The 129,884-nt window shown below is 42.6% G+C and overlaps 3 protein-coding genes across 11 annotated transcripts; 2 read left to right on the top strand and 1 right to left on the bottom strand.

Moving 5' to 3' along the window:
• Positions 1-3,692: 3,692 nt before the first annotated feature.
• On the top strand, positions 3,693-7,767 carry LOC110492853 (uncharacterized). 4 transcript variants are annotated; one of them, XM_036946505.2, is made up of 10 exons: positions 3,693-3,893; positions 4,113-4,139; positions 4,439-4,648; positions 4,738-4,937; positions 5,492-5,507; positions 5,596-5,805; positions 5,895-6,094; positions 6,649-6,664; positions 6,753-6,962; positions 7,052-7,767. In XM_036946505.2, exons 2-10 carry the CDS (start codon positions 4,118-4,120, stop codon positions 7,255-7,257), a joined length of 1,290 nt encoding a protein of 429 aa, XP_036802400.2. In that variant the 5' UTR covers positions 3,693-3,893; positions 4,113-4,117; the 3' UTR covers positions 7,258-7,767. The 4 variants fall into 4 exon arrangements, with proteins under 4 accessions (XP_036802400.2, XP_036802402.2, XP_090058385.1 ...); XM_036946507.2 differs by having other exon boundaries at positions 6,652-6,664; XM_090202259.1 differs by having other exon boundaries at positions 5,495-5,507.
• Positions 7,768-34,184: 26,417 nt separating this feature from the next.
• Positions 34,185-66,248, bottom strand: LOC110491643 (putative RNA-directed DNA polymerase from transposon BS). 4 transcript variants are annotated; one of them, XM_090202257.1, is made up of 12 exons: positions 65,868-66,248; positions 47,033-47,059; positions 46,606-46,806; positions 46,229-46,449; positions 44,759-44,774; positions 40,773-40,829; positions 37,934-37,960; positions 37,510-37,710; positions 37,149-37,348; positions 36,740-36,886; positions 36,494-36,562; positions 34,185-36,067 (listed from the first exon to the last, which is right to left on the bottom strand). In XM_090202257.1, exons 2-10 carry the CDS (start codon positions 47,052-47,054, stop codon positions 36,770-36,772), a joined length of 1,062 nt encoding a protein of 353 aa, XP_090058383.1. In that variant the 5' UTR covers positions 47,055-47,059; positions 65,868-66,248; the 3' UTR covers positions 34,185-36,067; positions 36,494-36,562; positions 36,740-36,769. The 4 variants fall into 4 exon arrangements, with proteins under 4 accessions (XP_090058383.1, XP_090058381.1, XP_090058380.1 ...); XM_090202255.1 differs by having other exon boundaries at positions 36,740-36,899; XM_090202254.1 differs by lacking the exons at positions 34,185-36,067; positions 36,494-36,562 and having other exon boundaries at positions 36,804-36,899; positions 40,773-44,774; positions 65,868-66,057.
• Positions 66,249-100,969: 34,721 nt separating this feature from the next.
• lrrc4bb (leucine rich repeat containing 4Bb) lies at positions 100,970-113,253 on the top strand. 3 transcript variants are annotated; one of them, XM_021565242.3, is made up of 3 exons: positions 100,970-101,654; positions 109,042-109,644; positions 109,775-113,253. In XM_021565242.3, the coding sequence occupies exons 2-3, from the start codon at positions 109,402-109,404 to the stop codon at positions 111,788-111,790; spliced, it is 2,259 nt and encodes a 752-aa protein (XP_021420917.1). In that variant the 5' UTR covers positions 100,970-101,654; positions 109,042-109,401; the 3' UTR covers positions 111,791-113,253. The 3 variants fall into 3 exon arrangements, with proteins under 3 accessions (XP_021420917.1, XP_021420918.1, XP_021420919.1); XM_021565243.3 differs by lacking the exon at positions 100,970-101,654 and adding an exon at positions 106,553-107,070; XM_021565244.3 differs by lacking the exon at positions 100,970-101,654 and adding an exon at positions 106,635-106,732.
• The last annotated feature ends 16,631 nt before the right edge of the window (positions 113,254-129,884 follow it).

The raw sequence follows: 129,884 nt of genomic DNA on the forward strand, positions 1-129,884 counted from the left end.
GGAGACTAATCAGGAACGAGAGAAAGATGAACGGAGCAAAGTGCAGAGAGATCCTTGATGAAAACTTGCTCCAGAGTGCTCAGGACCTCAGTATCGGGTGAAGGCTTACCTTCCAACAGGACAACGACTCTAAGCACACAGCCAAGACAACGTAGGAGTGGCTTCAGGACAAGTCTCTGGGTGTCCTTGAGTGGCCCAACCAGAGTCCGGACTTGCACCTGATCAAGCATCTCTGGAGAGACCTGAAAATAGCTGTGCTTGAGAGGATCTGCAGAGAAGAATGGGAGAATCTTCCTAAATACAGGTGTGCCAAGTTGGTAGCATCATACCTAAGAAGACTCAAGGCTGTAATCGCTGCGAAAATGTGCTTCAACAAAGTACTGAGTAAAGGGTCTGAAGGCTTATGTAAATGTAAGATTTCAGTGTTATTTTTTTTTTTAAATAAATGTGCTAAAATTTACCCAAATATGTTTCTGCCTTGTCATTATGGGGTATATTGTGTAAATTGATGAGGGGAATTAAAAAAACAAAAACATTTTAGAATAAGGCTGTAGCGTAAAAAAAATTGGAAAGTCAAAGGGTCTGGCTACTTTCCGAATGCACTGTAAGTTCTCCTAACCTGCCTCGAGAAATCAAATCTGACTATGATTTGACAAAAGCTGGATGCCTTCTAGCCATGATCTCCTGAAGGTCCAGTGTAGTCTGTGATGAGTTGTTACTGTGCAATTTTATTGTTTGTGTAAGGAGAAACCTTTTGGGGACCATGCAATTTATTTGAGAATAAATATTTGGGGCATGATCAATAATGTCTTGAAGATATGTTTGTAGATTTGTATCAGTGCTTGTTTGCTTAAGTTTGACAATATTTCAAATGTTTTTGTAAAATTATGCGACTACAGGAATGCCATTTTTGTTTTCAATTGTTTCCAGTTGGTTTGTGTTTGGGATTAGACTTTGAAAGCCCTCCCTTAAGAAGACTGTCTTGAAGTAAATTAATTTGTATTTCTATTAATAATCACTGTTTTTTTGTAAATGCAATGGCTAACCGTTTTCTCTTCCTTTCATTTAGCATCCAGTAAAAGTATGTTGTGTCGTTGTTATACTGTAGCCTGTTTCAAGCAAGCAAATCTAAACCTTTATTCCTTTAAAATGTAGCTTTCATTGTTATTTTTTAAAATATCTGCTTCCCTATTGTTTCCTATAAATGGGCCTAGAACCTGTGATTGTGAATGAATTTTAAACTATTATGTTTACAAAGTCTCTAATCACAAGGTGGGATTCTGTTCCCTAAAGATGAAACTTGGGTAGTGAAAGATTCCTCCTCATAGTTGGTTAAAGACATGCTACGTAACTTGAGTATTTTTTCAACCTCCCGTTTTGGACTGGATGTGTCAACGTGTAGTTAATACATGGGGCAAAAAAGTATTTAGTCAGCCACCAATTGTGCAAGTTCTCCCACTTAAAAAGATGAGAGAGGCCTGTAATTTTCATCATAGGTACACTTCAACTATGACAGACAAAATGAGAAAAAAAAATCCAGAAAATCACATTGTAGGAATTTTTATGAATTTATTTGCAAATTATGGTGGAAAATAAGTATTTGGTCAATAACAAAAGTTTATCTCAATACTTTGTTATATACCCTTTGTTGGCAATGATAGAGGTCAAAATGTTCTGTAAGTCTTCACAAGGTTTTCACACACTGTTGCTGGTATTTTGGCCCATTCCTCCATGCAGATCTCCTCTAGAGCAGTGATGTTTTGGGGCTGTTGCTGGGCAACACAGACTTTCAACTCCCTCCAAAGATTTTCTATGGGGTTAAGATATGGAGACTGGCTAGGCCACTCCAGGACCTTGAAATGCTTCTTACGAAGCCACTCCTTCGTTGCCCGGGCGGTGTGTTTGGGATCATTGTCATGCTGAAAGACCCAGCCACGTTTAATCTTCAATGCCCTTGCTGATGGAAGGAGGTTTTCACTCAAAATCTCACGATACATGGTCCCATTCATTCTTTCCTTTACACGGATCAGTCGTCCTGGTCCCTTTGCAGAAAAACAGCCCCAAAGCATGATGTTTCTACCCCCATGCTTCACAGTAGGTATGGTGTTCTTTGGATGCAACTCAGCATTCTTTGTCCTGCAAACACAACGAGTTGAGTTTTTACCAAAAAGTTATATTTTGGTTTCATCTGACCATATGACATTCTCCCAATCTTCTTTTGGATCATCCAAATGCTCTCTAGCAAACTTCAGACGGGCCTGGACATGTACTGGCTTAAGCAGGGGGACACGTCTGGCACTGCAGGATTTGAGTCCCTGGCGGCGTAGTGTGTTATTGATGGTATGCTTTGTTACTTTGGTCCCAGCTCTCTGCAGGTCATTCACTGGGTCTCCCCGTGTGGTTCTAGGATTTTTGCTCACCGTTCTTGTGATCATTTTGACCCCACGGGGTGAGATCTTGCGTGGAGCCCCAGATCAAGGGAGATTATCAGTGGTCTTGTATGTCTTCCATTTCCTAATAATTGCTCCCACAGTTTATTTCTTCAAACCAAGCTGCTTACCTATTGCAGATTCAGTCTTCCCAGCCTGGTGCAGGTCTACAATTTTGTTTCTGGTGTCCTTTGACAGCTCTTCGGTCTTGGCCATAGTGGAGTTTGGAGTGTGACTGTTTAAGGTTGTGGACAGGTGTCTTTTATACAGATAACAAGTTCAAACAGGTGCCATTAATACAGGTAACGAGTGGAAGATAGAGGAGCCTCTTAAAGAAGAAGTTACAGGTCTGTGAGAGCCAGAAATCTTGCTTGTTTGTAGGTGACCAAATACTTATTTTCCACCATCATTTGCAAATTAATTAATTAAAAATCCTACAATGTGATTTTCTGGTATTTTTTTTCTCATTTTGTCTGTCATAGTTGAAGTGTACCTATGATGTAAATTACAGGCCTCTCTCATGTTTTTAAGTGGGGGAACTTGCACAATTGGTGGCTGACTAAATACTTTTTTGCCCCACTGTACATCATCTATGAGAAGAACTACTGTTGTACCTCAATTAGCCACAAAATTCCTAGATTGAAAGGGACTATTTCTTGAAGCTGTGCTGTGCAATTTTCCCTACATTTCACCACACGTGGGCCAGCCCCCAAGCAATTCGAGTTTCAACCAATGAGCTTCAGCCCCTTGCCATTTGAGTGTTAGCTAGTAAGATGCACATGATTCACCCACAGTAGAGAGAGAGAGCAATGACATGCTGTACAAATCTGCACACATGTAACGTAGTACGCAATTTTCGGGGGCCTCACATGGCTCGCGAGTGCTACTTTCAGTTCTACTGGCTAAAAAGTAAACAAAAGAACCAGAGAATCTCTTTAAAGTTGCTGCTCCCTTGTCCTTGCCTACACACTAGAAGTTATAACACATGGTCTCTAACACTATCTCAGAGGAGTGTGGCCCTTGGTATTTACAGTAAGTCACCATGTTTACTGTCAAAACGAGAAGCACCAACAGTACTGAGACTAAATAATGTGCTTTCTCTATTACTCTATAAAACCTTTAGTGTCATCAAATAAATTAACATTAGTACTGCATTGAACAAAATCACAATTGACATAAAAAATACAAACTCAGATATAGGGTCAAAATATGAGAAGACAAGACATGCTAATTTTTGGGGAGTACACACACGTCATGTTCAGTCCCCTTCTAAGAGAGAAAGAAGGGGAGGAGTTAAGCCCTGAGTTCTTGTGAAATGAAAGTCAACAGTAGATTTTCTGTCTAGTCATATGGCACATCTAGAGAGAAGTTTGTTTGTTTGTTTTTAATGACTATTTCGCATTGCTATTGATAATAATCTGATATTGTTTTTTAAAATCAGAAGTGGTAGTTGTGACCGGTAAGGTAAGGGGGTATATCTGATATTTTAACTTCCCAAAAATAAACAAACATTTCTATTATAAAACAAAACATGCTGAAGAGAGAGAGACACAGGATATACAGTATGTGTTACACAGTATACACAGTATGTGTTATTGTGCTTGAGAGAAATAGAGAACAGGACGAATAGAAAAGTAGCTTAACGATGTGTATAGTTATGGTTTCAAACTTTTTTTTGTGCAGGCAAAATGGCAGAGGCTGGTTTTCCTAGTAAGTCAACACGTCACTTTCTCAGGAGTTATTGGTTGCTTATCTCGTATTAATGTACTATATACAAACCACAGTTTAGTCAGTAGTTCTATGTCATAGATTATAGATTTGGAGCAGACATGGGATTGTTGTTGAGTCTTTAACTGTTAAAAAAAATTGTTTCCTGTAAGCATTGTCACAATAATGGAGCTCAACAGGACACACCTTCACATAAAGTCAACTCTGTCAGCGCCAAAAAGCATGGCCATGAAGTAAAAAAGGACTGTTTAATCTTTAATAAAACAGATATCCTCTTGCAGGTAAGCCAAGGATGGGAAAAGTATGCACCTGTGTCGTAGGTCATACTTTCAATTCTGATAAGGACTTGGTAAGACAACTCACTGGCCGAGGAGACTGTACTGAAGTGTCACTAGCGGAGAGTGATGTCATCATAATGATCTGTCCTATGGTCAGTGACTTTGGAACTCTGGACCTTGATATACAACTGGAGGTGGTCTCAGAATACCTAGGTAGGTATCAAGAGGCTAATTACCTGAATACATGCTTTATTTGTTAGAGTTCATAAACTAACCTTGTTCATCCCTCACTCTCTTGACAGCTGGTAGACCTGTTGTTCTGGTGGTGCTGCATGACACTTTCGACCCAGACTCCACTATACCTGACAGCAGCAGACTAGTGACCAGGGGTGAGGTAATACTCACAGTGGACTGTCTATTTAATCACAGAGGACTGCTGGACTGTCCTCGCAATAAAGAAGCAGTCGATATGATTCTGAAGAGGCTAAACGTACAACCAAAGGTATAGTTACAACTTATAGCCCACTTTAAGTTATTTAGCACCGCACTTGCCCCTCGCCACTTAAGAATATGCAGAAATTAATGATAATTCCCTTTTAGTGTAAGAGCTGTTTGAAAAGACCGCCTGAAATGTCAGCCTGTTTTGGTGGGATGACGTTTTGCTTTGGCAGGTGACATCACTAGGTGGTAAAATAGTTAATTGATCAATAAGAATGAGAGTACCAGACCTCTCTGCCTATAACAGGTAGTTTTCAGTTTTCCCTCCCCACTCAGACCACTCCCAGTCAGTTCAAGCAAAATTCTTGCTTGAGAAATTGCTCTTTGCTAAGAAGCTATTTTTGTTTCTGTTTGACCATTTGAATTGAAAACAATCACAGTAAGGTACTTAATTGTTACCCAGAAATGATTTGATATTGAGATTTATTTTTTAAACTGCTGCATTGGACCTTTTAATTGACTTGCCTAGTTAAATATCGGTTTAGAAATCTATGTTCAGCACAATGTAGAATTGAATACTATACTAATGATTCATGTCTTAACTTCTCTCTGTTGTAGCAGGAACTCACAGAAGGTAAACACTGCTCTAAATAAAATGTATATTATGAATTTCACAATAACAAAGGTTTCATTTTTAACAAAACTGAGGTATCCTCTTGCAGGTAAGCCAAGGATGGGAAAAGTATGCACCTGTGTCGTAGGTCACACGTTCAATTCTGATAAGGACTTGGTAAGACAACTCACTGGCCGAGGAGACTGTACTGAAGTGTCACTAGCGGAGAGTGATGTCATCATAATGATCTGTCCTATGGTCGGTGACTTTGGAACTCTGGACCTTGATATACAACTGGAGGTGGTCTCAGAATACCTAGGTAGGTATCAAGAGGCTAATTACCTGAATACATGCTTTATTTGTTAGAGTTCTTAAACTAACCTTGTTCATCCCTCACTCTCTTGACAGCTGGTAGACCTGTTGTTCTGGTGGTGCTGCATGACACTTTTGACCCAGACTCCACTATACCTGACAGTAGCAGACTAGTGACCAGGGGTGAGGTAATACTCACAGTGGACTGTCTATTTAATCACAGAGGACTGCTGGACTGTCCTCGCAATAAAGAAGCAGTCGATATGATTCTGAAGAGGCTAAACGTACAACCAAAGGTATAGTTACAACTTATAGCCCACTTTAAGTTATTTAGCACCGCACTTGCCCCTCGCCACTTAAGAATATGCAGAAATTAATGATAATTCCCTTTTAGTGTAAGAGCTGTTTGAAAAGACCGCCTGAAATGTCAGCCTGTTTTGGTGGGATGACGTTTTGCTTTGGCAGGTGACATCACTAGGTGGTAAAATAGTTAATTGATCAATAAGAATGAGAGTACCAGACCTCTCTGCCTATAACAGGTAGTTTTCAGTTTTCCCTCCCCACTCAGACCACTCCCAGTCAGTTCAAGCAAAATTCTTGCTTGAGAAATTGCTCTTCGCTAAGAAGCTATTTTTGTTTCTGTTTGACCATTTGAATTGAAAACAATCACAGTAAGGTACTTAATTGTTACCCAGAAATGATTTGATATTGAGATTTATTTTTTAAACTGCTGCATTGGACCTTTTAATTGACTTGCCTAGTTAAATATCGGTTTAGAAATCTATGTTCAGCACAATGTAGAATTGAATACTATACTAATGATTCATGTCTTAACTTCTCTCTGTTGTAGCAGGAACTCACAGAAGGTAAACACTGCTCTAAATAAAATGTATATTATGAATTTCACAATAACAAAGGTTTCATTTTTAACAAAACTGAGGTATCCTCTTGCAGGTAAGCCAAGGATGGGAAAAGTATGCACCTGTGTCGTAGGTCATACGTTCAATTCTGATAAGGACTTGGTAAGACAACTCACTGGCCGAGGAGACTGTACTGAAGTGTCACTAGCGGAGAGTGATGTCATCATAATGATCTGTCCTATGGTCAGTGACTTTGGAACTCTGGACCTTGATATACAACTGGAGGTGGTCTCAGAATACCTAGGTAGGTATCAAGAGGCTAATTACCTGAATACATGCTTTATTTGTTAGAGTTCATAACCTAACCTTGTTCATCCCTCACTCTCTTGACAGCTGGTAGACCTGTTGTTCTGGTGGTGCTGCATGACACTTTCGACCCAGACTCCACTATACCTGACAGTAGCAGACTAGTGACCAGGGGTGAGGTAATACTCACAGTGGACTGTCTATTTAATCACAGAGGACTGCTGGACTGTCCTCGCAATAAAGAAGCAGTCGATATGATTTTGAAGAGGCTAAACGTACAACCAAAGATATAGTTACAACTTATAGCCCACTTTAAGTTATTTAGCACAGCACTTGCACACCGCACACCGCTTGTTTAGGTGGGTTGAGTTTTGGCCAGCCTGGCGACATAAATTAGTTAAAAGACAATTACGAAAGGGAGTTCCAAACTTCTCTGCCAATAACAGCTAGTTTTCAGTTTTCCCCTCCCCACTCAGACCACTCCCAGACAGTCCTAGGAAAATTATGTTCAGCTCAATGTATGATTGAATTGTATAAGCACTTCTTTCTATCAACTTATGGAAACCACCTAAATGACTATTGGAGGGATGCAATGAATTGTATATTGATGTTGAATTGAGTTTTCAACTGACACGAGTTGAATATATTGTACATTTAACAACAACTAAAAACAATTGTAAAAGTAATTAAACAGTTTTCCCTATTGAATGTGCATTGATTGAAACCCGAAGTCATCTGAAATAAAATCTTCAAATGCTGAAGACGCCTTGCAAATGCAATAAAAACAAACAGCTTTGATGAAATGTGAATTATTATTATTATTATCTACTATGGGTCAGAAAAGCTCAAATATTTTGTTAAACAATCTAGGAGCTTCAAAACACTAAACTCTTGGGTCAGCCATATGGTCAATTATCTCTATTTGCAGTGTTAGACATTTTGTAAGATAAGGCAAAATGTCACATTACAGTGCCCTCAATACTGTGTAATTACTGCTATAAGTACAGTGTAGCAAGTATTGTAATGACTCATTGTCACACTGTACTTACACAGCGCTTACAGGAGTAACCCTAAACCTAGCCCTAACACTGACCTTTACCCTAAGTACAGGGTCAGTTCAGTGTAACAATGATTGATTACAATAGGCTACTTGTTACACTGTATTTACACAGTAGTAAGAGCACTAATGTAGATTATTTCCTGAAAAGGTATTAATAACCTATCTATTTTTAGATTCCTTCACCAACCCCATGGTAGGACCCTGGTAAAAACAACAACAAAAATGATTCATGGTAAGCAGGGTCAATTATGGTTAGCATCTTCAATGAGAAATCTTCAACAAGGTCACTGTAGATTGCTCAACTTCCCAGTCTAACTTTTTCTTATGATTGGCACTTGAAGAGAGCATCGGTTTCTAATGTACAAAATCGACGCATTTCCCTCCGCTTTTTATATCTCGCCCAAAACCTTAAACCCCTTAGAAGCAGGGTACGTTGAACACTGTTTGCTGATACCAAGACAAATGTAATTGATGTTCAACATGAGGTACGTTGAAATATGACTTTGACACAGTGTCCATTCAATGTGTTTTTGCTAGGTGGGCAGGCACCATGTCTATCTACATGTGCTATTAACACATATGCCAATGACTCATTCAAATCTATATTGGAATAATATCCAACATCCAAATATCAAGCAGGATTTTCACTTTGAGTTTGATCACAGGGAAACCACCACACACACAGTGGTTATTATGAAATAAGATGAGGGTTGATCAGATTCCTCTTTGGGTTCGGTTTCTGGGTGAGCTGATCTGACAGAGGTAAGGCTAAAGTGACCCGCTCTTAGCTTTGCTACACTCACATTCTATGTACCTCTCTTAAAGTCCAGGGATAGTCAAATGCACTACTGTGGCTAGTAATGATTGGGTTATCGTGAGGAATTTTTGAGAAAACTCAAGAAATCCAAGATTGCAGCACCAACTAGTCACAATGTTTACTGACGGTCAATGACAAAATCACCAATGGAACGTTGCCCTTTCTTTGCTACACAGTAAGAGTTTTAGTGCCATCAGGTGGATACATGCTTTTACTGCATTAAGTGTAATCGCTTAAAACATAAAGTATACATACAGTACAAAACAACTTCAGATAGGGATAAAATATGAGGACTGATCATGAAAAAAAAGCAAGTTCATTCTAGTCTACATGTTAACTTCTGCTTCCAACATACAACGAGAAAGAAGAGGAGTTCAGGTCCGTGTGTTTATGGGTAGTTCCTATTTCGTCTAATCTCGGGAATGCCAAACAACAGGAAATGAATCGCTTTGATCATTTTTCTAACTGGAAACCAAAACTAAAATTGGATATCAACTCTAACTTAGCTAGCTAGATCTTTTGTCTGGTTGGTCCTTAATGATTGAGTAGGACACAGTATGACATCTGAGCAGGTCGTCAATTTAAGCTCCCGAGTGGCAGAGCGGTCTAAGGCACTGCATCTCAGTGCTAGAGGTGTCTCTACTAGACCCTGGTTCGATCCCAGACTGTATCACAACCGGCCGTGATCGGTAGGCCCATAGGGCGGCGCACAATTGGCCCAGCGTCGTCCGTGTTTGGCCTGGGTAGGCTCTCATTGCAATTAAGAATTAGTTTTTAACTGACTTGCCTGGTTCAATAAAAAAAATATGAACGATACAGAGAAACTCTGATATTACTTGATTACTGATTTCCCTCACACTCTCACCCTCTCTGTCATTCACAGGACCATTCAGGGTCCACTCACTCAGCCATATCCACAAACTCTCAAGATCCTATTTCCTCCTACAACACCCTGATGAGAAGCAAAAAGCCTGGTCCAATGACTTGGATACAGAACTCATCAGTGCCTAAAGTGCCCAGCAGAGGGTCCACCAGAAGCCCTGCGGTGGTCGGTCTGGGGGAAGACCTGGCAGTGATGAAGGACCTCCTACCTTGACATTTTTCGAAAAACAGTTTTTCCAGTGTTTAAGGTTTCTGAAAGTTATGCTACAACACAATATGCTACAGTTCTACAGCTACAGTAGAATTCAAAATGTGTTTGACAGTAGTCAACATGTACCATTATAGGCCATAACGAGATGCATTGTCGCAGATGTGTGTAGATCAACCAGTGTCCTGTTTATTTTTTTAGAAACAAAATGACATGTCATTCAGTTGTGGCTTGTTAGCTCTGATAAAGACTTGCTCATGTACATGTATGTGTCTAATAATATTACATATCACAGTGGACTCAGGATAATAGAGAGTATTAAAGCTTTGAAAAAATAGCAGCAAAACCTAACCTAGACTAATTGACTGGCTAGTCTTTCACTCTCAGCTTTGTTTGACATTTCACTCTGTCACCACTATAGGCCATATCAAGATGTATTGTCATAGCATTGATATCACTTGTAGATAAGTGTAGAATGGTGCATTGCCATTATTTGTTATTATTAATAAATACAGTGCATTCGGAAAGTATTCGGACCCCTTGACTATTTCCACATTTTGTTACATTACAGCCTTATTCTAAAATTGATTAAATTGATTATTTTCCTCAATCTATGCACAATACCACATAATAACAAAGCAAAAACAGGTGAATGAAATTATTGTTATTGTTATGCATTTTTTAAATACCTTATTTACATAAGTATTCAGACCCTTCGCTATGAGACTCGAAATTGAGCTCAGGCGCATCTTGTTTCCATTGATCATCCTTGATATGTTTCTCAAACTTGATTGAATGGCAGCATGGTCATCCAACCAACTGATTGGACATGATTTGGAAAGGCACAGACCTGTCTATATAAGGTCCCACAGTTGACTGTGCATGTCACAGGCGTGGCATATGCTAGCGTGAGGGAGGACCGTGAGATGGCGGAAGTAGAAGTGTTGTGTTTGAAGCTGAAAGCATGTCGAGTACAGTTAACGAGAAAGGTGATTGGACAACAGTGAAGTTCAAGAATGTAACAAAAAGGGTCAAAATTGCTGTGGAAAATGTGTCTGATGAATTATTGCTTGTTGGAGTATGTTTTTTGGATAAGGATGTTATTTTTAGGAAACCCTTTTGAAGTCAAAATGATGGGGAAGAAGGCACCGGGGGAAAAGTCCATGCAGTCAAAGTAACCAGGAGTAGTATTTTTTATTTTTTTTAAGAATTTATTTTACCAGGTAGGCCAGTTGAGAACAAGTTCTCATTTACAACTGCGACCTGGCCAAGATAAAGCAAAGCAGTGTGACACAAACAACAGCACAGTTACACATAGAGTAAACAGGCGTACAGTCAATAGCACAATAGAAAAAGTCTATATACAGTGTGTGCAAATGGCGTGAGGAGGTAAGGCAATAAATAGGCCATAGTAGCAAAGTAATTACAATTTAGCAAATTAACACTGGAGTGATAGATATGCAGATTATGATGTGCAAGTAGAGATACTAGTGTGCAAAAAAAGTAATTAAAAATCTAGGGATGAGGTAGGTAGATTGGATGGGCTATTTACAGATGGGCTGTGTACAGCTGCAGCGATTGGTAAGCTGCTCAGATAGCGGATGCTTAAAGTTAGTGAGGGAGATATGTCTCCAGCTTCAGCGATTTTTCAATTCGTTCCAGTCTTTGGCAGCAGAGAAGTGGAAGGAAAGGCAGCCAAAGCAGGTGTTGGCTTTGGGGATGACCAGTGAGATATACCTGCTGGAGCGCGTGCTACGGGTGGGTGTTGTTATGGTGACCAGTGAGCTGAGATAAGGCGGAGCTTTACTTAGCAAATACTTACAGATGACCTGGAGCCAGTGGGTCTGGCGATGAATATGTAGCGAGGGCCAGGCGACAAGAGCATACAGGTCGCAGTGGTGGATGGTATACGGGACTTTGGTGACAAAACGAATGGCACTGTGATAGACTTCATCCATTTTGCTGAGTAGAGTGTTGGAGGCTATTTTGTAAATGACATCGTCGAGGATCGGTAGGATAGTCAGGTTTACTAGGTTAAGTTTGGCAGCGTGAGTGAAGGAGGCTTTGTTGCAAAATAGGAAGCCTATTCTAGATTTAATTTTGGATTGGAGATGTTTAATATGAGTCTGTAAGGAGAGTTTACAGTCTAACCAGACACCTAGGTATTTGTAGTTGTCCACATATTCTAAATCAGAACCATCCAGAGTAATTATGCTAGGCGGGCGGGTGAGGGCAGCGATCGGTTGAAAAGCATGCATTTAGTTTTACTAGCGTTTAAGAGCAGTTGGAGGCCACGGAAGGAGTGTTGTATGGCAATGAAGCTCGTTGGAGATTTGTTAACACAGTGTCCAAAGAAGGAGCGCCTCTTGTCCGACTACAAAAGACACACTCCTCCAAATATATTCAAGTTATTCTGTCCTATAGCACCATATCATTGGTAGGCCTAGGCTATATCTAGCCCATTCAGATGCTAACTACCTTTAGCGCCTATTGATGATCGAATCTTCTGGGTCAGGTGAATTTTGTTAAAGGACTGGTTGCATGATATGCAAATCTAATGTAGATGGCTGATATTCCATTTAAAGGAGTGTACAAAACAGACTGATCAAGTGAATCCAGGAGAAAGCTGTGATCCCTTACTGATCCCACCTGTTATATCCACTTTAGTCAGTGTAGATTAAGCGGTGGAGACAGGTTAAAATCAGGATTGTTAAGCCTTGATACATGGATCGTGAACTAGGGTTTTACTAACATGATTGCGGTGGCTGGAGCAAGGTCGTAAGTGTACAGTTGAGCAGGTATGGTCGTGAAGGAAACAATGAGAGGTCAGAGATAGCCAGACTTGTAAATTGAACTAAGGAACAGAAGGTTGGGTTTTGGAGAAACGCCATCATTCTAGATTTGATTTTGGATTATAAATGTTTAATATGAGTCTGGAAGGAGAGTTTACAGTCTAACCAGACACCTAGGTATTTATAGTTGTACACATACTCTAGGTCGGAATCGTCCAGGGTGGTGATGCTATTCGGGCGGGCGGGTACGGGCAGCGAACGGTTGAAAAGCATGCATTTAGTTTTACTAGCGTTTAAGAGCAGTTGAAGGCCACGGAAGGAGTGTTTTATGGCATTGAAGCTCGTTTGGAGGTTAGTTAGCACAGTGTCCAAGGAAGGGCCATAAGTATACAGAATGGTGTCGTCTGCTTAGAGGTGGATCAGGGAATCACCTGCAGCAAGAGCGACATTGTTGATATATACAGAAAAAAGAGCTGGCCCGAGAATTGAACCCTGTGGTACCCCCATAGAGACTGCCAGAGGTCCGGACAACAGGCCCTCCGATCTGACACACTGAACTCTATCTGAGAAGTAGTTGGTGAACCATGCCAGGCAGTCATTTCAGACACCAAGGCTGTTGAGTCTGCCGATAAGAATACGGTGATTGACAGAGTCGAAAGCCTTGGCCAGGTCGATGAAGATGGCTGCACAGTACTGTATTTTATGGGTTATGATATCGTTTACTACCTTGACCGTGGCTGAGGTGCACCCGTGACCGCAGTGCAATCCAGCTTCCAAACTGGAAAAGGTACGGTGGGATTCGAAATGGTCAGTGATCTGTTAACTTGGCTTTCAAATACTTTAGAAAGGCAGGGCAGGATGGATATAGGTCTGTAACAGTTTGGGTCTAGAGTGTCACCCCCTTTGAAGAGGGGGATGACCACGGCAGCTTTCCAATCTTTAGGGATCTCGGATGATACGAAAGAGAGGTTGTACAGACTGGTAATAGGTGTTGCAACAATGGTGGCGTATAAGTTTAGAAAGAGAGAGTCAAGATTGTCTAGCCCGGCTGATTTGTACATGTCCAGGTTTTGCAGCTCTTTCAGAACATCTGGTATCTGGATTTGGGTGAAGGAGAAGCTGAGGATGCTTGGGAAAGTTGCTGCGGGGGGTGTGGAGCTGTTGGCCGGGTTTGGGTTAGCCAGGAGGAAAGCATGGCCAGCCGTAGAGAAATGCTTATTAAAATTCTTAATTATCGTGGATTTATCAGTGGTGACAGTGTTCCCTAGCTTCAGTGCAGTGGGCAGCTGGGAGGAGGTGCTCTTATTCTCCATGGACTTTACAATGTCCCAAAACATTTTGGAATTAGAGCTACAGGATGCAAATTTCTGTTTGAAAAGGCTAGCCTTCATTTTCCTAACTGACTGCGTGTATTGGTTCCTGACTTCCCTGGAAAGTTGCATATCGCGGGGACTATTCAATTCTAGTGCAGTCCACCACAGGATGTTTTTGTGCTGGTCGAGGGCAGTCAGGTCTGGAGTGAACCAAGGGCTATATCTGTTCTTAGTTCTACATTCTTTGAAAGGGGCATGCTTATTTAAGATGCTCAGGAAATTACTTTCAAAGAACGACCAGGCATCCTCTACTGACGGGATGAGGTCAATATCCTTCCAGGATACCCGGGCTAGGTCGATTAGAAAGGCCTGCTCGCAGAAGGGTTTTACGGAGCGTTTGACAGTGATGAGGGGTGGTAATTTGACCGCGGACCCATAGCGGATGCAGGCAATGAGGCAGTGATAGATGAGATCCTGATTGAAAACAGCAAAGGTGTATTTGGAGGGCAAGTTGGTCAGGGTTTAGGGTTAGGGTTTACCCTGGTGGGTTCCTTGATAATTTGTGTGAGATTGAGGGCATCTATCTTCGATTGTAGGACTGCCGGGGTGTTAAGCATATCCCAGTTTAGGTCACCTAACAGAAGGAACTCTAAAGATAGATGGGGGGGCTATCAATTCACATATGGTGTCCAGGGCACAGCTGGGAGCTGAGGGGTGTCTTTAACAGGCAGAAACAGTGATAGACCTATAACAGGTGGAAACAGTGAGAGACTTATTTCTGGAGAGATTCATTTTTAAAATTAGAAGCTGTTTGGGCATAGACCTGGAAGGTATGACAGAACTTTGCAGGCTATCTCTGCAGTAGATTGCAACTCCAACCCTTTGGCAGTTCTATCTTGACGGAAAATGTTGTAGTTGGGGATGGAAACTTCAGCATTTTTGGAGGCCTTCCTAAGCCAGGATTCAGACACGGCAAGGCCATCAGGGTTGGCAGAGTGTGCTAAAGCAGTGAGTAAAACAAACTAGGGAGGAATGTTAACATGCATGAAACCAAGGCTTTTACGGTTACAAAAGTCAACAAATGAGAGTGCCTGGGGACATGCAGGGCCTGGGTTAACCTCCACATCACCCGAGGAACAGAGGAGGAGTAGGATGAGGGTATGGCTAAAGGCTATCAAAACTGGTTGTCTAGTGCGTTGGGGACAGAGAATAAAAGGAGCAGATTTCTGGGCGTGGTAGGATAGATTCAGTGAATAATGTACAGATGGGTAAGGTATGGTAGGGTGCGGGTACAGTGGCGGTAAACCTAGGCATTGAGTGACAATAAGAGAGATTGCATCTCTGGAAGCCCTAGTTATGCTGGGTGAGTTCACCGCATGTGTGGGAGTTGGGACAAAAGAGGTATCTGAGGCATGTTGAGTGGGACTAAGGGCTCCGTAGTGAACTAAAACAATGATAACTATCCTAAACAACAGTATACAAGGCATATTGACATTAGAGAGAGGCATAAAGCAATCACAGGTGTTGATTGACAACAATGGGTAAGACAACAACAGCTAATCAGCTAAGACAACAACAACAGGTAAAATGTCGATGAATGGGCAGAGAGGGTCCGTTAACTACACACAGAGTGTGAGTTCGAGGCTGGGGCCGACAGATAAACAAAATGGAGTACCGTGATTAATGAACAGTCCAGCAGGCATCAGCTATGTAGCCAAGTGATCATGAGGTCCAATGAACGGCAATAGATGAAACAGGGAAGCCGCTAGGTAGTCGTTATTATGCTAGCAAGCGGGAGACACGGCTTTCAAACAAAAGTTAGCAGCCTAGTAGAAGCTTCGGCTCTGACGTCCGGCAAAGGCCGGTTGAGGGCACAAAGGATGCAGACCAGTCGTGATGGAACGACGGGGCTCCATGTCGACAAATGGTCCAGGCCAGTTGATAAAATAGGTATTGTAGCTAGAATAATTTTGTTTGCTACCGGGGAGATGCACATGGCTCGCGGATAACTGCTGCTAGCTTCTGGACAAGGGTGTTAGCCACTATAGCCACTCGGTAGCAGCGATGATCCAATGCAAAGGTCCAGGGCTTACAGCAAGAATCCGGTGGTGTAGTGGATTCTAGTCGTGTTAGTGAAGAGTTCGGGAGGCATCAGCTGTGTAGCCGAGTGATCATAGTAGTACATAGTACACTGAGCAGGCCGGGAGATGGGCCTGGCTCAAGGCTAGCTGCGATGATCAGGAGTAATGGTCCAGGGCTTAGGGCAGGAATCCGGTGTTGTAGTGGAGAAAAACAGTCTGATATGCTCAGGGTTGATAACGCGCTATTCAGACTGGCAGGCTGGCAAGAATTATCCAGGCTAAAAATGGCTGGTGTCTGTGCTAAAGGTAAAGGCCTCTAGCAGTGGCTAACAGTTACTAAATAGCTAGTAGTTAATTAGCTGGTTAGCTTCTGGTGGCTAGTTGCTGATGGAGGTTCTGGCTATATGTTCGAAAAAATAGCAGATCCGTATCACATTGGGTGAGGCGTGTTGCCAGAAGGTATATTTAATTTAAAAATGGAAAAAGAGATTGAAAATACATACAAAAAGGACAAAAAATACAAAATTTACATGGGAGAATGACAAACAATGACTGCCATCTTGGAAAACGTTGTATGGTGTTGATATCATGTGTATCTAAAGAGGAAAAGGAGCGTGCATTGTGGCTCGTGAAATGATCGAAGCATGAAGTGAATAGCTTTGATTTTAGGAGCAGGGCACCGGTTAAAGGTGTTATCTCTGGCGTCCATTGGACATAGATAAGCAATATCTTAGGCGAAAAATTCCAGGAGTAGTTAATGCATGTCGCTTGACCCGTATGGAGAATGGGGAAAAGGAGCAAAGTTTCTGTATTATTGATGTTTCATGAGTATTTACTACCCTATGTAAAGTTGGGATGTATAAGATCACAAACGTAAGACCGTTTGTGCAAAACCCGCTGCAATGCAAGAAGTGTAAAAAGTTTGGCCATGTGTCAACTGTTTGCAGACGGAAGGAACATGTTAATTGAATAGTCTGTGAATGTAAAATATTGCAACTGTGGTGGGGATCATATTTCTGAATTCCATGAGTGCCCTATTAGGGTGAAAGAGGTTGAGGTGTCAAGGATCAAGGCTGTACAGCAAATATCCTATGTGGAGGTGGTGAAGAGTGTTGAAGGGGCAAAAGGCCACAGTTCTGAAGAAGATATGGTGGTGGATGCACCACAACCAGTTGCAAACGTTGTACGTCAATCAAGTGATCTGGATACACTTATTGTGAAGAAGATGGATTTGGTAGCATTTATAGCCACAGTTATTAATTGTACAGCACAAGTGTGAGAGACGCAGACTCGGTCTCAACTTTTAAGTCTTTATTGAAGACTCATCTCTTCAGTAGGTCCTATGATTGCGTGTAGTCTGGCCCAGGAGTGTGAAGGTGAACGGAAAGGCACTGGAGCAACGAACCGCCCTTGCTGTCTCTACCTGGCCGGATCCCCTCTCTCCACTGGGATTCTCTTCCTCTAACCCTATTACAGGGGCTGAGTCACTGGCTTACTGGTGCTCTTCCATGCCGTCCCTAGGAGGGGTGCATCACTTGAGTGGGTTGAGTCACTGACGTGATCTTCCTGTCTGGGTTGGCGCCCCCCCTTGGGTTGTGCCGTGGCGGAGATCTTTATGGCCTATACTCAGCCTTGTCTCAGGATGGTAAGTTGGTGGTTGAAGATATCCCCCTAGTGGTGTGGGGGCTGTGCTTTGGCAAAGTGGGTGGGGTTATATCCTGCCTGTTTGGCCCTGTCCGGGGGTATCGTCAGACGGGGCCACAGTGTCTCCCGACGCCTCCTGTCTCAGCCTCCAGTATTTATGCTGCAGTAGTTTGTGTCGGGGGGCTAGGGTCAGTCTGTTATATCTGGAGTATTTCTCCTGTCTTATCCGGTGTCCTGTGTGAATTTAAGTATGGTCCCTCTAATTCTTTTTTTCTCTCTCTCTGAGGACCTGAGCCCTAGGACCTTGCCTCAGGACTACCTGGCCGTGCTGCTGCTCCAGTTTCAACTGTTCTGCCTGCAGCTATGAACATTTTGAGATATCAGATGATGTAAGAAGGGCTTAATAAATACATTTGATTTGAAGAGTCCCAAATGTCCAAGAAGCTGGACATCATTATATCTGCAGCCGAGATGTTTTTGGGCCTCCAAGACCTCAAATCAAATCAAATGTATTTATATAGCCCTTCGTACATCAGCTGATATCTCAAAGTGCTGTACAGAAACCCAGCGTAAAACCCCAAACAGCAAGCAATGCAGGTGTAGAAGCACGGTGGCTAGGACAAACTCCCTAGAAAAGCCAAAACCTAGGAAGAAACCTAGAGAGGAACCAGGCTATGTGGGGTGGCCAGTCCTCTTCTGGCTGTGCCGGGTGGAGATTATAACAGAACATGGCCAAGATGTTCAAATATTCAGAAATGACCAGCATGGTCAAATAATAATAATCACAGGCAGAACAGTTAAAACTGGAGCAGCAGCACGGCCAGGTGGACTGGGGACAGCAAGGAGTCATCATGCCCGGTAGTCCGACTTAACGGCAGAAGCACTGCAGGGACTACTGTCTCCAGGAAATGTCCCGCCATCACAGGATCTTCTGAGCCTGTGTAAGGAACTGATTAAAACAGAAAAGCAGGCTGATTTAATTAACATTTAGTTACTAATAGTTTGTACAATAGTTTGTAATTATCCACCTATACAGTAGGTGGTGGTACGCACATAACTGTTGCGAACGCCATGTCAGAGCAAAGACCAAGCCAACCCAATGGTCACTCTGACAGAGCTCCAGAATTCCTCTGTGGAAATGGGAGAACCTTCCAGAAGGACAACCATCTCTGCAGCACTCCACCAATCAGGCCTTTATGGTAGAGTGACCAGATGGAAGCCACTCCTCTGTCAGTAAAAGGCACATGACAACCCACTTGAAGTTTGCCAAAAGGCACCTAAAGGACTCTCAGACCATCAGAAACAAGATTTTCTGTTCTGATGAAGCCAACATTGAACTATTTGGCCTGAATGCCAAGTGTCACATCTGGATGAAACCTGGCACCATCTCTACGGTGAAGCATGGTGGTGGCAGCATCATGCTGTGGGGATGTTTTTCAGGGGCAGGGACTGGGAGACTAGTCAGGATTGAGGCAAGGATGAACAGAGCAAAGTACAGAGAGATCCTTAATGAAAAACCTGCTCCAGAGCGATCAGGACCTTAGACTGGGGCAAAGGTTCACCTTCCAAAAGGACAACAACCCTAAGCACGCAACCAAAACAATGCAGGAGTAGCTCTGGGACAAGTCTCTGAATGTCCTTGAGTGGCCCAGCCAGTGGCCCAACTTTATTTTTTTCCTAAAGTATTTATATTTACTTCGGATCCGGAACCCCTCAACTGAAGCTAGCCAGCTAACTACCAGCTATCAGTCAGCAAACCATTGCTAGCGGTCTTCAGCTAACCGGTCATCAGCTAACCTTTAGCTTGGAAAGCTCTCGCCAGTTCGAACAACGCGACTCTAACCAGAGCATAACGGACCTATTATTATTTTTATTTTTTTATCCCCGGATTCCCACCGCTAACGGAACATTTTCAGCTGGATCTTCACAACTAACTAACTAGCTAACCGCAACCCCGGATGATTACTCCTGGCTAGCGTTTCCACCCACTTAGCTTGAAGCTAGCCCGGCCAGAGCTCCTGTGCTACCACCGAAGCATACTCCTGGGCTACAATATCCTGACCCACGACCGGTCTATCGATGTCACCGCATGAAGAGGCATAAACAGACTCACCCCATCGCGACGCCCCCCAAAGGCTAACTTTCTAGCCCTTGCTATCTCCTTGCTTGCTAATTCGGCCTGCTAACTGCTAGCTTGTTTAGCCCCGGTCCGCTAACTGCTACCTTGTTTAGCCCCGGCCTACTAACTGTTAGTTTGTTAGCACAGGCCTGCTAACCGTCTGAATCGCCGCGTCCCAAACACTCACTGGACCCATATTTACTTTTCAATTTTTATTTTGTTTATACCTTCCGTTCACCTGCCTCACCCAATGTGATACGGAATCGCTATTATTTTGAATTTTTAGAACACACTCAAGAACCTCCAGAAGCTAACCAGCTAACTAGCTACAAGCTATTCAGTCATTGTTAGCCACTGCTAATGGCTTTTACCGTTTACCTTCTGCACAGCCAGCCAGTTTTTTAACCTGGATAATACTTGCCAGTCCAGCTTTCCTGCCCCATCCACCGCTGCCCCCTGGACACTGATCACTTGGCTACATAGCTGATGCATGCTGGACTGTCCATTAATCACGGTACTCCATTCTGCTTGTTTATGTTTTATCTGTCGACCCCAGCCGCACTCAGGCTCTGTGTGTAGTTAATCCGACCCTCCCTGCCTAGTCAACGCCATTTTACCTGCTGTTGTTGTGCTAGCTGATTAGCTGTTGTTGTCTCACCTACTGTTTTAGCTACTGTTTTAGCTAGCTCCCCCAATTCAACACCTGTGATTACTGTATGCCTCGCTGTATGTCTCTCTCAAATGTCAATATGCCTTGTATACTGTTGTTCAGGTTAGTTATCATTGTTTTAGTTTACAATGGAGCCGTTAGTTCCACTCTTCATACCCCTGATACCTCCTTTGTCCCACCTCCCACACATGCGGTGACCTCACCCATTACAACCAGCATGTCCAGTGATACAACCTCTCTCATCATCACCCAGTGCCTGGGCTTACCTCCGATGTACCTGCACCCCACCATACCCCTGTCTGCGCATTATGCCCTGAATATATTCTACCATGCCCAGAAATCTGCTCCTTTTATTCTCTGTCCCCAACGCTCTAGGTGACCAGTTTTGATAGCCTTTAGCCGCACCCTCATTCTACTCCTCCTCTGTTCCGCGGGTGATGTGGAGGTAAACCCAGGCCCTGCATGTCCCCAGGCACCCTCATTTGTTGACTTCTGTGATCGAAAAAGCCTTGGTTTCATGCATGTCAACATCAGAAGCCTCCTCCCTAAGTTTGTTTTACTCAGCCATGTCTGAATCCTGGCTCAGGAAGGCCACCAAAAATTCTGAGATTTCCATACCCAACTATAACATTTTCCGTCAAGATAGAACTGCCAAAGGGGGAGGAGTTGCAGTCTACTGCAGAGATAGCCTGCAAAGTAATGTCATACTTTCCAGGTCCATACCCAAACAGTTCGAACTACTAATTTTGAAAATCACTCTCCAGAAATAAGTCTCTCACTGTTGCCGCCTGTTACCGACCCCCCTCAGCTCCCAGCTGTGCCCTGGACACCATTTGTGAATTGATCGCCCCCCATCTAGCTTCAGAGTTTGTTCTGTTAGGTGACCTAAACTGGGATATGCTTAACACCTCGGCAGTCCTACAATCTAAGCTAGATGCCCTCAATCTCACACAAATCATCAAGGAACCCACCAGGTACAACCCTAAATCTGTAAACAAGGGCACCCTCATAGACGTCATCCTGACCAACTGGCCCTCCAAATACACCTCCGCTGTCTTCAACCAGGATCTCAGCGATCACTGCCTCATTGCCTGTATCCGCTACGGAGCCGCAGTCAAACGACCACCCCTCATCACTGTCAAACGCTCCCTAAAACACTTCTGTGAGCAAGCCTTTCTAATCGACCTGGCCCGGGTATCCTGGAAGGACATTGACCTCATCCCGTCAGTTGAGGATGCCTGGTCATTCTTTAAAAGTAACTTCCTCACCATTTTAGATAAGCATGCTCCGTTCAAAAAATGCAGAACTAAGAACAGATATAGCCCTTGGTTCACTCCAGACCTGACTGCCCTCGACCAGCACAAAAACATCCTGTGGCGGACTGCAATAGCATCGAATAGTCCCCGCAATATGCAACTGTTCAGGGAAGTCAGGAACCAATACACGCAGTCAGTCAGGAAAGCTAAGGCCAGCTACTTCAGGCAGAAGTTTGCATCCTGTAGCTCCAACTCCAAAATGTTCTGGGACACTGTGAAGTCCATGGAGAACAAGAGCACCTCCTCCCAGCTGCCCACTGCACTGAGGCTAGGTAACACGGTCACCACCGATAAATCCATGATTATCGAAAACTTCAACAAGCATTTCTCAACGGCTGGCCATGCCTTCCGCCTGGCTACTCCAACCTCGGCCAACAGCTCCGCCCCTCCCGCAGCTACTCGCTCAAGCCTCTCCAGGTTCTCCTTTACCCAAATCCAGATAGCAGATGTTCTGAAAGAGCTGCAAAACCTGGACCCGTACAAATCAGCTGGGCTTGACAATCTGGACCCTCTATTTCTGAAACTATCCGCCGCCATTGTTGCAACCCCTATTACCAGCCTGTTCAACCTCTCTTTCATATTGTCTGAGATCCCCAAGGATTGGAAAGCTGCCGCAGTCATCCCCCTCTTCAAAGGGGGAGACACCCTGGACCCAAACTGTTACAGACCTATATCCATCCTGCCCTGCCTATCTAAGGTCTTCGAAAGCCAAGTCAACAAACAGGTCACTGACCATCTCGAATCCCACCGTACCTTTTCCGCTGTGCAATCTGGTTTCCGAGCCGGTCACGGGTGCACCTCAGCCACGCTCAAGGTAGTAAACGATATCATAACCGCCATCGATAAAAGACAGTACTGTGCAGCCGTCTTCATCGACCTTGCCAAGGCTTTCGACTCTGTCAATCACCATATTCTTATCGGCAGACTCAGTAGCCTCGGTTTTTCGGATGACTGCCTTGCCTGGTTCACCAATTACTTTGCAGACAGAGTTCAGTGTGTCAAATCGGAGGGCATGCTGTCCGGTCCTCTGGCAGTCTCTATGGGGGTGCCACAGGGTTCAATCCTCGGGCCGACTCTTTTCTCTGTATATATCAATGATGTTGCTCTTGCTGCGGGCGATTCCCTGATCCACCTCTACGCAGACGACACCATATACTTCCGGCCCGTCCTTGGACACTGTGCTATCTAACCTCCAAACGAGCTTCAATGCCATACAACACTCCTTTCGTGGCCTCCAACTGCTCTTAAACGCTAGTAAAACCAAATGCATGCTTTTCAACCGTTCGCTGCCTGCACCCGCACGCCTGACCAGCATCACCACCCTGGATGGTTCCGACCTTGAATATGTGGACATCTATAAGTACCTAGGTGTCTGGCTAGACTGCAAACTCTCCTTCCAGACTCATATCAAACATCTCCAATCGAAAATCAAATCAAGAGTCTGCTTTCTATTCCGCAACAAAGCCTCCTTCACTCACGCCGCCAAACTTACCCTAGTAAAACTGACTATCCTACCGATCCTCGACTTCGGCGATGTCATCTACAAAATTGCTTCCAACACTCTACTCAGCAAACTGGATGCAGTTTATCACAGTGCCATCCGTTTTGTCACTAAAGCACCTTATACCACCCACCACTGTGACTTGTATGCTCTAGTCGGCTGGCCCTCGCTACATATTCGTCGCCAGACCCACTGGCTCCAGGTCATCTACAAGTCCATGCTAGGTAAAGCTCCGCCTTATCTCAGTTCACTGGTCACAATGGCAACACTCTCCAGCAGGTGTATCTCACTGATCATCCCTAAAGCCAACACCTCATTTGGCCGCCTTTCGTTCCAGTTCTCTGCTGCCTGTGACTGGAACGAATTGCAAAAATCGCTGAAGTTGGAGACTTATATCTCCCTCACCAACTTCAAACATCTGCTATCTGAGCAGCTAACCGAACGCTGCAGCTGTACATAGTCTATCGGTAAACAGCCCACCCATTTTTACCTACCTCATCCCCATACTGTTTTTATTTATTTACTTTTCTGCTCTTTTGCACACCAATATCTCTACCTGTACATGACCATCTGATCATGTATCACTCCAGTGTTGTTAATCTGCAAAATTGTAATTATTCGCCTACCTCCTCATGCCTTTTGCACACAATGTATATAGACTCCCCTTTTTTTTCTACTGTGTTACTGACTTGTTAATTGTTTACTCCATGTGTAACTCTGTGTTGTCTGTTCACACTGCTATGCTTTATCTTGGCCAGGTCGCAGTTGCAAATGAGAACTTGTTCTCAACTAGCCTACCTGGTTAAATAAAGGTGAAATAAAAAATAAATAAAAAAAAAGAGCCCGGACTTGAACCCAATCAAACATCTTTGGAGAGACCTGAAAATAGCTCTGCAGTGACGCTCCCCATCCAACCTGACAGAGCTTGAGAGGATCTGCAGAGAAGAGTGGGAGAAACTCCCCAAACACAGTTGTACCCAAGAAGACTCGAGGCTATAATCGCTGCCAAAGGTGCTTCAACCAAGTACTGAGTAAAGGGTCTGAATACTTATGTAAATGTGATATTTGCATTTTTTTTATTTATTTATTAAATTGTTAACATTTCTAAAAACCTGTTTTTGCTTTGTCATTGTGGGGTATTTTGTGTAGATTGGGGATTCTTTTTATTTTTTATATTTAGAATAAGGCTGAAACGTAACAATGTGGAAAAAGTCAAGGGGTCCGAATACTTTCCGAATGTACCGTATGTCATAAGTGTTTCCAACGTAGGTTTAGAGATAGCTCTGTCATTTCCAATGCTAGAGAGCTGGCAGTGTGGTGCCAGGATAATAACCTCTCCATCAACATGATCAAGACAAAGGAGATGATTGTGGACTACAGGAAAAAGAGGACCAAGCACTACCCCATTTTCTTTGACGGGGCTGGAGGCATCTGCTCGGACTCCGACTTCAAGGCACTACAGAGGGTAGTGGGTATGGCCCAGTAAATCACTGGGGCCAAGCTTCCTGTCATCCAGGACCTCTATACCAGGCGGTGTCAGGAAGGCCCTAAAAATTGCCAAAGACTCCAGTCACCCTAGTCATAAACAGTTCTCTCTGCTACCACACATCAAGCGGTACCGGAGCGCCACGTCTAGGTCCAAAAGGCTTAACAGCTTCTAGACCAAGCCATAAGTCTCCTGAACAGCTAATCAAATGGCTACCCGGACTATTTGCATATCCCCCCCATTTTTACACTGCTCTACTCTGTTTATTATCGATGCATAATAACTTTACCTCTACCTACATGTACATATTACCTCGATTACCTAGACTAACCGGTGCCCCCACACATTGACTCTGTACTGCTACCCCTTGTATATAGCTTCGCCACTGTTATTTTATTGTTGCTCTTTAATAAAACCTTTTTACTTCAGTTTATTTTAGTAAATACTTTCTTAACACTTATTTTTCTTAACTGCATTGTTGGTTAAGGGCTTGTAAGTAAGCATTTCACTGTAAGGTCTACACCTGTTGTATTCAGCGCATGTGACAATTATAATTTGATTTGAAGGTGAGTGTTGAGCCAATATCTTCTCTGTATATATCTGCAGATCCAGAGGCATCAGGCAGTAGGTCCTCTGTTTTCCTGGCCAAATTAATTGTGGTAGAAAATTCTAATGACATTCTGATTCATAATCTAGCTCTACTGGACTCCCGTCCTGAGCCTGCCGTTGGCTTGAGCTGGAGCTTGCTGTTATTTAAGTCCCGCCGTGGGACTATCCTGGTGTTGCATACTTCAGTTGCATTGTGGTCACTTCTCGCTCTGTCCTGTTCCTCCCAGGACCCCAAAACACGTGGCAATGGCTGGCGTGAACCCACGTAGACCTCTCTGCAACCTTGACCGCTGTCTGGGTTGTCAGGAGCCCCTGGAATGGACCAGTCCAGCGCTGTTGGTGCCAAGTCTATCTGCAGGGTCCTTGATGACCACCCAATCTTCTGGCTGCAATTTGTGGAGCTGTCCTCCTCTTTTGTTCAGGCAAAGCTGCTTCTGTGACGGGGTGAGTGACTGGTTGCCGGGAAGTCAGGCACAGGAGAGCAGAGATGGGTGATAACAGGATAACTTTAATATACACCCTGGCCCAAAGGCACAGGTGAGGCAGCACAAAGCACAACCACAGTAACATGAACCGGATTCAACAAAACAAACAAACCTAGGTAACAAACCTAGGAAACAGAGGGTAATATACATTTAGTCTGATGAGGGAATGTGAACCAGGTGTGCAGGAAAACAAGACAGAACAAATGGAAAATGAAAGGTGGAGCGGCGATGGTTAGAAGACCGGTGACGTTTACCACCGAACGCAGCCCGAACAAGGAGAGGGACCGACTTCTGTGGAAGTCTGACAACTTCAGAGCATTGTTAAGTGCAGTTCAGAGCATAGTAACTTGCGATTCCAGCAGTGTACTTGACAGGTATTCGACCTGTCCTTAAGAAAAATGTGATCAACAGTTCATCATTATGCAATCATTCATTCACAATCATTCTGGCATTGTGTGCGTCCACACATTAATTCATGGGGTACCCCCTCATTTGCTTAGTTCTTTAACAGTATCTACATTTCTTAACAGCAGTCAACTCTTAGCTCAATCAGTTAACTAATTCCAGGCCTATTTTAAATTCAATTTGGTTCACTTAAATTCAAATCCAAAGATCAGTCAACTCAATTCTGCTTACTTAAATTCAGCGCCCGAGAGTACAGGTACTCTTTCAACCATTACTTCTCCCTTTTGACACATTGGCTCACTTCCCCAGGCCCTGCACCTTATTGCAGATCAGAAACATCCTGTAGAGAAAACAACATGTTTTTTAACAGAGACATGATGTTCAATAAAATAGCCTCCCAACAAGTTTTCAACCAATTTAGAATGTGAAATTATCTTCCCAGATGATGTGAAGAACCCATGTTGCCAAAGTCATGCACTACCCGAAATGCATACCTGCTGCCAGTATACATCGTAACAGTATCCTTAAACAAAATGCATGCACAGGTGAGAGCAAACAATTCTGCAGCTTGGGATGACAGATGTGGTGGTATATTTAGCACTCTCTAGGGAAGGCAGCCATAGTTAATGTATAAGACACTAGTGGTTCTCCTTCAGTACCCCTGGAGTCCACTGTATCTTGTCATTCATCACCATCTTGTGGTCAGAGAGTGTCTGTACAAGTGTCTGTAACCTCAGCATAGTCATGCAGCCAGGCTCTACAATAGCCTGCCATTCCTGCGTGTCAACACATAGTACCAGTCAAAAGTTTGGACACCTACTCATTCCAGAGTTTTCCTTTATTTTTACTATTTTCTACATTGTAGAATAATAGTGAAGACATCAAAACTATGAAATAACACATATGGAATCATGTAGTAACCACAAAAGTGTTAAACAAATGTAAATATATTATATATTTGAGATTCTTCAAAATAGCCACCCTTTGCCTTGACAGCTTTGCACACTCTTGGCTGTTTTCTCAACCAGCTTCAAGAGGAAGTCACCTGGAATGCATTTCAATTAACAAGTGTGCCTTGTTAAAAGTTTATTTGTGGAATTTCTTTCCTTCTTAATGTGTTTGAGCCGATCAGTTGTGTTGTGACAGATAGGGGTGGTATACAGAAGACAGCCCTATTTGGTAAAGAACAGCTAAAATAAGCAAAATAAGAAAGTCCATCAGTACTTTAAGACATGAAGATCCTTAGGAACATTTCAAGAAATTTGAAAGTTTCTTCAAGTGCAGTCACAAAAACCATCAAGTGCTATGATGAAACTGGCTCTCATGAGGAAAGGAAGCTCCAGAGTTACCTCTGCTGCAGAGGATAAGTTCATTAGATTTACCAGCCTCAGAAACTGCAGCCCAAATAAATGTTTCACGGAGTTCAAGTAACAGACACATCTCAACATCAACTGTTGAGATGAGACTGCGTGAATTAGGCCTTCTTGGTCGAATTGCTGTGAATAAACCACTGCTAAAGGACACCAATAAGAAGAAGAGACTTGCTTGGGCCAAGAAACGCGAACAATGGTCATTAGACCAGTGGGAATCTGGCCTTTGGTCTGGAGTCCAAATTGGAGATTTCTGGTTCCAACTGCCGTGTGTATGTAAGATGCAGAGTAGGTGAACGGATGATCTCCGCATGTGTGGTTCCCACCGTGAAGCATGGAGGAGGAGGGGGTGTAATGGTGTGGGGGTGCTTTGCTGGTGACACTGTCAGTGATTTATTTAGAATTCAAGGCACACTTAACCAGCATAGCAACCACAGCATTCTGCAGCGATACGCCATCCCATCTGGTTTGAGCTTAGTGGGATTATCATTTGTTTTTCAACAGGACAATGGCCCAACACACCTCCAGGCTGTGTAAGTGCTATTTGACCAAGAAGGAGAGTGATGGAGTGCTGTATCAGATGACCTGGCCTCTACAATCACCCGACCTCAACCCAATTGAGATGGTTTGGGATGAGTTGGACAGCAGAGTGAAGGAAAAGCAGCCAACAAGTGCTCAGCATATGTGGGAACTCCTTCAAGTCTGTTGGGGAAAGCATTCCAGGGTAAGCTGGTTGAGAGCATGCCAAGTGTGTGCAAAGCTGTCATCAAGGCAAAGGGTATATACTTTGAAGAATCTCAAATATAAAATATATTTTGATTTGTTTAAAATATTTTTGGTGACTACATGATTCCATATGTGTTATTTCATAGTTGTGATATCTTCACTATATTCTACAATGTAGAAAATAGTAAACTTTGAATGAGTAAGTGTTTCCAAACTATTGACTGGTACTGTATGTTGTTTTGTAACTGACTGTGGTACAGAGAATGGCAGCCTCACACTCTACCGTTTCCTCCCATTGAATATAATATCATGTCCTAGATACTTAATGGATTGAGACACAAGCTGCAGTTTTTTTCTTAGAAACTTGGTGGCCATTTTCAGCAAGGAACACTAACAGAGCTCTGGTGTCGACTTTGCATGCTTGTTGGTTTTCAAGACACAGTAACATGTTGTCGACATACTGTATTAACGTACACCCAGCAGGGGGTATGAAACCCTCTAAATTGTTCGCCAAAGCAGCAGAAAAAAACACTGCAGGCGATCCCGTATAACCTTAGGGGCAAACGGTCCAAGTCCAACGTTTGTTTAAAAATGTAAGGGCGAACCAGAACTGTGATTCTGGAGCGACGGGAATGCTAAAGAAAGCATTAGCCAAATCAACAACTGAAAACCATTTAGCCGGTGCTGGCACTGCAGATAGTACTGTAACGGGGTTTGGCACAACGAGTGCTTGCATGAACTGCATCGTTAACAGGTCTGAGATCTTGAACAAAACGCCAATCACCTGAAGCTTTTCAGGCAGGAAGAATGGGGGTGTTGCAGGGAGAGTCTGGACAAGGCACCATTGCTCCTCTTTCTACCAATGAAGCATGAACAGCGTCAATATCCCACACTGCCTCCTGACTCGGAGGATACTGGGCTCGGCCGGGTCTGTGTGCTCTCAGGTGTGACGTAAACGGTTTCACCCCCCTCATTTGCCCAATGTCATACTTATCTTTATCCCACAGAGAGTCTGGGAGAACAGCCAACAAGGGTGGCTCAGTCTCCATGGAAACCATCTGTTTATTTGGCTTTGCATGATCTAAACCATGCACGCCTCGCTGTACAGCAGCAACCCAACAGCAAGGCACACATAATGTGTGCTCGTGGAGAATTTTAGACCCATCCGCTCTACCTTCCCAGTCAGTAACCTGCAAGACAGATTTCAACCAGACACCAGTATCCTCCCAGGCAACATCATCTGTCAAATCAAATCAAAGTTTATTTGTCACGTGCGCCGAATACAACCGGTGTAGACTTTACAATGAAATGCTTACTTACAGGCTCTAACTAACAGTGCAAAAAAGGTATTAGGTGAACAATAGGTAAGTAAAGAAATAAAAACAACAGTACTGAGGCTATGTACAGTAGCGAGGCTATATACAGTAGCCTTAGCTGCTGAAACATGTGGTACCCTGTCACTAAAAATATAAAATAAAGCTTGTTCTTTAGACATGCAAAATTGGGGCCCACTATATGTCACTGCATAGTAAGCTCTCTTGTGGTGTGGTTCCTGTCAGCCAGTTCTGTTCATAATATAAATCTCTCGTCACTGGTTCAATGTAAGTCTGTCTGTGGCATAAAACTACCAGTTTGTTTCCAACAGCTGCGGGCTGTTGAGAAAATCTCTTCAATTGGGTCACAATGTGATCCGTCATTGTGCTGTATGTCCCATGCATAGTACCAATCCCACGTTGGGTCAGTTAGGCAGCGTCATGAGATGGCATGTCCCCTGAGGCTGTATAACAGTGAGGCCCTTTTCTTTAAAAAATAATGTTAATTCCCAATGTACAGAGATCTCTTCCCACTAAATTTACAGGGCAACATGCAGAACAAATGAATTGATGTTTTATGCATGTCATCAACTTTAACAGGTAGAGGCATCGTGAACAACTCTTTCATAGTCATTCCCGAGGCTCCCACAGTGCTGACTGAATCGTTTCACATGGGAGGTTTGGACATAGATTTAGAATTTATGACAGACATTGCAGCGCCAGTATCTACTAGAAAATTGATTGACTCATCACTGACGAAGAGACACACCATTGGCTCCTCACAGGGGCTTGAAAACATCTTTAAATGCTTTCCAAGAGTGTCAACTGTCACTACCTCGCGTCAGTGGGGTGGGATGTAAAGGGTCGTTCTCAGCGGTGGTCCAGTTTTCAAACCCACCACGTTTGGTAGGTTTGCTTCGACATGTTCTAGTGAAATGTCCCTCCGGTCCACAGATATAGCAGGTCAAGCTATTACCTTGTGCTGTCTGTTGTCCAGCCCGTCCTTCAGCACTGTCTCCCCTTTTCTTGTCTCCCTCTACCTCTTCCTTTTCCTCGCTGTCCATCATTTTGAGGTCCTCCCTGAGCCTGCTGGCCCTGTCCTTGATAGAAGGCCAGCTGTGCAGCTTGTAGTTTCACAACCTCCCTTTTTCATTCTCTGTTTCGTCTTATCTTCTTGAGACAGTTGCTGCCTCTCAGCGTGTTTACAGTGTTCAATGACCGTCTGTTGATGGTCTGATGCCACTGTGCTTGCAGAAAAAGTTATCCAATCTATGCCTGTAGTCTTCCAGTGACCCTTTAGCTTTATGCGTGCAACTATGGATGGCTGTCCAATCAGTTATGGGTGGGTAATGTTATTTTATGCAATCACACAGTCTGGCCAGCTGGGTCTGATAAAGTCTGTCCTCCGTCCAGCGAAACGGTAGTCATTGTAGGCGTGTGTAGAATGGGTTCCTACTGCACTGGGGCTGGCTCTGAGGGGTCTGTTGGTCCTGCAGTTGTATCAGGTATTGTTAGGGGAGCTGCGGCGGGGGAGGTGCCTGAGCGGGCTGCTGTTGGACAACCAGGGCGGGTGCTGGTGGGTACAGGGGTATAGTAGGGAGGCGTAAAGTCATTATCATAAATCATCCCAGTCTACTTGCCTTAGCTTTCTTGGTTTCTTCCAAGTCCTCTAACTTCTTTCTACATTCTGCCAATAAAGCTTCACTCAATGTGCCTTTTTAAGGGAAAATCTTCTACCTTGTGCCAGAGAGGTACCTGCTAGGGGTACCTGGTCCAGAATGTCCCTGCCCCACTTATCCACCATTACCTTGACCGGTCCTGTCAGCAGGTCGGGCAGACAAGGCTCTCCCTTACTGCTCTTGGCTCCCATTGTGAAACCCCGTCCACACACACACACACACACTTAGGAAACAAATACAAACACACAAAACAAACTGTATTTAGTTAGGAACGTCTTCCTTTCGTCAAATTCAAAAGGAGTCAGTTCTTCTCAATCAAAATATTTTGTTCCCACATGGTAGTTCCTCCTAAGCAAATGTTCTGTTTAAATGTAGGTTTGATATGTATAGCTGGTTTCTCAATCATAATCAACTGTTTTACCAGCCCACTGATTAATTCATTTTCTTTTACAACATTTTTCTAACCTGCAGGAGTATTTTTTTTACTTCAATCTCAGGATTGTGCCATGGGACTACATAACTAGTAAACATGTCATGTCATCCCATGGCCGCTTCTCTGCTTCAACAGAGAACCCTACCCTGCTCCAACAGGGCAACTCGTCACAGAATTCCTCCTTTATTTAACACAGGAAATGCGTGGAGAACAGGAGGTCTTCTTAAAGAAAAACTAACAGGTCTGTGAGAGACGGAATTCTTACTGGTTGGTAGGTGATCAAATACTTATGTCATGCAATAAAATGCTAATTAATTACTTGAAAATCATACAATGTGATTTTCTGGATTTTTTGTGTAAGTGTACATATGATACAAATTACAGACCTCTACATGCTTTGTGAGTAGGGAAACCTGCAAAATCGGCAGTGTATCAAATACTTGTTCTCCCCACTGTATACCCACGACTGCGTGGCCTCCATCACCAAGTTTGCTGACGACACGACCTGATCACCAACAATGACAAGACTGCCTACAGGGAGGAGGTAGGCACTCCGACGGTGTGGTGCCAGGTAAACAACCTCTCCCTCAAAGTTAGCCAAACAAAGGAGCTGATTGTGGACTTCAGGAGGAACCTGGCTGGACATGCCCCCATCCTCATCAACGTGGGCCGCCGTGGAGATGGTCAATAACTTCAAATTCCTTAGTGTATACATCTCAGAGAAGCTGAAATAGTCTAACCACACAGACACCATAGTGAAGAAGGCACGACAGCGACTCTTCAGCCTCAGGATGCTGAAAAATGTTGCCCTGTCACCGAGGGCCCTCACAGTGTTCTACAGGAGTACCATCGAGAGCATACTCCTGGGCTGCATCACAGCCTGGTACGGCAACTCCATCGCTGCGGACCGCAAGGCTCTTCAGAGGGTGATGCATGCAGCCGAACGCACCATTGGGTGCACACTGCCTGACCAACAAAACTGACCAATAGTGTCTATCCTCAGACCATCAGGCTCCTGAATAACCACCACTAGTCAGCTATCTGCTCCCCCTCCCCCTGTTACTCCCCCTATGGACATTCTTTCTCCTACTGCTCCCCCCTCCCCCCAAATGGTCATGCTGCTGCTCCCCTTATGGTCATCCCACCCCCTCAACAGTCTTTACTCTGCCTCCGCCCATATGGACATTTATTTATTTATCATTGCCACAGTTGCTATTATGTACATAGTGCTATTTATATTTAAATCGTTTTTTTAAATGACCATTTTCATTATTTTATTTCACTTAGTCCTGCATGTCGGTGCTCGAAGCCTGTACCCTGAAATCACACCTGCAACCCTGTACACGTGACTATGAATCACTCTGAATCTGAATCAAATCTAAGAAGTGGTGAATCTGTTCTATGTGCACTATTTCTATGCATCCCAAGGTGATGTAGTGTCATTATGCACGTAACGCTGGTGACAGGTGTGCGCCATAACAATCAGCCTGGTGACCTAGAGGCTGGAGAGGGAGCACATGCGACCGTATCCTGTTGCAGCCCCTCTACGTCCACACCGTCTCTGTGAGTACAGATACTGATTCAACAAACCGTAAGCGAATCAAATACTTAACTTTTTAGTACTTTAATACACATATACAGTAAGTGAATTTGTCCCAATACTGTTGCTCCCCTAAAATGGATGGAAATACACTCAAATGAAAGTTGACAGTCTGCACTTTAACCTCATAGTCATTGTATAATTTCAAATATAAATTGCTGGAATACAGAGCCAAAACAAACAAACGTCACTGCCCGAATACTTTCGGAACTCACTTATTTGGGAAATTACATTTACAGAGATGCCCTCTTACCTCACTCCAACTCAGATAACATTTCTACAATATGGAAGTGTCCTTGAAAATCACACTGCTTGTAATACATTTAAACAGCATTTTGCACACTGTAATGCATCTTCTTGGGTGTTGACTACTTATGTGTTGAAGAGTTACAGATTCCGTGATAGAAATGAAAAGGTCACCGTAAAGCTGAACTTCCGCAATGTGGATTGAATAGAGCCCTTACACTTTCACCTTTAGTCAGGTGATATCAATTATCTCCTCCCTTTTCTCTGCATGTTGGAACTAGCGCTAAGGTACATGAAAGCTGTTATGGGCTAAAGCCCATTCACTTACAGCGTCTATTACTAAATTGAGTACAAGTTCTTCTTAAGAAAAGTATGCATCATGTCCACATCAGTGACAGTACTAGCTAAATCATCTTTGCACAGCTGGACCTGTATGCGTCAGAAACAAAATGAGACCTCAGACAATTTAATTTCATAATACATTTTATTATCCAAAGACAAGGCTGATGAGGCTCACGTGATAACATCATTTTTTAGATTTAAGTTTGTTCCTCATAGACATCAAGAGAGTATGACACATTAGTGCAACTCTGATCAAAACTCTTATCAAAACAAAATGTACAGATTATTTTTTACTTCTTAAAATGGTACAAGGCCATGACCATATTCACAATGTGATATATGTACCTGTAGAATGTATTCTTTATGGGTAACACATGATTAAATGGGTATACATGTATGACATTATTTAACCTTTATTTAACTAGGCAAGTCAGTTAAGAACAAATGCTTAATTACAATGACGGCCTAGGAACCTCATTTGTTCAGGGGCAGAACGACAGATTTGTACCTTGTCAGCTCGGGGATTCGATCTAGCAACCTTTCAGTTACTGGCCCAACGCTCTAACTACTAGGCTACCTGCTGCCCCTACATGAGTGTTGAATTTACACCTGCACTCAGGATTCTTCTCCTAACTTTTTGCTGATTATCTCGTGTTCGTCTTAGGCTAATGATATGTTTCTGTAAAAGTTATAAAGAAACGATGACTATACAGACCATTCACCAAAATACTGTTTGAGATACACTGAGTGTACAAAACATTAGGAGCACCTGCTCTTTCCATGACATAGACTGACCAGGTGACAGCTATGATCCCTTATTGATGTCACTTGATAAATCCACTTCATTCAGTGTTGATGAAGGGGAGGAGACAGGTTAAAGAAGGATTTTTAAGCCTTGAGACATGGATTGTGTATGTGTGCCATTCAGAGGGTGAACGGGCAAGACAAAAGATTGAAGTGCCTTTGAAAGGGGTATGGTATTAGGTGTCAGGCACGCCGGTTTGAGTGTGTCAAGAACTGCTATGCTGCCTGGTTTTTCATGCTCAACAGTTTCCCGTGTTAGTATCAAGAACGGTCCACCACCCAAAGGACATCCAGCCAATTTGACACAACTGTGGGAAGCATTGGAGTCAACATGGGCCAGCATTCCTGTAGACCGCTTTCGACAACTTGTGAGTCCATGCCTCGTTATTGTTATTTTATTGTGTTACTTTTTACTTTAGTTTATTTGGTAAATATTTTCTTAACACTTCTTGAACTGCGCTGTTGGTTAAAGGCTTGTAAGTAAGCATTTCACAGTAAGGTCTACACTTGTATTCGGCACGTGACAAATAAAGTTTGATTTGATATTGTATATCAGTGCAATTGTTTTGTTATAGAGTATAGGAATTTTTCATACTTAAGAGACAAACATGCACCACAAAATGTGTGACACCAAGCAAGAGGCTTTCAGAGAGCTGGATATGGAGCCCAGGGGTGTATTAATTATGCAGATAATAATTTTTTTTTGGGGGGGGGCTGAGAGTTTCCTTTTGCGAGGGTGGAGACTTCGCAAACCGAAACTCCCAATTTCTAACAGGACCCAGACCTTAATCACACAGCTCATCAAATTAGAAATATTTAGGTTCTGGGTTAACTGAGATCAGACTGCTCTAAGGAGTGACTACAATCCACACTTTGGTTTTGGTAGAAAAGTCACTAACAAGAAGCGCTTATGTTAGCATTTTAAACTAAAACTTTATTTTGATCAGCAAAAAGTGTCTGAAGTTTCACATCACAACGATGTGACTGTTTTGGAATAAAATGGTCAGTGTACTAAACATGAATAGACTGACCAGGTGAATCCAGATGAAAGCTATGATCCCTTATTGATGTCACTTGTTAAACCCCCCCCCCCCCCCATCCAAATAATCAGTGATGAAAACACAAACAATGGGCCGACTGCTGCTCCTTATCCTGTGCATTCCATCCCGTCACAACCGATTGTTCAGGTTGAGGCGCAGAATCTGTCCAGGAGAGATTAAGATCAGTCCATAGACTGCTTAGGGTATCTGAGGTCCTAATTTCGCTGAACAATCCTATTACGTTGAAATGAAAGAGTTGCAACTGTCAAAAGGCCCAGTAAAGGTGGTGCCGGACAAAGTCATGAGTGAAAATAGTCTGCGGTTGAAAAGTTGAAGCCCTCGAAGCGTTTAAAGCTTATACATGTAACATTTCTACCTGCAAATCAGACATGTAACATTTCTACATCAATTACATATCAGTAGTAATGAAGGAATAAAAATCTACCAGAGGGGAAACTGGGACGTCCGGCTAGCTGTTGTGTGTAGGCTACATCTGTTTATGATTAGTTTGCATTCGCGAGCTTGACAAACATCAAGTCTCTGCACTTGTTTGGAAACAAATCACTGAGATTTATAGATCAGACTCACCAGTCATCTGGGCTGTGACTTGGCTTCTCAGTCTCTCTACCTCGTTCTTCAGATCATGTACCTGTTGATCTGAGATGACAAAGGACATGCAAATTCTGTGTTGGGACATTAGGCAAAAATGCAAGGCAGCTGTGGTGATACTACATGTATGATAGAACAGTATGAGGAGATGTAACTATCAAAATGAGTCTGTAATAGTGGTTATGATTAAATAATAACTTTGTGATTATTGAAAGTCTGTCTCACCAAGTATTTGGTTTAGTTCATCTATTTGCTTTAGTAGACTGTCCTTGTGTACACATTGCTGACATTTTTCTTCCCGTAGTTCTTTTTTCGGTGCATCCACTTGCTTCTTACTCTTCTGCTCACTCGGCTTTTTGTTTTTGAACAAACCTTTTCGGGTGTTCTTATTATTATGTTGTTTTGTGGCATCAAACACAGTCAAAAACGAACATTAAACTAGCAATCATTATTCTAAGACTATCAGAATGATTAATGAAACATTTGTGAAATCTGTGTTTCTCCATATTTGTATACTGTATAGGTGACATGACACATTTGAATGGGTCAATAAAAAAACATGACAAAAGTATGCATGGGGAGTATGAGAGAAATGTACTAATGGTACATGTAGGTTGTTGGTGGGGTGAATTACCATTGGCTGTATGTTCAGATGGCTCCAAATCGTACGGACTGCTTCTGTATTGCGAGGACAGTCCAGTAGTCCCTGGTTCTCATGGAACAGACAGTCCACTGTTAGCATATCACCTCTGGTCACCAGTCTGCTACTGTCAGGTACTGTGCAGTCTGGGTTGAAGGTATGATGCAGCACCACCAAAACAACACATTTACCAGCTGTATAGAGAGTGACAAAAAAATGTTTAGCATAACAAAAAGCTAACAAATAAAACACTCAGATAATTAGCGCCTTGCTAGATACATAGGTCAACACGGACATGGATTTCATATAAAACATTTCAGATATACAGTATATGTCAATAACTTTGCTTCGTTACTTGGGATCTCCTGCAGTGCTGCTTCAATATCAGTCCTAGCACGACTGACGATAGGACAGAAAGTTATGATGACATCACTCTTCTCCGGGGTCATCACTTCAGTAAAGTCTCGTTGCATGGTGAGTTGTTCAAAAAATTCCTTATGACAATCCAAGGTTTTGCCACTGACAACAGTGAAGAATGTTCTCATCCTTGGATTATCTGCAAGAGGATATTAAAGAGGGAACCTTTACTGTTAATTCCGTGACCTTAATCATTATTGCAGCTGCCTTATGTAAAAAAAGAAAAGGTGGTCTATCAGCTCAGCTACTTTTTGTAACAGCTTACCACTTTATAACTGACATATTTAGATGAAATGTCAGACCAGTACATCTAAGCAAGAAAAACAACCAATGCCATCTGAGAAAGTAACATGTTGACTTACTATGAACACTGGACTCTGCCATTTTGCCTGCATAAAAAAAGGTTTGAAACCATTACTACAGACATCATTAGGTTACTTAGTTGTATTGTTTTTGTTATATTTTCCCCTTCCCAGTAAAACACGTCTATTGAAATTGGACTGTTGAGTTTATTTTTGGAAATTGAAAGTAAGATTTCTTGGGCTCTATGCTACCCACACTCATTTGCAATTTCGACCTGTTAAAGCTGTCACTCTTCTGTTTTCAAACCTTAGCGCCAGGATTGGTAATTTACCTGTCTTATACGAATTCGCTTGCGCTGAGGTGTGAGTGGTGGCAATGTGTGAGGTGTAGTGTTGAAAATGTCTGCTAAAGTGCCAATTTCAAGGCAGCGCTGATGGGATATTTAAGACCAACCAAAACCTGGTCTTTTAGAAGTAACGTGTTTGCTATTATAGCATGGATTTTGACAGTGGAAACGCAGCCTATCCAGCTGTGACGTACAGTGACCATTTGCCCATGGGACAAGAGGGATGTGCATTTTGTACCAGTAAACCTCGTATTTAGAAACATTAAAAAAATATTATTTTTAATAAAATATTTATTAAAAACCAAGCATAGCCTCCCCACCTCTCAATGAAAGCTATTTATTTTGTCCTGCCCAATGCATTCGCCAAGTAGTCGCGACTATCACAAAGGGTTTGGCTCATCAGACGGCTTTAAAATAAATCTTAAATCACCAACGTTTTATTAGAAGATCAAGTTTGGGAGCATCCCCTTTTATCTATCTAGGAGGCTATTGTACATTATTTTAGCCAGCTCCTGTTATTATTTTGGATGTGTGTGAAAACCCCTCAATGTAGGCAATTTGTTCATCATGGAAGAAGAGATGATCTGGTGACACTCATATTTAGAAACAATTGTGTTATTTTCCTGTAACAATTGCTTGTATTCCGTTTCGTTTGAGCCGTGGTAGGCTACCCTTACCCTACTATAACGAGCGCTAGATTCAACAGCAATGTGTCTGGTGTCTTTCTTATCCTGGACATCCATTAGTCAAGAAGCCTACTCATAAAAGGTTTCTAAAATGGTCTACTCTGGAGGCTTTTGTATTTTTCACAATTCACACACTGTAGCTCGTCATGAAGTGCATAGGATACTCTATTCGGCTTGTATCCATCCCCATTTCCAAAGAGCGCCTCTTGTCCGGTTACCAAAGACACACTCCTCCAAACATATTGAAATGATTCAGTCCTATAACACCATATCATCGGCAGGCCTAGCCTATATCTACGCCATTCATAGACGCTAACTACCTTTAGCGCCAATTGACAATAGTATCTTCTTGTCGGGGGAGTTTTGTTAAAGGAATGGTTGCACGCACAATATACTGTATACTCAACAGAAATATAAACGCAACATGTAAAGTGGTGCTCCCATGTTTCATGAGTCGAAATAAAAGATCCCAGAAATTTTCCATATGCCCAAAAAGCCTAGTTCTCTCAAAGTTTGAGAACAATTTTTTAAAGATCCATGTTAGTGAGCATTTCTGCTTTGCCAAGACAATCTATCCACCTGACAGGTGTGGCATGTCAAGAAGCTGATTAAACAGCATGATCATTACACAGGTGCCCATTGTGCTGGGGACAATAAAAGGCCACTCTAAAATGTGCTGTTTAGTCACACAACACAATTCACAATTGCACCCTCCCGTGCAATTGGCATGCTGACTGCGGGAGTGTCCACCAGAGCTTTTGCTAGATAATTGTATGTTAATTTCTCTACCATAAGCCGCCTCCAATGTTGTTTTAGAGAATTGTACACAATTCCTGGAAGCGGAAAATGTCAGAGTTCTTCCATTGCCTGCATACTCACCAGACATGTCACCCATTGAACATGTTTGGGATGCTCTGGTTCTATGTGTACAATAGCGTGTTCCAGTTCCCGCCAGTCTCCAGCAACTTCGCACAGCCATTGAATATGAGTGGGACAACGTTCCACCGGCCACAATCAACAGCCTGATCAATTCAAAGCGAAACAGATGTGTCGCGCTGCATAAGGCAAATGGTGGTCACACCAGATACTGACTGGTTTTCTGATCCACACCCCTACTTTTTATTTACGGTATCTGTGACCAACAGATGCATATCTGTATTCCCAGGCATGTGAAATCCATAGACTAAACTCGGTCCTCAGGACCCCAAGGGGTGCACGTATTGTTTTTTGCCCTAGCATTACACAGATTATTCAAATAATCATCAAGTTTAGATCTTTTGAATCAGCTGTGTAGTGTTAGGTCAAAAACCAAAACAAGCACCCTTTGGGTTCCTGAGGACAGAGTTTGGGAAATGCTGGATTAGGAGTAACAGCAATTAATTTATTTAAATTGACTGATTTCCTTATATGAACTGTAACACAGTAACATCTTTGAAACTGTTGCATGTTGAGTTTATATTTTCTAATCTAATGTCGATTGCTGTCACTCCATCTAAATGGTCTTTATGCAGGTTAAAGAAGGACTTTTAAGCTTTGAGACAATTGAGACATGGTTTGTGTTCGTGTTGCATTCAGAGGGTGAATGGGCAAGAAAAAATATTTAAGTGCCTTTGAACAGCGCTTTGAGTGTGTCAAGAACTGCAACGCTGCTGAGCAGTGAGTTCTGTGGGTAGACCACAGAGCATGAAGCTAAACCAAATGTATTCCTTATTTCATGTGTGGACAACAAAGGGCTACAGTTATAGGACTGGTAATGTACATTTCCAACATGTTGTGGAGATGATAGAATGTAACACATTTAGACCTATCCTGTAATTGGTGTAATTATTTTACCATTACCATACATAGCAATTAAAATCAACTCACCTGAAAATGATTTTGGAAGTTTTGATAATGCGCTTTGCCATTTATTTCTTAATGAATCTGGGAAAACATAAAATGATATAATAACTAATAAACATTATTTTCAAAAGTCACATTTCAATCCAAATCAAATTTTATTTGTCACATACACATGGTTAGCAGATGTTAATGCGAGTGTAGCGAAATGCTTGTGCTTCTAGTTCCGACAATGCAGTAATAACCAACAAGTAATCTAACTAACAATTCCAAAACGACTGTCTTATACACAGTGTAAGGGGATAAAGAATATGTACATAAAGATATATGAATGAGTGATGGTACAGAGCAGCATAGGCAAGATACAGTAGATGGTATCGAGTACAGTATATACATATGAGATGAGTATGTAAACAAAGTGGCATAGTTAAAGTGGCTAGTGATACATGTATTACATAAGGATGCAGTAGATGATATAGAGTACAGTATATACGTATACATATGAGATGAATAATGTAGGGTATGTAAACATTATATTAGGTAGCATTGTTTAAAGTGGCTAGTGATATATTTTACATAATTTCCCATCAATTCCCATTATTAAAGTGGCTGGAGTTGAGTCAGTGTGTTGGCAGCAGCCACTCAATGTTAGTGGTGGCTGTTTAACAGTCTGATGATGGCCTTGCGATAGAAGCTGTTTTTCAGTCTCTCGGTCCCAGCTTTGATGCACCTGTACTGACCTCGCCTTCTGGATGATAGCGGGGTGAACAGGCAGTGGCTCGGGTGGTTGTTGTCCTTGATGATCTTTATGGCCTTCCTGTAACATCGGGTGGTGTAGGTGTCCTGGAGGGCAGGTAGTTTGCCCCCGGTGATGCGTTGTGCAGACCTCACTACCCTCTGGAGAGCCTTACGGTTGTGGGCGGAGCAGTTGCCGTACCAGGCGGTGATACAGCCCGCCAGGATGCTCTCGATTGTGCATCTGTAGAAGTTTGTGAGTGCTTTTGGTGACAAGCCAAATTTCTTCAGCCTCCTGAGGTTGAAGAGGCGCTGCTGCGCCTTCTTCACGATGCTGTCTGTGTGAGTGGACCAATTCAGTTTGTCTGTGATGTGTATGCTGAGGAACTTAAAACTTACTACCCTCTCCACTACTGTTCCATCGATGTGGATAGGGGGGTGTTCCCTCTGCTGTTTCCTGAAGTCCACAATCATCTCCTTAGTTTTGTTGACGTTGAGTGTGAGGTTATTTTCCTGACACCACACTCCGAGGGCCCTCACCTCCTCCCTGTAGGCCGTCTCGTCGTTGTTGGTAATCAAGCCTACCACTGTTGTGTCGTCCGCAAACTTGATGATTGAGTTGGAGGCGTGCGTGGCCACGCAGTCGTGGGTGAACAGGGAGTACAGGAGAGGGCTCAGAACGCACCCTTGTGGGGCCCCAGTGTTGAGAATCAGCGGGGTGGAGATGTTGTTGCCTACCCTCACCACCTGGGGGCGGCCCGTCAGGAAGTCCAGTACCCAGTTGCACAGGGCGGGGTCGAGACCCAGGGTCTCGAGCTTGATGACGAGCTTGGAGGGTACTATGGTGTTGAATGCCGAGCTGTAGTCGATGAACAGCATTCTCACATAGGTATTCCTCTTGTCCAGATGGGTTAGGGCAGTGTGCAGTGTGGTTGAGATTGCATCGTCTGTGGACCTATTTGGGCGGTAAGAAAATTGGAGTGGGTCTAGGGTGTCAGGCAGGGTGGAGGTGATATGGTCCTTGACTAGTCTCTCAAAGCACTTCATGATGACGGAAGTGAGTGCTACGGGGCGGTAGTCGTTTAGCTCAGTTACCTTAGCTTTCTTGGGAACAGGAACAATGGTGGCCCTCTTGAAGCATGTGGGAACAGCAGACTGGTATAGGGATTGATTGAATATGTCCGTAAACACACCGGCCAGCTGGTCTGCACATGCTCTGAGGGCGCGGCTGGGGATGCCGTCTGGGTCTGCAGCCTTGCGAGGGTTAACACGTTTAAATGTTTTACTCACCTCGGCTGCAGTGAAGGAGAGTCCGCATGTCTTCGTTGCAGGCCGTGTCAGTGGCACTGTATTGTCCTCAAAGCGGGCAAAAAAGTTATTTAGTCTGCCTGGGAGCAAGACATCCTGGTCCGTGACTGGGCTGGTTTTCTTCTTGTAGTCCGTGATTGACTGTAGACCCTGCCATATACCTCTTGTGTCTGAGCCGTTGAATTGAGATTCTACTTTGTCTCTATACTGACGCTTAGCTTGTTTGATAGCCTTGCGGAGGGAATAGCTGCACTGTTTGTATTCGGTCATGTTACCAGTCACCTTGCCCTGATTAAAAGCAGTGGTTTGCGCTTTCAGTTTCACGCGAATGCTGCCATCAATCCACGGTTTCTGGTTAGGGAATGTTTTAATCGTTGCTATGGGAACGACATCTTCAACGCACGTTCTAATGAACTCGCACACCGAATCAGCGTATTCGTCAATGTTGTTATCTGACGCAATACGAAACATATCCCAGTCCACGTGATGGAAGCAGTCTTGGAGTGTGGAATCAGCTTGGTCGGACCAGCATTGGACAGACCTCAGCGTGGGAGCTTCTTGTTTTAGTTTCTGTCTGTAGGCAGGGATCAACAAAATGGAGTCGTGGTCAGCTTTTCCGAAAGGAGGGCGGGGCAGGGCCTTTTATGCGTCGCGGAAGTTAGAATAACAATGATCCAAGGTTTTTCCAGCCCTGGTTGCGCAATCGATATGCTGATACAATTTAGGGAGTCTTGTTTTCAGATTAGCCTTGTTAAAATCCCCAGCTACAATGAATGCAGCCTCAGGATGTATGGATTCCAGTTTGCAAAGAGTCAAATAAAGTTTGTTCAGAGCCATCGATGTGTCTGCTTGGGGGGAATATATACGGCTGTGATTATAATCGAAGAAAATTCTCTTGGTAGATAATGCGGTCGACATTTGATTGTGAGGAATTCTAAATCAGGTGAACAGAAGGATTTGAGTTCCTGTATGTTTCTGTGATCACACCACGTCTCGTTAGCCATAAGGCATACGCCCCCGCCCCTCTTCTTACCAGAAAGATGTTTGTTTCTGTCGGCGCGATGCGTGGAGAAACCCGCTGGCTGCACCGCCTCCGATAGCGTCTCTCCAGTGAGCTATGTTTCCGTGAAGCAAAGAACGTTACAGTCTCTGATGTCCCCCTGGAATGCTACCCTTGCTCGGATTTCATCAACCTTGTTGTCAAGAGACTGGACATTGGCGAGAAGAATGCTAGGGAGTGGTGCATCCCAACAAGCAGGGATGGGTGGAATGGCATCCCAGGAATGGGATCCCAACAGGGGTATAAGATATTTATACAACGGGTCTAATCCTGAATGCTGATTGGTTAGAACCGCATTCCAGCTGGTGTCTTTTCCACAAGTTACCACCGGCTAAATCTATGACATTAAAACCCAGAATGTTGTGTAGGTATTTATTCAGGCCGAGATTCAATCCGACCGCGGATTGTCAATGTGTCTCCTGAAGGCAATTTCCAGCATTCGCAGAGATCTCATTCACAAATCTCATTGTCGACAACCCGCAATCGGACTGAATACTGGCCTTAGTTTCTACAGTCTTTGGCCTGCAATAGCATGCCTGGATCAAAGGTAATCAAATTGTTGGGGACCATGATTCAGCCTCTATCGTGCATGTAATATGCCCTACAAACTACAAATTGCACCTTTAACAGATGACAGTGGCAGCCAGAGCCATATATTTAGAATATATGTAACTAGAATATTGTAGGCAGTGGCTGTGAACCAAATGTTTGAAAACTGGAGGTGAGTTACACTTCTTAATCACTATAATAATCTCTGCTACGCCAGAGAACCAAAAAAAAAAGTCTGACTCTCAGTGATTTCTCATCTTTAAAACTTTGAGTAATGCCAACACAGAAAAGTGAGTAACATTGTTTAAAGTTTCCGAAAATGGAGGTTTCCTTAACATGATAGAAGTAGTCATTACAGTACCTTTTAGTGGTTCCAGCTGCAACAGAGAAAAACGTTCAGAAATTACTCTACAAAAAAATGTATCCCGCACAACTCTTTGAAAGTGTACTGACTTGATAAGAATCTATTATAAACGTTGTACCCTAACTGTACAACTATGCTAATATCTTCAGCAATGAAGCGATGGCTGAAATGAGAATACTCATTACTCTGCTCAAAGTTTTCCAGGATTTACAGTGCATTCGGAAAGTATTCAGACCCCTTGACTTTTTCCACATTTTGTTACGTTACAGCCTTATTCTAAAGTTGATTGAAAAAAATCCTCATCAATCTACACACAGTATCCCATAATGACAAAGCAAAAACAGTTTTTTAAAAATGTTTGCAAATGTATGAAAATACATAACTGAAATATTAAATTTGCATAAGTATTCAGACCGTTTACTCAGTACTTTGTTGAAGCACCTTTGACAGCGATTTACAGCCTTGAGTCTTCTTGTGTTTGACTCTACAAGCTTGGCACACCTGTATTTGGGGAGTTTCTCCATTCTTCTCTGCAGATCCTCTCAAGCTCTGTCAGGTTGGATGGGGAGAGCCGCTGCACAGCTATTTTCAGGTCTCTCCAGAGATGTTTGATCAGGTTCAAGTCCGGGCACTGGCTGGGCCACTCAAGGACATTCAGAGACTTGTCCCAAAGCCACTCCTGCATTATCTTGGCTGTGTGCTTAAGGTCGTTGGTGAACCTTTGGGCCTAGTCTGAGGTCCTGAACAGGTTTTCATCAAGGACCACTTTGTACTTTGCACCATTCATCTTTCCCTCAATCCTGACTAGTCTCCCAGTCCCTGCCACTGAAAAACATCCCCATATCAGGATGCTGCCACCACCATGCTTCACCGTAGGGATGGTGGCAGGTTTCCTCCAGACGTGACACTTGGCATTCAGGTCAAAGAGTTCAATCTTGGTTTCATCAGACCAGAGAATCTTGTTTCTCATCGCCTGAGTTATTTAGGTGCTTTTTGGCAAACTCCAAGCGGGCTTTCATGTGCCTTTTACTGAGGAGTGGCTTCCATCTGGCCACTCTACCATAAAGGCCTGATTGGTGGAGTGTTGCAGAGATGGTTGTCCTAATGGAAGGTTCTCCTATCTCCACAGAGGAACTCCGGAGCTTTGTCAGAGTGACCATCGGATTCTTGGTCACCTCTCTGGCCATGGCCCTTCTCATTATAAAAGTGACTAGTGTTCCATTATTAAAGTGACCAATGATTTCATGTCTATGTACATAGGGCAGCAGCTTCTAAAGTGCAGGGTTGAGTAACCGGGTGGGGGTCTGAATACTTTCCGAATGCACTGTATTCACCTTTTTTTAACTAGCAATCATTACTCTAAGACTATCAGACTCTGTATAGGTCATATGACACATTTGAATGGGTCAATAAAAAAACATGACAAAAGTATGCATGGGGAGTATGAGAGAAATGTACTTCTGGTACATGTAGGTTGTTGGTAGGGTGAATTGGCTGTATGTTCAGATGGCTCCAAATCGTACGGACTGCTTCTGTATTGCGAGGACAGTCCAGTAGTCCCTGGTTCTCATGGAACAGACAGTCCACTGTTAGCATATCACCTCTGGTCACCAGTCTGCTACTGTCAGGTACTGTGCAGTCTGGGTTGAAGGAATGATGCAGCACCACCAAAACAACACATTTACCAGCTGTATAGAGAGTGACAAAAAAATGTTTAGCATAACAAAAAGCTAACAAATAAAACACTCAGAATTAGCGCCTTGCTAGATACATAGGTCAACACGGACATGGATTTCATATAAAACATTTCAGATATACAGTATATGTCAACTTTGCTTCGTTACTTGGGATCTCCTGCAGTGCTGCTTCAATATCAGTCCTAGCACGACTGACGATAGGACAGAAAGTTATGATGACATCACTCTTCTCCGGGGTCATCACTTCAGTAAAGTCTCGTTGCATGGTGAGTTGTTTCAAAAAGTCCTTATGAGACCCCAAGGTATTGCCACTGACAACAGTGAAGAATTTTCTCATCCTTGGATTATCTGCAAGGGATATTAAAGAGGGAACCTTTATTGTTAATTCCGTGACCTTAATCATTATTGCAGCTGCCTTATGTAAAAAAAAGAAGAAAAGGTGGTCTATCAGCTCAGCTACTTTTTGTAACAGCTTACCACTTTATAACTGACATATTTAGATGAAATGTCAGACCAGTACATCTAAGCAAGAAAAACAACCAATGCCATCTGAGAAAGTAACATGTTGACTTACTATGAACACTGGACTCTGCCATTTTGCCTGCATAAAAAAAGGTTTGAAACCATTACTACAGACATCATTAGGTTACTTAGTTGTATTGTTTTTGTTATATTTTCCCCTTCCCAGTAAAACACGTCTATTGAAATTGGACTGTTGAGTTTATTTTTGGAAATTGAAAGTAAGATTTCTTGGGCTCTATGCTACCCACACTCATTTGCAATTTCGACCTGTTAAAGCTGTCACTCTTCTGTTTTCAAACCTTAGCGCCAGGATTGGTAATTTACCTGTCTTATACGAATTCGCTTGCGCTGAGGTGTGAGTGGTGGCAATGTGTGAGGTGTAGTGTTGAAAATGTCTGCTAAAGTGCCAATTTCAGGCAGCGCTGATGGGATATTTAAGACCAACCAAAACCTGGTCTTTTAGAAGTAACGTGTTTGCTATTATAGCATGGATTTTGACAGTGGAAACGCAGCCTATCCAGCTGTGACGTACAGTGACCATTTGCCCATGGGACAAGAGGGATGTGCATTTTGTACCAGTAAACCTCGTATTTAGAAACATTAAAAAAATATTATTTTTAATAAAATATTTATTAAAAACCAAGCATAGCCTCCCCTCCTCTCAATGAAAGCTATTTATTTTGTCCTGCCCAATGCATTAGCCAAGTAGTCGCGACTATCACCAAGGGTTTGGCTCATCAGACGGCTTCAAAATAAATCTTAAATCACCAACGTTTTATTAGAAGATCAAGTTTGGGAGCATCCCCTTTTATCTATCTAGGAGGTTATTGTACATTATTTTAGCCAGCTCCTGTTATTATTTTGGATGTGTGTGAAAACCCCTCCATGTAGGCTATTTGCTCATCATGGAAGAAGAGATGATCCGGTGACACTCATATTTAGAAGCAATTATGGTATTTTCCTGTAAGAATTGCTTGTATTCTGTTTCGTTTGTCAAGAAGCCGATCCATAAAAGGTTTCTAAAATGGTCTACTCATGAGGCCTTTGTATTATTCACAATTCACACACTGAAGTTCGTCCTTCAGTGCAGGACACTCTATTTGGCTTGTATCCATCCCCATTTCCAAGGAGCGCCTCTAGTCCGGCTACAAAAGACACACTCCTCCAAATATATTCAATTTATTCTGTCCTATAACACCATATCATTGGTAGGCCTAGGCTATATCTAGCCCATTCAGATGCTAACTACCTTTAGCGCCTATTGATGATCGAATCTTCTGGGTCAGGTGAATTTTGTTAAAGGACTGGTTGCATGATATGCAAATCTAATGTAGATTGCTGATATTCCATTTAAAGGAGTGTACAAAACAGACTGATCAAGTGAATCCAGGAGAAAGCTGTGATCCCTTACTGATCCCACCTGTTATATCCACTTTAGTCAGTGTAGATTAAGCGGTGGAGACAGGTTAAAATCAGGATTGTTAAGCCTTGAGACATGGATCGTGAACTAGGGTTTTACTAACATGATTGCGGTGGCTGGAGCAAGGTCGTAAGTGTACAGTTGAGCAGGTATGGTCGTGAAGGAAACAATGAGAGGTCAGAGATAGCCAGACTTGTAAATTGAACTAAGGAACAGAAGGTTGGGTTTTGGAGAAACGCCATCATTCTAGATTTGATTTTGGATTATAAATGTTTAATATGAGTCTGGAAGGAGAGTTTACAGTCTAACCAGACACCTAGGTATTTATAGTTGTACACATACTCTAGGTCGGAATCGTCCAGGGTGGTGATGCTATTCGGGCGGGCGGGTACGGGCAGCGAACGGTTGAAAAGCATGCATTTAGTTTTACTAGCGTTTAAGAGCAGTTGAAGGCCACGGAAGGAGTGTTTTATGGCATTGAAGCTCGTTTGGAGGTTAGTTAGCACAGTGTCCAAGGAAGGGCCATAAGTATACAGAATGGTGTCGTCTGCGTAGAGGTGGATCATGGAATCGCCCGTAGCAAGAGTGGCATCATTGATATATACAGAGAAAAGAGTCGGCCCGAGAATAGAGACTGCCAGAGGTCCGGACAACAGGCCCTCCAATTTGACACACTGAACTCTGTCTGCAGAGTAGTTGGTGAACCAGGCGAGGCAGTCATTAGAAAAACAAAGGCTATTGAGTCTTGGCCAGGTCGATGAAGACGGCTGCACAGTACTGTCTTTTATCGATGGTGGTTATGATATCGTTTAGCACCTCGAACGTGGCTGAGGTGCACCCGTGACAGGCTCGGAAACCGGATAAGACAGCAGAGAAGGTACGGTGGGATTTGAAATGGTCAGTGATCTGTTTATTAACTGGACTTTAGAAAGGCAGGGCAGGATGGATATAGATCTGTAACAGTTTGGGTCCAGGGTGTCACCCCCTTTGAAGAAGAGGATTACCGCGGCAGCTTTTCAATCTTTAGGGATCTCGGACAATACGAAAGAGAGGTTGAACAGGCTAGTAATAGGGGTTGCAACAATGGCGGCGGAAAGAGAGGGTCCAGATTGTCTAGCCCAGCTGATTTGTACGGGTCCAGGTTTTGCAGCTCTTTCAGAACATCAGCTATCTGAATTTGGGTGAAGGAGAAGCTGGGGAGGCTTGGGCATGTAGCTGCGGGGGGGCGGAGCTGTTGGCCGGGATTGGAGTAGCCAGGAGGAAGGCATGGCCAGCCGTTGAGAAATGCTTATTGAAATTTTTGATTATCATGAATTTATCGGTGGTGACCGTGTTACCTAGCCTCAGTGCAGTGGGCACTTGGGAGGAGGTGCTCTTGTTCTCCATGGACTTTACAGTGCCCCAAAACTTTTTGGAGTTAGAACTACAGGATGCAAATTTCTGCTTGAAAAAGCTAGCCTTTGCTTTCCTGACTGACTGGGTGTATTGGTTCCTGACTTCCCTGAACAGTTGCATATCGCGGGGACTATTTGATGCTATTGCAGTCCACCACAGGATGTTTTTGTGCTGGTCAAGGGCAGTCAGGTCTGGAGTGAACCAAGGGCTATATCTGTTCTTAGTTCTACATTCTTTGAAAGGGGCATGCTTATTTAAGATGGTGAGGAAATTACTTTTAAAGAACGACCAGGCATCCTCTCTTGACGGGATGAGGTCAATATCCTTCCCGGATACCGGGGCCAGGTCAATTAGAAAGGCTCGCAGAAGTCTTTTAGGGAGCGTTTGACAGTGATGAGGGGTGGTCGTTTGACCGCGGACCAATAGCGGATACAGGCAATGAGGCAGTGATTGCTGAGATCCTGATTGAAAACAGAGGTGCATTTGGAGTGCAAGTTGGTCATGTTTACGGATTTAGGGTTGTACCTGGTGGGTTCCTTGATGATTTGTGTGAGATTGAGGGCATCTAGCTTAGAATGTAGGACTGCCGTGCTGTTAAGCATATCCCAGTTTAGGTCAACTAACAGAACGAACTCTGAAGCTAGATGGGGGGCGATCAATTCACAAATGGTGTCCATGGCACAGCTGGGACCGGAGGGACATCGATAGCAGGCGGCAACAGTGAGAGACTTATTTCTCGAGAGATTATAATTTTTAAAATTAGAAGTTCGAACTGTTTGGGTATAGACCTGGAAAGTATGACAGAACTTTGCTGACTATCTCTGCAGTAGATTGCAACTCCTCCCCCTTTGGCAGTTCTATCTTGATGGAAAATGTTGTAGTTGGGTACGGAAATCTCAAAAAGGTACCAGCTACATCACAAATGTTTGTTTATTTCGATAAAGTCCTTCTTTATATCCCAAAAGTCCGTTTAGTTGGCGCGCTTCATTCAATAATCCCCCGGTTTCCCCTTGTTCAAAATGCATACAAAATTAATCGCAAATGTTACCAATATACTTTGTCCAAACAAGTCAAACAACGTTTCTAATCAATCCTCAGGTACCCTAATATGTAAATAAATGGTTCAATTTAAGACGGAAAATAGTATGTTCATTCCTGCAGATAAATAACCAAGTGCGCACCCTCACCGGAGCACGCCACAAACATTTTCCAACCAAGCAGAGGCATAACTAAAGTCAGAAATAGCGATAAAATAAATCACTTACCTTTGAAGATCTTCCTCTGTTGGCAATTCAAAAGGTCCCAGCTACATCACAAATGGTCGTTTTGTCCGATAAAGTCCTTCTTTATATCCCAAAAAAGTTAGTTTAGTTGCCGCTCTTCATTCAATAATCCACCGGTTTCCCTCGTTCAATATGCATACAAAAAGAATCCCAAACGTTACCAATATACTTCGTCCAAACAAGTTAAACAACATTTCTAATCAAACCTCAGGTACCCTAATATGTAAATAAACAATACAATTTAAGACGGAGAATAGTATTGTCATTACCAGGGATAAATAACGAAGTGCGCGCACTCACAGGAACACGTTACAAACACTACAGCCAAAATAGGAGCCACCTACAAAAACTACAAATTCTAGCTCATTTATCAAAAAACAAGCCTGAAATTCTTTCTAAAGAATGTTGACATCTAGTGGAAGCCCTAGGAACTGCATTCTGGGAGGTATTCCTTTTATATTCCCATTGACAGCAATAGTAATCAGTGGTGAGCTGAAAAAAACAATTCTGGATGGATTGTCCTCGGGTTTTCACCTGCCATATCAGTTCTGTTATACTCACAGACATTCTTTTTCTATCCAATACTACCAATTATATGCATATCCTAGCTTCTGGGCCTGAGTAACAGGTAGTTTACATTGGGAACCTCATTCATCCAAACTTCCGAATACTCCATAAGAAGTCATCCTGCTTTTGTGCAGAATACACTGCACTGTTTCAGGTGCAACCTTTATGGTCATGTTGCAGCAGTGTGGGAGGGAGATTCCAAGATGTGGGAAGTGTGTAGAATGGCATGGGACAGAGGATTGTATAGTTTCGGTGGATAAAGTTGTGTGTGTCAACTATAGGGGTGCTCATGTTGCTGGGGATCGGAAGTGTCCAGTGTGAGATGGGCAGGTTGAAGTGGTCAGAGTCAGAATAGTGCAGAGCGTGTCGTATGCTGATGCAGTGAAGAAAGTGGAGGAGGATGGATCCAGAGAGGATCCCAGTGAGCAGTAGATTTGTGCCAGCACAGAGAGATAGGGTGATGAGTGAGAAATGCTTCAGTAAGAATGGCTTCTTAGCATTCATAGCAATCGCTATTAACTGTACTGCAGAAATGGAACGTAAATCAAGCAAAATCACATCGTATATCCAAATCAAAGTATTTGGATATACGAGATTTGACTTCAGAAGAGTTATAGGGTCTGTTGAGGGGTGGTGTCCTGTCTTTCCAGGCCATTGGCATGGTACAGGAGTAGATAAGGTCAAAGTAGTGGAATGGGGTAGTGGGGTTTTAATGAGTGTAGGTGGCAGCGGCAGAGCTGTACCTGGGAGTATGAGATTTGTGGTACATAGGTGTAGGGTTAGTTGATGGCAAAAAAAAATTCCTTTTAGGAACAGGAATAATGAAGAGAATTTTATGTAGGTAGGCTGTGACTGACCTAACACTTTAGTACAGTAGGTGGCAGTGTAGGCACCTTTAAGTTGTATAAGATCCACCGAAGAAGAAGAATCATTCAGAGATTGAATGGCCAAGACAAAATATCTATATCCCTTTGTGTATCAACAATGGTCCACCACCCAAAGGACATCCAGCCAACTTGACACTGTGGGAAGCATTGGAGTCAACAAGGGCCAGCATCCCTGTGGAACGCTTTTGACACATTGTAGTCCATGCCCTGACAGATTGAGGCTGTTCTGAGGGAAAAGGGGTTGGAACTCAATATTACAAAGGTGTTCCTAATGTTTTGTACCAACAATCTTTGCCTGATGGTGGCAGTGCACTGTTTACCAGCAGGCATGTTTGGTCAAAATGCAAGAATATTGGGAAGAGAGTCTGCCCAAAGCAGACTAGGTCAGGGGAACCCCTGGCACTTCAGTCATGTTATACTGCTAGAAGATTATAAAAAATTAAGATGGAAAGCAATCTAAGTGGACCAGTCCATGCAAAACGAACTGGCCCAGTCACATGGATGTACCAAAGTCACTAAAAGTGGCAGTCATAAAGCCTCTCTTGAAAAAGACAAACCTTGACCTGGAAAATGTTTTTTTAAACTATTGGCCTATATCAAATCTCCCATTCCTCTCAAATGTTTGAAAAAGCTGTTGCGCAGCAACTCACTGCATTCCTGAAGACAAATAATGTATACGAAATGCTTCAGTCTGGTTTTAGACACCATTATAGCACTGGGACTGCACTTGTGAAGACGATAAATTACCTTTTAATGGCGTCAGACCAAGGCTCTGCATCTGTCCTCGTGCTCCTAGACCTTAGTGCTGCCTTTGACACCATCGATCACCACATTCTTTTGGAGAGATTACACGGACAAGTTCTAGCCTGGTTTGATCTTATCTGTCAGAAACATATCATGGATGCTTAATCATCTGACAAATCAATTGTAAGTTTCGGCGTTCCTCAAGGTTCCATTTTAGGACCACTATTGTTTTCACTATATATAGTACCTCTTGGTGATGTCATTCAGAAACACAATGTCAACTTTCACTGAAATGTTGGACGACACACAGCTGTACATTTCAATAAAACATGGAGAAGCCCCAAAATTGCCTTGCCTGGAAGCCTGTGTTTCATACATAAGGAAGTGGATGGTGGCAAATGTTTTACTTTTAAACTCAGACAAAACAGAGAGAGAGATCTACTGTTGGTTCTTACAATTAATCTTGATGATTGATCGGTCATCTCAAATAAAAATGTGAAGGACCTCTTTTGATGAGCATATCAAAATAAAATATTTCAAGGACAGCTTTTTTCCATTTCCGTAACATTGCAAAGATCAGAAACGTTTTGTCCAAAAATTATGCAGAAAAGCTATTTCATGCTTTGTCACTTTTAGATTAGACTACTGCAATGCTCTACTATCTGGCTAACTGGATAAAGCACTAAAAACACTTCAGTTAGTGCTAAACACGGCTGCTAGATTCTTGACTAGAACTCCAAAATGTGATCATATTACTCCAGTGCATGACTCCCTACACTGGCTTCCTGTTAAGGCTAGGGCTGATTTCAATGTTTTACTGCTAACCTACAAAGCATTACATGGGCTTACTCTTACCTAGCTCTCCAATTTGGTCCTGCCATACATACAGTTGAAGTCGGAAGTTAACATACACTTAGGTTGGAGTCATCAAAACTCGTTTTTCGACCACTCCACAAATTTCTTGGCAAGTTGGTTAGGACATCTACTTTGTGCATGACACAATACATTTTTCCAACAATTGTTTACAGATTATTTCACTTACAATTCACTGTATCACAATTCCAGTGAGTCAGAAGTTTATATACACTAAGTTGACTGTGCCTTTAATAAAAAACTTGGAAAATTCCAGAAAATGATGTCATGGCTTTAGAAGCTTCTGATAGGCTAATTGACATCATTTGAGTCAATTGGAGGTGTACCTGTGGATGTATTTCAAGGCCTACCTTCAAACTCAGTGCCTCTTTGCTTGACATCATGGGAAAATAAAAAATAAAGTATAATTATAATAATTATATATACAAACATACAATAAATAAGTCATAATAAAGAGTAAAATAAAAAATAATCATAACGAGACATTGGATCATATAGTCAGTCACCTGCCATAAGCTACATACCATACATTATGTGTGAAACATTATAAGGATTTATAGAGATTCAATCAATGTGATGTGAGGGAAGATTCTCCAAATAGTCAATAAAAGGTTGCCAAATTCTGTAAAATGTCTCTAACTTATTCCTCAAGCAGTAAGTGATTTTCTCCAGTGGGATACAACTATTAACTTAGCCACATTGCAATTGGCAGGGAGGAATCGGATTTCCATTTCAAGGCAATACATTTCTTGGCAACCGCTAGCAATATTTCTGTTAGCTTAAAAGTATGGCTTTGCCTAAGATTGGAGTTAGTAAATGTACCCAGTAGACAGAGCTCCAGGTCTAAAGGGAATGCAACCCCGTGAATTGAGGATATGGTATCGCATACCCCCTGCCAGAAACCGTGTAGTTTGACCACTGCCAAGTGGAATGGAGGAATGTTCCTTCATCTGAGCCACATCTAAAACATAGGGAGGAGATATCAGGGTTGAACTTGTGCAGTCTAGATGGGGTGATATAGAGCTGATGGAGGGAATTAAACTGGATCAGTCTGTATCTGGAGTTCAATGTGGATGTAACACCATCCCTGCATAGGTCACTCCATAGACCCTCATCAAGATCAATACCCAGATCTTTTTCCCATCTAAGTCGGTGTTTATCTAGCTCAGGCAGTGTTAGTCCTGATATAAGAGCATCGTAAACATGGGAAACGGTCTTGAACAGTGATTGGTCTGCGTGGCAGAGTTGTTCAATAGGTGACATCTTAGGTAGGTTCCATTGTCCCTTGAGAGTCACCCTAATAAAGTGTTGTAGTTGTAGGTAGCTAACTCTGGAGGGAAGCCATCTTCCCCAGGAGATTTATTAGAAGGTAAGGATTTAATGGCCTCCAGCAATTCAGGAAATGAGAAGTGTTCACTCGGGTGCTCTCTGTCTTCCTCTGACAGGCATGGGAGGTTGAGAGAGGAGAGAAAGGAGTTGATCTCTGATAGATCATCACTTGATTGGGAAGTGTAGAGGTCTTCGTAGTATTTCTTAAAAGTATCATTCATTTCAGTAAGGTCGAAAGATATCTCATTAGTAAGAGTTTCTATAGCATTAATTGTCCGCTTTCAGTTGCCATGCCAATACTTTGTGAGCTTTCTCTCCAAGCTCGTAATAACGCTGGTTTGATTTAGTGATGGCCCTCTCAGCTTGATATGTGTTCAGAATATTATATTTCAGTTTTTTATTTACCAAAAACCTGTATAGATCTTTAGTCGGGCCTCTTTGGTAGGTTCTCTCTAGCTCAGAGATTTCAGATTCAAGGGCATTCAGTTCCGCACCGTGTTTTCTCTTCAACCCTTTAGTATAGAAAATGATCTGTCCCCTCAGATAGGCCTTCAATGTGTCCCAAAGAATGAAACTGTCGGGAGCGGAGGGTTTGTTTGTCAAAGTAAAAATATTGATCTGCTCTTTGATGAATGCACAAAATTCAGGTTGCTTTAGGAGTGTAGAATTTAGTCTCCATCTATATGCTCCATTTACCTTGGTAGGAATGGAGATTGATAATACCAGAGGAGAATGGTCAATAAGCAATCTGGGGAGATACTCGATATCTAACACTCTATGACACAGTTGTGTCGAAAGTAAAAAGTTATCTATGCGTGTGTGTTGTGTGAATAAAAAGAGTAGTCCCTATCCTGTGGGTGCAACTGTCTCCAGATGTCTAGTAAATTCAGATATTTCACGAATGACATGGTGAGCTTGCCGGCTTTGGTAAGAAGTGAGGGTTTATCAGAGGACCGATCAAGAACTGTATCTAAACAAAAAAAAGAATCTCCTACAACCAGTAGCCATCCTGGTGGTGTTTGAGCAACCTGAAGGAAGACATTCTGAATAAACATATGTTCATCAAAGTTAGGAGCATAAATATTCAATAGGGTCCAAGACTCTGAAAACATATGCCCCTGCACCAAAAACAAACCTGCCCGAGGGATCAGAGATGGTGTTGTTAACGCAGAAGGGGATGTGTCTACTTATCAAAATTGCAGTTCCTCTTGCTTTGGAGTTAAAAGAGGACGCAAAAACTTGTCCTACCCATTCCCTCTTCAATTTCTTGTGTTCACTGGCTGTAAGATGTGTTTCTTGTAAAAACACAATGTCAGCCTTTAATTTCTTAAGGTATGTATAGACTATTTTCCTTTTTCTCCCCCTTTTTCTCCCCAATTTCGTGGTATCCAATTGTTAGTAGTTACTATCTTGTCTCATCGCTACAACTCCCGTACAGGCTCGGGAGAGACGAAGGTGAAGAGCCATATGTCCTCCGAAACACAACCCAACCAAGCCGCACTGCTTCTTAACACAGCGCGCATCCAACCCGGAAGCCAGCCGCACCAATGTGTCGGAGGAAACACAGTACACCTAGCGACCTGGTCAGCGGGCACTGCGCCCAGCCCGCCACAGGAGTCGCTAGTGCGCGATGAGACAAGGATATCCCTACCAGCCAAACCCTCCCTAACCCGGACGACGCTAGGCCAATTGTGCGTCGCCCCATGGACCTCCCGGTCGCGGCCGGCTGCGACAGAGCCTGAGCTCAAACCCAGAGTTTCTGGTGGCACAGCTAGCACTGCGATGCAGTGCCTTAGACCACTGCGCCACCCGGGAGGCCCAGACTATTTTCCTTTTAATTGGGCTGTTAAGACCTTTTACGTTGAATGTGACATATATTTTAGTGGATTAAGCATAGGTTGGGTTTCAAATATGTAACTGAATGGAAATCTCTCATATGTAAATAGTCAGGAAAGGTTTCAACTTTAGATGATAACACAGAAGTGACTTGTGTCTCTTTAGGAAGAAAACAACAATAAACATAGAAAAAAAAAGAAACCCCACCCACCTCGATTGTCAGACTAAAACAACAATCCCAACAATCAAACATGAATACACTTGTAGAGATACGTTGTTGCTCGCTTTCCATCTTGCTCTTACTAGCTAAACCTTGCCGTAAACTAAAACCTGCGAGCTCTCTAAGTTGAAAACAAACGTTGTGAATAGACATTTATGGCTGAATATTTACTGCCCACAGTAAGGGATGCTTGAGTCTCTTTTCAGGAGAGGAGAAACATAAATGGGGGGGAAAGCAGTGGGCCTAAGCCCACTAATTTGCTTCGCTCAGTGGATATTGACTAAACCAATATATACTCTCCTGTAAATGTAATAGAACTCACCCTGGGGGAAAAAACAGTTAGTTGAAAACGTACAAATCAATTATAGCGACCGGATAGCGGGGTAAACGGATCCAAATTCCAAGAAGACATCAGCAGTTCAGTCCCAGGACAGCCCGGATATGAGAAAACAAACAAACTGCATCTTATCCCCCAGTGAGACTATCCTGGTTCAGAGGCGGTTCAGTTCTTTGCGAAAAGTGAACACTTCTCCCTGTGTGTTGAAGAGATGGCTTTGGCCTTTGTCTGAACTTTCATCCGTGCAGGGTGGATGAGGTAGCCGGTGATGTTCTTCTCCTTCAGTGCTTTGGCGGCAGGTCTGAACTGCTTGCGACGTCTGGTGAGATCCGCGCTGATATCCGGGAAAAGGCTGACTCTCTTGCCATCAATGGTGATGCCCCCTTTGGCTCTTGCGAGTTGCAGTATCTTCTCTCTGTCCTGGAAACGGAGGAACCTGATCAGGACGGCCCGTGGGGTCTCATCTGGCCAGGGCTTTGGCGCTGATGTTCTGTGGGCGCGTTTGATTTCCAGCGGCTTGTTGAGGTTGATTATGCCTAGGACATCCGGGATCCATTGAGTGAAGAAACGGACCGGCTCGCTGTCCTCTTTCAATCCCACCACACGGATATTACTACGTCTGCTCTGGTTCTCCATCTGGTCTACCTTGTTTTTGAGGTTAGCATTGTCCTTCTGCAGTTGTATCAGAACCTGGTCATGTCGAGTGATGGTATCTTCAACTGTGCTAATGCGCAACTCAACCTCAGTCGTTCTTAAAAGGAGATCATTCATGGAGGATTTCAGGTCGTCAATGGACGAATGGAGTTCAGCCGATTTCTTGTACATTTTCAGAGAAAGACCTTTGTTACCATCCTGAATTCCCTGGAGGAGAGTAGCCAGCATGTCGGCAGGCTCGCAAGAGGCTAATGCTAATCTTGCTAGCTGTAGCGTTATCTTGGGAATCAACAACGTTTTGGTTGTCCTTCTTGCCTCTCGGTCGGAGGTTTGGCTCTTTGAGAAGGTAAGTACTTGACAATTTATCAGCCGATCTTAGAATATTGTTTCAACCTTGTTATTTAGGTAATAATGAAATAACTTTGAAGAGCTCGGTTTGTCAGCCTCTGCTCAGCTCCGCGGAATCACGTGCTCCCCGAACTGCCTGATCTTTATTGGCCGATATAGCTTGCAGGATGTTAGTTAGCCATTATACCTGGATTTACTGCTGCCAGAATTATTCTTCAGGCTAGCTATAGGTACTCCCTCCGTATGATGTGGGTCTTCAATCTTATGTGGACAGTGGCTTCACTCCTGTTTGTGTAGTGCTCCTCTTTACTTCACTTTTCCCAAATTGTCCCTAATTCTCCCAAAATACCAATGTAAAGTGATATGTCATATTGGGACTTTTAGTTGGAAGGATGAAACAAATCGGAATGTTAGCAGCAACATTATTCTGCAATCTTCCCTTTAAGATCCCCAACACTTGCTCTAAATGTTAATGTGCATTGTTTTCAGTACAGTTTTGGAAACATAAGGAATGTATCTGTCATATCAGCGACAAAAAATACAAATGTTAAATTACTATCCACCTTTATAAGGTTAGGTTCAGGGTTCCCACGCGGCCATATTTTCATGTTACAGCACTTGTTTACGGAAAACAAACGAAAGACGGATTACCTGTGCTAACTAGCTATCTGCGTCTCCGAACACCTGTGTGTAAACGGAAGACGGACACCACAAATGTGTTGTCACTGAAAAATGCTGGTCGGCTGCAACTGCATTAAAACGAGTTGAAACAGTGTACAATAAGTGTAAATTTAGCATTTGTGAAATTATTTTTGATGTGATATGAAAACAGAGGGCTTTGTTTCTAGACCCTTACCGCAATTGAGAATCGATTCATGTCTAGATGGAGTATTGGATTGTTTTGGCTGTAAGATCCTTGGACTATAAGGAGAAACATTAGGCTCCTTTAATCCATTATTGGGCCAGGCTATGTCTTGCTTATTGAGAACATGCCTCACACATAAAATCTAAATATAACGTGCTCTTAACCAACTACTATTTTCTTTTTATTTTATTTGTAATTTATTTATTTTTGTACTTATTTTTGTATATAATGTTGCTGCTACCGTCTCTTATGACCAAAAATAACTTCTGGACATCAGAACAGCTATTACTCACCTCAAACTGGACGAAGATTATTTCTTTAACGAGTCCGACATGAAGAATATACTGCTTTTTCGGGAACGGGCCCACATCCCCGTCATTTGCATGAAGAAAATACAGAGAAAAAAGGGGCGGAGTTTGGGCTACCTTCTGAGAATTCATAGGTGAGTGAATAAACCCCCACTGCCATCCGTTCTATTGGCCAACGTGCAATCATTGGAAAATAAAATGGATGATCTACGATCAAGATTATCATACCAACAGGACATTAAAAACTGTAATATCTTATGTTTCACCGAGTCAATGCTGAACGACAACACAGAAAATATAGAGCTGGCTGGATTTTCCATGCATCGGCAGACAGAAGTTACGTCTTGTAAGAAAGGGGCGGGAGTGTGTGTCTATTTGTCAACAACTGTCACGTCCTGACCTTAGTTCCTTTTGTATGTCTCTATTTTAGTTTGGTCAGGGCGTGAGTTGGGGTGGGCATTCTATGTTGTTATTCTATGTTTTTGTATTTCTGTGTTTGGCCTGGTACGGTTCCCAATCAGAGGCAGCTGTTTATCGTTGTCTCTGATTGAGAACCTTACTTAGGCAGCCTGTTTTCCCACTATGATTTGTGGGTAGTTGTTTTCTGTCTTTGCATTAGTTACCAGACGGAACTATTTCGGTTGTTCTTTTTGTTTACTTTGTATTGTAGTGTTCAGTTCAGTTTAATAAAATGACGAACACTTACCACGCTGCATATTGTTCCGATCCTTCCTACTCCTCAGAAGAGGAGGAAAACCGTTACAACAACAGCTGGCGCACAATGTCTGATATTAAAGAAGTCTCGAGGTATTGCTCCCCTGAGGTAATACCTTATGATAAGTTGTAGACCAGAATATCTACCAAGAGTTCTCATCTATATTATTTGTAGCCCTCTATTTACCACCACAAACTGATGCTGGCACTAAGACAGCACTCAACCAGCTGTATAAGGCCATAAGCAATCATGCCAAGAGTGTGCAAAGCTGTCATCAAGGCAAAGGGTGGCTCTACTTTGAAGAATCTCATATAAAATATATCTTGATTTGTTTAACACTGTTTTGGTTACTACATGATTCCATATGTGTTATTTCATAGTGTTGATGTCTTCACCAGTATTCTACAAAGTAGAGAAGAGTACTAAAATAGAAAAACCCTTGAATGAGTAGGTGTCCAAACCTTTGACTGGTGCTGTACATAGTCACTTTAATAATGTTAACAGACTGCTTTACCCAATTCATATGTACAGTGCGTTCAGAAAGTATTCAGACCCCTTTCCTTTTTCCATATGAAAAAAAAAAATCACTCAAATCTACACACAATAACCCATAATGACAAAGCGAAAAAATTGTTTTTAAATGTTTGCTAATTTATAAAAAAAATGTCAAACAGAAATACCTTATTTACATAACTATTCAGACCCTTTGCTATAAGACTGAAATTGAGCTCAGATGCATCCTGTTTCCATTTATCATCCTTGAGACGCTTCGTGTGGAAAGAAATTTGCAACACAAGCAAACATGGAGAGTGAATGTGACACAAAGCACGGAGACACGGCTCGTAAAAAATGAACTACTTCGGTGGCATGGACGTGGTTTGGGTATGAAAAGTCTGAAACGAAACAGAAAACCGTCCTCCGCAAAATAAGCCGCAGGCCCGTCCCGACAACATGCTCAAACACCACTAACCTATTTTACCACTTACGCAAGAATCATGTGAAACAGTCTACGGATGAGATCCCAAAAAGTACAGTCGAGTGCTTGAAACAAACCTCCGACTCAGACGTTGAGGCTTTTGCCTGCGGCACACCATATGGCAAAGAATCATGAAGATGGAAGGAGATAACAGCTGCTGTTACAACTTACAAAACATGGCCCCAATTTACACGGTCGAGATATGCCTGTTTTGCATGTTATTTTGGCTTTAATATGCGTCACATAACAATTTGCATTTGGAATATATACAGTGCCTTGCGAAAGTATTCGGCCCCCTTGAACTTTGCGACCTTTTGCCACATTTCAGGCTTCAAACATAAAGATATAAAACTGTATTTTTTTGCCAAAAATCAACAACAAGTGGGACACAATCATAAAGTGGAACGACATTTATTGGATATTTCAAACTTTTTTAACAAATCAAAAATTGAAAAATTGGGCGTGCAAAATTATTCAGCCCCTTTACTTTCAGTGCAGCAAACTCTCTCCAGAAGTTCAGTGAGGATCTCTGAATGATCCAATGTTGACCTAAATGACTAATGATGATAAATACAATCCACCTGTGTGTAATTAAGTCTCCGTATAAATGCACCTGCACTGTGATAGTCTCAGAGGTCCGTTAAAAGCGCAGAGAGCATCATGAAGAACAAGGAACACACCAGGCAGGTCCGAGATACTGTTGTGAAGAAGTTTAAAGCCGGATTTGGATACAAAAAGATTTCCCAAGCTTTAAACATCCCAAGGAGCACTGTGCAAGCGATAATATTGAAATGGAAGGAGTATCAGACCACTGCAAATCTACCAAGACCTGGCCGTCCCTCTAAACTTTCAGCTCATACAAGGAGAAGACTGATCAGAGATGCAGCCAAGAGGCCCATGATCACTCTGGATGAACTGCAGAGATCTACAGCTGAGGTGGGAGACTCTGTCCATAGGACAACAATCAGTCGTATATTGCACAAATCTGGCCTTTATGGAAGAGTGGCAAGAAGAAAGCCATTTCTTAAAGATATCCATAAAAAGTGTCGTTTAAAGTTTGCCACAAGCCACCTGGGAGACACACCAAACATGTGGAAGAAGGTGCTCTGGTCAGATGAAACCAAAATTGAACTTTTTGGCAACAATGCAAAACGTTATGTTTGGCGTAAAAGCAACACAGCTGAACACACCATCCCCACTGTCAAACATGGTGGTGGCAGCATCATGGTTTGGGCCTGCTTTTCTTCAGCAGGGACAGGGAAGATGGTTAAAATTGATGGGAAGATGGATGGAGCCAAATACAGGACTATTCTGGAAGAAAACCTGATGGAGTCTGCAAAAGACCTGAGACTGGGATGGAGATTTGTCTTCCAACAAGACAATGATCCAAAACATAAAGCAAAATCTACAATGGAATGGTTCAAAAATAAACATATTCAGGTGTTAGAATGGCCCAGTCAAAGTCCAGACCTGAATCCAATCGAGAATCTGTGGAAAGAACTGAAAACTGCTGTTCACAAATGCTCTCCATCCAACCTCACTGAGCTCGAGCTGTTTTGCAAGGAGGAATGGGAAAAAATGTCAGTCTCTCGATGTGCAAAACTGATAGACATACCCGAAGCGACTTACAGCTGTAATCGCAGCAAAAGGTGGCGCTACAAAGTATTAACTTAAGGGGGCTGAATAATTTTGCACGCCCAATTTTTCAGTTTTTGATTTGTTAAAAAAGTTTGAAATATCCAATAAATGTCGTTACACTTCATGATTGTGTCCCACTTGTTGTTGATTCTTCACAAAAATACAGTTTTATATCTTTATGTTTGAAGCCTGAAATGTGGCAAAAGGTCGCAAAGTTCAAGGGGGCCGAATACTTTCGCAAGGCACTGTATATTAGGCCTATATTTATTTAGGTTGCAACTACAGTTGAAGTGTTTTCTATTTACCTTTTATACATTAATATTTTGTTACATGCTTAATTGAAAATTTGCACTAAGGTTATAAAGAAAATATGAGTAAGTATCTTTTATTTGTTGAGTATAATTCAAAATGTAATAAATAGGCCTTTACATCTGGTAATTTTATATAAACTATCTATTAATTGAATTGACAGAATGTGCTATATGTATCATTATCGGGATATGAAAATGCCTATATCAGGATGTGAGATTTTGGCTATATCGCCCAGCCCTAATTGGAATCCACATGTGGTAAATTGAATTGATTGGACATGGTATGTAAAGGCCTACACCCATCTTATATAAGGTCACACAGTTGAGCGTGCACGTCAGAGCAAAAACCAAGCCATGAGGTCAAAGAAATTGTCCATAGATCTCCAAGACACGATTGTCGAGGCACAGATCTGGGGAAGGGTACCAAAAGCCACTACTCAGTAAAAGACACATGACAGCCCCCTTGAAGATTCTCTGATCTGGTGAAACCAAGATTGAACTCTTTAGCCTGAATGCCAAGCGTCAAGTCTGGAGGAAACCTAGCATCATCCCTACTGTGAAGCATGGTGGTAGCAGCGTCATGCTGAGGGGATGTTTTTTTAGCGGCAGGGACTGGGAGACTAGTCAGGATTGAGGGAAAGATGAACGGAGCAAAGTACAGAGAGATCCTTGATGAAAACTTGCTCCAGAGCGATGAGGACCTCAGACTGGGTTGGAGGTTCACCTTCCAACAGGACAACTTTAAGCACACAGCCAAGAGTGGCTTTGGGACAAGTATCTGAATGTCCTCGAGTGGCCCAGCCAGAGCACGGACTTGAACCCGATCCCCAACCAACCTGACAGAGCTTGAGAGGATCTGCAGAGAAGAATGTGAGAAACTCCCCAAATACAGGTGTGCCAAGCTAAACTGTAATCACTGCCAATCACCCAGGAGTGGCTTCCGTCTGACCATTTATTAGTCTATAAATAAATTACTTTGCCAAAATTCGTAATCTCCCATATCTTATTCGACAAGTAGTTGTTCTGAAATGTTTATTGCTTGCCTACATTTTACTCCCTCCTCTGTTTAATATAAACACACATACATTAATTATTCATTTTGGTTGCCTAAGACGTGAAGTATGTTCTATAGAAAGTATTTGATTGTGATGTGCCACAAAATATTTGACTCGTGACAAAATTAAGGAAATTAGAGGGGGGCTTTTTCTTGCCTGCCGAAATTCTTATTTTTGACCAATAAAAACACAAATAGCCAAACCGAAAACTGCAGACATTACTAGTGCCTCCCCCGCGATCAACCCGCCATTAAAAAATAAAATGAAAAGTAGCCTAACATGAACATTGACAGCTGCCTTGAAGGACAAATAAAAAATGGTTTCTGCTACTAAGATCAGTGAAATGTAGGCTAAACTGACAACGGAGTGAAGAGCAGAAATCTCAACTAGCATGCAAGTCGCAGCAATGAAGATTTGAGTGTGGTGAGCGTTCACGCGAAGGGGGTTTTCGGCACAACACCGGTTTCGGTTCAGGTATGTGAGATGTAATGTACACCCCAATTAGACGGAAATCCTCATTATTTCGGTTAATGATTTTCAATTTGAGCGTCATTATTTCTATATAGCTTACACTTACTCGTTCAGAACTACTAACGCGAGTGGGACAGGATAGGCTTCGTGACAATGACAAGAGCAGCTGCGCTAAGATTTACCATTGCGTTAGGTTTGATAAAATAGAGCGATCTAGAAGAAAAAGAAACGCACACCTATTAAGACGAGGTGCTGGCTAGCGGGGTAGAAAACTTGAAAATAAAAGAGCCGCACACTCTAGGAACTCAGATGCAAAAATGGAATTACCAACGTTTCGACAGCCAAGCTGTCTTCATCAGGGTATAATCACAAACACTGCGGGATGACTCGTTTATATAGTGTCAAAAGACACAGGTGTCTGTAATCATGGCCAAGAGTGGCCTAATATCATTGGTTAATAATCAAATATTAAAATGTCATACAAAGAACAGCATACAAATGGATAGCATACGATCATAGATTAATTTGACTACACAACCTTACAAACAATTACAATGGCGAAGTCACGATAATCACAAGAATGGCTTCAGATCAAAGTCTACCTTGAGACCGAAGGGCGCAAGGGTCTTTAAAATGATAAAATAGAGTCCCTTACCTTTAATGGTCTTCCACTTCAGATTTGTATTTATTTTTAATTTAATTTGTATTTATATTTACCGAGGAAAGTCCGTAGCTGATAAAAAATAGCTGATTTTATATCTGCATCAATGTATGAAAGTCATAAAAAACAACTATCCCTTCATAAAACAATATCATAACCACCATCATCCGAGGACAAGAAGTGTGACTGAAACACTTTTACTTTCGCTTTTCCTCAGGCGAAACTGGTTCCTGTGCTTATGGAATGTTCATGGGTGTAGTGTCTTAACACTTAGTACTTATTTATGTAATAAGAAAGACTCTGAATACAAGCAATTGAACTGGAGCTTCACATTTACTCAAACGAGTTAGTACCAGAATAACATAGAACAACACTGACCATGACCAAGGGTGCTCCCGCCTTAAAGGGGACATCAGTAATTAACAGAACATAACATTCCTTCTCTTATACAATCAGAGTTACTTTTACCAAACCACAACTGAAACATTTCCCAGAACTTGTTGTAGTTATTTTGCATCTTTTAATTTGAACTTGAACAGTTAGTTTTTGTTTGTTTATAAGTCTAGTCTGTCTGGTGGACGGTGCCTTCGTTCTGGGTAGCGCCTCGGATTGTCTGGAGGCTCCTGAACATCCTCAGTGTGTGCTTGTTCCATTATAGCTTCTGCTATAGCAGCACCTTCATCAACACATTCCCTTCTTTCAGCCTGGGGTCTCTTTACTGCCCCACCGTCCTCTACAGTTCCCTGTGTGTCACTCTCAGGATCTCTCTGTGCCTGTTCTCTCTCGATTGTTGTGCTGTTTTCCGTGGAATGCATTTGGTTAATGTGACGCCGCCACATTATATCTGGGCTCACTTGAACCTGGTAAGTTCTGGGTCCTGTTTGTGTGTGTACGGTCCCTCTTGTCCATTTCCCTCCTCTTCTGTAGTCTCGCACCATCACTTCCTGTCCTGTTTGGAGATGGCGCTCCCGGCCACCGGAGAGCATCTTGGCTTGTTTGTTCAGCACTTCATTACGCCTGTTTGGCTTCATGATGTCCAGCTGTGTGCGGAGAGGCCTCCCAAACATCAGTGCGGCTGGGCTTTCATTTGTCGTGGCATGTGGGGTGTTTCGGTAGGAGGCCAGGAACTTGGCCAGTTTTGTTTGCGAAGTCCCTTGGTCTCGTTTTGCTGCCCGGAGTCCTTGCTTTAGGGTTTGCACAAAGCGTTCTGCCAACCCATTGGTGGCAGGGTGGTACGGAGCTGAGGTTGAGTGTTTGATTCCATTTACTGACATGAATCTTGTAAACTCGTCACTTACAAGAACTTGCGCGTTGTCACTTACCAGCTGCAGTGGCAAACCGAAGCATGCAAACGTTGTTCTGAGACACTCTATCGTCTGAGCTGAGGTGGAGGAATCAGTGCAAAACACCTCTGGCCATTTCGAATGGGCATCAACTATAACCAGAAACATGTGCTTTTCAAAGGGACCAGCGTAGTCCACATGAATTCTCTGCCATGGCTCTGCGGGCCATTTCCATGGGTGGACTGGGACAGGAGCAGGCATGTGGATGGTTTCCAAACATCCGCTACAGTTCTTTGCCATATTTTCTATCTGTTGGTCCAGACCTGGCCACCAGAAGTGGCTCCTTGCGAGCAGCTTCATTTTGACAAATCCAACATGACCTTCATGTAGTTGCTGCAAGACTAGATGTTGGCATTTCTGGGGTATCATGACTCTCATTCCCCACATAAAACATCCTTGGTACGTTGTAATTTTGTTTCTCCGCTGGAAATACGGAGTCCTTTCTGCCAGTAGCTGGCCATCCTGACATGGCGTAGGTGTACACTTTTGACAAGGTCACATCTTTCCTTGTCTCCTGTTTGATAACTGTGCTTGTGACTGGTAGGGCCTCGAGCTGAGCGGTATGGAACATGTCCACTGCATCCACCCTCCTTTGTCTTTCTCTTGTACACGGCAGTCTGGATAATCCATCTGCATTTGTGTGGAGGGATGACGGCTTAAACTCAATGTCATACATATGACTGGCAAGGAACAGGGCATATCGCTGTAACCTGGCTGCTGTCATTGCCGGAATGCCTTTCTTTGGACTGAAAATGGAAAGCAACGGCTGGTGATCTGTAACCAGTGTGAAACGCTTGCCATATAGGTATGCGTGGAATTTCTTGACGCCCCACACTAGTGCCAGTGCTTCTTTGTCGATTAGTGAGTAGTTTTTCTCTGCATCATTCAATGTTCGTGATGCAAATGCAACTGGCCTCTCTGACCCATCTTTCAGTGTGTGTGAAAGGACTGCCCCTAATCCATAAGGGGACGCATCACAAGCCAACTTCACTGGCATTTCAGGGTCGTAATGCATCAGGACTTGTTCAGATGTTATGAGCCGTTTTGCCTCCAGGAATGCATTTTCACACTGCTCTGTCCACCGCCATGTCCTATTCTTTTCCAGGAGCTGATTTAGAGGCTGGAGTACTGCTGAAAGGTTTGGGAGGAATCTTCTGTAGTAATTGATCAGTCCCGTGAAAGATCTCACTTCTGTGATATTTTGTGATCGTGGTGCCTGTACCACTGCCTCGATTTTGTCCTGTGTTTTGTGCAATCCATTGCAGTCAATCTCATGTCCACAGAAGACAATCTTGTCTTTGAAGAACTCACACTTCTTTAAGTTTGCCTGTAGACCATACTCTTTCAGTCTTTTCAGGACCTCTTCCAGGTTAGCCAGGTGCTCTTTGTCGGTGCGTCCTGTTATGATCATGTCATCCAGGATACACTGGGTTCCTGAGATTCCTTGCAAAATCTGGTCAATAGTTCGTTGCCAAATGGCTGGGGCTGATGCAATGCCAAAAACCAGGCGGTTATACCTGTGTAGACCTTTGTGTGTGTTTATTGTCAGGTACTGTTTGGAACTCTCTTCAACCGGTAGCTGCAGGTAAGCCTGTTTCAGATCGATTTTACTGAAGTGTTTTCCACCAGCTAGTGCAGCGAAGATGTCATCCAGACGTGGTAGGGGGTATTGGTCCACATGCAACATTGAATTCACTGTTACCTTGAAGTCCCCACACATTCTAACAGACCCATCTTTCTTCACAATAGGAGCTATGGGTGTGGCCCATTCGCTCCTGTCCACTTTCGTCAGGATCCCTGTATCCTGTAAGCGATCGATTTCCGCTTCCACCTTTGGTCTCAGGGAGTATGGAACAGATTTGGCTTTGCAGAATTTCGGGGTTGCGTCATCTCTTAGTACAAGTTTTGCTGTGAAGCCTTTTACTGTTCCCATCTGATCACTGAAAACTGTGTTGTATTTATTTCGCAAGTGTTCCAGTGTTTGGTCTGTGCCTTTCTCTTTGGACTGGAACGTGTGGAGCATTTAAGTCACACCAATTCAGCTTTATTTTTGAAAGCCATTCCCTGCCAAATAATGGGGGGCCAGTTCCAGGCACCACATGCAGCTGTAACTGCTGTGTTTGCCCCCCATAATGCACTCTGATCTGCAACGCCCCCATTGGGCTCAATCTCTCTCCTGAGTATGTCTTCAGCAACACATTTGTGTTCTTCAGCTTGATAGCCTTAAAGTGCTCATTGTAGACGGTAGTGGAAATTATAGACACTGCAGATCCTGTGTCCAGCTCCATTTTGAGGGGTTTGCCTTCGATATCTGGTGTCACCCATATTATGCTACTGCTGGGAGAAGTCACTGTGTTTAACTCCATTGTACCAATTAATCGTTCATCTGATTCACTGCCACTGTTCTCTGCTAGTGCATTCACAGACCCTTTAATTTTCTCAGTTTTCCTGTTGTGACTGAATTTTGCTTTGCATGCTCTTTGAATGTGCCCCGTTCTACTGCATTTGTGACAAATGTCGTCTTTGAAACGGCAGTCCTCTGCTCTGTGACATCTCTGTCACACCTGTTGCATTTTTCGGCCACACGGGGGCGCTGTCGACTGCGTGAACTTGTGCAGGGAAATTTGTGACAGCTCAGTACTTCTTTTACTTTGCAACTCAAATGCATCTTTAGTTGCGATTTCCATAGCCACAGCAATTTCAACAGCCTTTGCAAACGTGAGCTCTGATTCTGTGAGCAAACGTTTTTGAATGTGTTCATGTTTCAGTCCACAAACAAATCTATCCCTTAATGTGTAATTTAGGTTCTCTCCAAACTGGCAATGTTCAGACAGTTTCTTCAACACTGCTACATATGTACTAACACCCTCCCCCTCATTCTGATCTCTCTTGTGGAAACGAAAACGTTCCGCAATGAGGAGTGGTTTAGGTGATAGGTGATTTTGCAATATCTCCACAATCTCTGTGAATGTTTTACTTGAGGGCTTCAGAGGGGCAGTCAGATCTCTTAGCAAACTGTATGTTTTTGGGCCAATTAAACTCAACAACGCTGGTACTCTTTTGTTATCAGCAATGTCGTTTGCAATGCAGTACTGTTCCAGTCGTTCAATGTAAGTTGCCCAGTTTTCTTGCGTGTCATCAAACACATCTATTTTCCCGATGCTAGCCATTCTCTTTACCTCCGGCTCCACGGGTCTTTGATCTGCCGCCTCGTTCTCGTCAGCTCTCCCCTCATCGTCACTGCTTGCTAGCTGTTGTGCTACAGGGTCAAAATCTTCCTCTCTTCCTACGAACTCCATCTGTATTCGTGATGCACACTGCAGGTAATCATCCTCGTCGCCATTGTAGTGCCTTAACACTTAGTACTTATTTATGTAATAAGAAAGACTCTGAATACAAGCAATTGAACTGGAGCTTCACATTTACTCAAACGAGTTAGTACCAGAATAACATAGAACAACACTGCGCATGACCAAGTGTGTTCCATCCTTAAAGGGGACATCAGTAATTAACAGAACATAACAATTAGGTGCAGTCCAAACACTTAAAAGACACACCATATCCCCTCAGCCATCAAATTAAGTGGACAATTCTGATGACTGCAGGGCAAGGGGCGAGAAAGGAATGATTTTTAAATGGACTGTCCTTACCCGGAAATCGTAACTCGTTCATCCCGCAATGATTTTGTTTTCAACTACCGGTATCTTGTGGGTGCTTTATATGCGCTACAGTCAATTATGATTGCATATCTACTTACATTAAATATATAATTATTAATATACGCATACTGTATGATAGCTAGTAAATTAATTAGCTAAATAACGCTGGAACTTCTGAAGAAGGAAAATGTTTTATTTCTACAATTTCCAAAAGATAACCAAACAAAAACATCATTACTTTTACGAGACGTGTTTGTGCATTAGTAGCACAATTTCTAACTTATTTACATTCGTTTTTACTTTATATATGTTGACTCCATATTGACGTTGAGGTTTTTAATTTTTGACTGATTTTTCTTAGTGGATGTACAATCGTCGCAAATTGAATTATGGGGAGTTTCAGGCCCCGAAGTGAACATAATTGTAAACTCGCAAAGTCTACTAAAAACGAGGGATGAGGGGCTTACGTTGCAAACTTCCCTTGCTTGGCTAATCATTTGAACCGCCCGCCAAGATGGTGACGGGGATTCCCCGAAGGGCATAAGGCGAGGGTAAGTGGACGAGGGTGTGTCTTTTATGGGTTTGAACAACAACCCATATTTCATCTCGGCAAGGCCAAACAAGAGGAAATGACTGATTTTATAATTTCTCTTTGAAAACCAAAACAAAAGTTTGGTATCAACTCGTTTTCTCGTTTATGGTTTCCAAATCTAGTAACAGATAACAAATAAAGATAAAATTGATTAAATGTTTTTAATTAATTTTTGTTCATACCTGGAAGTACACACACCCTAACATTATGTAACGACCCTGGGTTTATAAGAAGGTCGAGCTCGAACCTGCTCCCTGCCTGTTTCATTCACTGTTTATAAGCGCGGAAATCGACTCTGCCGCACGAGCATGCTTTTGCGGCACAGTCGATAGTGAGCTGGACTTCGGGCTAGAAGGTCGAGGGTTCGGGACCTGCCCCCTGCTGTTTCTTTACAATAACATTCACGATGCATAGCGAGTGTGTGTACAGTCTGAGTTGAGATGCAGTGTAAACAGCACATAGAATTTCTTAGACATTTCTGTGACAGGAAGATAAAAATAGTAATGTTAGCTAAGATGCCTAACTTATCATGCCAATAGAACAAATTCCACAACAAATTAACAAAGTTGGTGTGTGCCCACAGGAGAAGGGCCACAGTACTGTATCTGAGATGATCATCATGAACTTCATCCAGTTACATCAGCCAATACATTAAGTTTAAAATCAGCCTTTTTATTGGTGTGGGTATAATTCATAAACCTCCTTTTCTGCTAAATGAAAGGCAGATGTAGTAAAGGCATACTGGTGAGGATACTACATGAATTGCTATGACAATACCTTTTAGGGTCGCTGATGATCAATGATGCAGAGAGTCTGATATTACTTCATTACTGATTCCCCCACACTTCTCTCCCTCTCTCTCCTTCACAGGACCATTCGCACAGTCCAGTCACTCAGCCCAATCTAGAAGCTCTCAAGGTCCTTAATTACTTCCTCCTGCAACACCCTGATGAGAAGCAAAATGCCTGGCACCATAACTGCAAGTTTGCATATCTCTCTAACCCTGCTGTACCCTACCGTGCTATGACAATCTGACTCTAGAACAGTATTACACAATTTAAGTGGAATGCTCAACAGTGATTATTGGTCTCGCTCGCTCTGCCATCCTCACAGTTCACACTCAGATGGTAGGCAGGCTGATTGATGGCACCTACAGGCCTGTTTGAGGGACAATTGGACAGAACATATCAGACTGCTTGGACTTCAGCTGAAACCTCTCCTTCCCCATCTTTCAAGGAAAGCCCCTTCTTTACACTTGGAATGATGCTTTCAATGGATGTCACTTTCTCATGTTGTGTGGTATTACCTATAGATTACTCTTTACTTGTTACCTATGTGTTAGAATACTGTATTTTTTATTTTGTACCTTTATTTAACTAGGCAAGTCAGTTAAGAATAAATACAATGACGGCTTACCAAAAGGCAAAAGGCCTCGAGCGGGGACGGGCTGGGATTAAACGTTTAAACTAAACTAAAAATATAGGACCAAACACATGTCACGACAAGAGAGACACCACAACACTACATAAAGAGAGACCGAATACAACAATACAGCATGGCAGCAGCGCAACATGGTAGCAACACAAAACATGGTACAAACATTGTTGGGCACAGACAACAGCACAAAGGGCAAGAAGGTAGAGACAACAATACATCACATGAAGCAGCCACAACTGTCAGTAAGAGTGTCCATGATTGAGTCTCTGAATGAAGAGATGGAGATAAAACTGTCAAGTTTGAGTGTTTGTTACAGCTCGTTCCAGTTGCTAGCTGCAGCGAACTGAAAGGAGGAGCGAGCCAGGGATGTGTGTGCTATGGGGACCTTTAACAGAATGTGACTGGCAGAACGGGTGTTGTATGTGGAGGATGAGGCTGCAGTAGGTTTCTCAGATAGGGGAGAGTAAGGCCTAAGAGGGTTTTATAAGTAAGCATCAACCAGAGGGTCTTACAAGGGGTATACAGAGATGACCAGTTTAGAGTATAGAGTGCAGTGATGTGTCCTATATTTTTTTATTTAACCTTTATTTAACCAGGTAGGCCAGTTAAGAACAAGTTCTCATTTACAACTGCGACCTGGCCAAGATAAAGCAAAGCAGTGTGACAAAAACAACAACACAGAGTTACACATAAACAAACGTACAGTCAGTAACATAATAGAACAATAAATGAAAAATCAATGTACAGTTTCTGCAAATGTAGAAGAAAGAGTAGGGTGTTAGGCAATAAATAGGCCATAGGCGAAATAATGACAATTTAGCATTAACACTGGAGTGATAGATGTGCGGATGATGATGTGCAAGTAGAGATACTGGGGTGCAAAAGAGCAAGAGGGTAAGTAATAATATGGGTATGAAGTAGTTGGGTGTGCTAGTTACAGATTGGCTGTGTACCGGTACAGTGATCGGTAAGCTTCTCTGACAGCTGATGCTTAAAGTTAGAGAGGGAGATATAATACTCCAGCTTCAGTGGTTTTTGCAATTCATTCCAGTCATTGGCAGCAGAGAACTGGAAGGAAAGGCGGCCAAAGGAGGTGTTGGCTTTGGGGATGACCAGTCAAATATACCTGCTGAAGCGCGTGCTACGGGTGGGTGTTGCTATGGTGACCAGTGAGATGTGATAAGGCGGGGCTTTACCTAGCAAAGACTTATAGATGACCTGGAGCCAGTGGGTTTGGTGAAGGAGAGTTGGTGGCAAATCTGATGGCAAAATGGTAAAGAACATCTAGCCGCTCAAGAGCACCCTTATCTGCCGATCTATAAATTATGTCTCTGTAATCTTGCAAGGGTAGGATGGTCATCTGATTCAGGGTTAGTTTGGCAGCTGGGGTGAAAGAGGAGCGATTACGATAGAGAAAACCAAGTCTAGATTTAACCATAGCCTGCAGCTTTGATATGTGCTGAGAGAAGGGCAGTGCACCGTCTAGCCATTCTCCCAAGTACTTGTATGAGGTGACTGCCTCAAGCTCTAAACCCTCAAAGGTAGGAATCACACCTGTGGGGAGAGGGGCATTCTTCTTACCAAACCACATTACTTTTGTTTCGGAGATGTTCCGAACAAGGTTCAGGGCAGAGAAAGCTTGTTGGACACTTAGAAAGCTTTGTTGTCGATCGTTTAACACAAAATCCGTGGAGGGGCCAGCTGAGTCTAAGACTGTATCATCTGCATATAAATGGATGAGAGAGCTTCCTACTGCCTGAGCAATGTTGTGTCCCTTTCAAATACTTGTAATGACCCCCGCCACTGCCACATGCTCTCTCTTTCTCTCCAGGATACATTAGGGGAAGTTGTTTGCTGTTGGTACCAATCCCACGCTGCCAGGCTGTCGGACCACATCAATGAATTTACCCCCCTCATCCTAAACTTTTTGCTACCTCTTGTTCAACTGCTCTTTGATTAAATTGGTTTAATTAAATGTTTATATTCGCTTCAAGTCTGCTTTTTTACTGAACGTTGACACATTTGTGGAGTTCGACTTTTCAAAGGGTAACTTTAATCATAAAGCAAATTTTCCAGTTGGTTTTGGTTCAGTAAAAAACACAAATCCCTGTCCTAATTTCTACAATGTGTACCAGTGTGGTATATCTGGTATTATGTGCAGTAAATCTCGCTTATTTGTGCCTCTGGTCTGGAAACTCAGTCATATTTTTAGGCCTATTTTCAACTTCAGTATCCAAAATGTTCTGGCTGCTGCCAAAGGATGGAATACAAAGCCGGCTTTGTATTCATGTTACCTGATTAAATTGCTGTACAATATGATCTTGTTGCCATCTGATGCACATTCAGATGTCATAAATCAGCACTGCAGAGTTCTCCATGTCCTATGACGTGCCTTGATTGTAATAATGTTGATCTGGGAATGTTCATGTACACCCTGGCCCCAATTCTGACTTGTGCTCTGATATCTGCTTCACTGATTTCTGCACTCGTAAAAGCCTGGGTTTCTGCATGTTAACACTAGAAGCTTATTACCTAAAATGGATCAATTGAAGGTGTGGGTTGACAGCTCCAATCCAGGACGTTGGTCATTACTGAGACATGGTTAAGGAAGAGTGTTTTGAATACTGATATTAACCTTTCTGGTTATAAGCCTTTTTCGGCAAGACAGATCTTCCAAAGTTGGGGGAGTGGCAATCTTTACAGAGGATCACCTTCAGTGCTCGGTTGTCTCCACCAAGTCTGTCCCCAAACAATTTGATTTGCTGGTTTTAAGCATTCAACTTTCAAATAGCTCTTTGTTGACTGTTGCTGGGTGCTACCGTCCTCCATCAGCCGTGGGCTGTACCCTACCTGCCCTAAGCTCTCTCCTGGCCCCTTACACTAAGTCTAAATCTTTCTCATATTATTACCAATCCCACAAGGTATGACTCTAAACACCCAAAAAAGGCTACTCTCCTCGATGTTATCCTCACAAATAATCCTGCTAGGTATTAGTCTGGTGTTTTCTGTATTGACCTTAGTGATCACTGTTTTATAGCCTGTGTTCGTAATGGCTGGTCAGTGAAACGACCTGTCCTGATTTGTCATAGACGCTTGCTAAAAAACTTTAATGAGCAAGCCTTCCTTCATGACTGGCCACTGTAAAATGGTATAGAATCAGCTTGATCCCCTCCATCGAAGACGCTTGGACCTTTTTTGATATTTTCAGTGGTATTGTTAACAAACACGCCCCAAAAAAGAAAATGAGAATTAAAAACAGGTTCAGCCCCTGGTTCGAGTTACTTCACATAAAGAATTGCATTTGGCGAAAGGCTCGGCACACGCATACTCAGGCTGACTGGCTATCGTTCAGGCAAATAAAAAATAAGTGCCCTCAGGCTATCCGGAAGGCCAAAGTTAGTTACTTTTTAAGGAGCAGTTCTCTCTCTGTGGGTCAAACCCAAAGAAGTTCTGGAAAACGGTTAAAGACCTGGAGAATAAACCCTCCTCCTCACAGCTGCCCATGTCCTTTAATGTTGATGATGTGGTTGTTACTGACAAGAAGCACATGGCTGAGCTCTTTAATCACCACTTCATTAAGTCAGGACTCCTATTTGACAAAGCCATGCCTCCTTGCCCATCCAACATTTCCTCATCTCCCACCCCTTCTAATGCGACTATCCCCGATGCTTCTCCCTCTTTTTCCCCTGCCCCGCTACAAAGTTTCTCCCTGCAGGCAGTCACTGAGTCCGAGGTGCTGAAGGAGCTCCTTAAACTTGAACCGCAAAAAACATCTGGGTCAGATGGTTTAGACCCTTTCTTCTTTAAGGTTGCTGCCCCTATCGTTGCCAAGTCTATCTACAACATTTTTAACCTGTCTCTCCTTTCTGAGGAGGTACACATTGCTTGGAAGGCAGCCACGGTTCGTCCTTTATTTAAACGGGGAGATCAAGCTGATCCTAACTGATATAGGGCTATTTCTATAATGCCCTGTTTATCACAAGTGTTGAAAAAAACGGGCAATTTTTTATTTATTTTTTATTTCACCTTTATTTAACCAGGTAGGCTAGTAGGCCAAGATAAAGCATAGCATGTGTGAGCAGACGACACAGAGTTACACATGGAGTAAACAATTAACAAGTCAATAACACAGTAGAAAACAAAGGGGGAGTCTATATACAATGTGTGCAAAAGGCATGAGGAGGTAGGCGAATAATTACAATTTTGCAGATTAACACTGGAGTGATAAATGATCAGATGGTCATGTACAGGTACAGATATTGGTGTGCAAAAGAGCAGAAAAGTAAATAAATAAAAACAGTATGGGGATGAGGTAGGTGAAAATGGGTGGGCTATTTACCAATAGACTATGTACAGCTGCAGCGATCGGTTAGCTGCTCAGATAGCTGATGTTTGAAGTTGGTGAGGGAGATAAAAGTCTCCAACTTCAGCGATTTTTGCAATTCATTCCAGTCACAGGCAGCAGAGTACTGGAACGAAAGGCGGCCAAATGAGGTGTTGGCTTTAGGGATGATCAGTGAGATACACCTGCTGGAGCGCGTGCTACGGATGGGTGTTGCCATCGTGACCAGTGAGCTGAGATAAGGCGGAGCTTTACCTAGCATGGACTTGTAGATGACCTGGAGCCAGTGGGTCTGGCGACGAATATGTAGCGAGGGCCAGCCGACTAGAGCATACAAGTCGCAGTGGTGGGTGGTATAAGGTGCTTTAGTGACAAAACGGAAGGCACTGTGATAGACTGCATCCAGTTTGCTGAGTAGAGTGTTGGAAGCCATTTTGTAGATGACATCGCCGAAGTCGAGGATCGGTAGGATAGTCAGTTTTACTAGGGTAAGCTTGGCGGCGTGAGTGAAGGAGGCTTTGTTGCGGAATAGAAAGCCGACTCTTGATTTGATTTTCGATTGGAGATGTTTGATATGAGTCTGGAAGGAGAGTTTGCAGTCTAGCCAGACACCTAGGTACTTATAGATGTCCACATATTCTAGGTCGGAACCATCCAGGGTGGTGATGCTAGTCGGGCATGCGGGTGCAGGCAGCGATCGGTTGAAAAGCATGCATTTGGTTTTACTAGCGTTTAAGAGCAGTTGGAGGCCACGGAAGGAGTGTTGTATGGCATTGAAGCTTGTTTGGAGGTTAGATAGCACAGTGTCCAATGACGGGCCGAAAGTATATAGAATGGTGTCGTCTGCGTAGAGGTGGATCAGGGAATCGCCCGCAGCAAGAGCAACATCATTGATGTATACAGAGAAAAGAGTCGGCCCGAGAATTGAACCCTGTGGCACCCCCATAGAGACTGCCAGAGGACCGGACAGCATGCCCTCCGATTTGACACACTGAACTCTGTCTGCAAAGTAATTGGCGAACCAGGCAAGGCAGTCATCCGAAAAGCAATAATCAACTGACTGGCTTTCTTGATGTCTATAGCATTCTCTCGGGTATGCACTCTGGTTTCCACTCAGGTTATGGATGTGTCACTGCAATCTTAAAGGTTGTCAATGATGTCACCATTGCCCTTGATTCTAAGCAATATTGTGCTGCTATTTTTATTGACTTGGCCAAAGCTTTTGATACGGTAGACCATTTCATTCTTGTGGGCCGGCTAAGTAATATTGGTGTCTCTGAGGGGTCTTTAGGCTGGTTTGCTAACTACCTCTCAAAGAGTGCAGTGTATAAATTCAGAAAATCTGCTGTCTCAGCAACTGCCTGTCACCAAGGGAGTACCCCAAGGCTCGATCCTAGGCCCCATGCTCTTCTCAATTTACATCAACAACATAGCTCAGGCAGTGGGAAGCTCTCTCAACTATTTATATGCAGATGATACAGTCTTAGACTCGGCTGGCCCCTCCACAGATTTTGTGTTAAATGCTCTACAACAAATCTTTCTTAGTGTCCATCAAGCTTTCTCTACACTTAACCTTGTTTTGAACACCTCCAAAATAAAGGTAATGTAGTTTGGTAGGAAGAATGCCCCTCTCCCCACAGGTGTGAATCCTACCTTTGAGGGTTTAGAGCTTGAGGCAGTCACCTCATACAAGTACTTGGGAGAATGTCTAGACGGTGCACTGTCCTTCTCTCAGCACATATCAAAGCTGTAGGCTAAAGTTAAATCTAGACTAGGTTTTCCACTATCGTAATCACTCCTCTTTCGCCCCGGTTGCCAAACTAACCCTAATTCAGATGACAATCCTACCAATGCTAGATTACGGAGACATAATTTATAGATCGGCAGGTAAGGGTGCTCTCGAGCGGCTAGATGTTCTTTACCATTTTGCCATCAGATTTGCCACCAATGCTCCTTATAGGACACATCACTGCACTCTATACTCCTTTGTAAACTGATCATCTCTGTATACCCGTCGCAAGACCCACTGGTTGATGCTTTTTATAAAACCCTCTTAGGCTTCACCCCCCCCCCCCCCCTATCTGAGATCTACTGCTGCCCTCCTCCACATACAACACCTGTTCTGCCAGTCACATTCTGGTAAAGGTCCCCAAAACACACACATCCCTGGGTCACTCCTCCCTTCAGTTTGCTGCAGCTAGCGACTGGAACGAGCTGCAACTAACACTCAAACGGGACAGTTATCGCAATCTCTTCTTTCAAAGACTCAACATGGACACTCTTAATGACAGCTGTGGCGGCTTCATGTGACGTATTGTTGTCTTTACCTTCTGCCTTTTGGTAGGCCGTCATTGTAAATAAGAATTTGTTCTTAACTGACTTGCCTAGTTAAAGGTTAAATAAAATAAAATAAAAAATGGTAGGGAAAATTACAAACTCTTATGCACATGCCCTGTATAAACCTTAAACCTGTACATTTCCGTTGCCTGTTTGTCATGCAAGAAGAAGCTCGTGTTTTTTTCACTCTGATCTTTGTGTAACTTAGTCAAAAGGCCAAAGACAAAGGGCTGTCTCTAAGAGTGACCAGTTTTTAGTCCATCCTGTTATTTTTGTATCTTTCAAGGGCACAGCTGTGTGGAGATATGAAGAGAACAGAGGCTAGCTTGAGCAGCAGCAGCTAGACAGCAAAAAAACTAGCTTTATCACTTGTTTGTACGCTATGTTCCCACCAGGCTCTCACACATCTGCTAAACTGCCATGTAGACAAAGGTTATAAAAGCTGAGACCCAACTCTTGTTTGTTGGGCTCTTAAAAACTTATTCGAGATAGGGGGAGCTCTTTTAATTTTTGGATAACAAACGTTCCCGTTTTAAACAAGATATTTTGTCACGAAAAGATGCTCGACTATGCATGTAATTGACAGCTTTGGAAAGAAAAAACTCTGACGTTTCCAAACCTGCAAAGATATTATCTGTGAGTGCCCCAGAACTAATGCTACAGGCGAAACCAAGATGAAATTTCATACAGGAAATGCCCCAGATTCTGAAGGCGCTGTGTTCCAATGTCTCCTTATATGGCTGTGAATGCGCCAGGAATGAGCCTGCCCTTTCTGTCATTTCCCCAAGGTGTCTGCAGCATTGTGACGTATTTGTAGGCACATCATTGGAAGATTGACCATAAGAGACTACATTTACCAGGTGTCCGCCCGGTGTCCTGCGTCAAAATCATTGCGTAATCTCTAGGTCCATGCGCGTTCCATTTCTTCAGAGGAGAAAGTAAACTGCCACGAATGATTTATCATCGATAGATATGTGAAAAACACCTTGAGGATTGATTCTAAACAACGTTTGCCATGTTTCTTTTGATATTATGGAGTTAATTTGGAAAAAAGTTTTTTTTCTTACCCAAACGTGATGAAGAAAACGGAGCTATTTGTCTACACAAATAATATTTTTGTAAAAACTGAACATTTGCTATCTAACTGAGAGTCTCCTCATTGAAAACATCTGAAGTTCTTCAAAGGTAAATTATTTTATTTGAATGCTTTTCTTGTTTTTGTGAAAATGTTGCATGCTGAATGCCAGGCTGAATGCTATGCTAGGCTATCAATACTGTTACACAAATGCTTGTTTAGCTATGGTTCAAAAGCATATTTTGAAAATCTGAGATGACAGTGTTGTTAACAAAAGGCTAAGCTTGAGAGCTAATATATTTATTTCATGTCATTTGCGATTTTCATGAATAGTTAACGTTGCGTTATGCTAATGAGCTTGCGGAGAGAATTACACTCCTAGATACAGGTTTTTTTCGTAGCCAAACGTGATGAACAAAACGGAGCGATTTGTCCTACACAAATAATCTTTTTGTAAAAACTGAACATTTGCTATCTAACTGAGAGTCTCCTCATTGAAAACATCTGAAGTTCTTCAAAGGTAAATTATTTTATTTGAATGCTTTTCTTGTTTTTGTGAAAATGTTGCATGCTGAATGCTAGGCTAAATGATATGCTAGGCTATCAATACTCTTACACAAATGCTTGTTTAGCTATGGTTCAAAAGCATATTTTGAAAATCTGAGATGACAGTGTTGTTAACAAAAGGCTAAGCTTGAGAGCAAATATATTTATTTCATTTCATTTGCGATTTTCATGAATAGTTAACGTTGCGTTATGGTAATGAGCTTGAGGCTGTATTCACGATCCCGGATCCGGGATGGCTAGAATCAAGAGGTTTTAACTCTGCACCTTTTGAGTGATTGTTAAGCGCTACAGAATTGCAATTATTTTTATAAACGGTTGTTGTTTGAAGAATCTACAGTCCCTCTTCCTTTCTGGATCAAATTTCCATGACAATTCTTGGCGACGAGGATGGGATGGCTAACTCCGCTTGCTGATCTTTCCCAGGGACACAGAGGTTAACTGTACACAGAGGCTACATTAGGCGTGGCTCAGGGAGCCCACATTCCACTCAAAAGAGCAGAAGGAACCCGCCTCGAACCCAGCAGGGAGCTTCAGTGGATGGATACCCCATCCCGAACAGACAAAACAAATTAAGGGCGAGACTGATTTTCTTTCAAACATCACAGAAAATCCTGTTCTGGGAACAGGTTGTGCACATTAGGTCTTTGTTGAAGCAAAGACACCCCGAGTTAGAAGCTGCTGTAGCAGAGTTATTTCTGATAAGGGAAGTTCTAGAATCTTTAACTGCACCTGTTTGAACTCGTTACCTGTATAAAAGACACCTGTCCACACACTCAATCAAACAGACTCCAACCTCTCCACAATGGCCAAGACCAGAGAGCTGTGTAAGGACATCAGGGATAAAATTGTAGACCTGCACAAGGCTGGGATGGGCTACAGTACAATAGGCAAGCAGCTTGGTGAGAAGGCAACAACTGTTGGCGCAATTATTAGAAAATGGAATAAGTTCAAGATGACGGTCAATCACCTTCGGTCTGGGGCTCCATGCAAGATCTCACCTCGTGGGGCATCAATGATCATAAGGAAGGTGAGGGATCAGCCCAGAACTACATGGCAGGACCTGGTCAATGACCTGAAGAGAGCTGGGAACACAGTCTCAAAGAAAACCATTAGTAACATACTACGCCGTCATGGATTAAAATCCTGCAGTGCACGCAAGGTCCCCCTGCTCAACCCAGCGCATGTCCAGGCCCGTCTGAAGTTTGCCAATGACCATCTGGATGATCCAGAGGAGGAATGGGAGAAGGTCATGTAGTCTGAGACAAAAATAGAGCTTTTTGTTCTAAACTCCACTCGCCGTGTTTGGAGGAAGAAGAAGGATGAGTACAACCCCAAGAACACCATCCCAACAGTGAAGCATGGAGGTGGAAACATCATTCTTTGGGAATGCTTTTCTGCAAAGGGGACAGGACGACTGCACCGTATTGAGGGGAGGATGGATGGGGCCATGTATCGCGGGATCTTGGCCAACAACCTCCTTCCCTCAGTAAGAGCATTGAAGATGGGTTGTGGCTGGGTCTTCCAGCATGACAACGACCCGAAACACACAGCCAGGGCAACTAAGGAGTGGCTCCGTAAGAAGCATCTCAAGGTCCTTGACTGAACCCAATAGAAAATTCAATAGAAAATCTTTGGAGGGAGCTGAAAGTCCGTATTGCCCATGCAATAAAATGCAAATTAATTACTTAAAAATCATACAATGTGATTTTCTGGATTTTTTGAAGTGTTGAAGTGTACCTATGATAAAAATTACAGACCTCTACCTGCTTTGTAAGTAGGAAAACCTGCCAAATCGGCAGTGTATCAAATACTATAAGGGAATACAGGAGGGGACTGAGGACACACCCTTGTGTATATTTTCCATGCTCTTTCTGTTAAAACCTCTGGAGGATAGGGAGACGCTAGCGTCTCAACTGGCCAATTGCCAGGGGAAATGCAGAGCGCCAGATTAAAATAAAATGCTATAAAATTCAAACTTTCATTAAATCACACATGTAAGATACTCAATTAAAGCTACACTCGTTGTGAATCCAGCCAACATGTCAGATTTTAAAAATGCTTTTCGGCGAAAGCATAACAAGCTATTAGCGGATAGCATTCACCCATCTGAACCAGTAGTAAACAAAAGAGCTAGCGTAGCAGGCGCTACACAAAACGCTGAAATAAAATATAAAATATGCATTACCTTTGACGAGCTTCTTTTGTTGGCACTCCAATATGTCCCATAAACATCACAATTGGTCCTTTTGAACGATTAATTCCATCCACATATATAGAAAATGTCAATTTACAAAGCCTGTTTGATACATAAAAAAAAAACGCAAATTCTCTACAAAATATTTCAAAAGATGCCTATAAACGTTGCCAAAATATTTCAAACTACTTTTGTAATACAACATTAGGTATTTTTAAACGTTAATAATCGATCAAATTGTAGACGGGGCAATCTGTATTCAATACATGAATGAAAATAAAAAAACTCTGCTCTACACATCTTGTGCAACTCACAAAAGGGTCCCCTGTTCCGAGTTGGCCTACTTCCTGCTAAGACAAAGAAATAACCTCAGCCATATTCCAAACACTGAAGATGTAGGAACTGAAAGTATATTTCTATTAAATTTCCAATGGCAAAGACAATATAGGGAAGAGAGATGGGAAGAAAAAAAATTCTGAACAGTTAGTCCTTGGGGTTTTGCCTGCTACATAAGTTATGTTATACTCACAGACATGATTTACACTGTTTTTAGAAACTTCAGAGTGTTTTCTATCCAAATCTATGAATAATATGCATATCTTATATTCTTGGCATGAGTAGCAGGAAGTTGAAATTGGGCACGCTATTTATCCAAAAGTGAAAATTCTGCCCCCTAGCTTTAAGAACTTTATCCTTGAGTGTGATCATTTCAGTAATTGCTACTTTGCTTTTGCTCTGATGTGATCACCACATACATTTGTAAGAATAAATGTACAGTGCCTTGCGAAAGTATTCGGCCCCCTTGAACTTTGCGACCTTTTGCCACATTTCAGGCTTCAAACATAAAGATATAAAACTGTATTTTTTTGTGAAGAATCAAAAACAAGTGGGACACAATCATGAAGTGGAACGACATTTATTGGATATTTCAAACTTTTTTAACAAATCAAAAATTGAAAAATTGGGCGTGCAAAATTATTCAGCCCCTTTACTTTCAGTGCAGCAAACTCTCTCCAGAAGTTCAGTGAGGATCTCTGAATGATCCAATGTTGACCTAAATGACTAATGATGATAAATACAATCCACCTGTGTGTAATCAAGTCTCCGTATAAATGCACCTGCACTGTGATAGTCTCAGAGGTCCGTTAAAAGCGCAGAGAGCATCATGAAGAACAAGGAACACACCAGGCAGGTCCGAGATACTGTTGTGAAGAAGTTTAAAGCCGGATTTGGATACAAAAAGATTTCCCAAGCTTTAAACATCCCAAGGAGCACTGTGCAAGTGATAATATTGAAATGGAAGGAGTATCAGACCACTGCAAATCTACCAAGACCTGGCCGTCCCTCTAAACTTTCAGCTCATACAAGGAGAAGACTGATCAGAGATGCAGCCAAGAGGCCCATGATCACTCTGGATGAACTGCAGAGATCTACAGCTGAGGTGGGAGACTCTGTCCATAGGACAACAATCAGTCGTATATTGCACTAATCTGGCCTTTATGGAAGAGTGGCAAGAAGAAAGCCATTTCTTAAAGATATCCATAAAAAGTGCAGTTTAAAGTTTGCCACAAGCCACCTGGGAGACACACCAAACATGTGGAAGAAGGTGCTCTGGTCAGATGAAACCAAAATTGAACTTTTTGGCAACAATGCAAAACGTTATGTTTGGCGTAAAAGCAACACAGCTGAACACACCATCCCCACTGTCAAACATGGTGGTGGCAGCATCATGGTTTGGGCCTGCTTTTCTTCAGCAGGGACAGGGAAGATGGTTAAAATTGATGGGAAGATGGATGGAGCCAAATACAGGACTATTCTGGAAGAAAACCTGATGGAGTCTGCAAAAGACCTGAGACTGGGATGGAGATTTGTCTTCCAACAAGACAATGATCCAAAACATAAAGCAAAATCTACAATGGAATGGTTCAAAAATAAACATATTCAGGTGTTAGAATGGCCCAGTCAAAGTCCAGAGGCCGACCCAAAACAACACGGTCACCGCAGGAGAGGCCTATGGAGTGGAGTGGCCTACGGAGCGGCCTACTGGTCAGACTTAGAAGGCGAGCACACCATCCACCGCTTCCGAGCATATCACTCGCCAATGTCCAATCTCTAGACAACAAGGTGGACGAAATTAGGGCACAAGTTTCCTTCCAGAGAGACATCAGAGATTGTTACATTCTCTGTTTCACGGGAACATGAATCACTTTGGATATGTTGTCAGATTCGGTACAGCCACCTGGTTTCTTCATGCATCGCGCCGACAAAAACAAACATCTCTCTGGTAAGAAGAAGGGCAGGGGTGTATTGCCTTATGATTAACGACGCATGGTGTAATCATAACAACATACAGGAACTCAAGTCCTTTTGTTCACCTGACCTAGAATTCCTTACAATCAAATGCCAACTGCATCATCTACCAAGAGAACTATCCCGAAGCAGATACCTCAACAGCCCTGAAAGAACTTCACTGGACTATATGTAAACTGGAAACCATATACACTGAGGCTGCAATTATTGTAGCTGGGGATTTTAACCTCGAGTGTAGGGGGCAGTATTTTGATGTTTGGATGAAAAACGTACCCAAATTAAACTGCCTATTTCTCAGGCTCAGAATCTAGAAAATGCATAGAATTGTCAGGATAGAAAACACTCTAAAGTTTCCAAAACGGTCAAAATATTGTCTGTGAGTATAGCAGAACTGATACTGCAGGCGAAAACCTGAGGAAAATGAAACCAGGAAGTGGCCTCTATATTGAAAGCTCTCTGTTCCATAGACTGCCTTCACTCCATTTAAAGGGATATCAACCAAATTCATTTTCCTATGGCTTCCCCATGGTGTGAACAGTCTTTAGACATAGTTTCAGGCTTTTATTTTGAAAAATGAGCGAGAAAGATCACATCGCGTCATTGTATGGCTGGGTGCCAGCAGCGTTTTGTATGCGCAACAGGTTGGAGCAGCCATTTTCTCTCTCTCCTATTGAAGAAGCTACATTCCCGGTTGATATATTATTGATTATAAATTGTAAAAACAACCTGAGGATTGATTATAAAAAACGTTTGAAATGTTTCTACGAACATTACGGATTCTATTTGGAATTTTCGTCTGCGATGTCGTGACCGCTCGAGCCTGTTGATTTCTGAACATAACGCGCCAACCAAAATGGAGGTATTTTGGATATAAAAATCATCTTTATGGAACAAAAGGAACATTTATTGTATAACTGGGAGTCTCGTGAGTGCAAACATCCAAAGATCATCAAAGGTATGCAATTTAATTAATTGCTTTTCTGACTTTCGTGACCAATCTACTTGGCTGCTAGCTGTTTGTAATATTTTTTCTAATGAGAGAGATGTGCTTACATAAACGCTTGGCATGCTTTCACTGAAAAGCTTTATTGAAATCTGACACGCCAGGTGGATTAACAACAAGCTAAGCTGTGTTTTGCTATATTGCACTTGTGATTTCATGAAAATTAAATATTTTTAGTGATTAATTAGAATTTAGCGCTCTGCAATTCAGCGGTGGTTGACGAAAATTATCCCGCTAAGGGGATGGGTGCATCAGCTAATCTGAGAACAAGGCTTCCTAAATTCTATCAGCATATCGAATGCGCGACATGAGCTGGTAGCATTCTGGACCATTGCTACTCTAACTTCCGCAATGCATACAAAGCCCTCGCCTGCCCTCCCTTCAGCAAATCTGACCATGACTCCATTTTGTTGCTCCCAGCCTATAGACAGAAACTCAAACAGGAAACGCCCGTGCTCAGGTCTATCCAACGCTGGTCTGACCAATGGGATTCCACGCTTCAAGATTGCTTCGATCACATGGACTGGGATATGTTCCAGGTAGCCTCAGACAACAACACTGATGTATACACTGACTCTGTGAGCGAGTTTATTAGCAAGTGCATCGGTGATGTTGTACCCACTCTGACTATAAAAACCTCCCCTAACCAGCAGGCTGGTGTGTTTACGGACATATTCAATCAATCCCTATCCCAGTCTGCTGTGCCCACATGCTTCAAGACGGCCACCATTGTTCCTGTTCCCAAGAAAGCTAAGGTAATGGAACTAAATGACTATCGCTCCGTAGCACTCACTTTCGTCATCATGAAGTGCTTTGAGAAACTAGTCAAGGATCATATCACCTCCACCCTACATGATACCCTAGACCCACTCCAATTTGCTTACCTCCCCAATAGGTCCACAGACGTTGCAATCGCCATCACGCTGCACACTGCCCTGTCCCATCTGGACAAGAGGAATACCTATGTAAGAATGCTGTTCATTGATTACAGCTCAGCATTTAACACCATAGTACCCTCCAAACTCGTCATTAAGCTCGAGACCCTTGGTCTCGACCCCGCAATGTGCAACTGGGTCCTGGACTTTCTGACGGGCCGCCCCCAGGTGGTGAGGGTAGGAAACAACATCTTCACCCCGCTGATCCTCAACACAGGGGCCCCACAAGGTTGCGTTCTCAGCCATCTCCTGCACTCCCTGTTCACCCATGACTGCGTGGCCATGCACACCTCCAACTCAATCATCAAGTTTGCAGACGACAATACAGTGGTAGGCTTGATTACCAACAACGACGAGACGGCCTACAGGGAGGAGGTGAGGGCCCTCGCAGTGTGGTGTCAGGAAAATAACCTCTCACTCAACGTCAACAAAACAAAGGAGATGATTGTGGACTTCAGGAAACAGCAGAGGGAGCACCCCCCATTCACATTGATGGGACGGTAGTGGAAAAGGTGGAAAGTTTTAAGTTCCTTGACATACACATCACGGACAAACTGAAATGGTCCGCTCACATAGACAGCATGGTGAAGTAAGCAAAACAGCGCATCTTCAACCTCAGGAGGCTGAAGAAATTTGGCTTGTCACCTAAAACACTCACAAACTTTTACAGATGCACAATCAAGGACATCTTGTCGGGCTGTATCACCGCCTGGTACGGAACCTGCTCCACCCACAACTGCAAGGCTCTCCAGAGGGTAGTGCGGTCTGCACAACGCATCACCGGGGGCAAACTACCTGCCCTCCAGGACACTTACAGCACCCGATGTCACAGGAAGGCCAAGAAGATCATCAAGGACAACAACCACCCGAGCCACTGCCTGTTCACCCCGTTACCATCCAGAAGACGAGGTCAGTACAGATGCATCAAAGCTGGGACCGAGAGACAGAAGCTGTTTTTCAATCACAAGGCCATCAGATTGTTAAACAGCTATCACTAACATAGTGGCTGCTGCCAACATACAGACTCAAATCTCTGGCCACCGTAATAGATTGAATAAATGGATTTAATAAAGATATCACTAGTCACATTAAATAGCGCCACTTTAATGTCTACATATCCTGCATTACTCATCTCATATTTACAATTGAAGTAGGAAGTTTACATACACCTTAGCCAAATACATTTAAACTCACTTTTTCACAATTCCTGACATTTCATCCTAGTAAAAATTCCCTGTCTTAGGTCATTTAGGATCACCACTTTATTTTAAGAATGTGAAATGTCAGAATAACAGTAGAGAGAATAATTTATTTAAGCTTTTTTTTCATCACATTCCCAGTAGGTCAGAAGTTTACCTACATAAATTAGTATTTGGTAGCATTGCCTTTAAATTGTTTAACTTGGGTCAAAAGTTTTGGGTAGCCTTCCACAAGCTTCCCACAATAAGTTGGGTGAATTTTGGCCCATTCTTCCTGACAGAGTTGGTGTAACTGAGTCAGGTTAGTAGGCCTCCTTGCTCGCACACTCTTTTTCAGCTCTGCCCACAAATTTCTATGGGATTGAGGTCAGGGCTTTGTGATGGCCACTCCAATAGCTTGACTTTGTTGTCCTTAAGTCATTTTGCCATTTGCGACCAAGCTTTAACTTCCTGACTGATGTCTTGAGATGTTGCTTCAATATATCCACATCATTTTACTCCCTCATGATGCCAACTATTTTGTGAATTGCACCAGGCCATAATAGCAAAGCAATGCTTTGCGGTTGGGATGGTGTTCTACGGCTTGCAAACCTCCCCCTTTTTCCTCAAAACATAACGATGGTCATTATGGTCAAACAGTTCTATTTTTGTTTTATCTGACCAGAGGACATTTTTCCAAAAAGTACGATCTTTGTCCCCATGTGCATTTGCAAACCATAGTCTGGCTTTTTTATGGTGGTTTTGGAGCAGTGGCTTCTTCCTTGCTGAACAGCCTTTCAGGTTATGTCGATATAGGACTCGTTTTACTGTGGATATAGATACTTTTGTACCTGTTTCCTCCAGCATCTTCACAAGGTCCTTTGTTGTTGTTCTGGGATTGATTTGCACTTTTCGCACCAAAGTACGTTTATCTCTAGGAGACAGAACACGTCTCCTTCCGGAGTGGTATTATGGCTGCGTGGTCCCATGGTGTTTATACTTGCATACTATTGCTTGTACAGAATAACGTGGTAACTTCAGGCATTTGGAAATTGCTCCCAAGGATGAACCAGACTTGTGGAGGTCTACAATTCTTAGCCTATCAGAAGCTTCTAAAGCTGTGACATCATTTTGTGGAATTTCCCAAGCTGTTTAAAGGCACAGTCAATTTAGTGCATGTGAACTTCTGACCCATTGGAATTTTAATACATTGAGTTATAAGTGAAATAATCTGTCTGTAACCAATTTTTGGAAAAATTACTTGTTTCAAGCACAAAGTAGATGTTCTAACCGACTTGCCAAAACGATAGTTTGTTAACAATAAATTTGTGTAGTGAGTGGTAGAAAAACAAGTTTAAATGACTCCAACCTAAGTGTATGTAAACTTCTGATTTCAACTGTACAGGGGGTACCGGTACTGAGTCAATGTGCGGGGGTACAGGTTAGTTGAAGCAATTTAAGTAATATGTACATGTTGGTAGGGGTAAAGTGACTATGCATAGATAATAAACAGTGAGTAGCAGTGGATAAAAAGGGGGGGGGGGATGTCAGTGCTAATAGTCCAGGTAGCTGTTTGATTAGCTGTTCAGCAGTCTTATGGCTTAGGGGTATCCTTTGTACCGAGTCTTGGCCCCCAGTGCCGCTTGCTTGCCATGTGGTAGCAGACAGAACAGTTTATGACTAGAGTGGTTGGAGTCTTTGGCAATTTTTAGAGCCTTCCTCTGACACCGCCTGGTATAGAAGTCCTGGATGTCAGGAAGCTTGGCCCCAGTGATGTACTGGGCTGTACGCACTACCCTTTGTAGCGCGGTGATGCAACCAGTCAAGATGCTCTCAATGGTGCACCTGTATAACTTTTTGTGCGAACACCTAGGAACTTGTAACTCTCAACCTGCTCGGCCCTCCTTTTCCTGTAGTCCACAATCATCTCCTTTGTCTTGAGGTTGTTGTCCTGGCACCACACTGCCAGGTCTCTGACCTCCTCCCTGTAGGCTGTCTCATCATTGTCAGTGATCAGGCCTACCACCGCTGTGTTGTTGGAAAACTTAATGATGGTGTTGGAGTTGTGCTTGGCCACACAGTCATGGGTGAACAGGGAGTATAGGAGGGGACTAAACATGCACCCGTGAAGGGCCCACGTGTTGAGGATCAGTGTTGCAGATGTGTTGTTGCCTACCCTTACCACCTGGGGGCAGCCCGTCAGCAAGTCCAGGATCCAGTTGCAGAGGGAGGTGTTTAGTCCCAGGGTCCTTAGCTTAGTGATGAGCTTTGAGGGCACTATGGTGTTGAATGCTGAGCTGTAGTCAATGTAATTCAGGACCACGAGAGAAATATCAGGACACTCAGTGAGCGAACTACTGACCTGGAGAGACAGGTGAAAGAAGAGAGGGATGAGGAGAAGAAAAGAGATCTTAAGGATTAAGCTAAAAATTAAGTCTGATCGAAGGGATGAGATTGAGAAAGAGCTTGAGAAATTTTGAGAGAACAGAGAGAAGGAGAGGTGGGAGAGGGAAGAGATGCACATGAAGGATATAGGAAAGATGAGACAGCATGAAGAAGAGGCCATAGTTGAAGCATAGAGAAACATGATGAAGGTGGTCCTACCTGAGTTACAGAGGAGCATCATGATCTCAGTGACAAAGATGCAGAGTGAGTTCAGCAGACAGCTGGAGGAGAAGGACAGAGAATTGAGAGATTGATGCAAAAGCTAACCTCTCAGTGAGAATTGTTTTGAGGAAATCTAGTTTATGGAACCGTACACACACAGAGGCCAAGAGAAGACAAACATAATTTGGGGTTACTGAGACTGTTGCCTTCATGTGGTCAGAGAGGAGAAAAGATAGAGTGTATCATGGAGTTACTGTATTCATCCCAAACTGCTGGGGCAAGAGAAATATTTACCTGTATCAGTTGATCACAGTCACATTGTAAAGAGATAAAAAAGTGGGTAGTTGAAATGGCACTTATGTGAATAGTTGGAGGGGACACTCATTAGAGTTATTATGATGTGATAATTCATCCAACACATCGGTAACAGTCTTCAGTAAAAGATGGGTGAATAAAATACTGTAAATATTTTCATATCTACAGTACCAGTTAAGAGTTTGGACACACCTACTCATTCCAGGGTTTTTCTTTATTTTTAATATTTTCTACACTGTAGAATAATAGTGAAGACATCAAAACTATGACATAACACATATGGAATCATTTAGTAACCAAAAAAAGTGTTAAACCAATCTAAATATGTTTTATATTTGAGATTCTTAAAAGTATCCACCCTTTACCTTGATGATAGCTTTGCGCACTCTTGGCATTCTCTCAACCAGCTTCATGAGGCAGTCACCTGGAATGCATTTCAATTAACAGGTGTGCCTTGTTAAAAGTTAATTTGTGGAATTTATTTCCTTCTTAATGCGTTTGAGCCAATCAGTTGTTCTGTGACAAGGTAGGTGTGGTATACAGAAGATAGCCCTATTTGGAAAAAGACCAAGTCCATATTACGGCAAGAACAGCTTCCAATTGCTGTGTCTTTGTGAGATGCAGAGTAGGTGAACGGATGATCTCGCATGTGTGGTTCCCACCATGAAGCATGGAGGAGGAGGTGTGATGGTGTGGGGGTGCTTTGCTGTTGACACTGTCTGTGATTTATTTAGAATTCAAGGCACACTTAACCAGCATGGCTACCACAGCATTCTGCAGCAATACATCATCCCATCTGGTTTGCGCTTAGTGGGACTGTCATTTGTTTTCAATGGGACAATGACCCAAAACACACCTCCAGGCTGTGTAAGGGCTATTTGACCAAAAAGGAGAGTGATGGATTGTTGCATCAGATGACCTGGCCTCCACAATCACCCAACCTCAACCCAATTGAGATGGTTTGGGATGAGTTGGAGCGCGGAGGGAAGGAAAAGCAGCCAACAAGTGCTTAGCAATGTGGAAACTCCTTCTAGACTGTTGGAAAATAATTCCAGGTAAAGCTGGTTGAGAGAATGCTAAGAGTGTGCAAAGCTGTCATCAAGGCAAAGGGTGGCTACTTTGAAGAATCTAAAATATATTTTGATTAGTTTAAAACTTTTTCGGGTACTATATTTATTTATTTTACCTTTATTTAACTAGGCAAGTCAGTTAAAACCTCTTTGGGAAAGGTATGCCGCTAGCGGGACACCTCGACAACATCTGGTGAAATTGCAGAGCGCGAAATTCAAACTACAGTATTATAAATATTTACCTTTCATAAAATCACAAGTGTAATACATCAAAATAAAGCTTAACTTCTTGTTAATCCAGCTGCTGTGTCAGATTTCAAAAAGGCTTTACGACAAAAGCACACCATGCGATTATCTGAGGACAGCGCCCTGCATACAAACACATGAAAAACATATTTCAACCAGGCAGGTGCGACACGAAAGTCAGAAATAGCGATATAAAAAATGCCTTAACTTTGATGATCTTCTGTTGGCACTCCAAAAGGTCCCAGTTACATCACAAATGGTCCTTTTGTTCGATAATGTCCTTCTTTATATTCATAAAAACTCAGTTTAGTTGGCGCGCTTCAGTCAATAATCCACCCAGTTGCCCTCCATCAAAATGCATACAAAATGAATCCCAAAAGTTACTAAGAAACTTTTCCAAACAAGTCAAACTTAGGTACCCTAGTACGTAAAGAAATGATTAAATTTAAAACTGAGAATCGTTATTTCTCCAAAAACCAGCCTGAAACTCTTTCTAAAGACTGTTGACATCTAGTGGAAGCCCTAGGAACTGCAATCTGGGAGGACTTCGCCTTACAATAAAAGTGATAGTCATTGAAAATAGTGGTAGGTTGAATTTTTTGGGCAGGGGATGGTTTGTCCTTGGGGTTTCGCCTGCCATATCAGTTATGTTATACTCACAGACATAATGTTAACAGTTTTAGAAACTTTCGAGTGTTTTCTATCCAAATCGACCAATTATATGCATATCCTAGCTTCTGGGCCTGAGTAACGGGCAGTTTACTTTGGGCACGCTTTTCATCCGCACGTCAAAATACTGCCCCCTATCCCAAATTTAAGAACAAATTCTTATTTACAATGTAGGCCTACCAAAAGGCAAAAGGCCTCCTGTGGGGTTGGGGGCTGGGATTAAAAATATAAATAAATTAAATATAAATATAGGACAAAACATACATCACATCAAGAGAGACAACACAGCACTACATAAAGAGAGACCTAAGACAACAACACAGCAAGCCTGCAACACATGACAACACAGCATGGTAGCAATACAACATGACAACACATGGTAGCAACTCAACATGGCAGCAACACAACATGGTTGCAGCACAAAACAGTGTGCAAACATTATTGGGCACAGACAGCAGCGCAAAGGGCAAGAAGGTAGAGACAACAATACATCACGCAAAGCAGTCACAACTGTCAGTAAGAGTGTCCATGATTGAGTCTTTGAATGAAGAGATTGAGATAAAACTGTCCAGTTTGAGTCTTTCAAGTCTCTAGCTGCAGCTAACTGAAAAGACGAGCGATCCAGGGATGTGTGTGCTTTGGGGAACTTTAACAGAATGTGACTGGCAGAACGAGTGTTGTATGTGGGGGATGACGGCTGCAGTAGATATCTCAGATAGGGGGAAGTGAGGCCTAAGAGGGTTTAATAAATAAGCATCAACCAGTGGGTCTTTCAATGGGTATACAGAGATGACCTACATGATTCCATACTACATGATTCCATATGTGTTCTTTCATAGTTTTGATGTCTTCACTATTATTCTACAATTGTAGAAAATAGTCAAAATAATGAAAACCCTTGAATGAGTAGGTGTGTCCAAACTTTTGACTGGTACTGTATTTGTACGTGATTAATAAAATGAGATTTTATTTCATTTTGATTGAAGTGGACTTAACAGGTGACATCAAAAAGGATCATAGCTTTCACCTAGATTTACCTGGTCAGTCTATGTCATGGAAAGAGCAGGTGTTCCTAATGTTTTGTACAGTCATTGTATGAGTTCTTGATCAATGTAAATCAAATTGTACGTTTTTCGATGGAATATCAGGAATCTAAATGAGATTGATGGAATATACACTCAACAAAAATATAAAAGCAACATGCAACAATTTCAAAGATGTATTATTTCCCTCATTAAAATGCAAATCAATTTATAACATTTTTGACATGTGTTTTTCTGGATTTTTTTGTTGTTATTCTGTGTCTCACTGTTCAAATAAACCTACCATTAAAATTATAGCTTGATCATTTCTTTGTCAGTGGGCAAACGTAAAAAATCAGCAGGGGATCAAATACTTTTTTCCCTCACTGTAAGTGTATAAGTGAAACTCATTAACGTTGTAGTTTTCTCCTGTGTTCACTAGGTGACAGCAGAGGACACTGGTTGTTCAGGGGAGTACAGCAGCAGACATATTCTTGCTGTAAACCATCAACTATGTATACATTAATCATTAGTAGTATTGTGAAATACATGTACTTAATCAGCACAAGGTACACTATAGATACAAAAGTATGTGGACATCCCTTCAAATTGGTGGATTCGGCTATTTCAGCCACACCCGTTGCTGACAGGTGTATAAAATCGAGCACACAGCCAGGCAATCTCCATAGACAAAAATTGGCAGTAGAATGGCTCAGTGACTTTCAACATTGCACTGTCATAGGAGTTTTGAACAAGTCAGTTTGCGAAATTTCTGCCCTGCTAGAGCTGCCCCGGTCAACTGTAAGTGCTGTTATCATGAAGTGGAAACATCTAGGAGCAACAACGGCTTAGCCTCGAAGTGGTAAGCCACACAAGCTCATAGAACTGGACTGCTGAGTGCTGAAGCGCGCAGCCCGTAAATATTGTCTGTCCTCAGTTGCAACACTCCCCACCGAGTTCCAAACTGCCTCTGGCAGCAACATCAGCACATTAACTCGGCTGGAATGGTGTAAAGCTCATCGCCATTGGACTCTGGGACAGTTGAAACGCATTCTCTGGAGTTATGAATCATGGTCTGGGGCTGCTTTTCAGGGTTCAGGCCCCTTAGTTCCAGTGAAGGGAAAGCTTAACACTACAGCATACAATGACATTCTAGATGATTCTGTGCTTCCAACTTTGTGGCAACAGTTTGGGGAAGGCCCTTTCCTGTTTCATCATGATTATGTCCATACAGAAATGGTTTGTTGAGATCGGTGTGGAAGAACTTGATTGGCCTGCACAGAGGCCTGACCTCAACCCCATCGAACACCTTTGGGATGAAGTGGAACGCCAACTGCGAGCCAGACCTACACTAATGCCTGACCTCACTAATGCTCTTGTGGCTGAATGGAAGCAAGTCCCCACAGCAATGTTCCAACATCTAATAGAAAGCCTTCCCAGAAGAGTGGAGGCTGTTACAGGAGCAAAGGAGGGCCCAACTCCATATTAATGCCCATGATTTTGGAATGAGATTTTTGACGAGCAGCTGTCCACATACTTTTGGTCATGTAGTGTATTTTCACAAAGTACTGTCAAAAGTGTCATCATTTCTTTTAAAATAAATTGGATTCATTATCCCTGACATGTGCTATCTGATAAACATTGGTATCTAGGTAGCAAATTTGGGGCAATCATTTTCCTGAATAAGCCATGTTATATCCTTTGCTAAATATTTATCAATTCTGTGCTTGCTAAATTATCATAATTGCTTCTTAATGCTTCTAAATGTTTATACATTTTTTAAAGTAATTAAATACATATGAATTGTTAATGAAGGGGTGGCAGGTAGCCTAGTGGTTAGAGCGTTGGCCTAGTAACCTGAAAGGTTGCAAGATCAAATCCCTGAGCTGACAAGGTAAAAATCTGTCATTCTGCCCCTGAACAAGGCAGTTAACCCACTGTTCCTAGTCCGTCATTGAAAATAAGAATGTGTTCTTTAACTGACTTGCCTAGTTAAATAAAGGTTAAAAAAAAGTTTAGAAATGCTTATTACAAATTAGCACATTTGTGTTTTTTTGTTGATGGGAAAAATAAACTTTACATACAAATAGTATGTGTTTATTGTTACCTTAAATAAAGTTAAAAAAAATATTATTTGTAAAATAAAGTTACATTTTAATTCAGTAAAAAAATTAAGAAACATAATTCAGAATATTACTTTCAAGTTAGGCATTTTGATTAACGTCTGTCTTAATATGTTGTTTTAACTAATACATATTTGTAAACTCTTTTCTGAAAGTTATTCTTGAATATACACTATTATATTGGAATACATCCCCACCGCATCACTGCACATACTGCTAGCAATCATAACAGGCCCACATCTGCACATAAACATGAGTGCATACACACACACACACACACACACACACACACACATATATATATATATATATATATATATATATATATACACACACACACACATATATACACACACACACAAACACACTGTGTACAAACCAAAGCGATTTCTCACAGACGGGAAATGATGTCAGGTCTTGTCTCCAAGGAGATGGAGGCAGTTGCTAAGATACTGTGACACTAGAATCTCTCCTCTGGCTCTCTCCCTCCCTCACACAGCACACAGCGTTGTCACCATGAATAGCACTAAATTCACTCAGTATCTATCTCTTTCTGTATCACAAATGACATTGAACGGTTTTCTATCTTTTCAGTCACAGTTATAAATAGAACAGATCCAAAAGACTAAAGTGCCAAAATATCAATTCGTTAGCAAGCTCACAGATGCCTAATCAAGCAGACTTCTATTTTGTTTACTAGAATCTCAAAGCATACTTAATGACCCACATTGTCAAACAATGCGTGTACATGAATGTTCACCACAATAGGAATGCGCACAACCAGCTTGGCTATCTGAAAAGACAGGGCATAGAGACAGCTATCCAACATCCTTGATCCAAAGTGTCATGGAATTGATGAATACGTAGCGACACCCTCCTGTGTGTCTCCACAGTCCTAGCTGCACCTCTCCAGAGCTATCAGCATGTTACATGTGTCTTGCGATGACATGCCACTGCCAAATCTCCATCCTCCCCCCTCTCTCTGGCAGGATTAGTGCCATCCACTGTATTTCTGTCAGGTAGCCTCTCTGTACTGATGACACAAGCAATACAGCTATAAGTGTTTGTTCATTCGCCTACACACACACACACACACACACGTGCACATACACACAAGTACACACGCACGCGCACACACACCAACACACACGTACTGCCACACATGCAATGACAGCGAGGACAGAGCGTTGGGAGAGGGGGGCAAAAGGTAAAGCAGGGGGTGGGGTGATCTTTGGTGATGTGTATGGAAACATTTTAAATGGTGCAGGGGTTGGAAGGGAAAGAGATGTACGGAGGAAGAAGAGAGAGAGAGAGAAGGGATTGAAAGAGAGCCAGAAAGGGAGAGTGGGATTGGGAGAGGACTAAGATTTCAGAAGGAGTGTGGGGGGAATGCAAGAGACCAGGGGAAGAGGGAGAAAGAGGGAAAAGAGGAATATCCTCTGCACCACTGTGTGACTGGAAATTTAATAGAGAGAGAGAGAGGTGGAGGGGGAGAGAGAGTCAGAGGCGGAGAGAGGGGGAGGGAGAGGAAGAGAGAAGCAAAAGGCACAGAGACCTCATTGCTGTGCAGCTCTTAGCGAAAGCTATCGGTTGTGAGCAATGCTCATTACGGCATTCGGGGAGAGGAAGGGGAGGAGTCGAAAAGCGAGGGAGTGGAGAGTATATCTGAGGGGTTCTTCTGGTGAATACTCTTGTCTGTGCTCTACTCCACAGCCTGTACTGTGGAGATAGATGGGGTGAGGGGGAATGGGGGTGGAGGGAGTGATGCTATAAGCTACACATTTGAACTTATCATGGGTTCATGCGGGTGCAGCTTGAAAATTGATTGAGAGCAAATGCTGTGGATTGCTGAGAATAGCTATAGTCTTGTGTTTTTAAAAAATTGAACACAACTCTCAGTGGAATGCATGGAAACAGAGTGAAAGGATCCAGTGCATTGTACAACAGGTGACTAGAGTTGGCTGGAGTGAAGGGCCATGCTAACGTTCAAGGTGGGCGGTATATACCAAGTGGAGCAGTGTCACTGTTTCTCCTAAACTCCATTACTTTCAGTTTAGGGATCTATTTACGAGAACGAAAGGACAAGGAACCGACTAACAGGACCACATGCCACACACAGCATCCCGACACACATAATTGCTGTCCAAGGCTGTTATGTCCAGACAAAACCATTCGCTGTTATACCCATTGAGCAAAAATTCAGATCAGATGGTCAATGTTTTCTTGATTGCTTGGTTATCCATATGTCATAATAAGCATTGTTTGGGAGGAGTGAATAATGTAGTTCAACTAGTAATTTAACAAAATATTGCAGTAGCTTGGTGGTACACTATATATACAAAAGTATGCGGACACCCATTCAAATGAGTGGATTCATGCTATTTCAGCCACACCTGTTGCTGACAGGTGAAAAAATTGAGCATACCGCCATGCAATCTCCATAGACAAACATTGACAGTAGAATGGCCTTACTGAAAGGTTCAGTGACTTTCAACGTGGCACCGTCATAAGATGCCACCTTTCCGACAAGTCAATTTGACAAACGTCTGCCCTGCTAGAGCTGCCCCAGTCAACTGTAAGTGCTGTTATTGTGAAGTGGATCGTCTAGAAGCAACAGCGGCTCGGCCGCGAAGTGGTAGGCCACACAAGCTCACAGAACGGGACCGCCGAGTGATGAAGTGCGTAGCGCGTAAAAATAATCTGTCCTTGATTGCAACACTCACTACTGAGTTCCAAACTGTCTCTGGAAGCAACATCAACACAATAACTGTTCGTCAGGAGCTTCATGAACTGGCTTTCTATGGCCGAGCAGCCGCACACAAGCCTAAGATCATGCACAATGCCAAGCGTCGGCTGGAGTGGTGAAAAGCTTTGGACTCTGGAGCAGTGGAAACACGTTTTCTAGAGTGATGAATCACGCTTCACCATCTGGCAGTCCGATGGACGAATCTGGGTTTTGCAGATGCCCGGAGAACATTACCTGCCCCAATGCATAGTGACAACTGTAAAGTTTGATGGAGGAGGAATAATGGTCTAGGGCTGATTCTCATACTTTCGGGATAGGTCCAGTGTAGGGAAATCTTAACACAATGACATGACAATGACATTGTAAACTATTCTGTGGTTCCAACTTTGCGGTAAACATTTTGGGAAGGCCCTTTTCCTGTTTCAGCATGACAATGCCCACGTGCACAAAGCGAAGTCCATGTTGAAATGGTTTGTTGAGATCGGTGTGGAAGAACTTGACTGGCCTTCACAGAGGCCTGACCTCGACCCCATCGAACACCATTGGGATGAATTGGAATGCCGACTGTGTGCCAGGCCTTATCGCACAACATCCGTGCCTGACCTTGTGGCTGAATGGAAGCAAGTGCCCCGCAGCAATGTTCCAACATCTAGTGGAAATCCTTCCCAGAAGAGTGGAGGGTGTTTAAGTAGCAAAGAGGGCACCAACTCCATATTAACGTCCATTATTTTGTAATCAGATGTTCGTTCGTCGAGCATGTGTCCACATACTTCTGGTCATGTAGTGTAGTTTAATTAAATTAAAACTTACATAGTGTTTTTCTGCTAATAAGATGTATGCCATGACGCCACAACCTTAGATAAACTACAAAAATACAAAACCCTAATTGAAAAGCCATTGCCTCAATGTTTATTTTTTTTATTTTTCTAGGAAACCTTTATACTGTGTTAAACCAATGTCGATTGGTCAGGTCAGATCTGATATTTGTAGGCCATCATTGTCAATAAGAATGTGTTCTTAACTGACTTGCCTAGTCAAATAAAGGTTAAATAAATTTACAAATTTAAATAAGGCAACATTTGTGCAACAATAGTACAACTGAAAATGCCCAGGGGTAGTGAAATAGCTACTTTGCCCAAAGGCCCAGTGGCAATATGCTCACTCACTCTGAGATGCAATTGGGAACCAGCAATATCTTGATCTCAAAGCCACTAAGCAGACTGCAGCGAAACCTCATGCAACTTTTCCTGAAATGTACCGAATCAATCAATTAATCGAGCAATAGAGTGCTGAGTCATATCAAACACTTAACACTCTGTGACCACTGTCCGTAGCCCACCATAGATCTATCTAGGTTCTCTCAAACCCACTCGACCTGATATCCCACTCACCCTACAAACATAGGTTACAGTAGGACCTGCACAACGACTGCAAAGACCATGAGGATAGTGTAGTGCATTAGTGCCATACGTCTTGGAATACATGGCGAGTTTCTTGATCATGGCTCTCCATCATAAATGGTTGGTCTTCTGTGGTCCATGTTGAGAGCTTACGCTGCCTTCGTGGCATTCAGCTGCAGATCTACGGAATGTGCGTATACTGCCGCTTATGCTGAAGCGCAAAAATACTCTGCCCAACGGGCGCCGTCGCGTTTGCTGCCTGCGCGCGTCTCCAAGGATAAGAAGACGCTTGGATGCATCCAATCCGGATTTCGTTTTTATTTGAACTAAATACCGCTTTATATATTGTAACGTTAACGTTTCTTCACCCTTTTTTATGGTGTGTGTGGATTCTGCTTATATTGAACGTGCTATCGGTGTATGAAGTCCCTGTTGCGTTGCTGCTGCGGAAGACAAGAACAAGAGCCGAACTCACAGCCGTGGAATCGAGCGAATCAATTTAGAGAAGAGAAAATGAGAAATAGATAGAGAGGTTGGGGGACTGGCGACAGGAGAGGGATCGAAAGGAGAAGAAAACGTCGACCTCACGCCGCAGCAATTGAAACAGAAAGGTATGAGTCTATTGCACATAGCCTAATACTGGTAGAAACGTCTGAAAAGACAGTCGTAGTCAACCTATTTCTTATTTTGGTTTGTTTCTGCGGATATCAGGTGGCGACATTACTGTTTTATTAGCTAAAATAGCTAAGTATAAATGGATACATGGCATAAGTAGTAGGTTCCAATTAACGTTAGACATTTTGAAAATCAAAGCTGATGTATTGAAATGATCTTGTGTTGAAATGTATTCTTAAGATCATTTCAACCCTAAAAGCTGTTGAAATCATATTGTCACCATATGTAAGCCTATTTTGTAGTAATATACCTTCATAACGTTAAATACCATTATTCTTGTTGCAATTGTGTAGTTGTCATTATTCCACATTCAAAGAGACAGTCGATGCAAGCCATTTTGTAATGCAGCATGTGCCGAATTAGGCCTATTCTAAGAATTTCAATTGCGTTCCATAGAAGGTGCGCCGTAGCGCGAGGCCAGCTGCATTAATGAAATTATATGTTAATTTATATTCACTAGGGTTTATTGTGCTTTGACCATACATTGAGAATAGATGACACCTATTTGTCATATAAATTCCTTGGAAATGATCTAAGTCGACTTTTCATTCCAATGTTTAGACTCTCCATTTTATGCTGTAAAATGTCAGACCAATTAAGGAGAGAAAAAATCTCTCCTGCAATTGAAGTGTTTGAAGCACCATTTTGACCTACCTAATTTCCCCAATAGGCTAACACTCTGATTGCCACTATTTTGAATATAGCCTCCTTCTAACAGGAAGCCCACGTCCAACAACTCCGAATCAATTTGGTGTTGTCATAGTTACAGTAGGCCTAGACGTTAGCGCTGTTGCAGCTTTGTGTTAGTCTCAGACCAGCGGTAAATATCAGGCCTAATTTAGCGTGGTATTGGGTACTAGGGGGTAACTTGCCCCCCCCAAAGAACAATGTCTAATTGCTGACACAAAAAAGCAACGTTTGGGAAATAAATTGTATTTGGGTGAATGCCATGCTTAGGCGAATAAACTATAAAGGGTAATACATGGCTACAGTTGATTTTTTTTCATGAAATGTTGTTATTAGAAAACGGCCGTTTTTGTAAAGTACCGGTGGCCAGTTGCCCCGGTAGAAGATTATGGAATAGGGTTTGACAAAAGTGTGTTAAAATCCATTTAATCAGTTGTATTTAGAAATTCTTTAGTACGTAATACTTAAAAGCTACGTCTAGTTGTCTAAATGTAATTATTTAAATCAAATATGGGGCGAAAGGTGTTGCACATGCCACCATTAATAGCCGCACTATGAAGAGATTTGATGTGAAGTCCCTCTTTTTAACTCACCTGCACATACATTTTGTTGTTCCTTTTCCATACAATCCATGACATACAATTGAACTAAATATTATTTGAATAATGCAAGATTTGAAATCCCAGCAGTCTTTAAAATTACATTCAAGATCAAAAGGTTTTCAATCTTTGTTTTTAATTCATAAAAATAAATATTAATTGGGATGGAATATAACTAATAACATTAAATAACATTGGAATATAACATTTAATAACAACAACAAACAACTTACCTAATTAACTCAGTTTCACATTGATATGGCAACTCTCTTATGCTCTATTATTGCACGATTCTAATTTGTACAAAGGTCACAAATAAAGATATCTCCAGTAAAATTGAAGCACAACTCATGAGTCCACCTCCTGCACTGCTCACACCTAATCCAGTCCCCACCTGTGACTGAAAACAAGGGGTTGCTGTGCAAAATAGCTAAAAGGCTATAAAGTAACATTAACTGCAAAGCAATCAGTCACTAGTGGAAACATTTACAACTGCAATTAAGTTACGCTATCTTTTTATGTATTTTACCTTTGATGATTTGGTAAGTAAGGTTGCTAGCTAGCACTCCTAGCAGCTAATGCTAACTAGCTGGGTGGGGGGGGGCTTCCCCCAACACACTCATCCAGCATATTTATTTACAAAACAAAGGATCAACATGTTTCTCTCTAAACACGTGGATAATTCATCTTAAGGCTTTCCTCCTTGTATAATTAAAAAACAAATATAAATCTAACTTCATTGGAATATATCTACAACTCTTTCAAATTTTTCCAAAAATTTGATACATTTATCAGAAAATTGTTTTGTTGAAATATCTCCAAAAGTTGTGATGACACAGAGGATTTTTTGTTGTTGTCGTTGAGCAAGAGCAGTGGCAGCCAGGGAAAGAGTTGGGTGCCCTACAGGATCTCTCTTTATGCTCAGGTAGTCTTTAGCCCAGAGGATATTGAAAGCCACAACAAAGCCACAATTGGTAACACTTTACTTTGACTTTACTGGACTGCTGTGCTTTAGTACTGGTTATAAGCATATCAGCTATGAGCTTTTATAATGTCTTATAATAAGGCTTATAATAGACTTATGTTAGGCCTATGTCTCTATTATGTATCACCATTTCAACTTACTCAAAATGGCTACAGATCCAAAGAATAAACCATTGGTGGACAGTGATTACACACTAATCATGTGTCGGTGTAACATTTGGCCAGCAGGTTGCAGATCATTTGTTTCTTCACGACTGAGCGCTTTCTTCTCCCAGAACTGATTGTGTATAGTCGATCAATATCTACATGGGTGCAACTGCAACCAGCTCTTGACATGAGACAAATTCATTGCATCAGTGTAAAGACGATAGTGTATGGGGGGAAAAGAGTAAGAAGAGCCTATAGGAATAAAACCGGAGCCATGTTATATGAACATAATGTAATGTTCTGTATTTGCAACAGGAAATCAAATAAAAAGGCTACAGACTACTCACTCAACCTTGTCTTCCACTGGAGGTGGAATGTGTGGTATGGGATAACTTAAGAGTTCGCAGTGTGTTTTTTCCCCGGTGCTTTTTAGTGTAGCCCAAGATAGGCAAAAGCCACCTCCCTAACAGAAGTTCACTGTAGTTGAAGGGAGTAAAGGGCTAGGGGGTTCAGTAAAATAAGTCAATCAAATAATGAGGCACACATTCGTGTAAGTTCGCTGGTCTTATTGTGCTAGACACATTGAATTGAGAGAAAATGTTATGAGTTGACATGTCTAAGTAGACTATAGGTAGCCAACGTTCACCTACAATAAGAGAATGTGCACTATAGAATTGCGTTGTTGCAGATGCCTGCCTCCACAGTGCACAGCCTGTATGAGAGAGTCGTCTGAAAACAAGCGATACCGTACGTCCATGGACAACAATATGTGTTCTGTTTTGATGGCTTTGGAATGACTCTTAGTAAAGAGCAATCATTTCCCCATGCAGCCATGAGCTCATAAACTCGCTTTACAGTGGTGTGTCCCTCTGTTGTCTTGTAAGACCCAACATACACTTCTTATGTAATAAAAATGGACCTTTGCTGATCAAGATCGCCACAATAAAAGAGAACATTTTCACAATGATGGACAAGTCCAACACTGGTTGATTCAACGTTGTTTCCACGTAATTTCAATGAAATTACATTGAACCGACGTGGAATAGACGTTGAACTGACTTCAGTGGGCATAATCTCAGAGATATCATCCTGGAGTGTAGGCCCCACATTATTTCAATTGAAATGTAACCTTTATTTAACTAGGCAAATCAGTTAAGAACAAATTCTTATTTACAATGATGGCCACATAGATCGTGAAGGGACACCCAGGGCACATATTGAATATATTCCCCTCCCCCAATGCGACTGTCCATTGCAAAGACCGGTAAACTATCTAATGCACAGTGACACAACAATCATTTGCCTCAACACTGAAATTATAGTGGAGAATCATTGATTTGGTGTGTGGTGTGTGCAAGTGTTTGTGTGTGTGTGTGTGTGAGTGTGTGTGTGTGTGTGTGTGCACGTGTGAGGGCGGGTAAAGAACATTTCCACAGACCTATATTTAGGATATTCTCCATCATAAGCTTCTTAAAGGTCCAATGCAGCCATTTTTATTTCAATATTAAATCATTTCTGGGTAACAATTAAGTACTTAAAAAAAAAAAAAAAGTTTCTTAGCAAAGAGACATTTCTCAAGCTAAAATTTTGCCAGGACTGTCTGGGAGTGGTTTGAGTGGGGAGGGAAAAAGTGAAACTTTCCTGTTATTTGCAGAGATGTTTGGCACTGTCTTTCTTATCGGTCTATTAACTAATATACTGCATGGTGATGTCACCATGGAAGGCCAAAACTTTTCAAACAGCTCTTACACTAAACATGCATTATCACCATTTTCACAATTGTATAGTATTATTCCAACCTCATAGTGTGGAAATATATATAAAACATAGGAAATCAAGTTTTTGACTACACTGGGCTCTTTAATGGCTGCTTTTGGCAATATTTTAGCACCCATTGATGTGGATCTAATCTGCAGCCTATGCGCACATTAGGATTCATGAAGAGTATGTTTCCCTATGCTGTGATCGTGAGAGGCAGGGGTTGGCTTTAGTGTGCACTGTTCAATGTGGGCAACGTGTACGTTTCAGGGATCATCTCTGGATCAGGTACTTTGACATTGTGGTATGGGAAGTTTGTGTATTTTTCCTTTATTTATGTTTTAAGTTCGGTCTAAAGATATCATGGACTCACTTAGGCTACTCCATCATTTCAATAGGTAGGCCTAGTTCTACTACTAGAGCTGTAAACCACAAGCCAGATATTTCAGATTATTTTAGAACATTTGTAAAACATAACTTTTTAATGACCCCTTTGTCAGAGAAAGAAACATGCTATGCCTACTGAGCAAGTATGTGCTGTTGACGTGCAGGCACCCGACAGTGTAACATAGCCTACAGAACCATAAAAAGCTTTTGACTTACACTCAGTGGCCAGTTTCTTAGGTACACAAATCTAGTACCGGGGCAGACCGCCCTTTGCCTCCAGTAAAGCCTGAATTCTTTTGGGCATGGAAACGTTGCTCAATTGGTATAAAGGGACCTACCGTGTGCCAGGAAAACATTCCCCACGCCATTACAACACCGTCACCAGCCTGTACTCTGTACTTTCTACTCTGCCATCAGCATGACTCAACAGAAACTGGATTTCGTTGGACCAGGTGATGTTTTTCAACTCCTCAATTGTCCAGTGTTGGTGATCGCGTGCCCACTGGAGCCGCTTCTTCTCGTTTTTAGCTGGTAGGAGTGGAACACGGTGTGGCCGTCTGCTGAAAAAGCCCATCCGTGACAACGATCGACGAGTTGTGCGTTCTGAGATGCTGTTCTGCACACCACTGTTGTGCCGCAATGTTATTTTCCTGTTTGTGGGCCGCCTGTTAGCTTGCACGATTCTTGCCATTCTCCTTCAACCTCTCTCAACAACGAGGTGTTCCCCCCACAGGACGAACGCTGACTGGATGTTTTGTGTTTGTCACACCATTCACCATTTACCAGAGAGGTATGATACAAATGGATATACAAGAGTTTGAGCACAGGTAGCTTTAGTTTGAACAACAGGGCCTTGAACCACATGTAGTATTGTATTGAGGTTCTGATAAGGGTCTCCATATTTGTCGGTCTTAAAGGGACAGTACAGGGTAGTTTGTGGGAGGGAGGATGAATGGAAAGGAAAGGGAAAGGGGGATACCTAGTCAGTTGTCCAACTGAATGTATTCAACTGAAATGTGTCTTCCGCATGTTTGTATACACGCTAAGATAACTATGTTAGCTATTTTACTTAGAAGCAGAAATTGGCAGAAATTATCATGTAAAAATGATATGGTAAACTGGTACCCAGCAATAACCTATAAATGACTTGTTTGTGTCTTCATAAGACAATTATTTTCAAATGTGGTATGTGTACATCATGAGTAGCCTGATGGTAATCACACTAGAGGTGCAAGGGCTGAGCTGCTTAATGTAAAACACGTTCACTGTGAAATGGGTTACTGAAATGATACAGTCATAAGGCTAGGGGGTACACGTTTAACCCGGGTTCTTTCACCCCAATCAAACCCCGAAGGGCTATTGGAGGATGCAGACCACTCAGGAGGGATGCCGATAACTGAGTTACAGATGTAAGATCTTCATTGTTGTTGCTGAGAAATGCAAACATGGAATGTATTCAAGGCTTATAAAGGCTTCTAAAGTTTGTCATTTCAAACGTAAGAATTTCAGACGAGATTTGCTGATACCAAAAATGTATCAACCCCCTACAAAGAAAAATCCATCAATTATAATCCACACAATAATTCAAATTTCCTGTTGCTGCAGGATTATTTTCCTGCTGTAGCAAACTGGCTCAAATTAAGATCCAGCATCTGTACACCTGGTTGTGGAAGTACCCCTCAACATCACAAAACATACCCTCCAGTTCCTTGTGATCAATAGAACTGATTGTGACTTGATTAATATCCGTCTTGCAGATCATTAGGGCTAGGTCACCATACATTTGATGGCGGGAAACCTTTTGCTGTTTCCCCCATGTAGCAGTAGTTGTGTAACAGTGATTCTAAAAACAAGCTATACCTCATTAAATAGAATCGCAAACTGACAGTTCAACGCTTGCTTGTTATAGTCTTTTAGAGTGATGTTGGCATGTGTTCATGTTTTATTTTATTTTTTTTACACATATACCTTTTCTCCAGTCCAAATACATTACAGGGTGTATGATTATGCTCATAAATAACAAAGGTGTTTTTTTTTTCTCTCATCATCGAGTAATGAATCATACACTAAAGTTTATTTCATACTTTGCTCTAGGCCTGTGGTTTCTTTGAGTTGTGACACACCTGAGCTCTTGAGTTTTTTTAAAACATTTTTTTTATTTTGTGATCCACTTTTTGAGCAAACTCAGAGTATCAAGCCTTGACTAAAATGTTTCCCCTCGACCTATGAAGGATTACATTTACATGATTTATTTATATTGTCAATGGCACACAAGGTCCAACCGAAACTTGACTTCCACTTGTGGGGGTTTAACTGCCTTGCTCAAGAGCAGAATGATAGATTTTCCCCCTTGTCGGAGCTGGGATTCAAACTAGCAACCTGTCGGTTACTGGCCCAACGCTCTAACTGCTAGGCCACCTGCCGCCTTTAGTAAATAGCAGGTGACTCACCAGTAAGCTCTAGAGCCTAATTTAAGAAAACCAATGCTTTAGTGTAAACCTGAAAGCTGACATGCTTTCCAAACATGTTATATATTAACCATCAATCTTGCAATTGCGTTAAAAGTCCAACATGATTCTATGTTTCAGTGCCTACATATTTCACAATGCTTCTACAATTACAGAACTCATGCTTTGTGAGGTTGTCTGATCCCTCTCTCTCTCTCTCTCTCTCACTCTCTCTCTCGCTTACTCTCTCTCTCGCTCACTCTCTCTCTCGCTCTCTCTCTCTCTCTCGCTCTCTCTCTTCCTCCCCTATACAGTGAGGAGCGTCTACCATCCACAGAGATACGCCAATCAAGAGCAGATTCACCAAACATCTACTTTGTTGTTCTAATAATTGTCATGGGATCTACAAATACATAATTCCCTAAAAAGCTGTGCTGAAAATTAGACTGCATTTTATATTTACACTGACATTAACATAGTCAAGTGAGGAAATATAAATGATAAATCAAGAGAACATTTAACATCTAACAGTTATTCGCAGTTATTAGAAAGACTTGAAAGAGAAGAATAGAATGGATTGGTAAAATGAACAACAGGAGAACTACTTAATTGTCTTGTATCAGAGGGGACTTATCAACATATTAGGACTAGGGGTGGGTCATGAACCATTTGCCATGCGTGTTGTCATGGTGACCAGCCCCTCCACCCCTTCCCCCCTCCTCTGGTTGGTCCAGATTTTACTGTGGCTCCACCACCATGGACCTCAGGTAACAGAGGCCGCGCCCCCATGTCCAAACCCCTGTAGCTGCTCCAATCAGGCAAGCCGAGTCATCTGTACAAGGAAGAGTTTGGTGGAAGTCCCAGACAGTATTTCTGTGAACACAAGATACCTTAACCTACAAGAGAACACGATTGAGGTAAATATGCCTTTCTCTCATTACGTTTACCTACAATCCATACATGTACGCATATGAAAAGAGTATGCTTTACGGCCGAGCGGTTTCATATGGCTACAATGTACCAACATGTATTTATATCTCTTAACAGGTGATAAAGTCTGACACATTCAAGCACCTGCGGCATTTGGAAATCCTGCAGCTTTCCAAGAACCACATTAGACAAATCGAGGTGGGCGCGTTCAATGGCCTACCCAACCTCAACACCCTGGAACTCTTCGACAACCGCCTTACGCTGGTACCGTCGCAGGCCTTTGAGTACCTCAGCAAGCTGCGGGAGCTCTGGCTACGGAACAACCCCATCGAGACACTGCCGGCGTACGCTTTCCACCGCGTTCCCTCCCTGCGCCGTCTCGACCTGGGCGAACTACGGAAGTTGGACTACATCTCTGAGGCTGCCTTCGAGGGCCTGTTCAACTTGCGTTTCCTGAACCTGGGCATGTGCGGTCTGAAGGAAATACCCAACCTCACACCCTTGGTCCGACTGGAGGAGCTAGAGCTGTCTGGCAACCAGCTGGGGAATGTCCGGCCCGGCTCGTTCCAAGGCCTGGTGTCGCTGCGCAAACTGTGGCTCATGCACTCCAAGGTGACGGTCATTGAGCGCAATGCCTTCGACGACCTGAAGAACCTGGAGGAACTCAACCTATCCCACAACACCTTGCACTCGCTGCCCCACGATCTCTTCACCCCGCTGCACCAGTTGGAGCGGGTGCACCTCAACCACAACCCCTGGGTGTGCAACTGCGATGTCCTGTGGCTTAGCTGGTGGCTGAAGGAGACGGTGCCTAGTAACACCACATGCTGTGCCCGCTGCCACGCGCCCCCAGGCCTGAAGGGCCGGTACATTGGTGAGCTGGACCAGAGCCACTTCACATGCTACGCTCCTGTCATTGTAGAGCCACCCACTGACCTCAATGTCACAGAGGGCATGGCTGCCGAGCTGAAGTGTCGCACTGGCACGTCCATGACATCTGTCAACTGGCTCACCCCAAATGGCACCCTCATGACGCATGGGTCGTACCGCGTCAGGATCTCAGTCCTTCACGATGGAACCCTGAATTTCACCAATGTGACTGTGCAGGACACGGGCCAATACACCTGCATGGTGACCAACTCCGCCGGCAACACTACGGCAACCGCAGTGCTCAACGTATCTACCTCAGACTCCAGCAACCCTTTCAGCTACTTCACCACCGTCACTGTGGAAACCGTGGAAACTAACAATGGGGAAGATTCCGCTGCAAGGCAGTACATCAACGAAACCTACGTACCGCCAGATTACCTGGGTCCCACTGTTTCAGGAGGGGTTCTGGGTAAAGGCAGGGCTGGATTCACCATATCTCCATCTCGCTCATCTCTCTCCTCTCTGTCCCCGCGAGCCACCAGAGCCACTGAAAAGGCAGTCACAGTGTCGATAATGGAGGTCACGAACATCCCTGGCCTGGATGACGTGATGAAGACCACCAAGATCATCATTGGCTGCTTCGTGGCCATCACCTTCATGGCGGCCGTGATGCTGGTGGTCTTCTACAAGCTGAGGAAGCAGCACCAGCTGCACAAGCACCATGGCCCCACCCGGGCCATCGAGATCATCAACGTGGAGGATGAGATGGGTGCCGGGGCCGGGAGCGGCATCTCAGGGGGATCGACCATGCAATCCGGGTGCGGAGGAGACGGAACCTTGAGGATGCATCACCCGGAAATAGTCAACCTTCCCAACATCGGGCGATCAGAGCATCTTAACCATTACTACAAGGCCAATCATTTCAACAACAACGTGATGGGTCTGAGCATTGGGACAGGGGCAGGCATCAGTACTCTAAGCAACAAGAACAACCCGTCCCCACTGAACCAGCAAGGCCAGGATATCCCCATCTCCTGTACACAGGTTCCAATCTCCTCAGCCACTTTCCAGACCATGTCCGGAAATGGCGCCAACACCAACCCTCTTTCCGTTTCCCCACCTCTGCCGATGTCCCTCCCCATGTCCCCCATGGGATTACACGGATCGATCAAGGGTTTCATGGGCCAGAACCAGAATCCACAAATGGAGCCTCTTTTGTTCAAGGGAAACTCAAAGGAAAACGTTCAAGAGACTCAAATCTGAAAAAAAAGAGTGAGGAGAGAGAGAGTGCAAGGGAAAGACAGAGAGGGGATTGATGGCCTCTTTACGTGCCGAACGATTAAACACTACAGTGCATTGACATTACACCAGGAGAGGGGATAGACTGACACTGCAATACACAAACACATAGACTGGTCAGCGACAGTGTACTGAGCCAAGGATTACCACAATGGGATACTTGTGTTTGTAGTAACGATCACGGCAAGGGAGTTCAAAAACGAACATCGCTACAATGTAAATCTGTGCCAAAGCAAATGTTTCTTGCCGTTTCTACGAGTTGTATTCACATAGAAGACAACGCCTTTCCAAGTACTGTAGCTCAATCCCCCACGTTGTGTTTGGCCAGTAAGTCGAGACTTAAGTCACGCACAGCACTGACCACATTGACGTTTGGAGACATTGCAGGAAAAAAATGCTTGAGACATTGCTCTTTCACAGAAAATACTTGTGCAAGACACTCTCTCGCATGAACTCAATAGTCTCCCCTTGAGGCTGTAGGTAGGCAGAAATGGAAGGACAAAAGGTACATACAGTACAGTACAGTACAAACTACTGTGAAAGTCACACAGATACATAAATATATTTTCATTTGAATATGTTACATTGCAGACTCTAACGCAGAGATATTTTGGAGGATGTACGAGCTGTAGTAGTTTGTTTTGTGAGTGATCAGGGGCGGTGATTGTGAAGGTTGATTATACGATACATATGTTTTGAGTTTGGCTACTCCTCGAATACATAAGGGCTCAATTGCAACACTCATTGTGAATCTATGAATTTGGCTGCCATGAATACTGAAGAATGGCTGGAGAGTTCCCCCAGTTTTCTGTTTGGCGAAGTTTTTTCTCTCCCTGTGTTTCACTCGCTCAACCGTGACGATAACTGGACACTTCTGTTCTTGTTTGTTTTTGAGAATATATTCCATATGTTCCAGCAGGCTACTTGATTATTCAAATGAGAGCTCCAGATGCCAGCATATATGTGTACCATCAGCAAATTTAGGTGAAATAACAAAACACATCAACAGTGAGCTAATACCTTGCAAAGACTTGTATGGGAAATGTTGACAAAGTGTAACTCGATCAGTAGCAAGAGATGTGCTATAAGTGGTGAATTTGATATGAACTCCTTTCTCATGGTGACCATTTTGATGCCACATAACGCTGTCATAAGGGTGATTAAATGCCTGTCTTTGCAATGGCATTCAGTGGGTGGATTCGACCACATTCTTTGGTTTAGTGGAACAGAAATGTACGATAATAGTATTTGGTTGTATGACAATTGTACGAACCAACTTTTTACGGTGTACCTTTCATGTGTTCATACCATTTTAAAGCTTTGCGCATTTGAACTATGTCTTCAATGATTTTTGTTTAGTTTGATATAATGTGTACAGTTGTCTAGCCATGTATCATTCACATGAAATAAATAAATCATATATCGAGGTCTGGGCGGTCAATGGAAACCAACTGAAAACATGCAGTAGTTCTAAAACGTGATTAGTAGGCTATATATTTCAATCTAGGTTGAACCTATATGGGATACGATACACCCATTAGTCATCTTGGTAATCGTATTATGATGTCTGTTCTTTTAATATCTCAAGACCGGCTTTTAGTCATTCTTATGAGGGAGTTACATTGGCATTAAAAGGCTGCTTTAAAATGACACAGGATCCAGTTTGTCTCCTTAACCCCAAGAAAGTGATGTGAGTCATCACGGGAAACGGATATAAAAATGGTTGTTGCAAACTGAACACGCCAACTCCATTCACGGGAAAGACGACTTGAGATTTGACGTGTGGTGGTAACGCTACCCGCATAAGTATTTGTGTAATATGGAGGTGATCTTGCACCAACATGCTGCTCTGTGTAATTTGCAAACCACTCAACAATCGCTATTGCTGCACCCCTCTCTCCTCGCGGTGCTGCATACATTTTCAGTGCTTGAGTGGGTGGGGAAGGCTGGTTCTTCTGATCTCTCGTTGTTATGCTCCCGTAACGAGTGCATCGTTTTTTATTTTCTCTCCAGGAAATAATGATTCTGATAATGATCAAAAACAACCACGATAATAGTAACATTAATAATAATATGATCAATTCTGATAGAATTTGTGATGATATCTCTCACACATTTACACCTGGATTTAAGTGTGTAAAACATCAGCATTAAGATATGAAAGGAACATGCCGAACATACCGATAACGGGGCAGAATGACTTGTCGGTGCAATTTGTCAGCTCTCAATGTCGCTCAGTTTATGTGCTGCCTGTAGTCTTTCTGAGATGAGACAGGCAAAACGACCGACCAACCAAGGAACTATTAGGGAGTTGTAAAAGCAAGGTTTTCCCTGATGTTTTACACACATTTTCAGTAATTATGGCACTCCTCCTCAAAAGGAGTAAAGTAGGATGCTGATATAGTATTTTAGTCATGTGGCCCGGCAGAGAGTTCAACTGTTTCCCTACTGAGACGTTACTAGAATATAAATGAAGACTAAAAACTCCAGCATATGGCTGCACTGTTGATGACAGTTGATGTGCTACATTTTGGTAACTGTGCTGTCAGATTTCAAAGAGCATATTAAGTACCTCCTGAATATGCTAGTAGAACAAGAAAGTCCTTTCTTGGAATGATAATATTTGGCCGTGTTTGATGATCAATATCAATATTGTAGCATCACTGTTGTTACGGTTGTACCATTGGAGAAACAAATCTATTATTTAAGCCATATTACTATTAACGTTATTATGTTATTATTGTTATTATTATTAGAATTATCATAATTATCCGCCACCCTGTTATACCCTGAAGATAGTGGTGTAGTGAATTTGATGGCGGAATTACAAAACAGGAAGTATTATACAGTTACTACTAAGTCGTGCCCCGGGTTTCAACGTCAGAAGAGAACACATGAACTTTGACAACTATGTCTTCTTCACTCTACTTCACAGAAGAAGAAGATGATGGCCTCTTGCAACAGATGGAATACTGAGTGTGTCGTTTGTCCCACCTCTTGTTACAGCTGGATGCTACAGCCCAGATGCCATTTCATTTGGTGTTTGGAGCAAAAATTGGATAACTTACACAGAATGTGGATTACTATTACTTCAGCCACAAAATTGTGAGAAAATAATGGAATACTGTATTCTAAACCACAAACTGACCTTTTGGTACAATATTCCATTTGATAAACAGAACAAGAAACTGAACTAGGTTGTTGTTTGGAAAGCTTTTTAATGATGTGAAATACATGAAGTGAAGCTATAGAAAACATATAGATTTCCTTAAATGCAAAATAATAAAAGTGTCATTTTTGTGTTCATTTGTTGACATTTTTTTCCACGTGTTGGTTGTATCTAAAGTGTAATATTATTAATATGGTCATTATCAATGTACTGCCATCTGTAAAAATCCTAAACCCAGGGATACAAAATGGTGGAGTAGAAGGTTTGAAACACTACTATTTTTCTATAACTTTGGCCAAATCAACACATATGGTACTTACACTTCTATGATTGTCATACAATGACTGAGAGGTATTGTAAGTTGCTGTCAGTTTGGCTTAACTTTCTGCTAGCTGTAAATCATATTTCACATACAGAACTATTCAACACACATAGTTCCAATTCAGCTGTTGTTGTTGTTTTCCCATCTTGAGCACCGTGTACTACAGAAGTTTTAACATTTAAGCCGAGGTTACATGATGATACATTAAGTTATGGCGTGGATTTGATCAAACAAAAATGAAATGAATTCTGAACAATATAAATTATTCTGTGTGTTTTGTCATTTTTCTTTTTCATTTTTGAGAAGAGAAGGGAGTTAGCATTTCATTGACCACTAGCACGGTGCCCATATTAGGTCAGAGACACATCCATGGAAGTTGTGTCAGAGTTAGCAGGGGTTTATATCAGAAACACTTGGAGTTGATATCATTGTCGCTTGGAGTAAGTGTCCTAATATGGACACCGTAGACAGGTGTGAGTCACTGCTGTGGACTTGTCTGAATCTTACACTGCAGTACGGCTTAATGACATTGGGCTATGAAAGTACACTCTTAATCAATGCATGTGTGGAAGTCATTGCCAGTTTGTTTAACCACACATGAGTAGGTGCTCTTTGATGTTGCTAGTTTGCTAGCATGTTGAGGTGTACAGCAAGTACCAAGGTAATAAAACTTGAGGTGACCTGACATACTGTCTTCATAATATTTACATAGGAGTGACAAAAAGGCTTACCGTCTGTCAGGGTGCACAATACACAGTAAAGATGTTTATCTTTAAAGTATTTGACAAAAAATGACGTTAGATGGATTTTACCCTTGGTTCATCTAGATCAGGTATTTCCAAACTGTGTTGCCAGGGATACACGCAATGCCGTCGGGGGTATGCCAAATAAAAATGTTATTCACATGTTTTTTAAATTATAATAATTTCAGTACATTTATATTTTCCAACGGGGCTATACATTTGGGTGAGGTTTTGTTTCTCGCCTGAGTATCCTCGTTTCACTGGCAAAAATAAAATTCAACCATCTAGTGTTCAGCGAAATAACAACACAATGTCAAACACAAGTAGCCTAGTCAAATAATTAACATCCAATCACATTAACCATTACTCTCTTGCAGGAAACCTTGTGCAGATATTTAGAAACAAAACATGAACATTTGAAAAATAATCCACAGGAGTGTTATGGTGAGCTACCGAGTGTCTAGGACAGGCAAGCCCCATACTATTGTGGAGGATTTAATTTATCCTGCTGCCGCGGATATGGCTGGGACAATGCTGGGGGAAAAGGCCCGAAAAAACTATACAGACAATGCCTTCATCAAACAACACTGTTTCACGACGCATCAGTGACATGGCAGGAGATGTTTTGAAACAATTACTGCTTCGCATACAAGCCAGTGAATTATATGTGTTACAGCTGAATGAGTCAACAGCCGTGGCGGGCCTGGCACAGCTCCTGGTATATGTCTGGTACGTTTATGGGAGTGTCAATTAAGGAAGAGATCCTCTTCTGCAAACCACTGGAAACAAGGACAACATGAGAGGATATTTATAAAGTACTGGACAGCTTTGTGACATCAAATGGACTTTGGTGGTCAAGATGTGTTGGTATCTGTACTGATGGGGCAAAGCCACGACAGGGAGACATAGTGGAGTGGTAACGCTCGTGCAAGCAGTTGCTCCCGACGCCACTTGGGTACACTGCAGCATCCACCGAGAGGCTCTTGCTGCCATGGGAATGCCTGACAGCTTGAAAGATGTTTTGGGCACTACAGTGAAAATTGTTAACTTTGTTAAAGCAAGACCCCTGAACTCCCGTGTATTTTCTGCATTATGCAATGATATGGGTAGAGACCATGTAACGCTTTTACAACATACAGAAGAAGCGCGCTGGTTATCAAGAGGCAAAGTATTGACACGTTTTTTTTTAAATTGAGAGACAAGCTTAAAGTTTTCTTTACTAACCATAATTTTCCCTTGTCTGACCTCTTGCATGATGACGAGTTTCTCACACGACTGGCCTATCTGGGTGACGTTTTTCACCTGAATGATTTGAATCTAGGATTACAGGGACTCTCCGCAACTATATTCAATGTACGGGACAAAATTGAGGCTATGATTAAGAAGTTGGAGCTCTTCTCTGTCTGCATTAACAATGACAACACACAGGTCTTTCCATCGTTTTTGTGTGCAAATGAATTCAAGCTTACGGACAATGTCAAATGTGATAGAGCAAAGCACCTGAGTGAGTTGGGTGCGCAATTACGCAGGTACTTTCCCGAAACGGACAACACAAACACCTGGATTCATTATCCCTTTCATGCCCTGCCTCCAGTCCTCTTACGGATCTGAACAAGAGAGCCTCATCTAAATTGCATCAAGCAGTTCTGTGAAAATTGAATTTAATCAGAAGCCACTGCCAGATTTCTGGATTGGGCTGCGCTCAGAGTTTCTTGCCTCGTGCTGTTAAGACACTAATGCCCTTTGCAACCACGTACCTATGTGAGAGTGGATTCTCGGCCCTCACTAGCATGAATGAATAAATACAGGCACAGACTGTGTGTGGAAAAGGATTTAAGACTGAGACTCTCTCTAATACAACCCAACATTGCAGAGTTATCTGCATCCTTTCTAGCACACCCTTCTCATTAACCTGTGATGAGTTATTCATCATTTTTGAAATAACACAAACAAGGTGTTATTTGTAAGATGGCTAAATAAAGAACAAAATGATTGATTTTTATTGTTATATTATTTGTGCCCTGGTCCTATAAGAGCTCTTTTATCACTTCCCATGAGCCAGGTTGTAACAAAAACTCACACTCATTCTTATGTTTAATAAATGTATCGTATAGTGTGTGTGTGTGGCAGGCTTACAATGTATGATGGCAATGATGGCAAAAAACAAAACAATTGAGAGTGTGTTGACCCTGGTGCTAGAGGGGGTACTCAGCCGGAGGTTGAATGTTTGAAGGGGTACGGGACTAAAAAAAAGTTTGGGAACCACTGATAGATTAACTTCTTGATTTGACACACTGTTAGAACACAGGGCATGTTTTATTTTGTGGTCAGGATAGAGTAACTGTCTGTGTTTTGCACCCAATTGGTTACAGAGTAATGGTTGAGAACAGTTACCTAGATCTGGTTCGTCATACAAAGGTAAACGTAACTTCCCATAACCGTGCGAACTGGAATCATAGTGTGTTCCACTTATTTGTCCCAGTTTCATACGGTTTATGGCATATTGATTACAACCAATATAAAGAAATGTGGATTGACAAATACGAAACTGATGATCCATTTTGCGTTTCGAATTTGCAACATATGTCTGATTTGTGACGCTTATGTGACATGTTTAACGAAGACTACTGTACATTTATGGGACACTATTCAATTCTCTGGGGCATGTTCTTTGGGGCATGTTTATATGTGGTTGTCCTCCTGCAGCCCCTGGAGATCCCCCATTGGTCCCTGGAGACTGTCTGTACATCTGTTTAAAAAAACTTCTTGTTGGAACAAGCATCACACTGCAGTACAGACAATGATTGGACAATAAAGAGATGGGTTGTTAGCAATTGGTGAATTGTAACAGAAAAACTGAGTTACATTTGTAGCTGCCAGTAAGGATGGTGTTTATTTATTAATAAATTGAAGGAGATAACCTCGAGCTGTGATGAGGCTTGAAAGCAGTTGCACTCAAAACACATTGAGGTGAAATTTCGAGTAGGTAAATCGTAACCTGTGTTGCCAAACACACAGAATGAGCTGAAAGGAAATAAATGTGGGTTAACGAAAGAAGAAGGAAAAAAACAATCTACATAACATCTATCACTCGCGCCTTAAGTAGGCTTTTATGTCGACAGAACAGGCAGATTTAGGTAGCGCATCAATCGTAAATATTCTTAAGAGGCCTGGAAGAGAGAAGCGGAATGCATCGTACGCTAAGGCGGGAAACAAATTGAACAGGCATCCACACTAAAAGACGGAAGATGTAATGCTGGGAATGCAAATGTGATTAGAGGAGCGTGTGATCTTAACGCGGACATATGTGGCAGTGCAAGGTGATCTTGTGAAAATGCCCTTCTCATCGCTCACAGCAAGGCACAACCATTTGTACTGGGGGCACGTTTTTTTTTGCCTCTTCTAATTGTGACCTGACTAATTGAAATGAAAGGGGGACAAATTGTTTTTGTTGATTGATGCGACATTCCTCCCCATCGATGTCCCCTTTATCTCTACCCCCCCCCCCCCCCAATTTTTTTTTTATCTATCCTCTCCCTGAGCCTCCCTGAGCCTGCTCTCTTGCCCTGTTGTTCTCTTTCCTTGCTATCGTTCCCTTCAAATTCAATAGCCTCCCAGCAGTGATTCTCAAGGGGATTCCCTTTTCACTCCCCTGGCCAACAAACAGACTGCACATATACTACAGTGTCGGTCGGGAGACTGACACTACATGAACTCCACTATGGAGCTATGGAGCAGAGGTGTCACAGTGCGTAGGCAGCGACAGTAGCGCCTTTGCTCTAGAACCATGGACATTTTGGTTGTTTTTTTTTTGCTGTAGGGAGGTAGCGTACTTCTGAGCATGCCTACAGTACATGCATACAAGAGCAGTTTAGGGTCGCTATATTCAAGTGTGGATGTAGCACCAATGGCTAGATACTGGCTGTGGATTATGTGATCTGTTAGGGAATTGAGTGGATATGCTCTGCCTTTCAATGCCACTCAAAACCTGGGACTCAACAACATTTCCCAGCTACATCAACATGTGAGAGAAAGCCTAAGGAACAGAATGCATTCAACTGAATAGGAGTTAGTGTGTGTATTAGGGATATATTGTACTAAATGCAATTCTTTTTGAGATAGTGATCTTTATATGTAAATAGAGACAAATTGCTACTTCAGCTTACTATTATTTTGTATTTGCATTTTATTCCGGATCCCCATTAGATAAGAACCGAATGCTCTCGAATGTCTCAGTGTCTAACCCAATGTATGGTATGTGGAAATGTACAGATGTAAATCATATATTTTTCAGGAAAATTTGTTTTTTTTTTATCTCGATTAATATTCTGGACAGTGTGTGTATACCAGCTCAAAGAGCTATGGAAGATGCTATCCGCGTTCTATTTTAGTCATACTCTTAACCCATATCTCCACTTCCACTTTCCTAACACACTCCTTCCCCAGGGCAGTTTCATTACCTCATTTGATGCCTCTCCGGGGGAGACAGTGCTCAACCCAGCAAGCTCTGTCACCTGAAATAACTGCATATTTTTAATTCTACTCTGGAAAAAAACACTTTTTTTTACCTATTGGTTTCATTTAAAAAAAAAAAAATCCCTATCGTTTCATGCAAAACGGTGGAAGTGGGTGGGAGATGGGGGAGTAGGTTGATAGAGTTTATCTGGAGCCTGTGCCAACTTTTTTTTATGATGATCCAATTGGTTCCTGTGCCCACCTGAAACAAATTTTGTGGAATAGAATATGGACATTGTTGGTTGTTAAGAAATGCATGTGTTTGATTCCAAGTGGAAACCTTTGCCCCGTATTGTTACTGGGAGGAATTGTGTGCATTTTCCCATAACACTGAGACTGAAGAGGAGATGCAGTATTTATACCATGCGTACATGATTGAAAAAGTGTATCTTATTTCCTTTGCAAGCTTCCTGAACAGCTTGTCCATATCTTTGAGGACGTACACAAGGCTATCACAGTGATATTCTAAAGCTGTAAAAACAGTGCTTGACTTGGGCCGCAGCTCACCGGAACTGAGTACCGGCACCTAATTTCAGTCCCAGTCAAGCATTGCGAAAAACTTAAATGCTTATGTCTCCCGTCTCCACTTAGAATGTTCTTTTACTCTCAGCGAAAACATGTTACCGTAACAGAAAATGTCAGCAAAATATGGTCATTTTTTTGGTTGATGATTGCCTTGTGTTCCATTTCCAGCAATGCGGCAATGGGTCAATTACCAAAATATATTTTCCTTGTGGTGCATCATGAACACACTCTGAAATAGCTCACACGTTCCGAATGCATCGGTGCCTTAGAATCGGAATAGACTACAGTATGCATCACTACTGCGTATGGTACATTACAGTAGGCCTCTGGTTGCCGGATGATACGGTGAAGCTACTTTGCTCCTTAGGGACACCCTAGGATGATGGCAAGGAAGTGGATGAGGATTAAGGGGAAATGATAAAGGATTGTGAAATGTAAAGAGAGAAATAATGAAAAATATGAGAAGAGGGTGAAAGGTCCATGTTTGGAACATGTCACTACTCATTGAGTGGAGTGTTCAGTTTCAAGCCTGGTAACATGAGCTATATATATTTAATTGGAATGCGTTTGCAAGTAACTGTCAGTTTCACAACTATCTGGGAACTGTAGAAGTGACAAATCTGTGTCTGCGAACTCAACACTTGAGAATATGGGGCAGTGGTAATTTCTGTGTCTGCTGCCTCTCTGTTGTGTCTAGATTAATATATTGATTCCATTTTATTACTGTTCCAATATGTATTCTTATTTTTTGGGGGGCAGGTCCTCGTTCTCTCTGAAAAGTCATTTTCGACAACACAAAGAAGGAGAAGATTGTTTTAAGAAGCAAAGGACTGAAGATGAAAAAATTAAGAAAGAAAGATCAAAGGAAAAGCAAAGAAAGACGTAACAATTCTTGCTGTTGGATATATTATTTATAACATGATGAGATAGGAAGGCAGAACAAGTTTCTCTACCTCTCCACCTCTCTCTCTCCCCCTCTCTCTCTCTCTCTCTCTCTCTCTCTCTCTCTCTCTCACTCTCTCTCTCATACTCCATTTGTCCTAAGGAAATACATTTCTGTCCCATGGGGTATAACAGTATTGACGTCAAGAGATGAGCTATTGATTGACAAGTGAGGACAGAGAGACAGTTGACATGCAGAAGGTATACGAGACGCCAACAACAACAGTCCCCCTAGTAGGCCTATGCGGTATGCATGGGACACACATTGATGGCCATAGTGATACATAGCCTACATGCATCTACTGGACTTGTGCATGTACAGTGGGGCAAAAAAGTATTTAGTCAGCCACCAATTGTGCAAGTTCTCCCACTTAAAAAGATGAGAGAGGCCTGTAATTTTCATCATAGGTACACTTCAACTATGACAGACAAAATGAGAAAAAATCCAGAAAATCACATTGTAGGATTTTTCATGAATTTATTTGCAAATTATGGTGGAAAATAAGTATTTGGTCACCTACAAACAAGCAAGATTTCTGGCTCTCACAGACCTGTAACTTCTTCTTTAAGAGGCTCCTCTGTCTTCCACTTGTTACCTGTATTAATGGCACCTGTTTGAACTTGTTATCAGTATAAAAGACACCTGTCCACAACCTCAAACAGTCACACTCCAAACTCCACTATGGCCAAGACCAAAGAGCTGTCAAAGGACACCAGAAACAAAATTGTAGACCTACACCAGGCTGGGAAGACTGAATCTGCAATAGGTAAGCAGCTTGGTTTGAAGAAATAAACTGTGGGAGCAATTATTAGGAAATGGAAGACATACAAGACCACTGATAATCTCCCTCGATCTGGGGCTCCACGCAAGATCTCACCCCGTGGGGTCAAAATGATCACAAGAACGGTGAGCAAAAATCCCAGAACCACACGGGGGGACCTAGTGAATGACCTGCAGAGAGCTGGGACCAAAGTAACAAAGCCTACCATCAGTAACACACTACACCGCCAGGGACTCAAATCCTACAGTGCCAGACGTGTCCCCCTGCTTAAGCCAGTACATGTCCAGGCCTGTCTGAAGTTTGCTAGAGAGCATTTGGATGATCCAGAAGAAGATTGGGAGAATGTCATATGGTCAGATGAAACCAAAATATAACTTTTTGGAAAAAACTCAACTCGTCGTGTTTGGAGGACAAAGAATGCTGAGTTGCATCCAAAGAACACCATACCTACTGTGAAGCATGGGGGTGGAAACATCATGCTTTGGGGCTGTTTTTCTGCAACGGGACCAGGGCGACTGATCCGTGTAAAGGAAAGAATGAATGGGGCCATATATCGTGAGATTTTGAGTGAAAACCTTCTTCCATCAGCAAGGGCATTGAAGATGAAACGTGGCTGGGTCTTTCAGCATGACAATGATCCCAAACACACCGCCCGGGCAACGAAGGAGTGGCTTCAAAAGAAGCATTTCAAGGTCCTGGAGTGGCCTAGCCAGTCTCCAGATCTCAACCCCATAGAAAATCTTTGGAGGGAGTTGAAAGTCTGTGTTGCCCAGCAACAGCCCCAAAACATCACTGCTCTAGATGAGATCTGCATGGAGGAATGGGCCAAAATACCAGCAACAGTGTGTGAAAACCTTGTGAAGACTTACAGAAAACGTTTGACCTCTGTCATTGCCAACAAAGAGTATATACCAAAGTATTGAGATAAACTTTTGTTATTGACCAAATACTTATTTTCCACCATAATTTGCAAATAAATTCTCATTTTGTCTGTCATTGTTGAAGTGTACCTATGATGAAAATTACAGGCCACTCTCATCTTTTTAAGTGGGAGAACTTGCACAATTGGTGGCTGACTAAATACTTTTTTGCCCCACTGTATGTGTCTACCAGATGTACACTGAGTGTACAAAACATTAGGAACCCCTTCCTAATATTGAGTTACACCCTTTATTGCCCTCAGAACAGCCTCAATCTGTCAGGGCATGGACTCGAGGTGTCAAAAGCGTTCCACAGGGATGCTTGCCCATGTTGACTTACTTCAATGCTTCCCACAGTTGTGTCAAGTTGGCTGGATATCCTTTGGGTGCTAGGCCATTCTTGACATACTTGGGAAACTGTTGAGCATTAAAAAAAAACTAGCAGCATTGCAGTTCTTGATACACTCAAACCGGTGCGCTTGGCACCTACTACCATACCCCTGTTCAAAGGCACTTAAATCTTTTGTCTTGCCCATTCAACCTCTGAATGGCGCGCATACACAATACGTCTCAATCGTCTCAAGGCTTAAAAATCCTTCCTTTAACCTGTCTCCTCCACTTCATCTACACTGATTGAAGTGGATTTAACAAAGTACATCAATAAGGGATCATAGCTTTCACCTGGATTCACCTGGTCAGTTTATGTCATGGAAAGAGCAGATGTTTTGTACACTCAGTGTACATTGGCAACACGGACACCCAGATTATTTTCCCTTTATATTCCTCATGGCCTTCAGTGGCACATACTGTATGTCTTCGGTTGTGTTAATGTGTTGACGTGACAAATATTTTTGATATTACATATAGCCTACCAACATGTACATACACTGTACATGTACACATTAGAGATTGCGTGTCATCGTTATTACCCAGTTAGCACCAGGACTCGGGCCGAACTCGGGTGAGGGAAGGCATGCGTCGGGTGTCGTCAACTGGACCAACAGCATGCCGACGTTGTATACATTCACAGAAGGGTGTTATTATCAGTATGTGTATAACAGTACGTATGTAACTTCATACTATATTTATCAGTTTATTTATCATGTTTAAAAAAATCCACCTTGTCAGATGGGCCCTTTGGTTTGCATTGTTTAAGTCCTCACGCAATAACCACACACTGCATTATCCCCCTGTCATTCTCAGTCTCCCTGGGTAAAGTAATGATGTGTGGGATCTTATCACTGTACTTCCTGTCATTCTGAACGACACTCACGAGGTAAATAAATTCAACACAATTATGACAATCGAGCCACTCAATGTCAAATGAATGAGCAGATGGCTATAGGCCTCCACTGTGTTCTGTAGAGAGTGAGAGAGAGATATCGACTCGAAGCAAGATAAGATATCCGGCGAGAATTATGTTAATGACAGTGACAGTCTGGGCTCTCGGCGGCTCTACAAACGGAGTCGCCATCGCCCCGGTTCGGATGCGGCTATCATTAGCATTAGCATTGTTCACACATCCCCTCATCTTAGGGCCCGCTTCTCTCTACCCCTCCCCCCTACTCCTCCCCCTCCCTCTCTCCTCCTCCTGCCTGTGTCCTCTCTTTTTTTTCTCCTCCTCCTCTCACCGCAGTGTTGCTATAGCAACCAGAGAACTGTGGGAATACCTCTGTCCTTCAGAGAGAAGGAGAGAGAAAGGGAGGGAGAAAGGGAGAGAGAAAGGGAGAGAGGGCAGAGAGAAAGGGAGAAAGATAGAGAGGGAAAGAGAGAAGAAGAGGGGGAAGGAAGCGGCCAAAGGGACTGGTTAATTAAAAGACAGACTGAGTGGCTGGCTCACTATTGACTGAATGGACATTACTTAGCCCCTGACTCCCAGCGTTTGTCCCCTCTCACTAAAGCACCCCATTCATATTCACTCTGGCTGAAAGAGACTGTGTTTTCATGAGGATTAACCCGACCAAGATGGAGAGTAGTCACACATGCCGTGGCATTTGCATGCGCTTGTACGCACGCCATTTGTTTGTCGATCCATGTGTTCTAGTTGTCTCCATTTGTAGTAGCGAGGCTGCTGTTTCCATGACAACCCGCGGCCTAAAATAGCTCGCTCTTTCCCTCTCCGTCCTTTTTGCTCTCGCTCTTTCGCTCTTTCTCTTGTGCTCTTTCTCACAACCGTTCATTCCCATTGGAGCCTTATTGTGTTGAAATGCCCTGCACTGTTTAGTAACGTTCACTCGTTTGATGGATTTGTTTATCCCTCCACCTCTCATCTCCCATTTTCAATGTCTCAGTCTCCCTGAACAGATTCGGTCAAAATGCATCAACTGCTGGGTTTCCATGACAACCATTGTGAAAATATGGCAATAACAGTGCATTCAGAAAGTATTCAGACCCCTTCCATTTTTCCAGATTTTGTTAGGTTACAGCTTTATTCAAAAATAAATACAATTATTTTTCCCTTATCAATCTACACACATGCCCCATAAGACAAAGGCAAAAACAGGTTTTTATTACAAATACAAAACAGAAATACCTTATTTACATAAGTATTCAGACCCTTTGCTATGAGACTCGACATTGAGCTCAGGTGCATCCTGTTTCCATTGGTCATCCTTGAGATGTTTCAACAACTTGATTGGAGTCCAGCTGTGGTAAATTCAATTGATTGGACATAATTTGGAAAGGCACACACCTGTCTATATAATGTCCCACAGTTGACAGTGCATTTCAGAGCAAATACCAAGCAATGAGGAGATGGGAGAACCTTCCAGAAAGACAGCCATCTCTGCAACACTCCACCAATCAGGTCTTTATTGTAGAGTGGCCAGACGGAAGCCACTCCTCAGTAAAAGGCACATGACAGCCTGCTTGGAGTTTGACAAAAGGCACCTAAGGACTCAGAGACTATGAGAAACAAGATGGACCATGAGAACCAAGATCTCTGGTCTGATGAAACCAAGATTGAAATCTTTGTCCTGAATGCCAAGCGTCACATCTGGAGGAAACCTGGCATCATCCCTATGGAAAAGCATGGTGATGGCAGCATCATACTGTGGGGATGTTTTTCAGAGGCAGGGACTGGGAGACAAGGGAAAGATGAATGGAGCAAAGTACAGCTAGATCCTTGACGAAAACCTTCCTCGGGGAGCGCAGGTCCTCAGACTGGGGCGAAGGTTCACCTTTCAACAGGACAACGACCCTAAGCACACAGCCAAGAAAAGCAGGAGTGGCTTTGGGACAAATATTTTAATGTCCTTGAGTGGCCCAGCCAGAGCCCGGACTTGAACCAGATCGAACATCGCTGGAGAGACCTGAAAATAGCTGTGCAGCGATGCTCCTTATCCAACCTGACAGAGCTGGAGAGGATCTGCAGAGAAGAATGGGAGAAAATCCACAAATACAGGTGTGCCAAGCTTGTAGTGTCATACCCAAGAAGACTCGAGGCTGTAATCACTGCCAAAGGTGCTTCAACAAACTACTGAGTAAAGGTTCTGAATACTTATGTAAATGTGATAGATACATTTTTAAAAAATCTAATAACCTGTTTTTGCTTTGTCATTATGGGATATTGTGTGTAGATTGATGAGGGGGAAAAAACTATTTGATCAATTTTAGAATAAGGCTGTAACGTAATTTTTTTGGGGAAAAAGACAACGGGTCTGAATACTTTCCGAATGCAGCGTATTTCAACAGAGATAGAAACAGTATTGCTGCAGCAAAATATATCTTACCATCCCTTTAATGCAGTTCAGATGTCGTAGTCAGTGTATTGCAGTGTCAACAGTATATACTGTATGTGTGTGTGTGTGTGTGTGTGTGTGTGTGTGTGCTTGCAGGGGTCATGTTTAACTATACTTGTGGGGAATAGAAGAATAGCAAACAAAAACATTTGATCAACTGGGGACATTTTTTTATTCCCCACAAGGTCAAATGCTATTTCTAGGGGGCTTAGAGTTAATGTTAGAATTAATGTCAGGTTTAGAATTAGTTTTAGGTTTAGGAGCAAGGGTTCATTTTAGGGTTAGGGTTAGGAGCTAGGGTTAGGTTTTGGGGTTAAGGTTAGGATTTTGAATGGGACTGAATTGTGTGTCCCCACAAGGTTAGTTATACAAGACTGTGTGTGTGTGTGTGTGTGTGTGTGTCAGGTGGATTCGGACCTTCCCTTGGTCGTATTCTCGCAGGGCAGAAACCTCAGAGATCAACTGGTAAACTCAGATTGACCACCCCAAGATATCCCTGCACAACGTGTATTTGTGCCCCTATTGGATGGAAACTACAAGTGTAATGGCTGTGCTCAATGCAATGGAACTTATAAATGTAGATCCTTCAAACACCCCCAAACAGGGAAACAGATCCCAATCAAAGGTGGTATCACGTGCTTCACTAAGGCGGTTATTTATCTTATAACTTGTCCTTGTGGTAAAAAGTATGTGGGTAAAACAAAGCGCAAATTAAAAGTACATGTACGTATCTCAGAGTATCGTAGCACCATTAGGTGCAAAAACTCAACTTACCCAGTTGCGACCCACTTTTTGGAAGAAAACCACTCGATTTCGTCTCTACGTTATATTGGCATCGCACATGTCACCCTCCCTAGGGAGAGGCTGCATGGATCTTTAATTTAAAGACCATAATTTAAAGACCCTTTGAGAGTCTACGTTGAGTGTCTACGTTGAGAGTAGATGTCACGCCCTGACCTTAGAGAGCCTGTTTATTTCTCTATTTGGTTAGGGTGTGATTTGGGTGGGCATTCTAGTTTTCTATTTCTTTGTTGGGCGGGTGTGGTTCCCAATCAAAGGCAGCTGTCTATCGTTGTCTCTGATTGGGAACCATACTTAGGCAGCTTGTTTTCCTCCTGAGTTTGTGGGATCCTGTCTTTTTTTTCTCATTTTGTCTGTCATAATTGAAGTGTACCTATGATGAAAATTACAGGCCTCTCTCATCTTTTTAAATGGGAGAACTTGCACAATTGGTGTCTGACTAAATACTTTTTTGCCCCACCGTATGTGACACGTATGAATGCCAAAATAACATGGAAAACAGGCCCAAAACATTTTCTAAACAGGTGGGGCTCAGCCCCTGACTCTGTCAAGTTGGTTGTTGATCATTGCTAGACAGACATTTTCAAGTCTTGCGATTGAATGAAAATCTATATCATCTTGGTAAGCAACTCCAGTGTATATTTGGCCTTGTGTTTTAGGTTATTGTCTATCTGAAAGGTGAATTTGTCTCCCAGTGTCACGTTCGTTGTAAGGAGGAGACCAAGGTGCAGCGTGGTATACTGTACGTACATTCTTCTTTATTAAACAAATTAACACTGAACAAACTAACAAAACGAACCGTGAAGCTATATGGATAGTGCAGATAGGCAACTAAACATAGAACAAGAACCCACAAACACAAAAGGGAAAATGGCAACCTAAATATGATCCCCAATCAGAGACAACGATAAACAGCTGCCTCTGATTGGGAAACATTTCAGGCCACCATAGACATACCTAGACCTACCAAACCCCTAGACATACAAAAAACCCAAGACAATACCAAAACTAACATACCCACCCTCGTCGCACCCTGACCTAACCAAAATATAAAGAAAACAGAGTTATCTAAGGTCAGAGCATGACAGTACCCCCCCCCCCCCCCCCCAAAGGCGCACTGGAGGCCTGGTGCGTGATGCCGGCACTGGTGGTACCGGGCTGGTGACACGCACCTCAGGGCGAGTGCGGGGAGCAGGAACAGGACGTACTGAACTCTGGAGGCGCACCGGAGGCCTGGTGCGTGGTGCCGGCACTGGTGGTACCGGGCTGGGGACACGCACCTCAGGGCGAGTGCGTGGGGGGTGCACAGAATACACTGGGCCTTGGAGACGCACTGGAGATCTGGAACATATAGCTGGCTCAAAGCGTCCTGGCTGGATGCCCATTCTAGCCCGGCAAATGCGAGGAGCTGGAATAGAGCGCACTGGGCTATGAATGCAAAATGGAGACACCGTCCGCATCTCTGCATAACACGGTGCCTGACCAGTCACACGCTCCCCACGGTAAGCACGAGGAGTTGGCTCAGGTCTCCAACCTGACTCAGCCAATCTCCTCGTGTGCCCCCTCCCAAATAAATGATTGGGGCTGCCTCTCGGGCTT

This window comes from Oncorhynchus mykiss, chromosome 16 (assembly GCF_057628025.1).
Source record: "Oncorhynchus mykiss isolate SJ-2025 chromosome 16, ASM5762802v1, whole genome shotgun sequence".
In the NCBI taxonomy this organism is placed as follows: domain Eukaryota; kingdom Metazoa; phylum Chordata; class Actinopteri; order Salmoniformes; family Salmonidae; genus Oncorhynchus; species Oncorhynchus mykiss.

Bases quoted from the DNA above. Each gene is read 5' to 3' on its own strand.
- LOC110492853 (XM_036946505.2), top strand. From the start codon at position 4,118: ATGGCAGAGGCTGGTTTTCCTA. The intron at 5,806-5,894 runs GTAGGTATCAAG...CTCTCTTGACAG, and splicing joins GGTGGTCTCAGAATACCTAG to CTGGTAGACCTGTTGTTCTG. The intron at 6,963-7,051 runs GTAGGTATCAAG...CTCTCTTGACAG, and splicing joins GGTGGTCTCAGAATACCTAG to CTGGTAGACCTGTTGTTCTG.
- LOC110491643 (XM_090202254.1), bottom strand. From the start codon at position 43,259: ATGTTTCGTATTGCGTCAGATAACAACATTGACGAATACGCTGATTCG.
- lrrc4bb (XM_021565242.3), top strand. From the start codon at position 109,402: ATGCGTGTTGTCATGGTGACCAGCCCCTCCACCCCTTCCCCCCTCCTC. The intron at 109,645-109,774 runs GTAAATATGCCT...ATCTCTTAACAG, and splicing joins TACAAGAGAACACGATTGAG to GTGATAAAGTCTGACACATT.